Here is a 113854-nt window from a genome sequence, read left to right on the forward strand (position 1 = left end):
AAAATAAAATAAAATAAAGGGACAGACTCATTTCTCTGCCCTTCTCGTAGCCCATATTACTTAACAACCCTACTTAGGCTGGTCCTTTTGGCTTCTGACTTTCTAGGTTGTGACTGCTAGCATTTGCCGTTTGCTCCAAATACCATGACCATGGGAAAAACATATTTCATTTTAGGGCCTCATAGAACCAACTAGAGAAAGAAGTGTACATAAATGGTGTATTATTACCATATATTTTTTTCTCCTATTTATCTTATCAGATACTCAAGGGTGAAACTCCTACCACCCCCACCACCCCCAAAGTGACTTCAATGCTGGTCTATTGTTTTCCTTCTTAGCCTGAAATTTCAATCTTTAAAGTCTCAAAATGGTACAAGAGAAAGACAACAGACTGTGAATCTGAGACCTGTACTCTGGTTCTGACTTACTCTGGTCTTGGGTAAGTTACTACCATGCATGTTAAAACATGTTACTTTGGAGCAGTTGTCTCCTGCTTTACTTCAAAGAGTCTTTAGACCTGCTCAGATAATCATTTCCCACTACATGGTGAAAATATAAGTTGTTTGAGGAGTATTTGTTTTAGCTGTTTTCCATATTTGGGATATAATTCATATTTTTTAAAGTTTTCCACTGTTTTGAAAAAGTTTGAAAAATACTTAGTTTCAAAAGAAGAAAGAATTTCAATGAAGTCATGTGATTTGCTCAAGATCACATAGTTGTTGCAGAATCAAGAGCGAAACGTAAGTCTCCACATTCTCAATCCCCACAGTTTTCTTTTTCCATTGCACTACTTTGCTGTGCTTCACCTTAGCATAATATCCCTATTAGCCAATCTCAAGCTATATTGTGAACCTCTCTGGAAGCATAATCATCATTAGATGGAAAGAGCACACTTGCCATTGCTATTTTAAATCTTCCCGGATTAAATTTGTATTTGCTTTTGCTGGTTGATGGAGATGCTTTTTCTATCATAAACATTTCTATAATAAACTGTATCCAGCAATCTCACTAAATTCATTTATTAATTTTAATGTGTCTGTAGATTCTTTGGGATTTTTCTACCTACACAAGTAATACCAGAGGATCTCCAGTACAGTATTGAGAAGTGGTGATAGCAGGCATCCTTCTCTCTTTTCTGAACAAAGGAAGAAACTCTGCAATATTTTTCCATCAACTATGATGTTAGCTACAAGTTTTTTGTAGACACCTTTGTCAGAATAAGAAATTTATTTTCTGTTTCTAAGTTGATGAAAGTTTTAATCAAGCATAATTGTTGAGGTTTTTTTAACTTTGAATTGTAGTGTAGTTGACATATAAGATGTTAATTTCAGATGTACAACATAGCAGCTCAACAATTACACGCATGAAATCCTCATCATGATAAGTTTAGTTATCATCTGTCACCTTACAAAGTCGTTAAGTTTTAATAAATTCTTTTCTTCATTTATCAAATGGTTATAAGATTCTCGGGTTCTGTTTTGTTTACTTTATTCTGTCTCACACCATTTATAAAAATACAGTATAACTACAGAGGATTAAAAGACTACTCACAAAATCTAAAACTGCAAGAGTGACGAAAATTTAGGAATGTATCTGTGACTTCAGATTTCTTAAACCAAATAATTTCTGTAGCAAAAGAAAAATTATCCAAAACAAAAGCTATGAGGACAGAATCACCAAATTAGATTACCTTAAAATTAAGATTTTTTTCTCTTCCAACACACGATCAATAAAACTAACACATACGTGACAAACTGAGAAGAGATCCTTAACATTTTTTAAATCATCAGTATATAGGAAATCAAGCAACAAAAGAAAAGAAGCACAATAGAAAAATAATCAGGGAATATTAATTGTTAATTCACAGATAGGAAACCAGAAGGTGCAGTGAGAACACAGGGATGCTGAAATTCACTATTGAAATTCACTGCTTAACCAACCACAAGACATCACATTACACATGTCAGATGTAACATCAAATGCTAGGGAGACCCTGCTAGTGAGAAACCCTCCTAAGCTGCTGCTAAGAGTGTAAATGTGTAGAGTTTTTCCAAAGAGCAACCTGGGTGCTTTTAGGAATTTTCTCACTAATTCACAATGAAAATTACCTTGTGCTTATAGTTGAAGGGAGTCAAAGTGAACAAAAGTAGGCGCTGAGAGAATGGATAAGTAAAATGTGGTTGATACAATGAATGTCAAAGTGAACAAAAGTAGGCACTGAGAGAGTGTATAAGAAAAATGTGGTTGATATAATGAATGTCTATGCTCCAACAGATTTACCTTGAATAAGGCTCAGAAGCATAATGGTGAATGAAGAAAGCAAGAAACCAAATAAAACATTTAGCAAAGCATCATTTCTGTAAATTACAAAAATATACGTGGAAAAATGAGACTGTATTTTTGAAGGATACACATATATCTAAATAATCCTATGTAAGAACAGGCATCAAATACATTAACACATGTAACTAATCTAGGAAAAGAAATGAAACAAGATCCTTGGGAGAAAATAGTGGAATAAATAAAAGAAGATCTTGCACAGACCAGTAATGATATGGCTCTATAAACTGTGGAATGTGATCTATTCTGTGCATTTGAATCTTTAAAAAATATGTGATGTCACTTACAAAATTATAAAGTTATATATGTACACATATTCCTGTGCATGTGTATACTTACAAAGAGAGAGGCACACACACGTATACATATAATATGACTGGGAGTATTTACTCCAAGTATTGGAGTAAATACTGGTTATTAAAAATGATTTTGTCTGGTTATTAAAAATGATTTTAATTTTCCTCTTCACATTTTTCCATATTTTCTAAATCTTCCTCAATAAATATTCTATAATCAGAAAAAAATAAGAATCAATGCATATTTTAATTAACTGGACACATTCCTAAGGGAAGACAATTTTAAGCAATGTATTCTAAAGGGGTTTTCAAAAATGGAGTCAGAGATTTTTTTTCTGTTACAATATCCCTTGAGTGGGAAAATCATTGAAAATTCAGGACCCTGTGTAATATCTCACACAGAGTTTCAGTATTACTGCTGAAGTAATCATTTGCAAAGTCCAGAGTTTCCACAGTGTGTTTATTTTGACAACACGTTAGATCTCTGGGTTAGGACCTTATGTTAGCTAGCAATAGGAGGGAGGAAGCTTGTTTGGATTATCATATAAACCCTTTTTGTTTTGAGAAAGTCCCTATTATTTTTTCAGCCATTTGCAAATAAGCTCTCTGGACACCACAGACTCTGTTTACAGGTGAGTGATATAATGATTTCATTTGTAATCTTAATATTTCAGAGTTATGATTCATGTTTCCAACAAATGTACCCTTTCATGCGTGAAAATACATAACTCAGATTATAGCCACTTATTTGCCTTTCTACCTAGTTTAAATCTCAAAAGAACTAAAAGATCATGTCTCTTAAAGAACTTCCAGAGAACTACCTTGTTGAGATCAAGTTTTTTCTATGAGTTACACTAGAGTTAAAAGTAAAGCAAACATGCCCTTTAGTCAAAAGATGAGTCATACTCCTGGACACCCCAGCCTATCCTAGCAATGGTACATATCATTTTTTGAGCCTCTGGGGAATGCACAGAAGAACAAAATATGAAATAAAGAGATTCAAGAAATTTACAAGGAGATGGAAAGGAAGAACCTGCAGCTGGGGGCAAACTAGAACATCCTTTGAACTGTCGGGTAAGATATGCTGAACTGCCTTACAGATAGATCGTTCATGTGAGGCATGTACATCAGAAGGTGACAGGTCAGAATAAGATGGACTTCACTCTACACTAGAATTCTCTAAATGCTCACAAAGCTGTCTTCAATGGTTCAGTGGGATCACTGACTTTTAGAGTACAAGGGAGGTGGCAATTATAAGAAACTAGAGAATTGGTACTCTCCCACCATGGCACCACAGAAGATTTTTTCTATTTTCCTCTATTTGCTGAACATTCTTTTGTTCCATGTCTCTATGAAAATGGTATGGTAATGGGTAAAATGCCCACATATAATTCTAGATGTTTCAAAATGCCCAGAGATGTTGGAAATTCATAAATAAGGAAACATTTGATATTTTATACTGGGTCATGGTAATAACAAAATTAGAGAAATAATTATCTTTATGTGAATGAAAATTAATCCTTTTAACATGAAACAATTTTTCCTCATAACAATAAAATGTTATCAAATGAGAAGATACCAGTTAGTTCTTTTATTAGCATCTCCTCAAATCAGATGCTTTGACATTACCGTCTTAATTTATAGCATTTCCAAATTGCCTCAGAACAGTTATACCCAGAGAAGAGATCAGAATAATTTTATAAGGATTCTGTTCTTGCGATTTTTGATATTAGTTGGAATAAAGTCCATCTTTGCCTTTCAAGTTTTTGGAAGTCGAAACAGATACTTTCTGCTGAGAACTGAGAACTGGTAGTCTCTTTTAATTCAACTTCCCCCAATCATCTACATGTTAATTCAACAAAATGCTTTAAAATTTTGTTTTCTCTGCAATTGAAGGAACTATTCTGGAAGAAAACCATTTCTTCAAAATGTATGAGAGAAGTAAATAAATAAACAACAACAATAAAACCCTCTTCTGTTTAGGCTTCCTTGTTGATCCAGTTCCTATATGAGAAGATCCCAGTTTGGCTATGAGAGGGTAGAGTGGTGGTCAGTCTAGTGGTTGGTTAACAGGGAAACCTCACATTCTTTAGGAGTCTAAGCTCTCAAGGATCCTGAAGCCAGTGAAAAAATACCCAATCTGGAGTTTGGGTCTGATGTTTAAGACTCATTCTATTCTGTCTAATCATAAGCTAAATTCTGTCTGGACACTCTTTGTCCCAATGTCCTATGGTTCCGGGCTGCCCAGGAAAATTAAGAAAGATAGGTTACTAACCAGGGAACCAAAATCAGCAGGCAAGTGTAGCAACCTTTAATTTTTGCAATTCAAATAGCCTAGGGAAGTAGTAGCTTATAGATAAGTAGCAGCTTATCTATGAGTTACATTTAAAAAGCTTGGATGAAAAGCATAGGAAGAATGTTCAGTTTCTGTCTACCTTCCCCAGACAGTGATAATGTATTCTGTTCTTTGTGTCTCACTCAATGCTGAGCAGTACACAATGGATACTCAAATGTATGTCAATTCCATTTTAAATTGAAGGACATTCTGTCACGTGTCAATAGTTTTGGTTGCTTTTATGGTAGCTTTTTTCTCTGAGCTTGTAGGGGAGTTCAAAAATCTCACTGGTTTATTAAGAAGAAGTGCTCTAATATTTGAGCATATTGAAGAAATAATTATTACATCTGATCCCAAACTCTTAGTTTGAATGAAGATTTACAAAATGATGAACCCATTTTTTTTTGGCCGAAGTATCCTCTTATCACAACTAAGAAATGTAAGATATTAAAATACATTAAAAAATACATTAAAAATACATAAAAAATACATTAAAAATACATTAAAATATAATCAGAAACTTACCCTCTGAAACATTTGAGGTGGCCATATTTCAGTAGGGCAATTTGGCAATACTTATTAATATTTTAAATTTCACATGATTTGACTAAGTCACCTACTGCTAGGAACACACCCATTGGTCCCATGCATATACTACAAAAGTATATATACTAAGATACAATATGAAGGTGTTTATGGCAGTGTAGGTGTAAACTAAATGCCTAAAATTAGGATAATAGTTAAATCCAATGTAATACACACATATTGGTATAAAACTATGCAACCATTAAAAAGATGAAGTAGATATGCATCTATCAATATAGAAAGATAGTCAAAGTGTATTATGAAGTGAAAACAGCAAAGTACAGAGTAATATACATCACATGTCCTATTTATGTGCATATATTTAAAGAACATGCATATGTATATGTGTAAGGTAATGTACAGAAGGATTTTCCTTCCATTGGATACCTATAAAAAGATAACACAATGATTATGTGTGGGGACTGATTCTGGCTACAGGTAAAAGAGAAATCTGGCCTTGTATTTTTATTTCTTGCCTGTTTAAAAATTTCAAATATAAGCATGTGTTGTTTTTATTTTTTGAAAGTCAGCAGAAATTTTCTGGTTGATTATATTATAAACCATCTTAATTTTCTTCTTCATACATTTTGATACAATTTAAATTTTTTTTTATTTTTCTTTATATCAGAGAGAGAGAGAGAGAGAGAGAGAGAAAATGAGTGGGGGAGGAGCAGAGAGAGGGAGACACAGAATCTGAAGCAGGCTTCAGGCTCCGAGCTGTCAGCATAGAGCCCGACATGGGGCTTGAACTCGCAAACTGAGAGATCATGACCTGAGCTGAAGTCAGACGCTCAACCGACCGAGCCACCCAGGTGCCCCACATTTTGATACAATTCAGAACTTAATAAATGTTATCAGATAAATAAGAGGTGGACTAACCAAATAAATTACAAGTTCTTTAAAAGAAATCCGAATCTCAAAAGGTGTAATTTTTTATTTCAGTGAACTGTTATAACAAACTAGAGGTAAAGCAGTTATGCTACAAACCATCACTCGTGAAAACAATGGAAGACAATTAGACAAGCTCATTTCTAAAATCTATGAAATATCCTTAATTTGACAGACAATTTAAGAACAGTTATTACAAAATGGCTGTAATTATGGACTCACATTATTATATTCCTATTTCATAAAAACCAATTTCTAAACTGTTTCCCAGACTCCATTCAAAAATATTTACTCATTAAATGCTATGCTTGCTCTCATTCTTCTTAATGCTGAAATGAATAAAACAGACAAAAGAGATCAACCACCATGCTGTTTGCATTCTAAGGAGGAAGGAAAGGGGCACCTGGGTGGCTCAGTTGGTTAAGCAGCCAACTGTTGATTTTGCCTCAGGTCATGATCTCACAGTTCATGAGTTCGAGCCCTACATCGGGCACTGACAGAACTGAGCCTGCTTGGGATTCTCTCTCCCTCTCTTTCAGCCCCTCCTCTATTCATTCACCCTCTTTTTCTCTCAAAATAAATAAATAAACATTTTAAAAAAGAAGAAGGAAAAGGGGAAGAGGAGATATTTATTTAAACTTCAGTAATTTATGTATCAGGAGGGGAGGTATAACAAAGAAAAACAAAGCCGTGAAGGAGGGTAGGAAACACTGGTGGAAAATTGCAATTTCAAATAAAATGTTCAGAGATCTGGTTTTATTTGTAGGATGAAAAGTAACTAAAGTCATATTTTTAATTTTTTTTTTAATATGAATAGCCTTATTTAATAGCAAAACATATTTTTGGTCTTCACATGATCCTCGCTTCTACTTAAGAGCCCCTAATTTTGAAAAATGCATAAACAATAGCTATAATTAAATTTGTTGCACTCTTAAATGTTATTACTAACTTGAAAAGCTAATTTTTATTGAGTGATGATTCCATGCCAAGGATTGTCCTAAGCACTTTACATAAATTTTCTTACTGAATTCTAGCAAAAACCTTATGAACAAGGGAGAGTATTATTGCTATTTTACAGATAACGAAACTGAGACACAGAGAAATTAGATGAATGCCATTTTACCTCTTTAAATGAAAGTTACAGCAGCATTTTCTATATATACTTAATCATGTTGCATGTTTTGTGAGAGATACTAAGATCAACATAGCTAGGGGCGCCTGGGTGATTCAGTCAGTTGGACGTCCAACTTCAGCTCAGGTCATGATCTCCCAGTTCACGGGTTCGAGCCCCGCATCAGGCTCTGTGCCAAGAGCTCAGAGCCTGGAGCCTGCTTGGGATTCTGTGTCTTCCTCTCTCTGCCCCTCCCTCGCTCGTGCTCTCTCTCTCTCAAAAATAAATAAACATTTTTTTTTTCAAAAGAAAAAAAGATCAAAATAACAACACTGGGAGCAGAAGTGATTTTGCAAATTCCTTTCAATAGCTCACAGATCGTCAAGGCTCCACAGCACACAGAGGGGAACCACTGGTCAAAGTTTTCTCTGGCATTCAGTTACATCTGGAAAAACCCTCTTGTGGCCGGGGTGGTAGAGTTCAAAGCAACTAGATGTTCCAGTTACACAATCATTAATGTGATTAGAAGTTCAGTGAAAGGGTGCACCTCATCCAAGAATGAGGAGACTTCGGCTCTTAGTTGCCATGTAGTCTCAACATTATTGTACCTCCTTAAGCCCCAGTTCATTATCCAGAAAATAAGGGGGTTTAACCTGGAGATTTCAAAGATCCATTTCAGCTCTAACTTCTGTGACTCCATAGGTAGAGACAGTTAAACATTGAACTCTCTTTAGCAGGTTTCTAGGATACCAAGAAATTAGAGCTTCCAGAAAAATGCTCCAAACTCCTCCCCCAGTCCAGAAAAGTATGAAAACTTGCCACGTAATTGAGGGTACTGCCCACACAAAATTCCATTTGGGAATGAAGTGTAATACAAATGTATATACTGCAACACTTTTTCTTATAGCCTGTCAGTAACAGCTCAGAGAAACTTACTAGTACTGGGAGTTGTAACTATGGGAATATCCACTCTAAAAATATAAGTAGGATCTTAAAAAAGAAAGTAGGATTCGTAGTCATGAGCATGGGAATTTATAGGTGTAAACTTGCGTTAAGGGGGGCGGGGAGGTGCAAATAATTTCTAAGATCATAGCTGAGTCTGTAACTGAGAGTGACTTGTAAAGTTTTACCCCCAACAACTGTTTGATATGTATTTTATCATTCCCCTTCAGGGCTTAGAGGTTTCAAGGCATGGCCAGACACTCCATCTTGTATTTCATCCTCCTGAGTGCTCTGATTGACAAGTGCCAACCCTGTTTCTGTGATCATTACCCATGGAGTCAGTGGTCCAGCTGCTCAAAAACCTGCAATTCTGGAACCCAGAGCAGACAGAGGTGGGTGCGAGCTATGACGATTGACTTTGTGCCATGGGAAACCTCACAGACTTAGCAATATCAAAAGTGCCACACCAAGCAATGAGGAAGAAAAAAGCATATCTCAAAGTAAGAAATCATGGGATTCGATTTGGATGGAATTTGAGGTCTTTTCCACATACGGTTGAAAGGAAGTCTACATTTGTTCTCTCCATAAAATCAAGGAGCTTCGAAGAAATTTAATTAAGAATGTGTGCAATATTTTCTGTTGACTATTTAACTTGCTAAGAATCTCTACTCAAGCCTTTTTTCAATCAGTGTATAGCTCCACTTGCCTACAGTTAGTGAGTTAATTACAGAGAATTTTCTACTCATTAAACTGAGTCTAACAGGACCTCAATTGAGCAGCGCTATTAGCTATTAGCTTGATTGTCAGCAAGTAGAAGAAGGCAGGAAAACCGTGTTTAATTGAAAACATTTAATAATTCAGTGTTCTCACCGATTCAGACTACTTAGCCCCCACAGTTTCTTTAAAACTGTTCAATGCTTCTGTTCCATGAAGATGCTCACATGACTAGGGAAGAAAGGTATATATTTAATGTGCTTTAATCATTATAGGTTTTTAGAGACCTATTTTACAAAACTATTTTTACATGCGCAGTGTGAGTCTCATTAAAATCACCAACTGACTCCCCCAATAAACCATCCACTGAGTAGGTTAAAGCTTTAATAATCCTTCACTCAAGAGTCCCTCAGTAGCTCTCCACTGGCTACCAAATAAAGCACAACAATACACCCAGCTCTTCTCCACCAGCACCACCCGGGCCCATCCACTAACTCGTTCATGGATGCTTCCTGTTCTTCCACCTGTAATCTTGACATATGCCTTTCCCCCCCGCATACCCCTGCCCTTTGATGCCTGGAGGCGTCACATGAATTTTTCAAGATTTATCTCTCCTATTATTTTTCTCTTTGGGTCTTTGGCCTCACAGCACTCTGACTCTGTCTCAATCATTATACTTATTACACTGTGTTGTCATAATGTAAGGAATTTGCAGCAACTTTCTTCTTTCTTTTCTTTCCTATCCAGTCCCTTCAGAGACTTCCATGACGGCCAGCTTCATGGATGTGTTTCCTATGCAGTCACACAGGACCACACTTAGAAGGGCTCCATGCTTGGCTTAATGCGCTGCCGTTGCTATCTCAAAATTCCTAATAATGTTTTAACAAGAGGCCCCTCATTTTCATTTTGCACTGGGCCCCAAAAATTATGTATCCAGTCCTGAATGCCGTTAAGTGGTAAGAACTGCATGGATGCCAACCTGCCTGACTTTCCAAAACAATTTCTTTCCTTTTATTCATCGTGGTCAATGCTCAGTGGTATTTTTCTTATGGGGATGGAACCACAGTGAATATACTCATTCTAAGCAGATCTTTTCTCACTCTTACAGAAAAATCGTAGTTGATCAGTACTATCTGGATAACTTTTGTGACCAGGTTTGCACTAAGCTGGAGACTAGAGAATGTAACCTGCAACGTTGTCCCATCAACTGCCTCCTGGGAGATTATGGACCATGGTCAGCCTGTGACCCTTGTGTCGAAAAACAGGTAGGTGACCCATGGGCATCTTCAGGAAATCTGAATCACAATAAAAGATTTGGATGACCTGACAGGATCAACAATCACAGAAATACTCAATTTCCTCAGTTTCTGAAAATACGCCATTCCAGCTTCCATTGAGGGAAAATTCCATTTAGCAATCTTTCAAAGGAAATTCTGCCCCCAGTATTGATATTGTTCTTATTGAGCTCTGGATTCCACTGCCTGTTCCCTCTGAGAGCTCAGAAAGCAAAAGCAGGTGCTAGAAAATGGGGATTTCAGTCCAAAATTTAAAATCAGACAAATGAGGGACATTAGATACACCCACGTGGCTCCATCGGTTAAGCATCTGACTCTTGATTTCAGTTCAGGTCATGATCCCAGGGTCATGGGATCAAGCCCCAAGTCAGGCTCTATGCTGAGCATGAAGACTGGAGCCTACTTAAGATTCTCTCTCTCTCTCTCTCTCTCTCTCTCTCTCTCTCTCTCTCCCCCTGTCTTGCACATGAATTCTCTCTCTCTCTCTTAAAAAAAAATGAGAGACATTAATCAAAAGACTGACTCGTGGCCCTGCTTCTAATTTCCCTCTCCCCATGGGAAAGTCCCTCAATTTGTTTATTGTTTCCAGCTGCAGTGTTTACTCACTTCAGCTCATTCCTGTAAGGGCATTGGCCCACAGAAACCCCAATCAGAGTGGGTGCTCAGTAGTCACACATTTGGGAAGAAAAAGGAACTCATTTGTGGAGCACCCACTGTCTGAGGGAAACTGTTCTAGGCCCTTATATCACCTTGTTCACACATGAGACTGTACTTTCCTACCCATTTTACAGATGAGGAAGTTAGAGCTCATTAGGAAATAAGTAATTTTCCCAAGAATATGCCTCTGATGAGTAGAGACACTATATTTTGGAGCTGAATTTTTCTGACTTCAAAGTCAGTACTTTTTGATCTTGTCATGTGTCTATTCTTCCCTGACTCCCTGTTTTATTACTCACCATTTAAAATCCTTTAAAATGTGGGGCGCCTGGGTAGCTCAGTCGGTTGAGCGGCCGACTTCGGCTCAGGTCACGATCTCACGGTCTGTGAGTTCGAGCCCCGCGTCGGGCTCTGTGCTGACAGCTCGGAGCCTGGAGCCTATTTCCGATTCTGTGTCTCCCTCTCTCTGACCCTCCCCCATTCATGCTCTGTCTCTCTCTGTCTCAAAAATAAATAAACGTTAAAAAGAAAAAAAATTAAAAAATAAATAAATAAATAAATAATAAATAAATAAAATCCTTTAAAATGTGGAGAATATGTCAACCTTGTTTTCCATGTTGACTTCCTTATGCAAAAAACAAAAACAAAGACAAAAACCCCAAATCCCTTCACATTGATCACTTCACACTACCTTTGAGATATAAAAATGCTATTGTTACTCCCTGGAAGATTTACTGCATGTGACACACTCAGTAAATATCTGTGCATTTGATTTTGATATAATTTATTCTCATATGGTTTCAGAGTTAGAAGTCTTAGAAATCTTTGGTCCTGCTTTCCCATTTTACAGTTTGGAAAACTGAGGCCCAGAGAGGTGATGACTTTCCTAAGAGCATGCAATAATGGAACTGGAAAATTCATTACTTAATTTAGGAAACATCACTAGAGGAAGAATATAAATAGGCTTTGACCCTGACTCAGAGTTCCTCACCTTTCTCTCCTTTCCTTTCAGTTTAGGGTTAGATCCATCTTGCGCCCCAGTCAGTTTGGAGGACAACCATGTACTGAGCCCCTGGTGACTTTCCAACCATGCATTCCATCTAAGCTCTGCAAAATTGAAGAGGTTGACTGCAAGAATAAATTCCGCTGTGACAGTGGTAATGTACTATAAAAAAGGTTCAGGGGCGCCTGGGTGGCGCAGTCGGTTAAGCGTCCGACTTCAGCCAGGTCACGATCTCGCGGTGTGTGAGTTCGAGCCCGGCGTCAGGCTCTGGGCTGATGGCTCGGAGCCTGGAGCCTGTTTCCGATTCTGTGTCTCCCTCTCTCTCTGCCCCTCCCCTGTTCATGCTCTGTCTCTCTCTGTCCCAAAAATAAATAAAAAACGTTGAAAAAGAAATTTTACAAAAAAAAAAGGTTCAGTCTCCACTAAAAATGACTTGACTAAATAGTCATTCCAACTGACTACCAGTAAAAGCCATGATAGAGAAGTCTAACCATATTTTAAGTATGGCAAGACAGGGGAGTTATGGTACCAATTGCCAAGCTATTCATGTATGAAATTATAGCTTTCAAGTTATAATCACTTTGACCATGTACATGATCCATTTACTCTTCAAGTACTGACTGATGCCCAGGTCCCTACACTGTGATAAAGCAGGATGAAGAGGAGGAGGAAAAGGAAGAGAAAGTAGATACTTGTAAAACTCAGCTATTAATAAGCACAAATCCATAATCAGAATAAGCAGCTGAAAAGAATTACAGATATAAAAGATCTTCAATATAGTTTATTAAGATAAGAATATTAAGATATATCAGGGGGATGACTACAGATGATGTGACAGATTTTCTTGGGTGGTCCATTGAAAGGCTCCAAAGGTAATTCCAAAAGGAAGATTGAAAATGATTTAAATGGTGGCAACACTCCCATCAAGTCCATTACTCATTCAGATATTTCAGTTTCATTAGATTAGATTTCAAATCTTGAATATATTACTTAATCATATGTATCCTCAATAATTAACAGCTCTTCAACACCACCATTTTGAACACTTTAAATCTGATTTCTGTGAACTTTTTCAGTTAAGGTCCAGACAGTAAATATTTTAGGCTTTTTGGCCATACATTTTTTGTTGCAACTACTCAACTCTGACATTGTAGCATAAAGCTGCCATAGACCATATATAAACAAATGGTCATGGCTGTGTTCCAATCAAATTTTATTTACAAAAACAGGCAGCAGGTGAGTTTTAGCCCATCAGCCATAGTTCACTCACCTCTTATCTAAATAGTCAATTTGACATAAAAATTGGAATTCAGATGAATAAAACCCATATAATTTTTGTGTACTCTGGTACACAATGACAAGTAAAGAAAGTATTTATAACTTAAAGAGCAGATTTCAAATTCCATAGAAAATTGGATGTTAGATCTAGATCTAACATTTTCCTCCTCTTGCTCCTTGCTTACTGCCTTCAGCTTTGCTGGCCTCTTCAAAAGTTGGACAAGAATGCTGGCATCAGGATTTTTCTTCTGTGCCATCCCCCCCCGCCACACCTGCCAAAACCTGGGATATGAGGATGGCACATGGGTAGGAAGACGCCCTTCACGGCTACATGCATAAGGTCATGTCACTAGTTGACAAAAGAGGGAATATGGAAAAAATCTTGATGGCAATGACTGAGCAGAATACAGACTTAGGTATTAAATCCAGAATATTAAGGTAAAGATTTAGAACTGAGGTGCAACTATTCGAAGCTTGAAGGGTAGTTTTGGAACAAATTACCGGAAAGAATTCCTTTCTTCCATGGATGTTAAGTCTATGAAATTTACTACAAAAGGGCTTTGTTTAGGTCAAAATATTCACAAGTTTGAGAAGGCTTTAGATACATCCATGAGCCACCTATTCATAATAAGTGATTTCAGGAAAGCTAGTGGGGTAAGGACAGGTGATCAACAGTACACCCACAGCAAATGATAAAAAGGGCTATTAACATGCACGTGCCATGTTTGGTAAGCTGCTCCTACCCTGAGCTCTCTTAGTAACCCCTGAGCTGCTGTCCAGATGCCTTCACCAGGAATCCCTAGATCTTCCCATGATCCAGCCACTAAGTGGCTAATCCCTGGCACAGATGTGGTTGGCATCCATTTTGATTGGGTGGTGCCATGGCCTATTGGTTGTTAAATATTCCACCGAAGATTATATACCACTTTGCTCTTCTAAAACCATATGCTAATGCCACTCTCAAAGAGAATAAAAGATTAGATGGACCATTATTTGACTCAATAGGATGTTTGGCCTTCAATTAACAACTGTTTATTCTAAAGAGAGTTTCCCCATAAGAGACTCCTAAAAACTGAGAACAAACTGAGGGTTTATGGGGGGAGGGAGGGAGGGGTGGGTGAGTGATGGATACTGAGGAGGGCACCTGTTGGGATAAGCACTGGGTGTTGTATGGAAACCAATCTGACAATAAATTTCATAATAAAAAAATGAAAATAAAAACTAATAGCTAAATTAAAAAAATAATGAAAATAAAAAATACTTTTAATAAAAATAAACATTTAAATAAAAATAAATTAATTAAAAAAATAGAGTTTCCCTCTTCCCTTTCTTCTCTCATGATTGCTGTTCAGAGTTCTCCAAGACTAAATATATGATTTCAATGCATACAAGGATCTTTGAGAATTACCCATGAGGCTAATAATCCCCATGCACTATGCCAACTCCTCTGTCAAAATCCTAATTTTAAGCATAAACACTAGAGAATTTATAGCTCATTATGCATATAACATACCACTGCAGTAACACAAATCAGTTCAAGTAAATAGGAAAAATATGTACGGTTTCTAAATGATGCACAGCTCTAGGTGCAAGTTTATATACGCATGCATTGGCTAAAGCACGCTGACTTCTGCAAATCCTGCACTATATCAAACTGCCCTTCGCCGTTCCCATTCCTTTCCTGGTATGAGATATATTTATGGCTCACAGTATCTCTCCCATTGTGCTTCCTATCCCATTGAGTCTCTGTGGCCTGGAACCATTCTCAGCTGTGTACTATCAGATCTATATCGCTCGCACCACCCACCCCTAAATATCGCTCAAAAGATGTCCTCTTGCTTTCATCCCTACCCTTGCTAATAGCTCCTCTTCAGTATCCCCAGAAGAACCAAATGGCTAGGTTTTCTTATATTCAAACAGATATAGTACCCTACTCACAAAGCTAGGCTAATGAGAACTATATCCTGCAGGTATATCCCTACCTCTACCTGATAAAATGGGATTTCCTTCTCCTTTTACTGTAACCAAATCGAAAATTAGCTTTTGCTCAATTTCACTCAATTACAAGTGCGAAGCTCAAAACTTTTAAAAAATGTAATATTTGGGTTTTGTTTCCTTTGGACAAAGCATCTATATTTCAAACTAAATTATACATTCTGTTCTGCCCTGAAAAAAGCAAACAAACAAAACACCAGAGATGTGCTATTTTAAAAACGGAGTATCTTTTGGGTTATATCTTGGGATTCACAGAAATTCAATTTTCTCAAAGTATTCAGTCTTGTGTGACTATGGTGCTCATAACAATAATTGTTTCTAATCATAGTCCAGATACAATGTAAAATGTTGAATAATCAAAGAACGAGACTTAATTACTTTCATTTTTCTCTACCTTCTTAGTGAAGATTATTTACCGAAAGAGTTGAAACTAAGTGCTTTCTGGGTAACTCTCTAGTAATAAAAAAATTAAATTCAACAGAATATCCAATTTCCCCAAAGCATTTCAGTTAGTCAAAATAGTCATGCATAGCTGCAGGAAGATGCTCATCACAACTTAAAGTAATTAACCAGATCATCTTGAGTAAAACATTTAATTTAATCTTGTTATCAGTGAGACCTGTACATAATTGTACAGACGCCAGAATCCCCGATTCTATGCCAAAGGCTAAGGGACAGGAGAGGGGCTGTCATTGTACATAAGGCATTTCAATTTCTGTAATATATACATATACATGGAGTCCAAGGATCCTTATGATATTCGGCAAATTTTAAAAGGAAGATAACTATCTAAGTACATGGGGTTTGTACTATTTTGTAAATTCACTCACTTAATCTGCTACCTAACACTGTAGTACCTAGGCATTTAACTTATTCAAAAACCGAGATATAATAAATTTTATGTTCTTGAACATAAGATTTTAAAAAAATCACGCAGCATGACTCTAATGTGTCTGGCTTCTCTCACTCAACGTAAAAATGTAGAGATACAGTGATATTATCGTGTGTATATATTAAATTATAGGGTTTTTTAAAAATAAAAACAGTGACCTTGATTTTGTTCTGAATCAAAACAGAAGTCTGAACTTACTGTTGATTTTCTCCTACAGAACATGATCTCTACAGCAAGTTCACTGTAATGAGAATGGGATCCAGCACTACCTCCCTTATTTAAGACAATTAGCCCAATGGTGACTAAGTAATTCTAGGGTGACCCTGTAACCCTAAAAAAAAATAAGGGAAAATAGCAGCTTAGCATCTATTTCCATATTTCCTAAATCTGTATCAAAAATAATGAAAACTTTCCCTCACAACTCTCCCTTGAAACTTAAAGCACTCACTCATTTAAGATCAATGGATATTTTCTCAAATAATCGTTTGTTGTTAATGTTGTTTGCTTTTCCTGACTAGGCCGCTGCATTGCCAACAGGTTACAGTGCAATGGAGAAAATGACTGTGGAGACAATTCGGATGAAAGGGATTGTGGAAGAGTAAAATCACGGTGCCCACACAAGCAACCCATCCCCAGCGTACAGTTGATGGGCACTGGGTATGTAATGTCTTTTTATCATTTAAGGGAGTAAAGTCATCTCTGAATGAATGCTCTGGAAGTAGCAATGAAAACAATGAGAAACGAGAAACATGATTGTCCACCTTCTTCATCAACCTCTCATGACTCCTACCAGCCCTGTCTCCAATGCTTGGCTTCTGGCTCAGGCAGTATGTGGACATGGTCCTCACTCCCAGGGAGCAAAAGAATTTAGCATTTTCACAATTAGTCTGTACCAGGCAATGCCACAGGCTCTTCATCAACATTGTTTCCATTCTCATATATCCTTCAGACAGGTCTGGAGTGAGTCAGGCAAACTGGTAGGATGCCAGCCATTCTGGAAAATACTAAGGTAGATTCCTGGGGCTAGGTCTTGAATGGGTGAGTAACCAATCAGAAATGCACAGTTTCCTCATCTGTATGTTGGATGACTACAAGCTGATTTGAAGTTCTGTCCTAAGAAGTACTAATTAGATGGGACACCTGGGTGGCTCAGTCAAGCGTCCAACTTCGGCTCAGGTCATGATCTCACATGTGAGTTCAAGACCCAAATCACATGTGAGTTCAAGACCCAAATCAGGCTCTGTGCTAACAGCTCAGAGTCTGGAGCCTGCTTCAGATTCTGTGTCTCATTCTCTCTCTGCCCCTCCCCTACTTGTGCTCTGTCTCTCTCCGTCTCTCAAAAATAAATAAAACAAAAGAAAAAAAAAGAAGAAGAAGTCCTAATTAGAGTTGATTTAAGTGAGAGTGTGTCAATACCATCTTATCGATGTGCAGAAATGGTTTTCTTCTTTTCCTATCCTTGGAAGAAAACCTTAGCCAAAAACTCCCACTGATAATGGAGAAAGAGGGTATCAGAAAAGTATGCTTGTGACTGTCTTGAAACTCAAAACACTCAGGAAGGAAAACCAGTCCGCAAGCATGAGAGGCAAGCCCCGAGTCAATAATGGGAGACAAAGTCAGAAGGAAAGGAGTGAGGCAAACATAAAAAAAGAAAGGTGATTTATAAACACAAACAAACAAACAAACAATGGTAAGAAAAGAGGGTAAGAGGTGAACCGAACATGGCTAAGGCACCCAAACTTCCTCTCACATGAACTATGTGATGCACTGATAGGTCAGGACAGTTTAAAGGTGGAATCAAACCTGCATAGTCACCTGTCCTACTTGCTCACCTTATAAACTAGGAAACTGAGACTCAGGAAGGTGAGATAAAATGCCCAAGTCTACCAGCTAGTAAATGCTGACACAAGAATTAAAATCCAGATTTCAAAACCCAGGTTATTCCCACCATTACATTCTGATTTAGGACAATATCCACCTTAGAAATGAGAACATACTGGAAGAAATGTCAGTAGACCGGGCAAACCTCCTTCCAGTCTTTGAATAGTACTCAGCAATTCTAACATTCCTATTTTAGGTCATGAGGACATTGGAGGCTTGGCAAGGAATTCTAAATCCATTGGACCGAGCCAATGTCTCAGAATACTTTGGGAAATATAAGACAATGAAAACAGAACTAAACCTTAGTTGGAAGTATAAGGAAAATCAGTAAAGATAATCTCCTGTACTCTCTTTTTCCCATCAATTTTGGGCCAGAAAGCAAATAGTTTGCTATAGGCTTTTATTGCTTTGTATTAGACTCTTAAGTCTTCAGTTATGCAGCCAGACTTGTATAATATGAAACCTGGAGGCACCAAAGACAAACAGCAGTAGTTGCAAATACAACCTTATTTGAGTAGAATGAAAACCAGAAGCCAAATTCAAGGACAGAAGTAAAGTGGGGAGCAACTACTAGCCTGGAAGTAAAGGGATCCAGGTTCTAGAACTAGTTCTGCATTAACTCATTGCATTGTAACGAACTTATTGAATGTTTCTGGGTTGTTGTGTGCATTGGATGACTACAAACTGGTTTGAGCTTCTGTCCTTAGAATTCCTAATTAGAGTTAATTTCAGTGAGAGTGTTTCAATAGCATTTTCTTATCAATGTATAAAAATGGTTTCCTTCTTTTCCTTTCCCTGGAAGAAAGCCTCAGCCAAAAACTCCCACTGATAATCACATTTTTTAATGTTCTGATTGATGAGGGGTGACATTACAAATTCACCTCTTGCTCAGTTGGTCTAGACTCTAGAGTTACAGATGGGGAGGACCACATGCTATGTGTACTTTGGCAAAAGGACCATGCGGCCCTCTGCCAACCAGAGCTGTTGTCCCAAGGTTTCTCAGAAATGAGCAAAACCTGCTGCTCGGGGACAGCCAGTCCTCTCCTCGCCTCTCCAGGGACTGAGAATTTTGAGAGCTGCTTACTGGAATCTCTTTCTAATCTGCTGGCCTTAGAATCTCTGCCCCCTCTCTAACACATTCCCACCCCAAAACAGTAGCCTCCTAGGTAGCCATACCTCTTCTTTTTATGTTTGTTTGTTTGTTTGTTTGTTTATTTGAGAGAGAGACAGACAGATAGAGTGTGAGTGGGGGAGGGGCAGAGAGAGAGGAGGACACAGAATTCAAGCTCTGAGCTGTCAACACAGAGCCTGATGTGGGGCTCAAACCCATGAACCACAAGATCATGACCTGAACCAAAATTGAACGCTTAACTGACTGAGCCACCCAGGCACCCCAGCCATACTTCTTTTGAAGTAGCATCTCCCCAAGAAAGAATTTAACAAGACATATCAACATTCCTACATTGCCAGCAGCAGTCACCAGGTATTAAACCTGAAGCAAGAATCAGGCAATAACAGCATACTATTTGTTTTTTCTTAGCCTCAGTCTAGGTACAAATGCATACACACACACACACACACACACACACACACACACAGGTACACACATGCATATTTACATTATGTGTGTATATATAATTTTTAATTAAATTTTAAAAGTTACAAAATATGACACATAACGCCAAACTAGATAAAAACACTTTAAAAACTTAAAATATGAAAGAGTATGGTGTATTTGAAACACCAAAATATTTAAAGCCAAGTCAAATACCACAGAAGGAGGAGAATGAATGAAAGTGAAAATTGCTACATAGTTGAATTAACTCCTAAAAGATTCCTCAGGATGGCCCTCATAGAACCAACCTTCATCAAACTATCTTTGGGCTCTCTGCTGCCTTTATAGATTCCTCATGACCTGGAGCCATTTTTCTCAAGCCCTTTCTTGTTTGTGACAAATTCTTAAGTACATTGTATGAAACAGTATAAGGTCTGATACCATCTGCCTAAAGATAGTGTCAAACCCCACAGGTTAATGGCTTGGTCCCACAAGACCACCCCCCTCAGATGCTAATCATAAGTTCTAATTGTCACCTATGATTCTGACACCTAGGAGGTTTTCGGGACTCTCTCCTCTTTGATTAATTTGCTAGAATGGCTCATGGAACTCAGTAAAACAATTTACTTACTATTGTTAAAAAACAAAATTCAACTGAGTAAGTGAAGATCTAATTGGCTTCATTCAATGATTCATGAATCAGGCAGCATCCCATCCAGCAGATAGAAAGGAGCTCTGAGGAGCTATACAAAATGGAAGACTTTTATGGGCAGAAGGAGATGGAGCAAGGAAGTTTTTGCAAAGAGTGGATCATTTCAGGCAAGGTCACTTTCCTATGAGGGAAGGCAGGGGTCAATCAGGCAGATTAGTTCACTAGTGCTGACCAGGTAATTCCACATTGCTGGTTTAAGGCCACATTCCTAGGAAGGTAATTGAGAACTGCAATAAGATTAGGCATTCAGTCTTGGTTTGCTGACATGAAGCTTAGCCCAAGTGACTCCATTTTGTTGTTTCTTTTTTTTTTAACACTGTTTACAAGTTTATGATAAAAACGATATGAAAAACAATACAGATGAACCTCCAGTTGGAAGAGATGAGTAAGGCAAGGTATATGGGAAGAGGCATGGAGCTCCCATGCCCCCACCAGGGAGGCCACTCTCACAGCACTTCCATGTGTACCAACTGAGAAGCAATCTGAACCCCATACTTGTGAGATTTTTATGTAGGCATGATCCATCATTGACTCCATTTCCAGCCCCTCTCCCCTCTCAAGAGCTGGGAGATAAGGCTGGATATTCCAAGCTTCTAAAATGGCTTGGTCTTTCTGGTGACCAGCCCCTACTCAGGAGCCTACCAAAAGTCACCTCATTACAACAAAGACACTCTTATCACCCAGGAAATTCTAGGGGATTTAGGAGCCCTGTGTCAGAAACTAGGATCAAAGACCAAATATTAGGGGGTGCCTGGGTGGCTCAGTTGGTTAAGCGTCCAACTTTGGCTCAAGTCATGATCTCACAGTCTATGAGTTCAAGCCCTGCCCCGGCTCTGTGCTGACAGCCCAGAGCCCGGGGCCTGCTTCAGATTCTGCATCTCTCTCTCTCTCTCTGTCCTTCCTCTGCTTGCACTCTGTCTCTCTCTCAAAAATAAACATTTAAAAAAAAAAACCAAAAACCAAATATTAGAACAAAAGATGCTCTCAGTGCTCTTATCACTTAGGAAGCCCCAGGAGCTAGGGGCACAGATCATTACATATATTTTTCTATTATCTCATCATATGTAATCCAGCATTATCAAACTTTTTGACACAAAACTTATTTTCACAGAATACACATTAATATCTATAAGAATTTATAAATATATTAGCATCTTCTTTTGGTAGTTCTATTTAATTTTTTTTTAACTCAAGTTAATTAACATACAGTGTGGCATTGGTTTCAGGAGTAGAACCCAGTGATGCATCTTTTACATATGACACCCAGTGTTCATCCCAACAGGTGCCCTAATTAATGCCCATCACCCATTCCCCCCGCCCCATAAACCCTCAGTTTATTCTCTGTATTTAAGAGTCTCTTCTGGTTTGCCTCCTCTGTTTTTATCTTATTTTTCCTTCCCTTCTTCTATGTTCATCTGTTTTGTTTCTTAAATTCCACGTATGAGTGAAATAATACATTTGTCTTTCTCTGACTGACTTATATTGATTAGCATAATACACTCTAGTTCCATCCACATTGTTGCAAATGGCAGGATTTCATTCTTTTTGATCGCCAACTAACACTCCATTGTATATATATATATACCACATCTGCTTTATCCATTCATCAGTCGATGGACATTTCGGCTCTTTCCATAATTTGGCCATTGTTGATAGTGCTGCTAGAAATATTAGAGTGCATGTGCCCCTTTGAATCAGCATTTTTGTATCCTTTGGATAAACACCTAGTAGTGCAATTGCTGGGTTGTAGGGAAGTTCTATTTTTAGTGTTTTGAGGACACTCCATACTGTTTTCCACAGTGCCTACATGCATTTGTATTCTCACTAACAGTGCAAAAGGGTTCTCCTTTCTCCCCATCCTCACCAACATCTGTTGTTTCCTGAGTTGTTAATTTTAGCCACTCTGACAGGTGTGAAGTGTTATCTCATTGTGGTTTTGATTTGTATTTCTCTGATAATAAGTGATGTTGAGCATCTTTTCATGTGTCTGTTAACCATCTGGATGTCTTCTTTGGCAAAGTGTCTATTCATGTCTTCTACCCATTTCTTCACCAAATTATTTGCTTTTTTAATGTTGAGTTTGAAAAGATCTTTATAGATTTTGGATACTAACACTTTATCTGATATATCATTTGCAAATATCTTCTCCCATTCTGTCGGTTGCCTTTAGTTTTATTGATTGTTTCCTTCACTGTGCAGAACTTTTTTATCTTGATGAGGTCTGAATAGTTAATTTTTGTTTTTAGGAAATCCAGTGGCATCTTAGAGAAGTTTTTCATCTACCACAAAACAATTTCTTAAATTTCTATAATTTACTAAATACTTGATTTGTGCTAATATCCTTGAGTTCCCTCATTTGTAAAATAGGGGAAATAATTATATCTATATCTATATCTACATCACATGATTATCACAACTATTAAATAAATATAATAGTGACATTAAATATAGATCAAATAGTGCATGACATGTCTACTATATACATACAGATATACATACATACATATAATAAATATATATGTATATTTACATATACCATATATATTTACATATACTATATATATGTATATATATGTAAGTATACATATATAGTAAATACATGTGTAAAATATACATATAGTAAATACATACATGGGAATAAATAAATGTAAGCATTTGTTGAATAAATTTTAAATATTATTACAGGTATTAAAAAACAATATTACAATTTTATTAAAATATTGTCATTAATGTTTAATTACTAGCTCTCTGTTAGAATTCCTTTACTGTATCATACTGAAGGAAGTGAACTGAGAATGGCATTAATTACGTAATAATTTATTTTATAATCTGATTCCAAAATTTGCACCAGTTTTATAAGTCATAAAATAAAATAAACCTATTTTTTTTTCATGCTAAAAGCCCAGAATAATTAAGTGAGTGGAATAGGGAGGAATCTAACTGAGCCAGAGGGGCTGAGTTTTGGCTTCCAGCAATTTCTGGATGCCTCACCATAAACGAAAAAAAAAAAAAAAAAAAAAAGGCTGGGGGGGTGCTTTTCTTCAAGTCATTTGTCATGAGTCAAAAATGTCTAAGAAAGGAATTTCTTTCATATAAGCACAGTAAATTTTAAAGATTGCTCTACATGTATTGAATTCTTGAAAATTACTTTGTTTCCAGGTTTCATTTTCTAGCAGGAGAGCCCAGAGGAGAAGTCCTTGATAACTCTTTCACTGGAGGAATATGTAAAGCTGTCAAAAGCAGTAGAGCAAGTAATCCATACCGTGTTCCAGCCAATTTGGAAAATGTCAACTTTGAGGTATGACAGCCTATCATGGCGGCACCCCAGTGCCGATGGTGATGATAAGCAAAATTTCCAATGAAAAATTACTGATGAATGAAGGGACAGAATACAAAGGTAATGAACATTTTAAATCACCTATTCCAGTTGATGTTTAATCCTTCCACAACTCAGTGAGGTCAGTGTTATTATCATCAATTTACAGATGAGAAAACTAATGTAACTAATTTGCCCATAGGCAAACAGCCGGTAAGTAGTGGATTAGGGATTCAAGCCCAGGCTTCCCAAACTGCAGAGTACATGCTTTCTCTGGTAAACATTTAGATGTACCATATCCCACACAGATAAATGGTTTGCTTTATTCAGAATTTCCTCCCACCAAAGCTACTTCTCTCAGGTAACCACAACACTCAGACATGTAAGAGTGCCTGTCTTCTTAAAATATCAAGATGAAGCTAAGTGTAACAGGGGTAGTTCGTATCTTTCTTCCTATTTTACTAGTTGATTTGTTTTTCTGTTTTCCTAAGTGTAATGAGTGATATGCTACATACTCACAGAATCTAGCCCAGTGCCTTATACATAGGCCCTCTACATTTGTTGAACTAAACAGTCTATTTCTTAAAAAAAGAAAAAAGTGTAGGGGTGCCTGGGTGGTTCAGTTGGTTAAGTGTCCGAGTCTTGGTTTTGGCTCAGGTAATGATCTCATGGCTTCATGAGTTCCAGCCCCACATTGGACTCTGTGCTGGCAGTGTGCAGCCTGCTTAGGATTCTCTCTCTCTCTCTCTCTCTCTCTCTCTCTTTCTCTCTGCCCCTCCCCTACTTGTGTTCTCTCTGTCTCTCTCAAAATAAATAAATAAATAAATAAACTTTTAAAAAAGGAGAAAAATTTTTTCAATTCATTTATTTTGAGAGAGAGAGCGAGCATGCACATGCGTGTGAGAGCAGAAGTGGGGGAGAGAGAGAGGGAGATTGGGAGTCTCAGGCAGGCTCCACACTGTCAGTACAGAACCCGATCAGGGGCTGGATCTCACAAACCATGAGATTATGACCTGAGCCGAAATCAACAGCCAGATGCTTAACCAACTGAACCATCCAGGTAACCCATCAATAACCTATTTCTTTTAATTTATAGTAAGAGCAGAGGAAAGATGTGATTTTAATGGTAACATCCATGCATACAAATTTGACATGTTTGAGAGAATTTCAGGGAGTCTAATGATTTCTGAGACTATTTTATGGATAGTGTGATTTCAGCAAAAGTCATTCAATTCTTCCTTTAGAAAACCTTTTACATATAACAAATACCAGTAGTTTTCCAATTCGATCAGCTTATTTTAAAGCCATCTAATATATATTAGTGGGCATAGGAAATGTCCTTGGGGACTAACTGCCAAATTCAAATACCTTTTGGGAGACTGACCCCAAAAAGTCCAATCTCTGCCTGCAGATAGAAGTGACATGGGTAACAAGTGACATGTGACCAGGCAAAGAAACTCCCCATTATCTCCCCACATATCCAGAAGAGCTAATTCCAGGGGGTCCACCACCACCAAGGGAGGTGGAAAAGGTCTTGCTGGTATGATAAATAGGAAGTCAGACTAGATACCATTCCAAAGAAATAGTAATTCGGTCAATAATAACATTACTCTTAAGATGTATTGTATTGAGGGATGCTTGGGTGGCTCAGTCGGTTAAGCAACTGACTCTTGGATTTGGCTCAGGTCATGATCTCACAGTTTTGTGAGTTCAAGCCCTGCGTCAGGCTCTGTACCTCTGTCCCTCTCTTCTCTGCATCTACCCTACTTGCGCTGATCTCTATCTCTCCTCAAAATAAATAAACTTTAAAAAAATGTATTGTATTGAATAGGCTTTAGAGACAGAGCTAAAACCCAAACGTTTACATATAATACTGTTACACTGAACCTAAACAATCAATCCATATGGTTACTTTTAAAATACAGTGATCCCTCCCACCCAAAACTTAGGTATTCTCAGCAAGCATCTATTTCATGCACTTTTACAAGTAACATGTTAAACTCAGCTCATGAGATGAGGGCAGATTTGTTATCTAAACTTTTCATACTTGATAGTTTTGAAGGTGTTTGCTTGTACTGTCTTACTCAATTCCCGTAACAACCTTCCCAGAAAAGTAAAAGATTGTTTATATCTATCTTACTAATAGGAGATCAAAGTTAGATAACTTTCTCAGAGTTATGCAACAAGTAAATGGCACGGCTCTTAGTGCAGTGCTGCTGAAGCTAGATGAGCCCTTGACCATAACAGCAAGAAAGACATTAACAACTGTGCAATGCATGCCAGGTTTGAGTACCTTTCAAAACTACCATTTAAAAGGTATCACCTGTGAGGTTCATGAATGATGTACCAGAGCCAGCTCTTCCAGCTTAAAAGAGCCAATCCTTAAATTGTTGGGAACTTCGGAAGCCAATTGGTAAACGTAGCCATGACTGAATATTAGATATATAATCTTACAATTAAATAAAAGTATTAAAAACATAGGTGATAATTACCCAAAATTTATCAATTCTCCATTATTTTGTTACATTTTACCATCGATGCTCTTGAGGTTACTTACATCTATTGAATCTATGTTACAAAAATGCTATATAATAATTTGCTGCTGTGCATCTCTTTCTGAGTTTGAGTTAAGGGGCATCACACAGGCAGCTGGGATCAGCTATGATAGGAAAACAAAAGGCAAGTGCTGTAGTAAATCACAGGTTTTCCCCTTGCCAGAGAGCTGGTTTTTAAACATTCACCAGCAGACCACTGGATCCACCCATATAACTTGGTAACCCAAGTCTGGATGGCTAGTTACATCGGGTAATACAGCCTGAAAATCCTCATCCAGAATAAAATAGATTCATTTCATTGTCAATGTAGATCTAAAACTTGTCGAACTTCAAGAAGCTACCTGAGTTGATCTCTAACTATATGTTGTTGAGTCTTAGGTACTATTCAACTGCTGACGAAGGTCATGGTGATATTTCTTCAAACAAAAGTTTGGGAATAACCAGAGTCAAGGTCACAAGAGAGTGGTGGACTTTTTACTGGTCCCTGTATTACTTCGTTCATGCTGTTAGCAGATAGCTGTGCAAATGTAAGCTGTATCTTATTGAGAACAACAGAGGAGGAGAAATTCAGCAGGCATCTGACTTCCCTTCTCCCATAGTATTGGAGTTCATGAAGACAGGTGAAACAACAGGTTGGCTGGTACACAAAGAGGCTCGTGAAAGGAAGGGAAGGGAAAGCTTTGGCTAGGAAGTCAGAATAGAAGTCCATAGGAAGAATTCTTCCTCTCAGGATCTCCCAGCTGCCAAGTGCAGAGCTCTGTCACCATAACATCACTGCATCAGTCCGCAGAGTTGCACCACTTACTCAGGAATCCTCCTCTCTTTTTCTAGGCCGTGCCGTGTGCTAAGCATTTGCTGTCAACAGCAAACTGCAGAGTATGGTTACCGCTAGACTTTGATTCTTAACAATACACTGGCTTACCTAGACAGGCCCCTTGCTGCATCCCAAAGCCTAAAAATGTTCATAGCTCTGCAGTCCCTCAAATCCTCCCTAAATCCCATGTGAAATTCACAACTTCAGGTTCTGTCTCTGACCCTCATAGCACAGGAAGTCAGTTGCCACTGGTCTCCATTCCTCCAGTCCCTCTTATCTCCTTCTGCTCCTCCTTACAAACCCATCTCCTTTCTTCAAACACAAACGTAAGTGTCAACACACATAAATTCCTAGGTCATCAGCCCACTGGATCCACAGTGAGGATGGATGGGCTCAGCGATGTATGTAATTATATGTAAATGAGGGGGTACCTGGGTGGCTCAGTCGGTTAAGCATTCGACTTCAGCTCAGGTCACGACCTCACGGTTTGTGAGTTTGAGCCCCGCATCAGGCTTTCTGCTATCAGCACAGAGCTTTCGATCCTCTGTCTCCCTCTCTCTCTGCCCCTCCTTCACTTGTTCTCTCTCTCTCTCTTTCTCCCAAAAATAAATAAACTTTAAAAAATATCTTTAAAAAATAATAATGTGTAAATGAAGATTAAAACCTTGTTGCCAGAGTTTGGTTAACATCTCTTCCTGGGAAAATCTATCCTTTCAAAAGTTGCCTTGGCTTTGCAAGTTCCCTTTCATGGAAGAGCATCCCCATCCTCTCTCCCTCTCTCCCCCTGTCACCCCCACATCTACTTGGTCAACAATTTCTGTGAACTTACTTCCTAAATATCTTTCAAATGCCCTACTTTCTTTCCACCCAACCGCCACCCCATGGACCTGGCCATTATCCTGTCTCACTTGACTTCCTCTAACAGTTTTTTACAACTGCTCTCCTTGCCTCCACTTTAGTTAACTATAGTTAACCTGATCTCTGCAAAAACACAGATGTCACAGTAACACTCCCAATTTTTCATTCATTCCATTAATAGTTTTAAAGAACCTATTATATGCAAAATCTTGCCTTTACAAGTCAATTCAAATACTTTCTCAGGGCATTCAAGGCCCAGCCCCAGGTTTCCAGTTCAGTCTAATTTTTCAGCCCTGCTCACCCATGGGTAGATTTTCTCTGAGCTGCTGCCCAGGATATCTGAGCCCCCTTCCTTACATGCAAATATCTTTTCCTTTAAGCAGATACATCTTTTTGTGTATAAGAGCTAATTCATTTGACAATAAATTTCATATTTAAAAAAAAAGAGCTAATTCATAAAACAAAATATTTGTAGTCTGAGTTTTTTTAGAGAAATGGTAAAGAAATGTCAGCAGCTATATTTAAATAGAATTGTATCGCTTCATTGCTAACTGAAGGGCTTCATTTCGGGGCCCTTTAAAGGCTAACTTGCATGCCCTGTAGTATCTGAAAGTCACATTGAACTTTTGTGTGTATCTTACTATTGAGCAAGATTCTTTTGCAACTGGGTTATTTTGTCTTTCCTCCACTAATTGTACAAGCTCTTTGATTGTGACATGTGGTTTGCCTCACAGTGCATTTTAATTTTGAATATTTTAAAACAAGAAATTTTTCCATTGCAAACCAGACAGGCATCTTTAACATAAAGTACTCTTCAATCAATTTATTTTGCAACTTCTTTTTTTTTTTTAATTCATCCATCGTCCCTTTTTGCCAGCATAATCATAACAGGGATTTAACTTGTACTGGGAAAATACCCTGCTCCACTCCTACTTCAAGTCAAGTCCCACTGGCTTTTTTTTTTTCCTCCTCTTTCCAGACCCAGTCAGTGAAGGATTATAACCCTCCACCATGCAGAACCAATCAAGTATTTGTCCTCTGTCCCATAGACATAGCCAGTAGAGTGCTGATGCCCAACATCTAAATAAGTCTAGGTGGGTGGGGATGCAACCAGAGCAAGGAAGGACAGGATCTGTGCTCCCATCTGCTAGGCCTCAATTTTCTGGAAGATACCTTCAGTTAGATTGCAAAGAGGCTGAAAGTCACAGGCAGACCAGAAATAGCCCTCGTTTTTTTTTATCATGCTGCTAAATATCATTTTAGGAGTTGTTTCCTTGACAAAGACTTTCCTGGTGTGGCCTCTCTGGGTTCAATGATTATTTAGGCCAACCTCTTTTGGAGCACATCACTTCCCACACTGGATTAAGTGTGCTTGTTTGTCTCTCTAACTAAACTATTGACTCATGGAGGGCAGGAACTAATTTCTTTTTTATTTCTAGCAAAATGGGTTCTCAACAAATATTTATTGAATGCATAAAGGAATGAAGCATCATTGCCTGAGATCTTAACAAGTAGTTCTAATATTTCCTAAGTTTCATCCCATTTCATATGGATTTTTCTCCAGGTGCAAACTGAAGAAGATGATTTAGAAACTGACTTCTACAAGGACTTAGTTCCTCTTACAAAAAATGAAAATAAACAAGCTGCATTCCGGGGCGAAGAGAAAAAAAGCTTTCATGTACCAATTTTTTATTCCTCAAAGAAAACTCAAAGCACCACCCATAATTCTGCCTTCAAACAAGCCATTCAAGCCTCCCACAAAAAGGTAATAAAAATGGCTCCCAATCTTTTTATTCTTTTCTGAAAGTTAACACTAAGTCCAGCAATCATGCAATGAGAAGGGGAGAGTTTTTGATATCAAATTGGCAAGATTTCGAACACAAATTTAAATACATTTAGTTTGTTGATAAATCCCATTTCAAAAGTTATAGAAGTGATATGTATAATGTTGCATACATTTGGCTGTGTTTATGGTTGTGTTCTGTTTAAGTTTTCTTTGTCTTACTGTTTTAGGTGTATTTTTTATAAGCTACATGTAACAGAACTTTACTTTTTTAACATAATCTGACAATTAGAACTTTGCTAGGGAAATTCTGCCTTCTTTGATTTAACAAACTCACTGAAATACTTGATCATGTTTCTTCCATCTTTAATTTTTCATACTCATTTTACTTTGTTGCTGTTTCCTATTTCTCTACTATGGCTGTCTTTGTCACATTTCTGGTTACCCCTTTTGGTCATTTTGGAAGTTCTACTAGAACATTTGGAAGTTCTCTCTTTTTTAGAGAGAGTGCAAATGAGGGAGGGACATAGAGAGGGGAACAGAGGATCCAAGGTGGGCTCTCCGCTAACAGCAGAGAGCCCGATGCAGGGCTCAAACCCATGAACTGTGAGATCATGACCTGAACTGAAGTTGGATGCTTAACCAACTGAGCCACCCAGGTGCCCCTAAACTTTTTAAATTCTGCTTGTGATGACCTTTGTCTAGTTAACAAGCATAATTAAGCCTATGTTTTTTCTTTCATCACATGAAGTAATATCTACAGCCCCCAAAAGGTATTTTACTTCCCCACACCCCATTCCCACTATCTCCTTGAGAATGGGTCTACGTTCTGCTCCCCTACCAATATCATTACAGGCCTCCAAAACCTCAATTTTACTGAGGTAGTTCAAAACCTTTGTGTTCCAAGCTATTTGCTAGGATTGTTTTGTGTTCAGTTTTATATTACATATGTTCATTTGTATTTTATCCTGACTCTTGTTTAGTCTATTTTAAAGATTCCTCACATAACACTTATAAATTCCAAGTTCATAGTCTGTATTTTATATCTGTGTAATATTTTATATACGTACGTGTGTGTGTGTGTGTGTGTGTGTGTGTCTATACATTTACTCCCTAAGTCCTTATATATCTAAAAAGCCTACATTTTCCCTGAGCAATAAAGATAAGGAATATCTTGGCCAAATATAGGAATCTTGAATCATAGTCTTCTTTTCTTGGTAGTTAGTGGATGTTATTCCACTATCTTCTACTTTTCGTTGTTGCATAGGAAAAATCACATGCATAACTGGTTGTCTTTCTTTTATTTTCTCTGTCTGGAAATTTATAATTTTTATTGTTGTTGTTTATAATTTAGGTTGTATCTGAGTATTAGACTTCTTCCATTAATCTTTCCAGGAACTAACAAAGTTCTTTCAATATGTAAAGGTATATCTTCATCCAGTAATCTTTCTTCCTCCCTTCCTTTTTCTTTTATTATTTGTATATTAAAACTCCTGGACTTGTTTTCCAGCTCTTAAGCGATTTAGGAGATAGATTTCTATTAGACGTTTTTAAACATTTACAAAGTTCTTTTAAAATAGTATCTGTTCCTGGGGTGCCTGGGGTGGCCAAGTTGGTTAAATGTCTGACTCTTGATTTCAGCTTAGGCTGTGATCTCACAGTTCTTGAGTTCAAGCCCTGTGTCTGACTCTGCACTGACAATGCTGAGCCTGTTTGGGATTCTCTCTGCCCCTCCCCAACATGCTTGCTCTCTCTCTCTCTCTCTCTCTCAAAATAAATAAATGAACTTAAAAAAAAATAAAATAGTCTCTGTTCCTCCCAAAACCACCACTCAGTGGTATTTGCTCCTTCCAAAGAGATGAATGGGAAGACTGAGCCCTGAATCATAGAGTGTGAAGGGGCGGTGAAAAGAGGAACCATAACTGGAACAAAGGGGAACAGCAGCTGGAGGGCATCATTTTATGGCTCCTCCTGCCCTTACCATAGTGCCTCTCACACATTTATTTATTCATCTATCTATCTATCTATCTATCTATATAAAATAGCCCCATTTATAGATAATTTTCCTAGGCTAATTTCATTTATCTTGAAAAGAACCCTAAGGGGGAATCAGATTAGATATTTTCAAGAACATTTTACAGATGAGTACATGAAGTCCATATATTTATTCTGAAGTCAAGAAATATTTATCAAATATCTACCATGTGCCAAGTACTACACTAAAACTCAAGAAGCTGAGTTGCTCCTGTGATGTCACAGTGAGTAAATGCCAGAGTCGGGCATTGAAATCAGCTTGTCTGATTTTTGCCCACTGTTCATATCCACTACATTATACCTCAAGCTATCTGCTTATTCATTCATTCTGTTATTCATAATTTCAACAAACTATGAAAAGAGTAGAGTTCTGGTGATATGAACACATAAAAGAAAAAAAGAGGGAATAAAATGATTCCTTTTATAACATATTGTTAGTTCACTCTTTTTTTTTTAATTTTTTTTAACGTTTATTTATTTTTGAGACAGAGAGAGACAGAGCATGAATGGGGGAGGGTCAGAGAGAGAGGGAGACACAGCATCGGAAGCAGGCTCCAGGCTCTGAGCTGTCAGCACAGAGCCTGATGCAGGGCTCGAACTCATGGGCTGCAAGATAATGACCTGAGCCGAAGTCGGACGCTTAACCGACTGAGCCACCCAGGTGCCCCTCGTTAGTTCACTTTAGAATGGGCTATAGGTAGCATAGTGTCTCTCAAACTTACCAAATTATATTCTTTTTTCTTTTGAATTTTTATTTTAATTCCAGTTAACACAGTGTTATATTAGTTTTAGGTGTACAATATAGAGATTGAACAATTCCATACAATACCCGGTGCTCATCAGACAAGTGCACTCCTTAATCCCCATCCCTTTTAACCCATCCCCCCACTCACTTCCCCTCTGGTACCATCAGTTTGTTCTGTATAACTAAACGTCTGTTTTTTTTATTTGTCTCTCTCTTTTTCCCCCCTAGTTCATTTGTTTCGTTTCTTAAATTCCACATATGAGTGAAATCATCTGGTATTTGTCTTTCTCTGACTTACTTCACTTAGCATAATACTCTGGCTGTATCCGTGTGATTGTAAATGGCAAGATTTCATTCTTTCTTATGGCTGACTAATGCAAATTATATTCTTAAGACAAGTTAGTATTGGGGCGCCTGGGTGGCTCAGTCAGTTGAGCGTCCGACTTCGGCTCAGGTCATGATCTCACTGTTCGTGAGTTCAGGCCCTGTATCAGGCTCTGTGCTGACAGCTAGGAGCCTGGAGCCTGCTTCCGATTCTGTGTCTCCCTCTCTCTCTGCCTCTCCCCCACTTGTGTTCTGTCTCTCTCTGCCTCTCAAAAATAAAGAAAACTAATTTAAAAAATTTACAAAAAAGACAAGTTAGTATCAGAATTATTAGGAAGTAAAAATATATATCCCATGGCCCTTCTCTTAATATACTGATTCAGAATATCTGGGGTTGGGCATGTGATTCTGGTTTTCTTTTTTTAAGCCCCCAGCTCATTCTGATATAGCCAAGATTGGAAACAACTGCTTAAAAATATAGTCCAAAATGAGAAGGAAAATGGACATGTAGAAAGAGACATAGATATATACATCAGTCTCAACATTAAGATTTGCTTGACAGAATTGGTTTATAAATGTTTCAGCCATGCTAGAGAAAACTTGTAAAACGCTTATCTGTGGATAAACAGATGTTAGTTGATCCTCTAAGAGTCTGCCCCAAATTGGGAACATTTTAGGCTATTCACAGTAGCAGCTGGAACTTTTGAAACTGCTAATATTCACCCATTTTTGACCTACAAAATTGTCAACTTCATCGGGTTCTACCCAGTATCTTTGATTAGATCGCAACGGAATAAGGAAATCCTGGGTTAAGTAGAAAACGCTACTGATGGGGCGCCTGGGTGGCTCAGTCGGTTAAACGTCCGACTTCGGCTCAGGTCATGGTCTCACGGTCGGTGAGTTCGAGCCCCGCGTCAGGCTCTGTGCTGACAGCTCAGAGCATGGAGCCTGTTTCGGATTCTGTGTCTCCCTCTCTCTCTCTGACCCTCCCCCACTCATGCTCTGTCTCTCTCTGTCTCAAAAATAAATAAACGTTAAAAAAGAAAGAAAACGCTACTGCAACGTCTCTTAGTCTTCAAATAGTGAAAACAAGGTACCACAAACTTGAAAAATCAATCCACTCCCTCCAGTGGAGCTTAATGCTTTATTTACTCATTTCATCAATCACAGATCTAACTAAACATTTGTTAGGCAGGTAATCTGTTTCAAAGTCAAAATACCTGGTGTCTCAGTAAGATTCAGTGCTTTTCTGAATTACTTTATGAAGTTGAATCCACAAAAAGATGGCAAAAATAAAGCAAGATCTCACAGAATGTTGAGACAGATCATACATTTTTTATTTTTTAAATATTTTTTAAAGTTTATTTATTTATTTTGAAAGAGATAGAAAGAGAGGCAGAGAGAGAGGGAGAAAGAGAATCCTAAACAGGCTCCATGTTGTCAGCACAGAGCCCAACACAGGGCTCGAACCCACAATCTGTGAGATCATGACCTGAGCCAAAACCAAGGGTTGGGACACTTAATGACTGAGCCATCCAGGCATCCCGATCATACATAGTTAATAACCTACTGTCATGTAATGGGTTAGCCTAAAATAGCCCCATTTTAACCATGCTGCATTTGATAAATGCTTGGCTTGTGCTGAGTTGAGTTACCAAAGTTTCACTTGTATGTTTATAATTTAGTTGGTAGAGCAACCTGGAAATTTTGAACCACCCATACCAATGTCCATGTCTGAATAGGTATTTCAGATACTCTGGAAGTGAGTGTGCTTCTTACTAAAAGCATAAGGTCCCTCCAACTTTCTAAAGGCATGGTTCTGTGCCAAAATTCAAGTATTAAACTTAAAAATAGAATTGATGGACAATGAAAATGTAAGCCCCTCAAAGGGATGCACTTTGTCTACCTTGCCCATTTCTGTGTCCACAGCATCTGAGGTAGCTGAGCAATAAATGTGTTAAAAGGCAAAAAGGGAGGGCGAGGGGTGGAAAGGGGTAGGAGAGAAGCAAAGGGAAAGACAGAGGGAGGGGAGTGAATGGTGACTCTTCTTCAATACTTGTGATTATTTCTTTTCTTTTGTGTTAGCAGACATTTTATGCCATAATTATAGCACACAGGAAAACAGCGATTTAATAATTTACAGCTACGATAAAGTTCTTTTGCTGAAATATGCTCCTCTCTCTGCTCCTATTACTCAAATACTACAATTTGCTAAAATTGAGAAATAGATAAATTATATAATTTTTTTAAGAACAGCATACATGGGTACACTCATAAAACCCAGGGGATATGTAGAACAATAATTTAATAGAATGAGATTTGGGTATAATACCAACCACCAAATCATAAATTAACCCAACATAAAAAGAAATGAATAAAAAAACTCTCAAACAAATATTTCTGTTGATGGGTGGAAGAGAGAGAATATAAATAATTTTGTTTAATCTTAACCCTGAGTAATTTTGAATCACAGCGTCTTAGAGTTGAAAGGGGTGTGCTATGTCATCTGGTGGATAACTGTCATTTATATACCAGGTGACATTTCACAGACAACTGGGGCCTAGAAAATGCAAATGCCAGTTAGTGACAAAGTTGTGACTTGAATCTCAATTGCGTAACTTCCAATTAAAAATATATGCAATCCTTTTTCGACGTGTTGCATCAGCAAGTCTTTCTAAATAAAAACTCAGTAGGGACACAGCTACGATTGACAAGCAAGAGTGAAAGATTTACTTTTCTGATAATTGATTGATCTCTTTTTGGTATGCCTTTGGTATGCCTATTGATCTCTTTTGATAAGCCTACCAAACCTATGCCTCAGTCACAGTTTACATGACTGAGATCATCTTACCTGTTCAGCGCTTTGGACATCGCAGGAAAAAGTTGTGGAAAATAAAATGAAAATTATGTTTTTGTGTGTGAGATCATGCCATAGAGAGTTAAAGTTATCATGTTATGGTTGGAAGGCAGCTAGTGATAAATAGATGACATTTAAAGGCTTGACACTTCAAGCTTTTATTACGTTTAATCATCTTGTTTTCTTTCTTGTTTTTCCTCTTTTCTCCTCTTCCTTTTAGGATTCTAGTTTTACTAGGGTCCATAAGGTGATAAAAGTCTCAAACTTCACAATGAAAACTAAAGATCTGCAGCTTTCTGATGTCTTTTTGAAAGCACTTAACCACCTGCCTCTAGAATACAACTTTGCTTTGTATAGTCGGATATTTGATGACTTCGGGACTCACTATTTCACCTCTGGCTCCCTGGGCGGCGTGTATGACCTCCTCTACCAGTTTAGCGTCGAGGAACTGAAGAACTCAGGTAGACCTTCTGCCGGCCTCCCTTTTTTTAAAACCTGATTCGAATGCGTGCAATTCATTTTCCTCTTATTCTATTAATTCTTCTTTATTAACTTTTAGACTCCACTGTACTTCCAAAATGATAGGAAGAACAACCAAAAGGTACACACTCAAATAAATAAAAATATAAAATTAGGACCCCCCCCCCCAAAAAAAGAAAAAATATACTTAACCTCTCTCATTGGGCATTAGATTTGTCTCTGAGTTTCCTGACATGTGGGAACATCATAAGCTACACAGTAGTGGTAACCTAAAAGAGAGATACATGCTATTACCTCAAGAAAAATGAGATTTGTCCTGAAACTAAGCTCCAAAAGATAATTTACTTACAGCAATTTTATAGGAGATAATAATTTTATAGAATAATAATTATAGCAAATTTTCTAACAGTCTTTTTCTTTTAATAATGTTTTAAGTAAAAGCCAAGGGCATTAAGATAAAAGAACAATTAAGAACTTGACAAGGGACTAAATTAATGTGGGCTAGATATGCACCTACCAGTGATAAAATTGAAACCAGATGAGAAGCACTTATTTTGAAGAAAGTTGGCAAATTTTTATTTTGGGATATAATCAGGGATATTTTTCTGCTTATATGTAAAATAACAATAAAAGCCTTGGTTTATAGATAAGCCTTGGTTTCTTAAGTGTTAGCTTAAATTGCCACTATTAATTATTATTATAGCTTAAACACCATTGGATAAATTCATTTTCAGACTCCTTCATGAAATGACACAGGGCCTTTGTGATGATTCTATCATGTGTCTCTTGAGAACATGGTTAGGAAACTGTAACCAGAACTCAAGTGACCAATTACCCCATGTAAATAAGAATTCTTGATCATGTAACTTTTATATAGAAGAAATCAGGAATTCATTTAAAGAGACATCAGGCCAACTCTGGGGCCAACAGAGTGTCAATCCCTTTGTTCTTACATCTCATGATGGCAAATACTAATGTTTAATGTGGCTGCCCTGAGTTATTCCAAACTTTGAGTGACCAGATATCCCTCATGATCTGCTTCCTAAGAGAGAAGAGGGCATAAATGTCTTTGAGAAGGACTTTCAGTAAGAGGATCTAAAAAAATTACTATCTGACAGAGTTACTGAAATCCAAAAGATTTATGCTGTGATGGGCTTTTCACATTGCCTGACCCTTATGTTTCATTTCAGTTATCCTTTCCACAGGAGTGATGTTTGTATGATGAATTTGATATCTTCTCCCATGAGAACACCAGCAACATTAATGCTGAGCAAAAGTGCTTGGGGAAAATCTCTGGCCCTTGATTGGTTTCATCTCACCCCTGGGATGAAATTATTCTGGTCACTTGCTGCTATAGCCCAGAAAATAATTTCTCATTTGATCAGCTGTACTTATCATGCATTCAAAGCAAAGCCTCTAAAGGCTCAGAGATCAGGTCAGTTAAAGAACTATGTGAATCTTTAATCAACCATCCAGCATTTTAATAGTTGAAGACCCCTGACCAAAATGAAGTGATGAGCTACACTTTCCTACTGAAACATTCTCACCTTCTGTGTCTTTCTCTATAAATAGAGGTAGAGGCTAACAAACAGGAACACATAATAAGGGAAAGAAAGGAAGTTTGAGATGTAATAGGAAACTGGAGATATATGACCGTAAATACCTATGTACTCATATACAAACTATATATACATATATATACGTATATATATATATATACGTATGTATATATACATATATATATGTATACACACACACACGCATATATATATACACACACGCACACACATATATATGATATATATAGTACTTAAAGGGTATATATATGTATATTTGATTAAACATATTTCTATATTCTTATATGTAATATATATTCTTATATTCAATGAGTATATATTTCTCTGAGTCACAAAAATAATACCGATGCACAGTTTTAATTATGGCTAAGATGAAGCACGCCCAGACAGAAACAAATCTCAATAAAATGGAATTCCTTGGTGGGTATGCTCACCTGTTTTTGCCTGCTCTCTAAATGAATATATATTCTGGCCTCCTCCTCTCTTTTTCCATTTCTTTTCCCTTTGCGTAGCCATAACATGAAACTAGAGTATAGGCTTGGTTTTTATTTGCTTTATTCAGTAAGAATTGTATCCCTTGTCATTAATTTCAAAAGTATGACCTGAATATTTCATAGTACCTTCTCTCCCTCAAGAGGAGTAAAGCAAAATTAAATTGCTTTTTATTTGCATCCTTCATATATTCCTCTATTGTTCAATGTCCCATAGTCAATTTAAAACCTGAAGAAAAGTTGACATTGCTTCAGTGTGCTAGGTGAAAAAAAATTCAGAAATATAGTAAGAACATTAAAGAATTAAAATATCATAATATGCAAGATGGTAATTTAAACTCCTTTTGTTGAGAAGTCATTTCCTACTCTGAACTGGGAGGAAAACAATTACTGGCCCCACCATTTACCCGTATGACATTTTCAAGTAACACTGTTGACCTTTGCCCAGAATAGCTGAGGACATTTCTGAAATGCTTGTCCCTACGCAACATCAGAGGGACGCTTGGGTTTGAGAGGTCAAGTGCTACAGCATCCAGCAATTGGATAGAGGTCAGGCAGCAAGCTACAGGTTATACAGGGAAAGACAGGCTTATCCAGAAATTCACTGATAAAGCCTTCATATTTTAATCGCTGCATGACCAACGAATGCCATGGCTCATAAGAAGGATTCACCATTCGAATCTTCAAAGATTCTCCATTAGCCCTCAGAAAATCAAACTAACTAAGTTGATAGTTAATTAATTATGTTGTAGTTAATGAATTGGACACAGAAAATTTAATTTTCATTTCTAAATAATAAAAACTTAATGAAAAAATTCAAAAAGGATAGGAGCTCTACAACATAAATGCATTAAATTCCTAACATGGTCTAACCATTATACTGATCTACTTGTTAGAACAATACTACCAGGAGAAAATGACTCATATTTATTCAGCTTGACCAAAAAAGAAAAAAAGACTTTTTGTTTGTTTGTTTATTAGAGTTAAAGATGCAAGGTAAACATCAAGACTTCAAACTAAGAATTTTTCACTGCCAACTTATAACACATCCCTTCAAATGTGTCAAACTATTGAAAAAACTATGAAGTGGGCAGACCCCATCCCCTTCCACCCCATCCCCGTCTACCTGGCCTCATTTCTCAGTCATCTGTGCCTTTAGGATTCAATTTCAGCATCGCACCTAAACTGTGCCTCAAGCTCTAAAAATATTCCTCTGCCGATTATGATCTACAACCCTGAACATCAGTATTTGATGAACTACTTTGCTTTAAGGTGCTTAAGAGCTGATCCTAACAGTAGTATCTCTTGTGTGTTCATGTTTTGTGAGGCAATTTTTAACTAAACATCAAAAACCTGAATTCTTGTGTCAGCTATACTTTAGTTGAAATAAACTATGTTAAAAACAAAAACCAAAATCTGGAATCTAATTTTGGTATTTCAGGTAGCAGGTCAGGAGGCTTAGGAAGCTCTTCAGAAAGAGGAGACGTTGATTCTTTTCAAATTACCCCAGATGGGCAGCACCAACTCAGTCTACAAATAGCCAGACCTATTTCCCTGCACTGTGTCCCACTTGATCGCTGACACAGCATAGATTTTGAAGCCGTTGAGAACATAGACAGGGATTGTGGTGGGAAAATGTGACTCAGATGCCAAAATCTTCAACAAATGATGCTTGCAAGTTTGGTAAAAGACAAGAACAAAGAGGACTGAAGGTATGAGCACTGAACAGCCTGAGCTTCCAGGCATCAGGGTTTTGACAAGACTTTTAAACCTGGAGACTCATCCTATGGAGGCGCTGGGAAGCTAGGAAGATATCAACCCCCACTTCCCAAGGCTGGGGATGAGGCAGCATTCATCTCCCTTGGAGACATCAGGAGAAACGTTGAGTACAGGCTGGAATGGTGATGAGGAGAGAGAGAGAATAGTCAGTGAGGACACTGAGAAGAATTCATAGGTCAGGAAGTCAGAATTTCTGAGTTTTGGAGGTACAGGTGGAGTGAGCAGCTGACCCAGGGAGACAGGCATGAGAACGAGTGTTCAGCGAAGGAGAGATGACAAAAAAGATTTCCATTTTAGGTAACAATGGGGCAAAAAAGTGAGGTGGACTCAGGCCTCACAGAAACAGTTGTGGCCCAGAAAGAAGGCCTGACCGGGGCACTGCACAGAACGTGTGTTCATCTCTTGATCTTCAGGACTATACAGTGGCCGTGGCCAGTGGGACAGGTGATCTTTGAGGCTCACTGTGTGTAGGCAACAGGGAGAAGCCAACATGATCCCCATGGGATGGGCCACAGTCACCTTATATGTACTTCTTAGGGCCAGGGTTGAAGGGAGAGACAGCAGGGACTCATAAACACTTCCTCTGTTCAGGATCATCCCAGGGCCTAAAAAGGACTGAATCTGTAGGTGAAGGTGTGAATTATCGAGTTTATAGGAACTGGGGAAGGATTCGCAGTGGTGCATCCTCGTGATGTTTTGTTTGCACTCCATTTCCTAGGTTTAACAGAGGAAGAAATCCGAAACTGTGTCCGGATTGAAACAAAGAAACGCAGGTTAGGTTTTAAGAAAAAAAAAGTGGAACATCGGTGCACCACGAACAAGATGTCAGAGAAATATGAAGGTAAGAGCTCTCTCTCTTAGCGGTTTACCTCATGTGTCCTGCAGCTGCCCTGATGGGAGTACCATGCTATACTTTGAGGGCGCTATGTTTTTAAGTCTATTTATTGAAAGGGAGAGAGAAAGAGAGAGAGAGAGAATGAAAAAGGGAGAGGCAGAGAGACAGAGAGAGAGAATCCCAAGAAGGCTCCACACTGTCAGCACAGAGCCCAATGTAGGGCTCGATCCCAAAAACTGTGAGATCATGGCCTGAGCTGAGATCAAGAGTCCCACGCTTAACCCACTGAACCACCCAGGTGCCCCTTGCTTGTGCAAATGTTTTTAACTTTCATTTATTTCATATATCTACCTCAAAGCCCTCTGTGTGGTAGGGGGAGGGTGAAAACAAAATATCATTAGCACTACTTAAAAGGGAAATAAAGTTTTCTTGATCTTTTTTAAAAATTTTTTTAATGTTTATTTTTGACAGAGGGAGAGACAGAGCATGAGTGGGGGAGGGGCAGAGATAGAGGGAGACACAGAATCTGAAGCAGGCTCCAGGCTCCGAGCTGTAAGCACAGAGCCTGATGCAGGGCTTGAACTCACGGACCGCGAGATCGTGACCTGAGCTGAAGTCATGACCTGAGCTGAAGTCAACGCTCAACCGACTAAGCCACCCAGGCACCCCAAGTGTTGTTCTTGATCTTATATTTAGGTTGTTTACTTTAACATTTATTGGTTCTTCCCATGGGCTGAACTCAGTATTAGGCATTGTGAGGTAGAAATAATTCAGCCATTCCTATAAAGGAGCTTACAAAGTAACTATACATATAAACAACCATTAAAAATACAGAATGATAAGCGTCTAAGAGAGGTATGTAAATAAGGCTCCAGAAACCAAGCCAGAAACCTGAGTGTTGCTTTAATTTCTCCCTCTTTCTGGCCTTCACATCCAATAAGTAATCACTCTACATCCTTAATATTTTTCCCATTCACACCCATCCGTTCATTATTTCCAACCTGGATTTCCACAGAAGCCTCCTGACTGGTCCCCCTGCCTCTACTGTGGCCTTTCGCCAATGTATTCTACACATTTCTTGTGACAAGAAATTCTTCCAAGGCAAATCTTATCATGAAACTCTCATGCCTTAATCATGGTTTCATATAGCCTTAAAGATAAATTCCAGTCTCTCTCTCTCTCTGCCTAGCTGAACTATATAGTCTCCTAAATAAGTCATGCTCTCTCTTGTGCCTTGCCGTTATTTAGAGCTCCTTCCTCTGCGTAAAGTTCTCTTGTTCCCTGACTTGGCCTAACTGATTGCTATTCATTCTGCTAAGAACAAAGGGAAGCAAAATCACAGAAACTCCCAAAATATGAAGCTTATATTCTCTTGGGGAGACAAAGAACAAATAAAAATAAAATATTTACTGTAATAATAAATAGGCAACTTTGAATATCAGATTATATAGATGGTCTACATGTACATGCCCATGTTAAGCATAAGCAGAATGAGAAGGATTTGTTTGACAACTAGGCATTCATATTATAGCAAAAAAAAAGGGGGGGGGGAAGAGAGCATGCAAAACAGACAAATAACCTAGAAATATAAACCAAAGAATGGATATAAAGTCTATACCAGTTTTTCATGCAATAAAATAATTTAATGAGATGGTGAATTCAGTAAATCAAGTGCTCAGAGACAAAAAGATTATAAGAATTAATTGAAAAGGCAGATCTCAAAGCTAAGGTACAAAGACAAACAAACATTGAGAAACATTACCATGATAGTTATAAATAAATTAGATACTGCAAGGACAAAATATAATTGTCTGAAAATAAAATCAGGAAAGTTAATCACATGTAGGAAAGATTTAAAATAATTCATAATAAATACAGAGGAAAAATAGACATTAATAGTTATTAAGAAAAATCTAATGGAAATGGAAGGACAAATATAATTTAATCAGTGGGAATTCATGTTCCTGAAATAGAGATCCCAAGAAATTAAACAGGAAAGCTGTTAAAAAAAAAAAAAAAAACAAAACTATAAACAAACATATCCCTGAAATAAAGGAAGAAATTTGTTTTGATTATATGAATCAGAAATACTGTTTAAATACACAACTTCAAGACAAATTCTAGTTAATTTGCTAATTACCAAGATTTTTAAAATGAATTTTTCAAGTACCTTGGCCAAAAGAGCAAATCTCCCACAGATCAACAAAAGAACACAATCTGTCTGGCCTCAGACTTCGTCATAACTAAATTCAATGCTGTAAGACAATAATGTCCACAAATTTCTGAGAGAGGAAAAAATAATAATTTCATATATATGGGTAACAGGAAGACATCTCAAAACATGAGAGAATTCTGAGAATATGCATTCTTGAGTACTTGCTAAAACAAACAAACAAACAAAAACAAAAACAAAAAGGGAAAAAAATGCTTAATTTAAAAATCCATCCAACAAAGAGATGAGAAAATGTCAAAGATGGACCCACGGTTTTCAGCTTGTAGGAATAAGGTGAGGACACTGCCAAATCAGAGACTATTCCAATGGGCTCCAAACTGGCTTATCAATTATCCATCACTGTCCACATGACACATTGCTAATACTCCTGAATTGTGCCAACTCCCCAACTCAAAAGTAAAAGCTTTACATCCAGATCCTCTGTTTTGCTGCTCTTCCCCTACCTGAACCTTCAACTTGAACTCAAGTGGATGTCCATATGAACTGTCTCCAGAACATGGCACATCCATCCCTCATTCTAGGTCTTTGCCCATGCTGGGAGCACATTGCCCCCTACCGTGTCTTAGCTTTGCCTCAAAGTCCTTTCACCGTACCCCCCTCCCTAATTGCCTAAGATCACAGAATTCTTTCACTTCCCTGAAAACAGGAATCATTCATTGTTGGACCACTCAGTGACACTTAACAAAACTGTTTTATTGGTCTTTTTGTTTACCTTTCTTTCCCTTTCCTCCCCTCCCTTCTTAACTTCTTTCCTTCCTTCTTTCCTTCATTCCATTTCTCCTTTTCTTCCTTCATTTTTTAATTTCTCTATAGTTCTGCTAGTATTTTTATGTACCTATTTTGTCTCCTCATAGAGAGTCTAAGTCCTTCAAATACAAAAGGCATATCGTGCATTTCTCTCAGTCTTTAGTGCCTGGTATATAGCAGATTCTCCACAAATATGTGTTGATCGTGATGACAATTTGCCGAAAATCAAAGCACATTTGAGAGTTAAGTACACATAGTGCCTGGGTGGCTCAGATGTTAAGCATCTGACTTCAGCTCAGGTCATGATCGATCTCATGGTTTGCGAGCTCAAGCCCTGCTTCGGGTAGACACAAGCCCTGCTTTGGGTGAGTCCCACTTCTCTCTCTCTCTCTCTCTCTCTCTCTCTTTCTCTTTGACCCTCACTCACTTGTGTTCTCTCTCTCTCTCTCAAAAAAAAAAAAGAGTAAAGCACACACAAAAACATAATTTGTCTATTCCAAAACCTGAGCTCATCTGATTAAATCACTGGACTCCAAACTTTTTAAATCTGTAATCATCTCATTAATTTTTTCACTATATATCCCTAATATACTTACTAAAAGAATACTAAAAAATTTTATATATTTATCTAAAAATATATTAGGCACACAAAATATATACAAATGTAGAAAAGAGAAAATGTTAAAAGATAGCCTATATGAAATAAACAGAATGTATTTCATTGTCTCGCTCACATTGAGCGATGAATGAATGTAATGATGAATCAATGTTTCATTAAAAACTCCTTGATGGGGCGCCTGGGTGGCTCAGTCGGTTAAGCGTCCGACTTCAGCTCAGGTCACAATCTCGCGGTCCGTGGGTTTGAGCCCCACATCGGGCTCTGGGCTGATGGCTCGGAGCCTGGAGCCTGCTTCCGATTCTGTGTCTCCCTCTCTCTCTGCCCCTCCCCCATTCATTCTCTGTCTCTCTCTGTCTCAAAAATAAATAAAGGTTAAAAAAAAAAATTAAAAAAAAAACTCCTTGAAATTTTTGATATGTTTTGGGCAGCTTTGGTGTCACTCTCATATTGTAGCTTATGAGAAGCTTGTATAAGAAATATCTGTTCTTCCATGGAGTGCCTGGGTGGCTCAGTCTGTTAAGCGTCTGACTTCAGCTCATGTCATGATTTCACAGTTTGTGAGTTTGAGCCTCGCATTGGGCTCTGTGCTGACAGCTCAGAGCCTGGAGCCTTCTTCAGATTCTGTGTCTGCCCCTCTCTCTGCCCCTCCTCCACTCATGCTCTGTCTCCATCTCTCAAAAATGAATAAATGTTAAAAAAAAAAAAGTTTTTTTAAAGAAATATCTGTTCTTCCTTCTACTAGTTGTTTTGTTTATGTTTGGAAGATTGGTATCATCTTCAATCTGCATTTTCCTCCTGGAATCTTTTTAAAAATTGTTTAATGTTCATTTATTTTTGGAGAGGAAGACAGAGTGTGAGCAGGGGAGGGACAGGGAGAGGGGGGAGGCACAGAATCCAAAGCAGGCTCCAGGCTTTTAGTTGTCAGCACAGAGCACAACACGGGGCTCAAACTCACAAACCACGAGATCATGACCCGAGCCTAAGTCAGAGACTTAACCGACTGAGTCACCCAGGTGCCCCTCTTCCTGGAATCTGTTTAAATCACTTGTTCGCTTATAACAGTTAGTTCTATTCAGACTAGTAGTAAACGGACTTAATGCTCACTCCTTCTTCAGGATGCTATGTTTATCATATTTAACACTTAACTAATGTCAATCCATTCATGAACTACATGGTATCAATCCAAATGTGAACTAGCTTGTCAGAGCTACTGTCAATCCGTATATAATATATTGGCAGATGCTAATTTCTCTCTATATTTATATGAAAAATAAATACAAAAATCTCTAAAATGTTCTTCTCATGTCCCTGTGTTATCTTATGCAACCTTTGAAAAGGATCAGATTATTTTCTTCACAGAAAGAGTATTTCACCCATTGTTCTGATCATTCTAGACTCTTTTTTTATTTATTTATTTTGAGAAAGACAGAGACAGTGCAAGTGGGGGAGGGGCAGAGATAGAGGAGAGAGAGAATCCCAAGCAGGCTCCTGATGTGGGGCTTGAAACTAAGAAGGCGAAAGATCATGACCTGAGCCAAAACCAAGAGTCAGACGCTTAGCTGACTGCCCCACCCAGGCACCCCTAGAATTTCTCAACAGTGGAAGCATAGCTAATCCTTACTGGTACTTCACAATAAACACCAAATTAATGCCATTAACTGTCACCCATATCACCGGCCTCCTTTGCATTTGCTTTTATTTCTCCCTACACCTTCCTATTCCTCAGATCCTACCCTTATTAAAGCCCCCATTAGTTCACAGGACTTGTTTTTGAAAATTTGTGTAAAAGATCTGTGTTGTGTACATTAAATATCATTGCTTCTAAAGAAACACTGTGCCAGCTCTTAATTTGAGGTTTAACTTTTTCTTTCTCATTGGTTAGTTGTGCTTTTGCACCTGTCTCTAAGCTTAAAAGCATTCTATCAACTTTTAATGTAATTGGAAGTCTCCTGATTGGATATCAGAAACCATGTGACTTATGTTATTCTGAAGGCCCAAGACATATGCTAATATAAGTCAAACGTGGGAGGTTTGGCATCAAAGGGCAGGGAGCAGAGTAGTCTGCACCTGGGCAGGTTAGTACGTCAGCTTCCCACCCCTACCCCACTCCCAGTAACTCTACGTGTGTTCCAGGTAAATTACTTCTAGCTTCAATGTCTGTGTTTATAACAATACCTACTTCTCAACATTGTTGTGAGAATTACTTAAGACAATATGTGCACAGTGCCTGCAATATACAAGTTGCTTCATAAATGGTAACGGCTAACATTGTTATCCTTTCTATTATTAAACTCCCTGTAGGGCTGAGGAGTGTTCTCTTGCTTTTCACTAGCTTTTTTTTTTTTTAAGTTTATTTATTTACTTGTGGGGGGGGGACGAGAGAAAGAGAGACAGAGAGAGAGACAGAGAACGAGCAGGGGAGGGGCAGAGTTCAAAAGGGAGGAGAGAATCCCAAGCAGACTCTGCCTGGAGCCCAACGCAGGGCTCAAACTCACGAACGTGAGACCATGACCTGAGCCCAAACCAAGAGTCAGGTGCTTAACTGACTGAACCACCCGGGTGCCCTTTCACCAGCTTATTTAGTGGAGCCGCATGACTATCATCTACTTCTGCTCCTGTGCAAATAGACTTTTCTTTAAAGTTTGAATCTGCAGTAAAATTAAATGAGTAATTTCCTCGAAACACCTTGCAGGCTCGGTTTTGCAGGGAGCAGAGAAATGCATCTCCCTGATTCGAGGTGGGAGAAGTGAGTACGCAGCCAAGTTGGTGTGGGAGAGAGGGAACTCCAGTCCTGACGAGAAGGTATTTGCTGAGTGGTTAGAATCTGTGAAGGAAAATCCTGCTGTGATTGACTTTGAGGTAAGAGTAAAAAATATTATGGGTAAGAAAGCTAAAGTAGTCCTCTAGCAAATCGTGCACCACACAATTCCTTTTCCATTTTCCTCACAGATGATAAAGGAAATGTCTTTCTTTCGTATACGTGCACAATGTACTTTTTAAAAAACGTTAGATTATATGTCGATTGCTTTTGCTTTTGAAACGAGCATCCTCCAGTACGGTATTTAGAATTCCTAGCACATATAAAATACCAGGAAGGGGAATTTGGTGAATGCAATTGTTCAAACTTGCCTTAAGTAGCGCCTTCAGCTCCCCGAGTATACAATCAATCTGCTTTGTGTACTTTTCTTGCAGCTTTTTATTCAATGAGCACTCCTAAGTCTTCATTTATAGCTCTGTGGGATAAATGGGATCTTAGATCCACTTGGCTTTCTGTTTCTATCACCGTGGATTACAATGACCTGTCTTATATTTGCTGTGATTACATGAAAAGGTGACTTTTATTATGTAGGGAATACTTTGCCCACATATCAGTCACATGCCATTTAGAACCAGTTTTGACTAAAACACAAGCACAGTTGTTAAAGCCCTCAAAAAAGCTGTTCTGCTCATTTCATTTAAATGGGGATAAGGGAGTTCAATCGTTATGAAAGTAAAATAATTTACCCACAACGTGAAGATACTTTGAGCTCTATAGGCTATGGTGGGAAAGTGAGATCTGGCCGCCAGGCTGGGCAGCTGTGAGTTATCCGCTGCACAAGATAGTCATTCCTTTGAGGTTTTAAAATGTTAATAAAATGAGCTCTGATTTTGTGTTAGCTCCATTATTTGTTACTGTAATTCTTCCATTCATCCCATGGCCGAGTTCATTTCTCCTGCTCCATATTTTGTCATGGGGTTCTGCCAAACGCCAATCCTGTCCCTGGCAAACAAGAACACAGAAGGCCTCTCCTCACCCTCTCTGGATTTTTCTGCTTGAATCAAACCTAATGAGGTTTCAACAGAGCATTCATGAGCTGCCCAATTCGCGGTCACCTCTCTCAGAGCCTTGATGCATGCAATTGGTGATTCCTAAATAATGTGACGTAATGTGACAACACTGCCTGTGAGGCTTCCTTCATAATAGGATTCCAGGGAAAGTGAGCTCCAGAGACATTGCATCAGGGACAAGAGAAGCCAGAGAGCTTCTGGCTTCTAACCCTGCAGAGAGCTGCTCTACCCACTAGAGAAGGGAAAGAAAAGGATCCCCTACCCTCACAGAGAGGGTTTTTCTCCGCTGGTTCAACAGGCAGATGTGCTATATTCTACAATAATCCCTTGAAGTGTAGGATTTTCCAGACCTTTCCTCTCAGTCCGTGAGAGCTGAGCAGGGATGGCAACATGTGCCACAGGGATGTGATGAACTGGACCTCCTCTCTACCTTCTGCCCTTAGCTTGCTCCCATCACCGACTTGGTGAGAAACATCCCCTGTGCGGTGACAAGACGGAACAACCTCAGGAAAGCTTTTCGAGAATACGCAGCCAAGTTTGACCCTTGCCGGTGTGCTCCATGCCCTAATAATGGCCGCCCCACACTCTCAGGGACCGAATGTCTGTGTGTGTGCCAGAGCGGCACGTACGGAGAGAACTGTGAGAGACGCTCCCCGGATTATAAATCCAGTAAGTATCACATAACATACTGGGGGGTAGGCCCCTTTTCTCCTCCGAAAGGTATTCTAGGTTGGTCAAATAAAACCAAATGTCAATTAACAGCTTCCACCTTATCCAAACTCGCAAGGAAGGTAAGTTTGTAAAAAGTTAGAGTTTGACTTTAGTCAAACAGCCCTGGTATGACCAAGTCTTGGCTGTAACCTACCAGCTGTGTAACTTTGGGAAAGCCCCCTAGCCCCTCAATGCCCCAATCCATTCATCCATAAAATGGGGGCAATGCCAGCATGTACCTGAAGATTTTATACATGTACATACACATATATTGATATTTATATATTTATATTTATATTGTAGCACAATGCCTATAATATAAAATAAAATAATAAACTATACTATAAAATAAAATATGTGATACTGCTGTTATAACAGTAGAATGTTATAAGGTAGAGTGACAATGGCTTTGTAACAAGAGGTAAATTAAGCCAACAACCAAAGTTTTCATTCAGGACTAAGTTTGGCTATCTCTAATGCTCCTTAGCAAGGGGAGGTGTCATGGGGGTGAGAATATATTCTATGACCTTTAAAAAAGTAATCTGACACATATTCTGTTCAGAAGAAGTTCATATGTATACATATCTGTATGCATATACACATGTGTGTGATACGGTGCTAATAGTTGAAAATGATTCATAATTGTTGCCATTTCATTCAGGCTGTGGGAAGAGGAAAGGGAAATCAGGCAAGGTGTCAGGCCCTCTCATAGGTAGTTTCCTTTCATCCTCATGATAACCCTGTGATATTCCTCAAAGAATCACACAGCTAAAAAGTGAGGGGACCGAGTTGGCCTGGCCTCACAGCCCCGGTTCTCTCAGCCTCGCCTGGATGGATGGATGGGTTTCCTGTGTTCCAGATGCGGTGGATGGGAATTGGAGCTGCTGGTCTCCCTGGAGCACATGCGATGCTACTTATAAGAGATCAAGAACCCGGCAGTGCAACAACCCTGCCCCCCAGCAAGGAGGGAAACCCTGTGAAGGGGAAAGACGGCAAGAGGAACACTGCACATTTTCCATCATGGAGAACACGTAAGGCTGGGTGCCGGGGAAGGTATATTTTCCTACTGCTAAGTAAAGAAATAAGCAGTGTTTTACCTATTCCAACACAGTGTATTAGCAAGGTATTCGTGGATCTGGTGTACCCATTTCTCTCCAATGCTTTCTTTACAAATATGCGTGCACCTTCACATATACATATGCACACATATTTATTTTTCCCTTTTAGTGGACAGCCATGTATCAGCGATGACGAAGAAGTGAAAGAAGTAGACCTCCCTGAGACAGAATCAGATTCTGGGTGTCCTCAGCCAGTGCCTCCGGAAAATGGATTTATCCGGGTAAGCATCCTGACCTCCACTTCAAGTTTGGAGTTCAAAAAATAGAACTTATGGGGCTCCTGGGTGGTTCAGTTTGTTAAGCATCTGACTCTTGATTTCATCACGGGTCACGATCTCATGGTTTGTGAATTTGAGCCTCGCATTGGGCTCTCCACTCTCAGTGCAGAGCCCTTTTTGGATCCTCTGTCTCCCTCTCTCTCTGCCCGTCCCCCCCCCCCAACCCCGGCTTGCACTCTCTCTCACTCTCTCAAAAATGAATCATTTTTTGGCTTCCAATGATCCCCACTTTCTGGTATTTGTGCCCTTGTGTAATCCTCTCCCCTTGAGTGTGAGCTGGACCTAATGATTTATTTCTAATGAAAAGTTTATGGGGAAAGTGATGGAATGTCACTTCTAAGAGTCTGCTACAAAAGCCTGTGACTTCCTTCTTGTTTGTAGCCTTTCTTTGCATTTTTCTTTCATTCTTCCTCTGATGAAGCAGGCTGCTCAGTTGTGAGCTACCCTATTGAGAAGCCCACGTGGCCTGAGGCTGGCCTCTGGCTAATAACCAGCAAGGAAATAAGACTTTCTCAACAACCCTTGAGAAACTGAATCCTGCCAACAACCATATGAGTGAGCTTGAAAGTGAACCCTTACCCAGATGGTCCTTCAGATGAGACCATAGCCACATTGACAGCTTGATTACATACTTATGAGAGACTCTGAAGCAGAAGGCCTAGCTAAATCATGCTCAGATTCCTGACCCACAAAAGTTACAATGTATATTGTTTTAAGTCACTAAGATTGGAGGTAATTTTTACATAACAGTAAATAATTAATACAGTAAAAAAAAAAATGAACAAAACAGGCTGCAATTGACTTTGGAGGCCCTTTATAGACAAAATTTGCTATTCCCTGGCCTAGAACATAATCCTCAAAATTTCATTTCGTCAGATCCAGATACCCACATACTTTTTGACTTCTTTTTTCTAGCTGCTTGCAAAAACTGTTAAAATGATCAACATTCTAATTTTAAAAATCACACAAAGGCTTTAAACAGTGATTCATTGTTCTAATGACTCTTTTTATAAAATTAGATTGTATGTTTCCATTCCCAGGAATAAATTCACCTTTTGTTCTGTTTTGCTCTTTATTACAGACCTCGTCTCTACTGTCAGTAGTTTTTACTCAAAAGTAATACAATGCAAAGGAAAGGAGAAAACTTTGAGGGATGTCTAGAAGCAGAAATTGAGAGGACTCTGTCTCTGAGCAGATACAGGAGTTAAGGAATGGAAAGAATCCAGGATGACCCTGAGGTGTTGAAAGGTATCATCCCTGGCATCGATAATGGGCTGGTTTCTATTTTAATTCTAGAATGAAAAGAAACTGTACGCAGTTGGGGAAGAAGTTGAAATTTCATGCTTTTCTGGCTTCGTGGCTGTTGGATATCAGTACTTCAGATGCTTACCAGACAGGACCTGGAGGCAGGGAGATGTGGAATGCCGCCGTGAGTACTGGCCAAACTTTTTGTGCGACTGCTCTGAAGAATAAACGTGCCCCATATAGCTAGTATATCATACTATTTTTTTTTTAGTAGCTCTGGTGAAAAGGTTTAGTGTGCAGAAAATAGGATTCATCTGCTCACATTCTGTTCCAAAATATCTTCATATTTCCCTTCTCATGCCCCTGTGTATTGGCCTCATAGACCCAGGACTACAAAGCATGCACTTGCAAAGAAATCCAGGAAGTCCTCTAACTACATCTAACCACAGGCATCTGCCTTGCCTGATGTACAAATTAATGCAAATGAAGGAGTCCCAGGAAGACGATACTCCTCCTATTCTTTGTGCATCAGAAATGCGATTTTATGTGAAATGCAGTTTTCTCTTTGGAGCCCATCCACATCCTTTCCTGAGGAAGAGGGGAGGAGTGTGTAAGCTCCACACATACCCATTTGTAAGCTACAGTAAAGTCAAAACAAAATTCACATAAGGCTCAAAAAGGGACCCCCAAAGAGTTATTAGGGAGAGTTGAAACCAGCCTCCATCAGAACGTCTGCCTCTGTGCCATTCAACAATGTGGTGACTTCCTCTTGGGAGGACCTGCTAGGGAGAAGAGGGGGGGAAATACTTTTCGGAAAAAGTCCCAATAATGCAATGAAAGTTGGAAGTGTCTGGAGCCACTTCCTTAGCAAGGGCACCTCGGATAATTGAACGAACGGGGGCGTCTCGGCGGAGGACTCTCTCGGGAAGCCTGGATCCTCCACCCACCCCAACCCCCACTTTTCTGATCGAAACATGGCATTAAAGCAGCACCAATGCAGTAAATCCCACTAAAATCACCTCTTGCTTACATTTGTTGAGTGTTCTGCTCCACCAAGCACATCTGACATGTTTCTCTGCCTGCAGGGACACAGTGCCTCAAGCCAGTTGTGCAGGAAGTTCTGACCATCTCGCCATTTCAGAGATTATATGCAATCGGTGAATCCATTGAGCTAACCTGTCCCAAAGGCTTTGTCGTTGCTGGGCCTTCACAGTACACATGCAGTGGGGATTCCTGGACACCACCCATTTCAAACTCGCTCACCTGTGAAAAAAGTGAGTGTCACCAGGGTCTGCTGAGATGGTGCCCCCCCAAAACTGGTAGTAGCATAGCACCCACAGGGGTGCTATTTCTTGAGGATGTGTTGGGAGAAGAAAGCAGAAGTTTCCACTCACAGGCTAGGTTTTCTATTTCAACCTGTGTCATGATGAGATCAGGCAGCAGATAACAAGTTATTGGTCAAGCAGATATCTTCAAATTTTAGAAAGCAAGGTCGATTTTCTTTTCCAATACAATGTTTCAATATTTTGAGGGAGTGCAAGCTCGGCCATCCAACAAAATCAGAATTAATGGTAAACTGAAAATTTGGCTAAAGTGGAGGGCCATAAAAAAGTAGTGCACACTACTTTTTAATTATTTTATTTTATTTTATTTTATTTTGAGAGCATTTTATTTTAACTTAAAACACAGAAATGCATGATTATCCACCCATTTTCTGACATAGGACCAAGCTCTTATTTTCTTTTTATTTCTTTTTTATTTTTTTAATGTTTATTTATTCTTGAGAGAGCAAGAACAGAGCACAAGCACGGGAGGGGCAGGAGAGAGAGGGAGACACAGAATCTGAAGCAGGCTCCAGGCTCTGAGCTGTCAGCACAGAGCCCGACGCGGGGCTTGAACTCACCAACTGCAAGATCATGACCTAAGCCGAAGATGGACGCTTAACCAACTGAGCCACCCAGGCGCCCCCCAAGCTCTTATTTTCTAGTCTTCTGATTTCAGCTCCAAGACTTCTTCCTCAAATAAAGCAAATACATGACTCACCACCTATGTTATTCCCTATCAGTTCCTCTAAAATCATGTTTAATTGCAGGTGGGGTGCTTCTTTAAAAAACACCTCCAGTTAGGTTCCTTCCCCCAATTCTGATGTCACTGAGCTGAGGGGGGCCTAGTATTTGGCGTTTGTTTAAGATTTCTTCTAGCTAACCCAAATGCATGCAGAGTTGAGAACTGTTGTTTTGAAGAGAGGTAAAACGTTAAAGTCACTTTTGAAACAAATTGACTAGAGAATGATTTTAAATTTATGTATATACATAAATTTTATATATGAAATATATGTATTTCATAATCTTTTACAGTAGTCACATCCCCAGTGAACTCAAAGCAAAATTTTTGCAAATCATTTTTAATTGTTCAAAATTCCCAACTTTTTATTTAAAAAAGTTTATCACTTGATACAGTTCATTAACTTACACAATCACAATAACAATTGGCCTAAATGGATTTGGAAACAAACAACACTGATAAGCCTGTAGCTGCAGAAGTGTCACGCTTTGGAAGACAGTGTTGCCAAAAGAGATTGCAAGAGGCCCTAGGTCTCTTGGTCTCTGGGCCAGAAGGAATCGGAGGATAGAACAGACACCGCAGATAGGTGGTGCAAGCAGGAAAGTTTATTAAAGCAAAAGGATACTCGTAGAGGAAGACCAGGTAGGCTCCAGGGAGCAAATGCCCCAAATTTCTTCTGTTTACAAGCTTTTATTATATTTTGAGTAATTAGGGGAGGAATATTCACTGAGGTAAGCAGCATGCTTTTTTCAGGAATCCAGGTTCCACCCCTTTCCTTTCCTTTTTTGGATTGATCACAACTGTCATGGTGATTTTAGGGGCAGAGACCTTTCAGAACTGCAATGCAAATGATATAATGAGGGAAATGTCCGGGTGGCTGGGTGGCTCAGTCCGGTTAAGTGTGGACTTTCGGCTCAGGTCATGATTTCGCCTTCCAGGAGTTCTGAGCTGTCAGCACCGAGCCTGGAGCCTGCTTTGGATTCTTTGTCCACCCCCTTCCCCCCCACCCTCCCCCCCCACCTTTGCCCCTCGTGTTCTTTCATGCTCTGTCTCTCAAAAATAAATAAATGTTAAAAATTTTTTTTTTAATATAATGAGGGAAATGTCTTCTGAGGATATAACAAAGCCTCACCTAGCTGTTGGTGGAGGATTTTCCTATTGCAACGAGTGGCCTCCCACCCCCCCCCTTTAATGCAACTAAGGGGTGCCTTTCTGCTTTGTCCCTCCTCATTACTATCTAACTGCCTCCTCTAACAAGAGGAACCCATAAACTTGGAAGTCAGGCAATTACCATGGAGGGACTGGGGAACCTAGCCTGGCAAGTCAGTTATTTGGAAGACAGTTGAGGGCATCTACTAATTCATATCTTCCAAATTTTTCAATTGTTCAAATAATGTCTCATTTTTATTCAGAGGGTCCTTGAAGATATATGTGAAATCAGCTATGATTAGGCCCATTTTGCTTACATAAAAGCAGAAGGTAGTGAGGGACTAAATTAAACCCGAGGTCAGGCAGTTTGAGTCAACAGGAATTGAGCTACAGTTGAACTCATTCCCCAAGCTCTTTGCCATGTGGCCTTCTTTATCCTCTTCTAGGCTATTATAATGCATGAAGAAAAGGGGGAAAGCTAACTTATTAAATAAACTTAAAATTACTGATAAAGAGGTATCATGGGCGGCACCTAAGTGGCTCAGTCGGTGGAACCTCTGACTCTTGATTTCGGCTCAGGTCATGGTCTCACAGTTGTGAGATCAAGCCCCACTTTGGCCTCTGGGCTCACAGCACAGATCCTACTTGGGATTCTCTCTCTCTCTCTGCTCCTCCCCTGTTTGGTCTCTCTCCCTCTCTCTCAAAATAAATAAGTAAACTTAAAAAAAAAGAGAGAGATCATGGAAGTTTGTGAGAACTTGAGGTTGATATTGTGGCTTGATTTCACTCAACTCCTGATCATATATATCAGAGGGAACTACAGGCTTCAGAAGGTTAAGATCTCCGGGTATCTTCAGAAGCATCTTCTCTATATAGCACTGTCCACACACACACACATACACGCCCATGACTCTGTGTTTGGAAAAGAAATTGAGATTATAATCTAATCTGAGAAAGAATGAAATGTTCTACATCTAGATAAAGTAAATAAATAGCCTGTCTTGTGTATTTTCTCTCCAACAACATTGGCAAAAAGATCAATGAGGGAAGTCAGAAAGAGAGAGAAAATCATCAATAAAACTGGGCGCTCTTTCCTCTCAATGTGTGGAGAGCTGTGAGATAAAGAGGCTTTCAGGCCATCCCTGGTTAGGAAAAGGGTTTTAATTCTTTCAGTGTAAAAAAGGATTTTTGCTTCCTTAGGAATTGACATGGTAGGTGCCTCTACAGTTACTTTTTCTTACTCTGAGAAATTGACACCTCCAGAAGTTCCCCTTGACCCCAGCACTCCAAAGATCACACACAGCGTTCTCATTTCCATGTCATTCACAAACTGTTCCAGGCGGTGTGGGCAGCTGAGAGCCAGTTCTGACTTCAACCTGACATGCTGAGGGAGCAAAGACTCCTTGCCTGAGATCAGTGGCAACTTCAAATCAGTAATGGCAAATACTAGGAAGCTGAATCTCTTTGGAAACAATGTATAGCTAGGGGTCCTTCCCTGACCTAAGTGTGGATTTATTTACAAAGGGCAAAGAGGTATAGCTCTACAACAAAGCAAAGAAAAACAATCCCATGTCAATGGAATGCTTAGTATCTGAGGCCTTACCAGCCACTATACATCTCCATGTTCATGAAGGTTAAGGGCCAAATTTCATCAGAGGTTCCTGTGAGAGAATGATCATAGGAAACAGAAATAGCAGCAAAAAAGGAAAACCTACCATTTTTTATAATCTTTGTTTTTGCCTCTAACATAAACCTCCTTCCCTTACCAAACCTTCTGCCTTGTAGGCTAAAAGGAGTAACCATGAAGGGACACCTGGGTGGCTTAGTTGGTTAAGCATCCTACTCTTGATGCTGGCTCAGGTTGCGATCTCCACAATGGACCTGGACCCTGCTTGGGATTCTCTCTCTCTCTTTCTCTCTCTCTCTCTCTCTCTCTCTCTCTCTCTCTCTCTCTCTCTGCATCTCCCTGCTCTCGCTCTCTCTCTCTCTCTCTCTCTCTCTCAAAATAAATAAACATTAAAAAAAAGGAAAGCACCCTTGAGCTTGGTCTCCTGTTCTGCCATCTAATGTGGCAGGATATCTAGATATAGCTGCCTACTGCCATCCTTTGACAATTACTTGCTTCCAGAAGCCATTGTGGTTCTGTGGATGCCCGATCAGATTCAGTCCTGGGAAGTCTGTTTCACACAACAGCTCACCTGTGGTTTCAATGATTCCACGTAGAATAATAACAAATTTAAATCATTAGCACAGACTTCTCCACTGAGTTAAACCCAAAAAGTCACATTAGTATGTATCTATTTTGATCTAGTTTGTTTGAGTGACTTAAAGACACCATAAATTTAACACATGCAGAGAGAAACTCTTGAGTCATTACCCCCCTCCCTAAAACTAAACGTCTTATAATATTTTCTATTACAGTTAAGGCACCAATGTCTATTATCTAATGCAAACTAAAAACCTAGAAACCATACTTTGCAGCTCTCATAACTTACCCACAATAGGCAATTTTATCTGTCTATTCTGATAAATATGTCACAAGTTTACCTACTTGTCTCCATTTCCAACTCAACATTTTGATCCAAATTACCATCCTCTTTCACCTGCTCTACTATAATAACCTCATAGACTGTCTACCCATAGCCTTCTTGGCCACCATATCTCTTCAAATCCATTCTCTGCATACATAGGCCACAATTCATTTCTTTTTCAGAATCCGGGCCTGAGTTTGTCATATGACCCCTGACTTATACCACCAAAGACTTTTCATTGTTTATAAAATAAAGGCAAACGTCTTTCAAAAACTCTATAAGACCCTGCACAGCCTGGTACACACTCACCTCTCTGGCCTCATCTTGTTCCATGCTCTTGTTTTTCTGCATTTCAACCGCATTGGCCTTCTTTCAGTTCCAGGAAAATCACATGCTGTCTCTCTTTGTAGAACTTCCATGCCTGATGTTTCCTTTGCTGTGAACACATTCCCTTTCTTCTTTCCATTTTGCCATTCTGAACCTTCCTCACTACGTCAGTTTTCCTGATTATATGCTTTCTCTTTAATAATGCTAATAATATGAGCAATTCTATTTGTATTGGTGTGTTTGATTAATGTCAGTCTGCCCTCACAAAACTATAAGCTCTGTGAGCATAGAATCTGGGTGAAATTTTAGTCAGTCCACTATTTCCAGAACATAAAACAGTGCTGAAAATATTGTAGTTGCCCAGTCAATATTTGAAGAACAAATGAACAGAAATTTCACAAATTCCATTTTCTTCAGTTCTCTGTACTTAACAGCAATTTTAGGTTGGAAAATGACAGCTCATGAGAGCTAGAAAAGACCTTTAGATGGAATATTTCATGACAACATATTTAGAAAAGGCAAAATGAGTGCTCTAACTACAGATAAATGAGAACTTTTCGCCACTGCCTTTCTACTAAATCCAAATGTATCGCTTGGAAGTCACGCTGTGCACTGTCCTTTACCTCTTTTCTTTTGTTTCAGATGTTTTGACAAAATTAAAGGGTCATTGCCAACCAGGACAAAAACAGTTGGGATCTGAATGCATTTGCATGTCTCCAGAAGAAGACTGTAGGTGAGAGATACTCTATGGACTGTATTTGGAAATTGGGAAAACCAGTCTCGTGTAACCAGTTTGATAGAGGAGCTGAGCTTCTTGAAGCACAAACACGAAACATATTAATTTTTCACATAACTGATACCCCCTGTGCTCTGTTGATTTCTTCCCCACTGGGTAGCAAGCTTTCTTAATTATCTCTCAGCCCCGTTCCCTAAGTTTGCATGGCATTTGTTTATCAAGACAGTTTTAGTTTTGTTTATGAAGACTTATTCCTGTCCATAATTGGTTTCAGACTCAATTATCTCAAAGCCTTCCTCTTCCCCCTAACCACAGGGCAAGGTTGTGACTCCAAAAACTTAGAATAGAGAAAGTGGTATAAACATGGACTTCATGCATATATACTCCCCTTTGTCAGTTTATTTTTCATGCTGGGGTAGAGAGCACGAAGAAAAAAAATGAAAAATCCTGTGACCGCCATGACTAGATAGCTATCTCCTCTTTGTTGTTATAACTGCCTTTTCTTTCCCTTTCTTTTCTTTTCTTTTCTTTTCTTTTCTCTTCTTTTCTTTTCTTTTCTTTTCTTTTCTTTTCTTTTCTTTTCTTTTCTTTTGTTTTTTTTAAAGTAATCTCTACTTCAATGTGGAGCTCTAACTCACAATCCTAAGATCAAGAGTTGCATTCTCCACTGACTTAGCCAGCCAGGTGCCCCTAACTGCCTTTCCTTTAAATGAATACACTGAGGAGAGTTGAGGGTGCTTCTTTTTTTTTTTTTTTTTTAATGTTTATTTATTTTGAGAGAGTGTCTGTGAAAGGGAGAAGGGCAGAGAGAGAGAGAGAGAAATTGAGGATCCAAAGCAGGCTCTGTGCTGACAGCAGAGAGCTGGATATGGGGCTTGAACCCACAAATTGTCAGATCATAACCTGAACCAAAGTCAGATGCTTAGCTGACAGAGCCACACAAGTGCCCCAAGCATCCTTCTTTTTTTTTTAATTTTTTTTAACGTTTATTTATTTTTGAGACAGAGAGAGACAGAGCATGAATGGGGGAGGGTCAGAGAGAGAGGGAGACACAGAATCTGAAGCAGGCTCCAGGCTCTGAGCCATCAGCCCAGAGCCCGACGCGGGGCTCGAACTCACGGACCGTGAGATCGTGACCTGAGCTGAAGTCGGACGCTTAACCGACTGAGCCACCCAGGTGCCCCAACATCCTTCTTAATTTAATGGCTTTCAGTCAGATTTAATCCAAAACAGTGTTAGATAAAGATAAAATTTTGTTTCTCCATCTCACAAAATAAATGCAGAGGTTGCCAACCTAGGGCTCGTATGGTAACTCTCGTTGCAGATAGGACCGAGGCTCCTTCCTGCTCTTGTTCCACCATCCTTAAATTGTGTCATGGTCCAAGATTGCTGTGCAGGAGTAGGAAGGGAGAAGACCAAAAATGGACATTTTCTCTGTTTTTAAGGAGAATTCTCAGAAGACCCATCACTCACTTTCATCTCATTAACCTTTTCTTATTCGTATGACCACACACACCTTTGACTAGATGCATAGACATTTTGAATAAAATTAGAGTTATATTACTGAGGAGAAGAAAGACTGAATGTCGGGAAGGGAAGCCAGCAGACTGTGCCCAGTTGTTATCCTTCACCTTTAACACCAATTAGCTCCCATGTTCCTCTGTGCTGCGGGTGAACAAACACTTATAGGGACTGATTTATTTATTTATTTATTTATTTATTTATTAACACTATAGGGTCTTTTCCTGTATAATTCTACAAACATCATTCAACCCAGGGGTGGTCCTATCTACCCCCCTCCCCCACCTCAATCCTCACCAGGGTGATCCATCATGTAGCTTCTTGCTGCTGGAGTCCCCTCATCCAACAGACGGCCTTCCGGGGAGTACCTGCAGCATTCATATTGCCCATTTAATGCAGAAGAAACTTCCTTCTTTGTCTTTCCAATACCAAGTCATGAGAATGCAGACTGTCCTCTGGAACTCTCTGAATTTCAGCTCTCCCCTACCTCTCTAGACTCTTTCTGTAGTCCTCTGTTCTCTTCTATACAACATCGAAGGTGTTTGTGGGACTGGCTAGCCCCACAGTTTAAGCTCTCTGAACACAGGGAGTGGCCTTTTTCTTCTCAGCTCTAGCACCTGGAGATAATTTTGCACACTGATGCCCTGATTGCTAACTCGAAGATTGACATCAGAGAAGAAACTCAAATTTAGAGTAAACCAGCCCTTGTCCTCTCAACAAAAGAAGGACTGTAGCTGCTGATTACCTCCTAGCAGCAGGACCTAGCATCTACTTAGGGAGATTAAGCAAGTTACCCAAGGAAGGATATCAAAACTGATGTACTTAATCAAAGTATACAAACACACTTGCAAAGCTATGTAATGATAGAAGACTCTGGTGCTGCAAATTAATGAATGTTAGAGAATTCTGAGGAGGTCCAGACTACATGGGCTAGGTTGATCAGGGCTACCTTCAAAGTGTGGTCAGGAATTAAACTGGACACAGACAGGCATAGAAGAGAGACAATACAATGCTGACTGAGCAGGGCATCGGATGCCAGCAAAGGAAAGGTAATCTTATAATTTTAGAAAATGATCAATGTAACTGCCAGGTAATACGGATTAAGAAGGAAAGGAAAATAATTCTAGAAAGGAAAGTTAGTTGGAGTCAAATTATGGAGGATCTTGATTACCAGAATTTAAGAATTCAGACTTTGATTTGAAGACAATTGAGAGTAACACCAAGATTAAGATGAAATTCTAGTGGCTTAGTTGGCTAAGCATCCAACTTTGGCTCAGGTCATGATCTCATGGTTCATGAGTTTGAGCTCTGTGTCGGGCTCTGTGCTGACAGCTGAGAGCCTGGAGCCTGCTTCAAATTCTGTGTCTCCCTCACTCTCTGCCATTCTCTTGTTCATGCTCTGTCTCTCTCAAAAATAAATAAACATTAAAAGAAAAAAAGATGAAATTCTAGAAAGATGAATCCCAGAGCCCACAAGATGAAAGAAGAGAAGCTGGGGGCATGGGCCAGATGGGGAGGCGGGTCGTCAGAAAACTGGCTGGAAAGATTACATATTATATTGGCTACATGCCATCTCCTTTTTTCTAGTCTTCATATATAAATGCTATCTTTCCTCTCTTGGGCAGCCATTATTCTGAAGATCTCTGTGTGTTTGATACAGACACCAACCATTACTTTACTTCACCTGCTTGTACGTTTTTGGCTCAGAAATGTTTAAATAATCAGCAACTCCATTTTCTACATATTGGTTCCTGCCAAGAAGGTCCACAGTTAGAATGGGGTCTTGAAAGAGCAAAACTCTCATCCAACAGCACAAAGAAAGAATCCTGTGGCTATGACACCTGCTACGACTGGGAAAAGTGTTCGGGTAAGCCCTGGTGGTGACCACACACTGGAAATGCTCTCTCTTAGCCTTCATCTCAACTAGTTAATCTTATTTACATTTATATACTCTCTCTTCTCTCTCTCTCTCTCTCTCTCTCTCTCTCACACACACACACACACACACACAAAACCTTTCCTTAATCAAAAATAATTCCTTTACACTGTTTTATAAAAACACTTTATAAAATTTTTTTATTTAAATACAAAAATATAACCCAGTCACTATTAGAAATAACCACCTTAGTAGTTTTAGTGTGAATCTTCCCAATCATTGTTCTATGCATATACAATCATATATGCATATATGCATATACAATCATATATGCATATATGCATATACAATCATATATGCATACAATCATATATACATATATGCATGCAAAAAGTTTATGTATTTTGAGAGAGATGGAGAGCAAGCAGGGGAAGGACAGAGAGAGAGGGAGACAGAATCCCAAGCAGGATCCGCACTGTCAGCAGAGTCTGCTTGGGATTCTGTCTCCCTCTCTCTCAAAATTGTCTAAATTTTCCTCTGGCATTTGAGACTGGCTAGGGCAACATAGCTAGAGCCTAGAGCCTAGACTGAGTTCCTCATGGATAATAATTGCCAGAAACATCTTCAAATTTTTTTAAGTCCTCCTGCAGTGCCAGCCTCCAAGGCTGGCAGTGTTAATCAGGCAGGGCTCTCTGAGCCCAGTCAGGGTTTCTCATGGGTTTGGGCACTGTTTCTCCCAGGTGGAACATTCTCCAACCTTCTACTGCTTCCCTCTCACCATGCATGGGGTCAACCAGATGTTCCAAGGTGCTCTGGGACTCATGCCTGCAGTCATCCATGGCTCCGAGCTAGACTCTCATCCCCAGAAAGCAGGGTATTTGCCAGGACTGCTTGAGATTGGCCTGCTAGTATGGTGCTAACACTCTAAGTCAGAGTTACTGTAATTGTTTATATAGAGAAGCATCCCATAAAAAAAAATTCCCCAGGGCCTTATACACAAGGGTGGCCCTGATTATATTACTTTTTTTTTTTTTTAGGTATCATACTTCACATCTTATTTTCTATATTGCTGTTTTTCAATTAATATATCATGAAACTATTTTCATGTCATCATATATTATTCTGCTACATAATTTTCAATCTCTGCAAAAGTCCATGTGGACATTCTATAACTTACTTAACTAATCTTCTGTTAAGTGTTTAGATTTTTCCCAATATTTTCCTATTATAAGCAGTGCTATAATAGACAAATTGATCACAGATAAATCTATAATCTTAGATTCTTTCCTCAGGATATACCTTAGAAAATGAAATGTATTGGTAAACATTATTTTCACATATAAAGTCTTTGTTGGCACAGTGTATCAACTTGCTTTCCAGAAATGTTTCTACCATATTATATTCCTGTCTACAATGTATAAGAAAGACTACCACCCATACCTTCACCGAAACTTTGAGTTACTACTTCTTTATCTTTCTGCCAACTTGATACTTAAGAAGGGGCATTACATTTCTATTTTCTGTAAGCGAATTGGCTATGGGCATTTTTGTTTGTGAATTGGAAGCGGAAACTTCACAGCAGTGAGTACATTTTCTCTAAGATGAAGTTTGACCCTGAAACAGTTCAGCTAAGCTTTATATAATACATAGATATGGGCCAAAGATTAGGATTTAGCAGAACTCAAGTATGCAGCTAGATTTCCTTTGTGACACATCCTCAAAGAACTATCTTAGATTGAGACATAAAGTATATAATGGAAACTTGTTGAATTGTTACATTAAATTTTTGCTAAAACCACTTTACCTTTGCAAAAATAAACACAAAAACTTCAATGTTCCCCTTGGCTCTTCAATTCAGTCCTGGAAAAGGAGAGAGGTCTTATTACCCAAATCCACTTCCTTCCTGATCCACTTAACTCTGATTATCAAGATCCAACTCCCCTGGGAGGTGGCAGTATTGAATTCATGACAGAGGGTAGACACAGGTGGCATTGTCCATAGGCCACCTGAGGGTGGCCACTCGGGAGGTCAATGTCTGAGACTTCTGACCTTCGTGCCATATCTGAACAAGGCAAGTCCACATAAGAGACAGCATGCCAGGGTCTGATATATATATTGCCTAATTCTGATCAGTATTAAATCACCTTGTGGCTAAATGCTACCATTCATTTTTAACTGCCAGACCAACACCATTACCCAGCTGACATCTCAGAAATAATGAGGTATTAGTGGATGTGATTAGTGTTAGCATCCGTCCTTCCATTTTTATCATGGAGAAAAGATCTTCATAGAACTCCATATTGCAATGATTTTTTTTTGCTCTTTTTCCACAAATTATTCTTTTTAAATGTGTCTGAGTAACAAATAATCTCTGGCTTGCAATTTCATCAAAATCTGTCTTTACTATTGGCTCTCTGCTGTACAGATATCTAAATCCACAGCCGCCAGGAGTCTACATTTGTCTAAAACAAGAACACTAAAAAGTTTGAATACTTAACCAATATTGCTCAAGTGACCAGAATGTCTTGGGGCAGTCAGACTAATCCATGAACCCTCTATAATAAGATATTTCAGTCATTTAAAATATTCTTTGATCCTACACACAATCAGAATACTGAAAGCATTCCCCACCCCCTAAAGATAAGGTCTGCCTGTGCCAGTCTTCTCTAATTGGTGAGCAAAAGTCAACGTCATAGAGAATTCTGTTCAGTAGCACTATAGAACAGAATCAACGTACAAACCTCAGCATTTATGACTAAAGAGAAAACTAAAAATGTATTTTATACCCAACCCACATATGGCAAGTTGGGATATTATTAATTTTGAGTTGCATTGAATGTCACCTCGGTTAAACTGTTACTGACGACATTGTGTACTTTGCTACTCTTTTCCTTCTCTATCTAAAATGAGAGAAAAAGTTTAAAAATGGAACTTCAAAATAACATCAAGTTCCCATTTGAAAAGTTAGAACACAAATGGCTTCATAAGGAGTCTATTTCTATGCACATTGAATGTTTCGCCTAAATTTCAAAAATATCCACCATCAACTAATAGAAGGGGGAAATTTATTCAGCACACATCCATTTAGTATCCAAGATGCACAAGTCACTGTATATAATATGCGGAGGACTCTAAAGACAAACGAGCTTTATACCTTCCAATTGTTCACAGTACTTGGAGGAGTAACTTTTCATGATAATTGGATGAATAACTTTGATGAGAGCCAGCATGATATAAGAACACGTAAGAGAGAGAGAGAAATCTTCTGGCCTGGAAGGGTTTCATAAATATGGTAGCATGAGAATTGAGTGATGCAGGATGCATTAGTGTAGGTGGTGGGAAGGGCTTTATGGTGCTGGCAGTCTAAAAATGATCTTGCTAAGAGCATTTAAGCCACACCATACTAAAAGAATAATGACCATGGCTTTTCCACAAGCCTGGGGAACTGACATCCTTTCCAAAGGTGGAGCAGTCTCCTGTCCTTCACTAAACCCTATTGTTTACAACAATCGGCAAGGCCCTCCACAATGAGACTCTTTTCTAACTGGTTGACACAGGGCTTACAAGGGAATGCGTGCTTTTTCATGAAATGTTTTCTACCAAAGATAGGCTATCTATGTGCCTCTGCGTATCTCCCCACTCCCTTTCCCTATTTTCTCCCATTGGTTGAGACACATGGGAAAGAACTGATACCCACCTAAAAGAAGCTACTTCTGAATGACATCATTGCTGATTCTCAGCCTAACTCAGATATTTTGGCAGCATGAGTTACCCCAGATCTATCAAAATACTTCTTTTTGATTGCTTATACCTACACCCCAAATTCAGAATTGAAATCAATTGATGAAGCAGAATGAATTGAGCACCTCGTTAAGAGCTAAGTGAGACATCTAGATGAACGAGCGCTCAAACAAAGCACTTATAACTGTCTTGGGAGAAAGACATATATGAAAAGCTAACTAACAAGAAAGTGTAAAAATACCAGATAGAGTACTAACAAATTTACACTATTGAAGTCTAGTTAAAACTTTAGTTAAAGTTCAGTTGTTGTGGGGGTAAGTGGGTATGAAATACTTCATGGAGGAGGTGAGCCTGTAGAAACTGGGCATGTGGGATAAAGTAAAAAAGACCACATCACTGTAGCAAAAGAAGGGGATAGCATGGGCAAGAGGGCAAAAACTGGAACACTGTTAAAGTCTCATTTGGGAAGCAGAAAGAGAGTTACTCTAAGTGGAATTGAAAAAGCAGAAAAGACAATGTTGCAAAAGGACTTTGAGGGCAAACTGTAGAGGATCTTGAACTTTAATTAAAACATGCATGTATAGAAATGAGCCTATATCCCCCCCTACTCAAAATTTATTTAATATTCTTGACTTTGGTAAGTTTATCCCAAGTGATCATTTTAAAACAATTTCATGAATGAAAGATCTACATGAATTATGAAGTGACTGGGTGATTTTGAAACCAGGCCTCCTAAAAGAATCACCAACCTGGAAATATTCTAGAAAGAAGTCAATAGCTGTGGTATAGAGTTATGTTAAAGAATTAAGGCCTATTCGTGATTGAAAACCTGCCTCTACCACTTACTAATTGTGGAACCATGGGCTGATCAATTAAACTCTCTGGGATTACTAACAAGCTCATTTGTAGAATTAGTTTGATAACATATAGTTCATATGTTTGAGAATTAAATGAAATAAAACATGCAAAGCACTTGGCTTCTTATGTGGTTTCATAGTACATTCTCAATAGAAGGTGGTACCAACGAGAAAATAACAGAGAAGACCGTCTGTAGATGTTGTAGAAATAGATTTGACAGGATATAGTGACAGATTAGATGTGGTCAGTGAGTGAGAGCAAGGTGTCAGAGGTAGCCCAGCTCCTGAATCTTACTGGCTGACTCGTGGATTCTGTTCTCTCACATCCAGATCACTCCATTTGACCACAGTTGGGTCTTTTGGGCCATTGCCTTTGTTCTAGCTTTCCGATACATTGCCACCAAAGTGCCTGCTCCTCTGGGGACAAATTAGGTAAAATCAAACCCTGAAGTCCTGTGGTGAGTCACACTGTCTCCCTCTCATTTCAGCCGCCACTTCCGAATGTGTCTGCCTGTTGCCTCCCCAGTGCTTCAAGGGTGGAAACCACCTCTACTGCATCAGAATGGGATCATCGATGAGTGAGAAAACAGTGAACATCTGTGACATAGGAGCTATAAGATGTGCCAACAGGAAAGTGGAAATACTGTATCCTGGGAGGTGTTCAACCTAAAACAATCACTGAATAACAGATTTACTGTCCCAAAATAATCCCTACAAGAGGGCATTCTCCTACAAACAGCAGACTGGTGTGCCCAGAAGTTACTGACATAAATTCTTTTGTGTTACTTTCATATAATTCTTCTGCATGACTCTCCTGCCTTAGTCTTTCCTATCCAACCTCAGCCTATGATGTTTTCTGTAGCAACACCTCAGTAGTAACTTTCACATCGATCCAGTGAATTCTTTTCACACTGCACTAAAACGATGGGACTTCTGAGGACCTTATGAAGCCTGTAGTATTAAGCATCCTCACAAGTACAATTAAGAACAAAAACCATAATTGTCTTCAATTATTCAATAAACATAAACCTACAACAACTTGGAAAACACATTCTTAAAACCCAACTTTCCTTCATGCATTCATTCAACAAATAATTCTGAATGTCTCCAATGTGCAACGGACTGTTTAGGACGCTGGGGAATCGGCAGTGAATAAAAGAGACAAAATCCCTTGCCTTCATGAAGCTTACATTCATGTGGAGACAGGCAAACAAAAAACAAAATAAACATATAAAATATATGGTATGTTTGATGGTGATGGTGGTAATTGCTATGGAAAAAATAATGTAAGGAAAGGTGAGTCCCATCATCTCATGCAAGGAGACACTCCATAGTAATAAGCATCACAGTAGGGATGATTGGGAACAAGTGGAAATTGCCTTGTTTAAAGTAGTTGAAAAACTCCTGGAGTTCCATACTCTTAGGAAAAAAGATTCTTCTTGCCTCAGCTAAAGTGCATTCCAAAGCTTTTAAATTGAAGTATGTGATGAATGGAAAATCATCAGAGAATTTTGAAGGAATAATTTTTAAGTTAAATTATATCCAAGTAGACATCCATTTCTCAGAGAAGTTAGACTGTCATTTTATTGGGGAAGAGGAGTGTCTTTAGAACAGCAATTCTCAAATATTGGTCTCAGAATCACCTGGAGTACTTGTTAATACACAGGCTTGCAACCCACCCCCAGTTTCTGGTTCAGTAGGTCTGGGGTGGGGCCAGAGAATTTCTAACAACTTTCCAGGTAGTACCACTAATGATCATTGGGAAGGTCACGTTTTGAAAACAGTTTAGAAATGGAGTCATCCAACAGTTCATTCTGTTTGATTTACTAACTGATCTCCAAACCTTAGCCAGCCAATCTCCAAGCCCCTGAGTGGAAGGATATTTCCTTCCTCTAAAACTCAATGGGGTTCCCACCTAGTGGAAGGGGGCCGTGAGCCACAGCCACCTGCAGCACCCTCATTAGACCTTATACATTAAATGTCACTCCTCTTCCATCTCATTCGTCATAAGATGTTGGCAACATCTAAAACATCTTGCAATATCAAACAGAGGTATGAGGAAGGAACGACCCAGCAATTGTACTACTAGGTATTTATCCAAGGGATACAGGTATGCTGTTTCAAAGGGGCACCCAGATGTTTATAGCAGCACTATCGACAATAGCCAAAGTATGGAAAGAGCCTGAACGTCCATCGATGGATGAATGGATAAAGAAGAGGTGGTATATATGGAGTATTACTCGGCAATCAAAAAGGATGAAATCTGGCCATTTGCAACTACGAGGATGGAACTAGAGGGTATTGCTAAGTGAAATTAGTCAGAGAATGACAAATATCATACAACTTCACTCATACGAGTACTTTAAGACACAGAACAGATGAACATAAGGGAAGGGAAGCAAAAATAATATAAAAACAGGGAGGGGGGCAAAAAAGAGACTCTTAAATATGGAGAACAAACAGAGGGTTGCTGGAGGGATTGTGGGAGGGGGGATGGGCTAAATGGGTAAGGGGCATTAAGGAATCTACTCCTGAAATCATTGTTGCACTATATGGTAACTAGCTTAGGTGTAAATTTAAAAAGTTAACTTAAATTTAATTTAATTAAAAAAAGTATGAGGAAGGAAAAAAAAAACTAGGACAGAAAAAATTTTCCTAGTGTAACAGCAATTGAGTGGGAATTTTTCTCTTCCCACAATCAGTAACCTATCTTCCCCAGTCACGCCACCCCCTCCCATCTCACAAAATTGGTGCAGGCCATCTCATCAGCATCATGCCTTCAGAGCTCCCAAGAGTCCAAACTGAGGGCAAAGAGGTATTAAATACTCCCATGTTCCAAGGAGAGCCACTACTGAATCAAGAGCATTTCCTCAGGAATGAGTTGGAGCTGCTCTCCCCAGCTCTCACACCTGTCCCACACCGTTCTGAGGGGAGAGGAGGACCTGGGACCAGGGGACCAGGGGAGGAGGGAGGGAGGCCATGGGAATCGGCAGCCTAGTGAATACAGTTTTCATAGAGAGAGTCCTACTCCTCCCCTGAGACCTTTTAGAACTTTTCCCCTCCTGAATGAGGAGGTGGAGGATGCAGAAAGTATCCACTGAAGCCAGGCATCTGAAGCCCTGCGAGAATCATTTGTAGGGTGTGGGGCACCAGCAGCAAGGACAGAGAGCTGCCCAGTGGGATACTGTGAGTCTTAGAACTGAAGCCTGTGAGCAGGTTGCAGGAGGACTCCCGGGCAGGTGTGGATCCTGATGAGGGCAGGTGTGGAGGCGATTCTCCCTTCCTGTGCATGAAACCACCTCCTGCCTAGAGAGTGCTAAAGGCAGGATGCTGATGAGAGTGGCCCTCACCATTTTGGGTGAGGGGGTGTTCTTTAGTGTTGTTTAGTGTTCCTTGGCTTGTGCGTTTCCACCTCTATCAGGACATGGCTGTCTTCATTGTCTTCCTTCGGCGCATGTCTGTCTGCCCAAATGTGTATTGTCTTATGAGCACAGCAGTCATGTTAGATTAGGCCCACTCTAATGATCTCATCTTAATTGGATTACAGCCGCAAAGACCCCATTTCTAAATATGGTCACATTTGCAGTGACCAGAGGTTCGGACTTCAACGTATCTTTTTTTGTGGAAACAATTTAACCCATAGCACTGTGACTGGGGAAAACAAAGTTTCCTGTTTACACCCTATAATACAATCAAGTGTTTATACCAGATATTATATTCATTTTGCTTGATTAAAATCAGTCATGTTTGCTTTGAAGTATGTTACTCTTTTACTTGTAACAATCTTCCCTTTTAATGGTGATTAGTTGTTCTTTTTACCACTTTAGTTACCTTTGTTTCAAAGGATTTTTTGAGTGCAATAAAGTTTGCATTAGGCTAATTTGCATACCATTTACCAGTAGAATTTTTCACACACATATTAATATTAATATAGCAATTTAGTAGAAAAAGTGTTAAGAGCTAGAGATTAAATTGTCATCATGAAGCAGAGAACAAAACTGAAACATATTAAATACCTGGAATTTGGATCTAGAATGTTCAACACTGTCCTAGAAGATTAAATAAACTCATGATCAAAGGTAAAGGCTTATCCTCTTAGGCTATTAGAGATGAATACTAAGCATTCATGCTTGTAGTTTCAGTAACTGGAAACAGTTCAGGTCCTTTTCTATATATATGGATTTTAATTTTTGTTGGTTCTTCAAGAAATTGACAAAATAAATTGGACCCCAGTTTAAAGAACTTTGTAAATTAACATGCTATCTCTCTCAGATGTCCTGAAAGCAAAATTCTAAGACTGTTATTTTTAAAACTCCATTCCTCTGGTGAGGTGACATTCAAGCTTAACTAAAGATTTCCTCTTTTTGACAGTCCTCAGTAAAGTTCACTAAATTTAAGAATATGTTACTGTTTTTTTTCTCTTTCTATAAAAGCCTCCCACAATGAAAATTCCTTAGTTTTAAAGATTGAGCTCTTCTGTTCTTTCCAGAAGAACGCACCCACCAGCTAGACCTCATCTACATACCCTTGCTAAATTCTAATTCTGGATAAGAAGAATCTGACAGATAATGATGCCTCTGGTTGGTGTTGGGCACCAAATATCCTGAAGTTTGGTTTAACTGGATTCTAAATGGCTAGCTATCTCTAAGGTCACCTTCATTCTTTTGGAATATGTTGTGTGCGGAATCAATGAGGCGTCGAGCTTCTAACCCCACAAATGGCCTGCAAAATTATAGTTGTACCCATGTCATTTTATGAAAGTGAGACGGGTCACTGCTACCCTATTAGTCTTCCTGACAACTTGTGGCCATACAGCTTCAGTGGCACTTGTCAAATGTCAGTTGGTACAGGTATGTGTCACTGATCAAAGGACTCCCATGGACAGATGCACTGAAAGTCATGCTTACAAAGCTTTATATAGAAAGATCTTCATAACAACATTATTGGTAATAGCAAAAAATGACAGAGCCTAAATGTCAAATAATAAATTATGCCTTTCCCCCCATATGATGGAACAGTAAGAGACCACAGACAAGTATGTTCTCTAAAAGACTTTAAAGGACATAATAAAAAGTGAGAAACCAGGCTACAGTGCTACACATGATTCCAGCTATGTAAATTGTGTATGTATAAATATCTTTAAAAACAATCATTAGGAGAACAAACCTCTGGAATTTGCAGTTATTTTTATTGTCTTGTTTATATTTTTCTGAATTTTCTGGATTTTTTTATAATCAGCATGCATTTTCTTTTATAATTGGGTATGAACGTCATTCTAAAAATTTTCTCTTCTACTTAGGTGAAAAGATAGTTAATTCCATTTGGATGGACATATTGGTGGCAAATCGGCTTTGGAGTTTAAGCCGGTCCCACTGGTCTGGACTTGCCCACGTGAGACGGGTGAGTTTCAGCCAGACATGTGAGCCTCACGTGCATGCATTCATTCATTCACAAGCATTTTCTCAGTACCTGCTAAGTCACAGGAGTTAGGTCCATAATCATGAAGAGATTTTGGAGGTACTCACAGTAGACTGGGAAGATTTTAAAGGTATATTTAAACCAGTATTATACAAAAGAGAAAGCAATGAGTTAGTTCTAAAAAACTACAGGTGTAGAAAACATCTTTAGGGAATAAAAAAAAAACTGGACAGTTAATAAAATAAAGTCAAGCCTCACTTCTCACAGTTGGAGTCATTGAGTGCCTACTTGAACTTGGGCAAACCTCTGAAACTCAGTTTCCATGGGAAAATGGGGACAATACCAGTCAACTCACTCTAGTTTATACACATATATACACGCACACACACACATAAAGCAACTACCAAAGAGCCTAGAATGAAATATGTATTCAACTACTTGGGTGATATAATAGTTGTTATTATTATTAGTTAATAATTATTATTAATAATAATAAAATATTATTATTAAACACCAATGGAAAAGAGTGGCTGGACTTCACCTTTTATTTCCTATCACATGAGGCATATTGCCAGTCTTGCCATGAAGCCTGATTTATTAGAGAGCCATGGACTTACTTAGAGCGCTCAGAAAGGAGAAACAGCTGTCTGACTAGGCTGATGACAAGTGCATGTTCACAGTGCTCATGAGGGCATGACTCCCATAATCAGCACCAGAAATAAAGGTTTTAAGTTCTCTTCAGAATGAATCATGCTTCATGCCAAATCAATGGAGATGGCCTGCTGTTTGCAGCTGAAAACCTAACAATCTATGATATCAAAGCAATGTGAACAGAAGACCCAGGAATAGAAAGTGAAGAGGAAATTAGACTGGGTAGCTGGAAGTACACTCCAAGGATTACTTAGCTTGATCCACCCCCCTAGCATGCAGTGACATGGTAGATTTGGGAAAAGGTTACATTTTACCTAAAATGTGACCCTTACCATGATGGTAAAGCCACATCACAGTTCAAGGCCCTAAGACCAGAATTTGTTGGCTTTCATGAAGCTGTATTTGTAATACCACCAGAATATAGAGTAGCACCCTAACTGAAGCATTTCTGTTTTGTTTATAACAACTGAAAACTGTTGCTTTGGTGCATGTCTCCCCTTCTATTGAAAGGAGCTCTACACACTGGTACATCTCTGCAGTTGTCAAAATTACCGCTCACCAGTGTTGCTGGCTCTCCATTTCTCGAGGACCTTGTAGGATCGTGGCATTGGGGTACCATGTAATTGATTCTGACCAGTGAAATGTGACCAGAAGTACTTGTATAGCTTTTGGACAAAACATGTAATTGCTGGCATCCCCCCAGAACTCCCCTTTCCCTGTGACACATTTGAAATGGTGGCTGCTCCATCAGCCTGAGTCCCTGAGTCATTAACATGAGCAAAGTCTTCTATACTTCATCAAACTTCTATGGGTATGTGGCATGAGCAAAATATAAACCTATGTGAGGTTGAGGGAGGGGGTATTTGTTACATCATTACCTAACCTACTTGTCTGACATTAACTGTGACAAATGACATGATGACATTAGAAGCTGGTCTCTTTTTGTTTTCACTCCTATGTGGATCCTGAGAAACTTAACAGAAGACCATGGGGGAGGGGAAGGAAAGAAAAAAATGGTTAGAGAGGGAGGGAGCCAAAACATAAGAGACTCCTAAAAACTGAAAACAAACTGAGGATTTATGGGGGGTGGGAGGGAGGGGAGGGTGGGTGATGGGTATTGAGGAGGGCACCTGTTGGGATGAGCACTGGGTATTGTATGGAAACCAGTTTGACCATAAATTTCATAATAAAAAAAAAAAAAGAAGCTGACCTCTTTCACTGCCCCCCTGCCCCCAAACTGCATTCCAGAACACTCAGTTTTCTATGGGGCCATAGATGGTAAATAGGAATTGCTATGGTTTCGACATGGCCTGTGATTACTATTGTGCTTGGGGAAAAATACAGAAACAAACTAAAATTTGGAAAGGGGAGTGACTATATTCAGTTCTTAAATACATTCTTCATTGCATCCTTCATTTTATAGAGAAATGTGTTAGTAGAAAAAGTTGCAAAGAAAATCTATTCTTACATAGAGAGTTTACCTGCTAGGACTAAGAAGAAATGTAAGGAAATATAAAAATGGTGAACACTCTTATAGAAAATTTCTTAATATATTTGGGAAAATTTTTAGAATCTTAAAAATGTTAATTAGTTTTTTGAAACATTTACTATTTTAAAGTGCTTTTCAAAGTTAATTAAATCCACTTTATATTTCTTGATTACCAAATCATTCCTATTTTATTTCACATCAATTGCTTATCAAAACTGCATTCTAAATAATTTCAAGCATTTACTAAAGATGCAGATAAACAAAAAAAGGATCCTTCATTCCAATTTCCAAAGCTTGGATGTAACATAAAATCTAACTAGTAGAGTGTAGCAGGTATTTATTGTCCCTCCCCTCCCCCCCCCAAAAAATCTATTCAGTCCCCTGCCAATGGCCAGTATTTCAGAAAAGACTGGTTTCAGTCTCAACACCAGAACCAAAAAGTATACAACAATTTGTTTAAGTCAGTCAATGGGGTTCCATTTCCCAACCTGTGTGGTTTAGACATGTGCAGGTATTGCAAGGCTGATGAATGAGAGGTGAGGAGCATCTTATGCAGGGTTTCACAGAAGGAATTTCTCATTCTTCAGGAGTTCACAGGAAGAGATGGTCTCTTCTGAATGTTGCCAGGTCTGAACATGATGTCCGGAACTACTGTAGCCATCTTGCCACCATGAGTGGATTTCCATTTGTGGTCTAGGCCAACATGTGGAAGAGTTTCTAGTAGAGACCTAGAAAGAACCATTTGTGGACCCTTTGCGACATCACTGAGACACTGAATTACCTAACTCAGGAGTGTCCATGCTTTTGGTCTTCTTGTTATAAAATAATACATTTTCTTTACTGTTTAAGCTATTTTGTGATTTGGGTTCTCTGCTCCTTATAGCCAAACGTATCCTGATCCAGAAATTAATCATGTTCTTGAGTTTTGTACTTTTGTGATATCGATAGATTGGTAGCATAGGTTTTTATTTCAAAATGATTAATACCTGTTTGTTTGTTTGTTTGTTTGTTTGTCTTTAAAGGGAGAGTTTCCTCTCTTGGTTGAATATACTTATTGTGCATCTAACAAAGGAAAGATGAACATTCAGAAATGGAACCTAGTAAGGCAACAATTTAAGTTCATAATGAATCTATTCATTATTTCTTGGAAAGCCAAAGTCATGTCTGAAGTTTCCCAAGTAACCAACAATTAATTGTAGACTCAGTGTCATGTTTAATTGTCTGAAGGGAAAGGGAGACCTAAAGCTTTCTAAGCCACTAGTCGGTGTCAGACTCATCACATAACTATTTTTACTTAGTCCTCACAGAAACTCTTAAGAGACATAGGTGCTGTTGGCCTCATTTAGAGATGAAGAAATTAAGGGGCATCTGGGTGGCTCAGTCGGTTAAATGTCCGACATCAGCTCAGGTCATGGTCTCACGGTTCGTGAGTTCGAGCCCCGTGTCGGGCTCTGTGCTGACAGCTCAGTGCCTGGAGCCTGCTTCAGATTCTGTGTCTCCTTCTCTTTCTGCTCCTCCCTTGCTCACACTCTGTCTCTCTCTCAAAAGTAAATAAAGATTAAAAAAAATTAGAGATGAAGAAATTAAGGATCAGAAACCAGAGTTACTTGCCAAATTTCATACACCTCGTAAAAGGCAGGCAGAAGTCAAACCTGGCCAGACTAACTCATGAACTCAGGAGCAGACTGAACTATATCAAGGCCAGATTTATTTATTTTTTAATTACATAGTGGTTACTGTTGTGATTATAAAGAAGGCTGCCCGGGTGCCTGGGTGGTTCAGTCGGTTAAACAGCCCACTTTGGTTCAGGCCATGATCTCACTGTTCATGAGTTCAAGTCCCACGTAGGGCTCTGTGCTGACAGCTCAGAGCCTGGAGCCAGCTTTGGATTCTGTGTCTCTTGTTCTCTTTGCCGCTCCCCCACTCATGTTCTGCCTCTCAATACTGAATAAAAGTTAAAAAATTTTAAAATAAATAAAGAAAGAAAGATGGCTGCAAATCATCTGACATTCTTCCATTGAGATGTCAGTTCTAATTTCATACCCTTGAATTCTGGCAGGCTTCTGACCGCTGCCACTAACGAAGTAGAACAAAAGCATGATGTGACTTCTGAGACTGTCCAAAAACAGGTCTTTATTCACTTGCTCTTAGTGCCCTGACCTGCTATGGTAGAAGTCAATGATGCTCTGGCCACTCCACTGTGAGGAAACCTAAGACACATGAAGAGTCCATGTGTAGGGACCCTGGGAAACAGAACAACTTAGCCCAGATGTTGAGACATCCCAGTCCAGACACCAGACATGTGAATGACGAATGTTGAACCTTCCCACTTGAGGCTTCAGACAGCATGAAACAGACGGAAACCATCTCCCACTACAAATTCCTGATCCACAGAAGCCATAAGTAATACACCATGTTACACTATGAAGTTGGGACTAGTTTGTTATACAGCAATAGACAACTGAAATAGTTTTGCAAGAGAATGTCTTTTATTCTCAGGAAATATACACTGAAGCATGTAGGAATAAAGTAACGACACTTCCTTCAGATAGTGGAGACATCGTTGAAATAATAAAGGATCCCCTGGTAGTGAGTCCCAAATCTGGGAGTCATCAAAATCATTTGGAAAGATTTTTTAAAATATTGACTCTCAGATATTGTAATAACATCGTATGGTGACCTACGTATACTTGTGGTGAGCACGACATAATGTATAGAGGTGTTAAATTACTACGTTGTGAACCTAAAACTAACATAACATTGTATGTCAACTGTTCTCAAATGTTTAAAAATTTTAATAAAATAAAATATTGATTCCCAAGTCCCACCCAGACCTACTAAACTAGAATCTTCAGAACTTAGATAATAGCACACACTCAATAAAAACCCAATCAGGAAAATTGTTTCAGACCTGAGCTGAGGCAAGCAATTGAAATCAGGAATCATATACTGCCCACTCTGAGTCCTTGAACACAGGCCCTAGTCCTGAACCCATCCCTCACCCCTTTCCTTCTATCCACTTGAAGGCCTCTGTTCCCAGGCTTGTGCCCGTATGATCAGACCATATGGCTACCCATACCTTTTTCGAAAGGTTTGCTCCTTGAGACACCATGCCCAAGTCCTCCAGCTTGGTTGACTGTGCTTTAGCCATAAACTCAGGAATTGCAGAAATCCACACCGACTTGTTCAGTGAAGTGTTTCATTCCTACCCATTATCTCTAGACTGTTCCCTGTCTAAAATAGTGAGAAATGGAGGATAAACAAGGACAGAAAATGGCAGAAAGAAAAACGAGGGTACTGTGACAGACTGGGGTGAAAGAGCAAAGAATATGCCATGTTAAAGGGTAGGCAATTGATCCTACAATCCCAGAGATGGTGCCACGGTCACCTGTCACCAAAGTCACCTCAGGTAGTATCACTCAGAGTGTCTGTGAATTATTCACTGTGGTTTCCAAGGAGATAAGGAGCTCGCACCAGAGTGTAAATCAACAAATTGCCTCCTTCATCCATAAAGTCTCGCCACAACAACAAAAAAAGTAGGCTGAACTAAGCAGGGTAATTAGTGATAAAGTTCATACACATTCTGTCATAGGCTCCTTGTCCATCCGGAAAACAGTTCCCAGAAGGCATTTTAAGTATTCCTGACATAGGGTGCTTGTCTAAATAACAACCACAGAAGCAGCAGTAATAATATACTTAACATTCACTAAGCATTTACTGTATGCTTAAGCATTGTGTCTAAAGGCTATGATAAGCTTTACTAATTATGTCTACTAAAATTGATCACAATATACATGAAGAAAGGAGCTATGTTCAAAATGTTCTTGGTATACCTCAAAGTAACTGGCACAGAGCTATTTACACAAGTGATCAAAATATATTTAATTGTTTAAAGTAAAAGCATAAGAGAAATAAAGAAAATACTGGATTAGAAATATAAATATGGGAGTCATCTACCAAGGACACAAAATCTATGTAAGTAAATAATTTCCCTAAGAGAATAAAGCCGATTTTCTTTTTTGAATTATTCATTCACTAATTCATTTCAGTATTTATTTATTCATTCAATTGAGAGCTTACTAAAAGCACTATTAGGGACAAACATGATTCTGATTCTCATGGAGCATAAATTATTATGGAAGAGACAAAAATAAATTATTAATTACTAATAAATAAGTTATTACAGACTGCAATGAAAACTAACTAAAGAGCTGGAAGAAGCTGGAGGACATGTGAAGTCTCAGGGAGAAAGTAGCAGGGGAGGCGCCTGGGTGGCTCCGTCGGTTGAATATTTGACTCTTGATTTTGGCCCAGGTCATGATCCCAGGGTCGTGGGGTCAAGCCCGTGTCAGCCTCTACACTGAGCTTGGAGCCTACTTGGGATTCTCACTCTCTCTGCCCCTCCCCCACTCGTGCGTGTGCGCATGTGTGTGTTTGTGTGTGTGTGTGTTCTCTTAAAGAAAGAAAGAAAGAAAGAAAGAAAGAGAGAGAAAAAGAAAGGAAGAAGAAAGAAAGAAAGAAAGAAAGAAAGAAAGAAAGAAAGAAAAAGCATTTAAAAAAGACAGTAGCAGACAGTGCGAATAGCCCATGTAAAGACCCTGAGGTGAGAGTCTGGAACTTCTCTGAAAAATAAAGCTAGTTTGCCTTTAGGCAGGTGGGAGGCCAATGTGCTACTGAAAACAAAAGGAAAACCAAACAGATTTAAAAATCATATATTGAGGCATAAGAGGGCTGTAGCAGCAACAAGGACTAAGGGGGATTACATTTCAGAGAAGGAAACTTACAGAGGTGAGCTGAGGTTCTGCCTCTGCCCCTGGCGGCACCTGATCCTGGCCATCAGCTGGATAGAAGCCAAGAATCAGGGCTAGGCCCAGGCAGGGGCCACTGCTGGGGGAAGGAGAAACCAGTGGGCTCTTTAGGTTGTGCAGGACGCTGCTGATAAAACTAGAGAAGTGATTGGACTCAAGCACTTAGCCACTTCCTCTCTCAAAGCATTGACTGGGCTGGTTGTAGAAAACAGAGACAGAAGTTGTGAGATTCAAGATATATTTTGGAGGTAGAATCATCAGGACTTGCTGATATTTTGAATGGAATTGAGCAGAGAAAGATACAAAAGATGACCCTCAGGTTCTGATGAGCAAAACTGGGTAGAATGATAGGAGAATAGGCTAGGGAGTCAGGGCAAGTGTCACTGAAGTTAGAAGGTTTTCCTGAGATTACCAACTCATTAGGAGCAAAATGAGGACTAGAATGCAAGTCTCCTGATTCTTATCCCACTATTCCCTACCATACCAAGTTAACTTTTCCTTTAGGAATTTCTGTCAATAGTATTACTTCTGTCTGTATTACACACACTTTGCACAGACATATTTTGTGTTTAGAAGCTCAGTTTTCAGGAGTAGTCAAGTATTAATTTTGAGGCTTTAAACACGGGTGACAAAATGCAGATGCCTTCAAAGCCAGCAAATAAAAGAGGGGTGAAGAGCAAGTTTTATGATCATACAGAATGGGAGGGAGGGCTCTTTTGATGTACCCACAGGGCTCATCACCCCTAAAGGAATTCAAATTTGTTTTTAAAAATATTTTAATCACCTGCCAATTAGAACACATTTATATGCAGTGTTCCAACTCCTGCTAATTAGATGCAAATATGTTTGCTAATACCCATTAAAAAGAAACACCCCGCCCAAAATGGAGTCACTTCTCTTATGCTAATAACTTCCTTGTCCTATACCACTTCTGTCTACAAAGCCTCCCATTTTGTACACTTTTATCTGTTAGATGGGATGCTGCCTGATTCATGAATCTTTGAACAAAGCCAATTAGATCTTTAAATTTACTTGTTGAATTTTTGTTCTTTAACGCACCTTATTTTGCCTTTGAGTATAATCAAAAGATAAGTAAATCCTGTTCAAGGACTCTACTCTCGTTCAGCCACTTAGTGGAAATGGCAACATGTTTCTCATTGTACAAATATTTGTATGTAAAATAGAAGTCAAAATTTTATTCCATAAACAAGGAAAAAAAAGGCTAACAGAAGGCTATTCCTAAACCAATGGTGACAATATATTGTGATCCAGGGATTATGGTTAATCTAACATTTTACAACTAAAATCCAAATAAATTAATTGGATTATCTTGGCTGATACGTTTATTGTTCCCTTGAGATACGTGCCTCAACCTCATCACCTAAGGAACAGATAACAGAAAGAGGAAGAAAAGGATGATCACAAAATAGAAGCTGCCAGTGATGTACAAACATATGGGTATTCAACAAAAAACCAATGGGGAAAAAATGTGACATAAAAAGAACTATTCTGTACCTGTTTCCTAAAATTGCTTAATGCTTAAAGAAAATATTTATTTTGCTTATGTTTCAGTTGGGAAGCCATTCAACTTAAATGTTTCTTGCCAGTTTTGGAATTTATAAATGCATTAATATAGAAGCAAATTTGGCAGGATATCAGTATAGTGTGCTTTTGATAAAATGCCTGAATGTGTTTTATATGCTTAATTTTTGAAAATGTACTTAATGAAAGGATAAAAACCCAATCCATTATGTAACCCACAAAACAAAAAATTAAGTAACAATGAAATCTCTTGAAAGCATATGACCCACAAGACAATCAAGGGTAACATCTCAGAATTTTTACTATCACTTTTTTATTTGTGGTTTTCATAATATTTTATTTGTTTGTTTGTTTGTTTGTTTATGGCTCTCAAGATATCTGTTGTGACTTAGTTAATTTATTTACTTCCCTACTTCTTAATAAAAGTGGACAATTTGGTTGATCTATTTTTTCTCCCATTTTGTTATAAACAATAGCTTTAATGAGACTGTGAATATGGCTGTTTCCTTCCATCCACTTACAAAAATATATGAATGAAAATCAAAAATATTCTTGTGCATGTAGAAAATCAATTATTGACTTTGCAACAGTTCATATGAAAATATCTGAGGGTTTTAGATGATGACAAGCTTAATGTGAGCAGACACTGTAATAATTACTCCATTTCTACTGTTACTATTGCTACCCTTGATAATAATAGTTCATTGTAATCAAGGTAGTATTTATAAGATTACCCATTAAGTTAAAAACTTTGTTATAGCTCATAGTAATGATAAATTATTTGCATATATTTTTAAAGTTATGTTTGTGCTTAAAATGGTCTTATCTGGCTATTCGTGAACCAGAAAGAGAACCAAGTCTGGGTTAGGACCACAGACCTATATCGAGCTTCAGGATGGAACCAGAACAAACATCTAGATCAATTTTTAGGTGGCTGATTAGAAACATCTGCCACATACATTTTAGACAAATAGGGTCTAAATGAATTCAGAGATGAGCAGGGATTTCTTGCCATGAACAAAATCTTTCTTTAAAAAGCTCATCCCATGTAGAGAGACCAGCTGCATTTGAGATCCCAAACTTAGGTTGAGCTAACCTGGTTTAGGAAGTAAACCTTTGATATTCTCCCAGCATAATAGGCCCATGTTACCAAAATAATGTCTCATTCCACAGTGAGGATTCCAATATACTGGGTAAAGCCAACTGTTAAATACTAACACAGAGATATGTACGTGGCAAAAGACAAAGAGAAAACACATACAAATGCAAGCACCCATACACATAAAACCTACACAAGAGAAATTTTCAAATAAAAATTTCAAAGCACATGAGAAAAATAAATATCATAAAGCTCAAGAAATAGGAGGCATTACTCTAAAATAATGCCAAATATGAAAACATTCTTCTAAGGACTTTAAAATATCCATAAAGATGAGGAGGAAGGGGAAGCAGAGAAGGAGGAAAAGGAGGTGGAAGAGGAAGAGGAGGGTAGTAATATTAGTAACAATGTCAACAACAAAATAATAGCTGCTAAGATTGAGTACTTCTGTCACTATTTTAAAGTGGACAGATTCATTTACAACATATCAATGAGGAAAATAAAGGGGAAAATTCCCATTTTTACCTGGACCCCATTAATCCACTAAAAATTCTGCTCAACTTCTCAACCTCTTGATTTTAGAATCATCAAATATCTCAGGAGGAAAAAAACAAAAACAAAAACAAAACCAATGGTGTCAAATGCTGAACATTCTTCTGTGAACTTCCACTCTCTTCCCTGAGGCTTGCTCTCATGTCTATAAGGCAAAATCAATAAATAATTAGGTAGCAAAGACAGGAAGATGTGAATCAAGAGTAAATAGGGCCACAGGAAAACGTATAAAATGAAAAATACAACACTGAAACAAAAAAAGATAGAATGAGCATCTAACTGAGGACAGAATCGGCAAATTGGAGGACAGTAGTTAAGAATTTACCTAGAACAACATGTAGAACATAACAAAAGATAAGAACTTAGAAAATATTATGTGAGGAGAATAGATGAGAAGCTCCAACATATACCTAATAATTGTTCCAAAATTAAAGAATAGAGAACACGGCTAATAATTTTCCTGAAATAAAGGAAGACAGGAATTATCAGAAAGGAAACTCATGGTACACAGCAGAACAAATCAAGAAAATAAGCCCACACCTATGAGTTTTACTGTGATAAGAGTGATATTTCCAGAGTGGCACACTGCTCTGAATGTCTCATGTGGGAACTCTGCTCTTGGCAATGACAATGGGGTTTTATCAGACTAAACCTCCAACTGAGAACAGCTAGTACATCTGGATAATTTGTTAAGAAAATGTGCATAAAAGCATCAGAGAACTACCAAATGGAATGAGGATCTATGGTGCCCAGATCCAGGCAGAGGAGACAGGCACCAAGAAGTGAGCTCCTCCTTTTGGGGTAATGGCCAACTCTGAAAATGGCAGCTGAAAGGTTGAGAAACTGTGCAAAACTTTACACCAATTAGTGAAGTTACCACAAGTTGAGTTTCAGGACCACACAAAGAGGAGCCCTGAAAAGTACCCCAGGCTTGTGATTGAGCCTTTAAAGAGCTACATCCTAAGAATAATGCTGAATTAGACTGCATTATTTAGTCACTGCACGGTCAAGTGACTAAAGAGCAAAGGCAGAAAAAAATCTTGAATGTTGTTAAGAAAAAGAAAAAAAAGCCTTCAAAGGAGCAACAAGTAATCTTAGAGTTGACTCCTAAACAGAAATAATGGGAGCCAGTGATCTGACAATCATATTTTCAAAGGACAGAAAGAAAACATTTGCTTATATAGATTTCTACAGCAAAAATACCTTTTGAAAATGAAGGTGATATAAAAATATTTTCCAAGAAACACAAACTGACAGGATTCAGCATTAGCAGACCTGAATTAAAAGAAAAAACAAAAGTTGTTCTTTAGCTACAAAGAACATGATTGAGGTGGGAAGGCTAATGTGTGGGCAAATGAATATGGACTCTGTAATCACTTGTGTGAGGATTTAAATAAAATATGGAGAAAACTTGGAAGAAAAAGACATGAAAACAACATTACATAATTTGAGAGGAGGATAAATGAAGTTAAAATGTTCTAAAGCCCTTGCAGGGTCTAAAGAGAGGTAAAAGCATTAATATATATTATACTATAATAACTTAAGGATACAGATGGTAATCTCTAAATCGATACTGACTAAATAATAGTAAAAATATATATATAACTAACAAAGTAATGGGGGTGCAATGATTAAAACGATAATGTGAGAAGTTAAAAGGAACAAAAAATCAAGAATAAAGACAACTAAACTAAAGACAACAACAAGATCAATTTTAAAGCCTATCATTAATTACATTAGATAAAAAATAACCATGTTGTGTCAGTTTGGGTCCTCCAGGAAGCAGGCACCAAGAAGAAATGAGAGGTACTGAAGATTTAGTGGCAAAAATAAAAGGGGAGAGGAAATTAGAGGGTGCAGAGAGAATCTGCTCACAGTACTGATCTGACACCTGTGAAAAAATAACAGGAAGGAAGGAGAATGCAGAGGAAGATCCGCTGAGGAAGTCTCAGCCAAGCTGATATGGGCCCAGAGCAGACTGCCCATTCCATGAGTCACGTATCGGACAGAACAGGCATGGCTCTTGTACCCCTGTCACACTTACCCGTGGCTGGGAGCAGCTCAGGTAAAGGATGATCTTAGGCTAAATGCAGTGACCGAACCCAAAGTAGTTGGGGGCTGTCTGCTAACTACATTCCTTCCAGCAGTTTCTAAAGACAGATTTGAGCAACGTACCCCTGAGATGCCGCAGTCCACCTTTCGTGGACTATATAGATCCACATTTCCATACATGGTCAAAGAGCAGCTTCTATGGGCCTCTTTTCCTGAGGTAAACATGGAAGGGGGACCAAGTGCAGCCTCTGTCATTACTGTGAATCTGGGACCACGCCCGGTGCTAACTGCCTCCCTCCTTCACCATCCATTTCAATTCCCCTCCCCCTCAGCCATCATCTGAAGGCTTTAGTGCTTACCTCCTAATATCAGCCATTCCTGAGAGGCCTGAGGCCCTGGCGATCAGACACTCCTCAACAGGTAAATGTATTAATGTATATTGTACTTCAATGACTTACGGATGGAGTCACTGTGTTTGTCCACGCACAAATATAATGGGGTAAGGGAGTAAAAAATGGACCCACTTGGATCACTTGCATCCTACACATATTTCTCCTGCCCCCATCATATGAGACCAGTCCCACCTAATCTATCTTGGATGCATCATTTTGAGATCTACAGTCTCAGTTCCGGATGTGCCATTTCCATCTTATGACTGACTTCCACTGGGCCCCTCTGGCTTTAGACACTGCAGATCTCACAGAACCCAGACCATAGTAGGAAATGAGGGATGTTCAGTCCCTTGGTACCCATGGTCAAGTCTTCTATCAGGACTCAGTGACTCTACAGGAGCTGTTTCTCAAAAAGTGTATAATTCTCACCAAAGGCCTGAATTATAATTCTTCCACTGGGGCTTGCAAATTCCATAATGAACACTTTTTTCACCCCAGCCATTTCAAGGACATAGTGTTGGCTGGATCATATGGCCTGAGGGGCAAGAATGTCCGTGTCAAAATTGGTAGGTTTCCATGTTACTGTATATGGGCTGAAGCACAATTCCTAGGTATCGAATACGCTGCCTCCAGGAGGCAGGAAGACCGTCAGGCATTGCACAGCAATTTGTCTTTTACGTTGGATACTCTAACATATCCCTGACTGCATCATCTACAAATCTTACTGAGGTGTCAGAACCCTGAATCCATATATTTCTCTCTCTCCCTCTGGAGTACCAAGGTCTCTCGCATGCCAGGTACCTCTCACTACTCTTGGCCAAGTGGCATCACATCATCAGTGTAATGGATTAGTGTGGTGTTCTATCAAAATCCAGATGGTCCAGGTGGTCAAGATCTCTGAAGTTTGTTATGGCCGAAGATGGGAGAGTCAACATAGCTCTGAGGAAAACTTGGAATGAATTGTTGTCTATGTGGATGCAAATTTTTTTATTTTATTGAGAATGGAAGAGAACACATACCAAATGAAGGGCCACACAGTATATACCAGCAACATTATTACTCTTCTTTCCCAGAGGTACCATGTCTGGTTGGCAGCTGCAATTAGGACAGCTACTTGAATGAGAGTGAAAAAGTCTACATTCACAAGCATCCATCAGGTTTCTACAAGGGCCAGGCTGGCTAATTAGAGGGATATAATAGGAACCACTACCCATGGATTTTTTTAGATCTTTAAGTTTGACACTAATATCCACACCCCATTCCCCAGGATTGTTTTATATTTAATATCTTATCTGGGATTTAACATAGTTTCAGAGTCTCACATTTGTCCTTCCCCACCATTGTAGCTCTTAACCCACAGGCCAAAATCTCAATGTGAAGATTACTCCAGCTGCCAAGTGAGTCAACTCCAATTATACACTCAGTGACAAGGAAAAGACCTATTGTAGGGAGGGCTTTGGCTAGGACTCCAGTTATTACCCAGCACTTGTGTGTCTCCACTGTAACAGAGGATTCCAGTGAGGCTCCATGTTAACTCAGACCCTGTGTCCTATAATACTCAAAATATTTTGATATTCTTATTTCCCCAGAATACAGTAATTCAAGTAAATTGCTGTCAGTACCATTGGGGAAGGACTAGAGGTTTTTTGTTTTTTCTTTTTTAAAGTTTATTTATTTATTTTTGAGAGAGAGAAAGAGCACAAGCAGGGAAGGGGCAGAGAGAGAGGAAACCAGAGAATCCAGAGCAATCTCCAGGCTCTGAGCTCTCAGCACAGAGCCCAACACGGTGCTCAAACCCACGAACCATGAATTGCAAGATCGTGACCTGACCCAAAGTCAGACGCTTAACCAACTGAGCCACCCAAGTGCCCCTAGAGGTATTTTTACAGTATATATTTGCTTTGACATTATAAGGTCCTTCCTTTCACCACCATCCTGTGAATTTGGATCTGAAAATTGGCACAGCAATGAAAAATCGGCTGAGCTAGGGATAATGATGACATTTTATTGGTCAACTGTCCCCAACCTCTTGTTCCTATATTCTTGTCCTCCTTTGAAGTTGGATGTAAAAAGCACTCTCATTGGCTGCCCTTCTCTGCCATAATTGGTGGTGTTAATGAATGGAGTGTCCCAGGTAATACAGTGGGTCTGCTGACCTCATATAATATATCCACTCGGAGACACTCATGTCCCTCAGCCTTTTTGTTTTCTTTACAAACTGCCTCAGCAACTCAAGCATCTCCATTTCATTAGCGTGGGCTACTACTTTCTCCAGGCTTCTAACAACCACCCCAGCAGTTAAATTGCCCCATTCCCTGGGATCCTTGCCAGGGTGTTAAATTCTACGTTTGAGAAAGCGCCCCTAAATCACTCAGTTCTTACTTCTGCCATCTTAACATTCCAACCACTAGATCAAATACCCTAAGGAATAACCCTTTAAAACTTAAAAAAATAAATAAATAAATAACAGATACAAACTAAAATATTTACAACTAAAATGGTATGCTGTGATTTTCCTTAAATACTCAAACAGAAAAATGAGATAAAATGTTTGTGTGGAGAGTGCTAGATACAATTAGAATGCCAGAATGTTGATAAGAACTGAAGCTGGGGTTGCCTGGCTGGCTCAGTCAGTGGAATATGTGACTCTCGATCTCGGGGTTGCAAGTTCGAGCCCCACACTGAGTGTAGAGACTGCTTAAAAATAAAATCTTTAAAAAAATAAATAAAAGGAAGAACTGAAGCTGGTTGATAGACTCACAAGGGTGTGTGTGTGGTCCCTATTAAATTTCTCTTCTTTGTGTGTACATTTGAAAATTTCAATTAAAAGGTAAACAACAAAAAGAAATCAGAGAACTTCAGATCTTTTATTTTCTTCTGGACTTTCAAGGTGACAACGGTTTTGGATTTTTTTATGGAAGGTAGAGAGGAATGTTTAAATGTAATGGGGTTGGACAATGTGAGAGAAAGAGAAAGCAAAAGAAGAGAAGAGGAGGAGGCAGAGAAAGAGGGGGCAAGAAGGAAAGAGGGAGTCTTATGTCTGATATGGCTGGTGGAGATCCAGACCTTAACTGTCACCTAAACACCATCCATCCAACATTTCCTTTTAGACACAGCTGCAGTGTCTGGAAATCACGGGGCTTGGCCAGGCGCTGTGTGAGAGATCTCTTCTAAATCCCTTCGGTGGCTACATGGCCTTCGATAGATGAGAGACTGGTGTTCTGAAATGCCCAACAGCCTCAAGCCTATTGCCTTCGAGGTACTGTGCCCCTGTTGAAGGTGTGGAATAACTCCCTCGCATAAGGGATTCCAGTACACTTCAGGGTTGAGAACCACTGATAAAGGTGTATGTAGGCCCTGCCCTTCACAGGGAGGCTGCATTGAATCATGATTAGGAGCAGGTTTCTTTCTCTTTTTTTAAGTCAGACAGGCTTGTGTTTGGATGCAGTCCTGCTGTTCTGGTCATGTAACTGCTCTGGGTCTCACTCTTCTTAGTTGTGAAATGGAAACAGCTATACCTACCTCATAAAGGTGTGAGGAGTGAATATAATACAATTCACTATTGTTTGGGAAGCATCTAGTGTGCTGCTTCCCAGACAAGTGTCCTTGGAGGTAGATACTACTTTATAAAAGGTTTTTGAAGCCAAGAAAGCCTTCACATCCGAGAGAAATAAATCTCTAATTGTGAAACAGCATCACAGATGAGTAGGGGAGATCTTTTGGGATTTTCCTAGGAAGTCTCAGCTTATACAGGAGGAGACTCTCATTCACATGGTTGTGAGTCTGACAACCCCCTCTTACCACATCTGCCTGTATAAGATTACAGAAAGGAGCATTCATATATGTATGAGAAAATGCAAATCAAGATCACAATGAAAAACAAACAGACCTCATATTGTTAGGAAAAATTAAATCTGGCAATACTGGTTATAAGGGAATAGCTGTCATTGGATCATCTATATGTTGCTGATGGGGTATAATTATGACACCAAGGGAAACACTGTGGAATCATATTGTATAGTTGGGCAGCCAGATACCCTTCTATCTAGCAATCCCACTTCTAAGTGTGTAACCAGGAGAAACTCTTGCACATTTTACCTGAGGACACGGGAAAGCTCATGTCATCTCTAGACTGCAATAGCAAAAAAAATTAGAAACATCCAGAATGCAAAAAAAAAAAAAAAAAAAAAACCCATCTTATTGCATTGTACAAAATTTGGATAATATGAGCAAAACTAAAGAAGAAAATATAATTACATCATCTACAGTATTTTTCCTATATATATATATATATAAATACAACTTAATAGAATAATACTATACATATACTTTTATATTCTATCCATTTGAGTTCACATATGGGCTGATACTAAGCTGGGATGTTTACTCTAATGATTTCAGTTACTAAATTATGGAAATATTTCCATAGTAGTTAGAAATGGTTGCTGCCCCAAGCCTTCTATATACGCCTCCTGAATTTGCCTTGGCTTCCACATCTGGGGCCATTAGACTCCCTCACATTTCAGAAACTGGAGGAATATGTCTGACACTGCCAGAGGCTTCCAGAACTCTATACCAGCTTAGTGGTCTGCATCCAATTGTACATATTAACACTTGTGTCATACCAGTTAAATTATTCTATTGTGCCACGACATTCATTTTTAAAATTATTATAATGTTTATGTTGTAAATATGCCATAATTTATTCAAATATCTCCTTCTTATTGAAAAATTGTGGTTTTAAATTTTTTTTATTTTGTAAGTACCACTGTGATGAGAACTTTGTTTTATTGCTTATTTATGAAATAACTAGGTCACACAAGGATGAATACCACTAAAGCCCTTGGTATATGCTGCCTAATCTTGGTAACTTTTTAAACATGGCATTGGGTTGACTTGAAATAAATACACAAGAACCTCAAAGACCAAAAGGTCCTGAAGATGTAAAAGCACTCTAGAATAAGGGTTTTCATGATAGCTTAAAGACAGAGGTACGGCACTGAAATTAAAAGAAATTTCTCATGTATTGCTTCATTTGATACTCAAAACAACTCTGCAGAAGAGGTAGGACAGATTAGTAACTTGTCCAAAACCAGTCATTAATTTATATACATATATATATATGCCTGTGAACCCACATGCACTCCCCTTATCCATAGCTTTCAATTTTATATAATATTGTATATGCACATTAATTAATAAAAATCCTTTTTAAGTGGATGTTGCTGAAATTTTACTCTCATCTTTGTGCTTAACTTTGATATTACAAAAAGAGCCGCTAAGAGCTCATTCTGACTTTCACCAGATAATGGCTATATACTCCTTAAAATCTATTCCATATTCATAAACGTACTCTAATGGCTGGTGAGTTTAAACAAATTGTCATGGATAATTTTCATCTCTAATATAATAATAAAAGTGATTGTATCTCTCCTACTCAGCTTATAGGAATTAAAAATTTCAGTGCCTTAAGAAAGGAAAATATGATAAATATGCTTAATGATCTTAGTAGAGTGGATATACATCCTCAGTTATTTTTTTTCACTTTGAGTAGAACTTTCATTTGAGATCATCCTTCCATTCTGCCTCAAAAACACAAACTGGCATCCTTTCCTAGACAAAGCCTATATTAACACTAAAAGTATTCCTTCTAGAAAATGGTATTTATTTGTTGTTTGAGGGGAATTTGATGCAGCCCTTGACAATTCTGCCATGACAACAAATTTGTTTCCATCCAGTTCTGTAGTGTCAATTTGCTTTCAAACATATCACCTCATGCACTCTCAGCATGTAGCATCTCTCTGTTATTTTAGACTTCAATCTGCTTCAGGCACAGAGAACGCCGTGGTGTGTCTGTAATTCATGTTTATTTTTAGAGTTATGCGACTTTCATTAGAAATCACAAATCTATCTTAACCCAGTTTGTCTTGTTCTGACAAAAAAAAAAAAATGATCATGCCAGGACAGTTTCAATGAGCAGACTTTGAAAAATAATTGAAGGAACTTTCCTGGGGAGGTATGATGATGGTGGACTATATCTCTCTCTGTATCTCTGTATCTGTATCTGTATCTCTCATGCAAGATTAAAAGAACCCTTCAAGGTATTTGATTTATGCCACCAAACAATATCAAGTAAGCGTTTCTTTAAAGATAGAGATTATAAAATGCTTCTGATAAATAAACCACAGCTCCATAAAGCAAAATGAAAAGATATTTGAAAGAAAGCCTGTTTGAAAAGAAAGGGATTAACATTCATTAAGTGCCCACCAGATTCCAAGTACTTTCTGCAACATTAAGTAGGTATCGTTACTATCCCCCATTTTAGAGTTGACAAAATTGACCAAATAAAGAGCAGAGCCAAGATGTGAATCCAAGTCTGTTTAAATTTCAAAACCATTGATTTTTGTAGTGCATGTTTTGAATGAACGTATGCTCAAGCTTTTAGTGGTAGGTTGCATTAGTGTTCCCAGTTCTTCACTGCTTCCTGCATACCCTTTGCCATGTAACTTTCTAAGGCCCTCTCACTGAAGGCAGAGTATCCCCCACATCCCAAGTCTAGTCTCAACCATGTGACTGGCTTTAGCCAATGGGATATTAATAGACATAATACAAGCAGGGGGTTGAAAGCATTTGCTTGATTGGGCTTGGCCTCTTTCACTCCACCAGCACCATGAGAAAGACTCACTGACCCAGGTAGGGGATGAGAAACCCCCAAAACAAATCTACCCAGCCTGGATCAGCTGAACCCAGCAAGCTGCAGGCACATGAGGAGTATAGCCAAAAATAGCAGAACTGCCCATTCACGCCCTGCCTAATTCAGCTACCCTTAGCCAATACACAGATCTGTGCAAGTAAGTTCTGTTGCTTTAAACCACTGAGCTGTGGGATTATTTGTTACACAACAGTTTTGTGGCAATAGCTGACCAATCTACCCCCCATAACCTGCCCCAGAATGGAGCAGAGACGGTTGTGTTTTTCTTTTTAATCCTACAGGTTGCAAAATGTACAAAGGATTGAATATTGCTTCCGTACACAATGAAGGAAAAGCTTTTGGTCAATTAATCCTAGAAATATTCTGTAAGAGTTCTTGAAATATTAAAACGTCAGCCACAGTACACATTTAAGCAACATTTAAGTCCCAAGATCACCAGCTGGTTGACTTCACAGAATGTAATCACATTCCAGGAACAAAGGGGACATGCTTTTAAGAGACACAGGCAAGCCATCATTCTGCAAGAAGAGGACATATAAAAATTTCAATCTATAAAAATTACACTTTAAAATAACTGATAGAGGGGCACCTGGGTGGCTCCGTCGGTTGGCTGAGCTTCTGACTTTGGCTCAGATCATGATCTCACAGTTCATGGGTTCAAGCCCCACAGCAGGCTCTGTCCTGACAGCTCAGAGCCTGGAGCCTGCTTCAGATTCTGTCTCCCTCTCTTCTGCCCATCCTCCACTCATGCTCTGTCCCTCTCTCTCTCAAAAATAAATAAACATTAAAAAATTTTTTTAAATAAAATAACTGATAGATATGAAAAAAATGATAAAGTTTGATTAGTTTTTATCTTTTATTCCTACAATTTCATAGTCTCTCTCTTCCCCCAAAGCACTTACTTAATTGTCATTTACAGAAGAGAAAAAAAATGACAACATGAAAATAAACAGATCAGTTATAAGTGCATCTTCCCATTTTGCTTGTTATTGACCTTGTTCTAACACTTAGGACATGATTCTCTTTCACATATTCTTTACTATCTGCGGTCCACTCATTAGAATAAGACTTTTTTACTATATAACAAACTTATACCCTTGCTTTGAGACTCAGCTCCAATTCTGGTTCTTCAATAAAAAGTTCCATAAACTATTCTCTCTTTCTATCCTAATGACTTGCCACTAGACAAATGATCTCTGTCCCACGGTTCTCTCCTGGCAATTTACTTGCACTTTAAAAAAATAGCCCCTTGGGGTGCCTGGGTGGCTCAGTCAGTTGAACATCCGATTCTTGGTTTCAGTTCAGGTCATGGGCTCAGGTCAAAATCTCATGGCTTCCTGGGTTCAAGCCCCACATCAAGCTCTGCATTGGTGGCACAGAGCCTGCTTGGGATTCTCTCTCTCTCCTCTCTCTCTGCCCCTCCCCACTCACGCTGTCTCTGTCTCTCTCAAAATAGATAAATAAACTTATTTATAAGTTAAATAAATAAGTAATAAGTAACCCCTTAACACCGTCCAGTTGGATTTTGAGGTATTTTTGTGCATCTTGATCCATCTGCTAAGCAATAGGTCATCAACTGAACTGCATCCTAAGGTCAGAGGGGTAAGGATCAGTAAAGAGGGCTGACAAATGGCAACTCTGGGGAGTGGAGATTCTAGCCAGCTGAAGAGAATCTGAAGAAAGAAAGCTGTACTCAGGTCCACCGACATTTTTCCAATAGGGGAACATACGCTCAGAGGTGATAGATAGTCCAGTTTTTAAGATTCTTATATAAAATTTCCCAACCTTGTATAAAATCCTCCTTTTTAAATCCTGCTATGACAGAGATTTCATTATTGTTCGCAATTACATACCTGCTGCACAGAAGCAGAATATAATCCTCCGCCCCACCGAGGAAGGGCTTGGCTACGTGACTTGCGTCAATCAGCAACGGTTGCGCTCCATGTCTGACCAGAGCTTTCAATGCGTCACCGTAGCCTCTGACCCCAAAATGACAGATACATGGAGCAGACCCCAACCCTGACCTGCAACCTGAGGTGGAGCCACCCCAGCCGACCTGCAGATCCATAAGCAGGAAACAGAGATGTTTGTTGTTGCTTGCCCCTGAGATTTCTGGGCTTGAATTTCATACAGCATTATTGTATCTGAAATTTGGATACAGCATTTGCCCACACATCTAAGGAAAAAATTAAAGCACAAAGCACTCTGATAACTAAGTTGGGCTCAGAGGCCTGTAGGTTTCAACCTTCATTACTGGGCGTTTTTTGAGGAGCATTTGTAGAGAGTGTATTTCCATTTAAATTTCCTGTACCCTATCAGGACAACATCTAGTATTGTCCATCATAGAATAAAAACAAACAAACAAACAAAAAACTAATTTCTTACTTGATAATAATCTCTTTTACATCAAAGCTCTTCTTTTTATTTATTTTTTAATGTTTACTTTTGAGAGACAAAGACAGAGCACAAGCAGGGGAGGGGCAGACAGAGAGGGAGACACAGAATCCAAAGTAGGCTCCAGGCTCCGAGCTGTCAGCACAGAGCCCAACGTGGGGCTGGAGCTCATGAACCGTGAGAACATGACCTGAGCCCAAGTCGGGTGCATAACCAACTGAGTCACCCAGGTGCCCCAAATCTCTTCTTTTTAAAAATAGAAACCTCTTGTCCAGATTATGGGGAGGTCAAGCTATAAAGCATGCTGAGTCATCACTAAAATACACTAACTCACATTTCCGCATCCTGTTCCATATATAAACCTTACAAAAGTAGACAGGACCCTTAAGAGGAAATTTGAAAACACTACTCCCGGCACTGACAACTCTTGAGTATTCTGCAACAGACGAGAGCAGTCTCACATAGCAACAAGTGGATAGTTCAAAATTAGGTGCATCCTTAAATATGGATAATTAAAGATGTTATGCACAGCGTTTATTTCTCTCAATATAGGTTTTGTTTGGCCGTCCTGGTTGGTGCAACGGTTCACCGATATCTGTGACAAGCTCTTCTTACAATGCTCTTTTGTCATCCCTAGGTGATACTGTTGACCTCAAGACAAACATAAGTCACCACCATACCCACGTTCCAGCTCCCTGGGAGGAGAAAGAAAACAAAAGTCAGCCTCCTTTCCTTCTAAGGCATGACCAAGAAATGGTACATAGCACTGCTGATGCAAAATGAAAACCTTTCAGAATTTCCAAAAAAAAGAAAAAAAAAGGAAGAGTTTTATTCAAGCCCATGTGAGAGCAGCTGTCCAGGATATACAATCTGGAGGAAAGAAAGAATACTACAGGGGAACCTGGGTGGCTCAGCTGGTTAAGCATCCAACTTCAGCTCAGGTCATGATCTTACAGTTCATGAGTTCAAGCCCCGCATCGGGCTCTGGCTCTGTGCTGACAGCTCAGAGTCTGGAGCCTGCTTCGTATTCTGTGTGTGTGTGTGTGTGTGTGTGTGTGTGTGTGTGTGTCTGCTCCTCCCCCACTCATGCTCTGTCTCTGTCTCTCAAAAATAAATAAATGTTAAAAAAATTAAAAAAATACTTCAGAGAAGTAAAGTTTAATACATGGTTGTGTATGTTTTTTTGTTACATCAAGAGTTACAAATCATCGTGATAAAGGACATTTCATAAAATTACAAACTTTATCTTATGCTTTTAGTGTGGTCAAAGTTGTAGGCTTCAGAGTTGTGAGAACAGAATTTAGGGAGACTTTTACTCTTATCTTTAGTTTGAAATGTTCCTTTTAGGTTATTTGCTAATGAAGCAGAAAGTTTCGAATACTATAGAAGAGAATAGGTAATTAAGAGACAACTAAGAATGTCTGTAATACGAAGATAAAGAGGAAACATTTTGACAAGTTTGTAAACCCTGATCCACTTTAGTCATTGCATGTGAGTTTACAAGTAAATCAGTGTCTATGCACTCTTCTTTAATAAAAACTACTTTGGGGTCACCTGGGTGGCTCAGCCGGTTGAGCGTCTGATTCTTGACGTGGGCTCAGGTTATGATCTCATGGTTCATGGGTTTGAGCCCTGCGTCGGGCTCTGCACTGATAGTGGGCAACCTACTTGGGATTCTCTGTCTCTCCCTCTCTCTCTCTTTCTGTCTCTCTCTCTCTCTCTCTCAAATAAATAAATACACATCTCAGAAAAATACCACTTTTCCCCCTTAATTCCATCAAGTAAATATTGAAGAAAGATATTTAAAGAAATAAATTTAAAACAAGACCATAATTTTAGACTGCCTGAAATTACCAAAGGATTTGATCTAGCCTTTTCCTTGCTTAGCATATGATTAATATTGGGTTAACTTCATTTTGAAATGAAAGGGTGTGAACTTCACAAAAGATACTCAAGCAGATGATCTGTGTTTATTCACTAGGTGGTTAGTGGTTACCTATTTATTGAGGTGCCATGGCGAGGCACTTCGCTAAGCACGGAAGACACATGTGGATAGCAAAGCACACATGCTCCTCGTCTTCATGGAGAGAAGACGGACATCAATCACACCATCACACAAATAGAAGCATGGTTACAAATGGATGAGAGTGAGATTAAAATTGATACAGAGTACCGGGCAGTACATTGGCCATGGGATATGGAGATAAACAAGTCCTTGGAGAACACAAAAAGCTTCTCCTTTCACACTCAAGCACCAATTCTATTTCTCTTTGTGTATCTTTTGCTTTGAGGAGAGACCAAAGGGATTCCCCAAGAATATGCTACCCAGAAAGGTAGCGTATTAGCTTCCGGGCACCACAGTTACACCTCTTAGGAGTACTGTGTTGATACAGCAATTGATTTTTACTGTAGTCTAGTTTTCTACCAAAAAATCTGTGTAGCCTGTGTGGATAATAGAAAACAGCTCAGGGATGTGCTTGTCTCAAACCATACTCTCTACTTCTCCCACAGAAGTCTTATTGAGTTGCCAACATGATAATTGATCTCATTAGAAGCATCCCAACAGTCAGTGCTCAGCAGAAATTGAGGAGGATGCTGGGAAATTGCCATTGCTGCACCAAAGCTGGGTCTAAATTAAAAGGAGCAGGTTTTCCCCGACAGGAGACTAAGGTACAAGATAAAGTTAACACCTCTGGATTATCTATTATTCAGGAGTTTTTAGAGAACTGTGGTTTCTATTTTCATTATACACACAATTTCTTAAATTTTTGTTATTAATATGTTATGACTATGGCTTTTCCAAAACCCCTGCCTCCCGGGCTAATTGCCCCCTTCGTGCACTGCTGCGTCCTCCACGACATCCAGATGCTCCAGAAAAGCATTCGCTCAACTCTCATCTCTGCCTTTAAGCCCCCAGAAGCACCCTGAGCCTGTTCTACTCCTCAGTGTTCAGCAAAATAACACAATTTTTGAACACCCAATAATTCCACTCTCTAACACACAAGCATCTGCTGGTTTTAATAAGGAAAATAGCAAAGGGGATTATTCCTGAAGTCAGGCGATGTAAGTTGCTAAGTCTGTGGGAGATATGGTCTCTTCAACAGTAAAGTGTAGTTAAGAATAGCTGGCCTCCTTTACCTTGCGGAGCTTTGATGAGATGAAGGATATGAAAACATTCTGAAGATGACAACAAACATGCTGTAAGCCAAAGGCGACAGAATCGGAATGTCCCCTGAACACACGGGATGTAGGATGTTTTGAAGACCCTGAAAATCTTGCTGTCTTCCTAACTTTACTCCTCCTTCACATCTCAATATAACTGTGTTTATCATGATACCAGAAATTTGCACTTCCACTGTTGTCCTTTTACAGTGAGTCTTGGGTCTCCGGAAGTCCCTCTGACAATGCATAGATCTACCTGGTGTTGGTAACAAATGAACCTCAAGGGCAAAGAGAGAAGGGTATCAGATTATTCCATTTTGGTCTTGCCAAATGGATGGGATATCCTAGAGGATGAAATGCAACATGAGTACATTTGGACTGACTAGAGAAAATTCAAGTTTGAACTGAAACAGAACTATTTATGGACTTGGGTGGAACACAGGAGGATAGAAATTAAAACTGGTTCCAAAAAGGAAATGTGGAGACAAGTACTATAGATGAATTTCATCTGCTGAACTGCATGACTTAAATCTAGACAATAAAAACCAAGTGTGGCTCTAAAAACTATCTTTCTTTCTGCATCCCTTTCATTGCATCTTCTATGAGCCTCAGTTTCCTTATTTGTGAAATGAGAGTAGTAATGCTCACCTTACAGCTTTGTTGAAGGATTGGATACTAAAATAATGAAAAGCAATATGATGCAATGTCTGGAATATAATAGGTGCTCAGTAAATATTTTCCTCCCCTGTATTACCTGTGAAAATTTACAATATAACGTTTTTATTAGGGGTGCAGAAGGAATAATTAGCATAAAGGAGAGAAAACAACATTTAAATTCTCCTTTTGGTGGGATTTTCCCTCCCTTCTTTGGGAATGAAAGGGCCTAGAAACTAGTTCATGTACATAGTTCATGTAACAAAGGAAAAAAAAAAGAAAGAAGAGAAGACACAAGAGACACTAAAAGTTGCATAGAAATATTCAAAGTTAGAAGGTGATGAGGCATGCATCCATGAAAGAATACAGAACTTTCAGGGCTATGCAGGAAGGAAGGAAGTGGATACAGGAAATCCATCCAACTGCTAGTGGAAGATTCCAGGGTATCAGACAAAAGGGATAAAGTGGTGTGTCCCATTTCAGTGTACTAGGAGAAATTGCAGCTCTTGTCCTGAAACCACCCTCAATATTTAGAAATTTTGAAAGGGCAAGAGAAATGCAAAACAAAACAAATACTGCAGAGAGAAAAAGTCCTAATTTTTCAAATAGGGGAGGAAAGTGGAACCTGAGAACTATAATTTAATACCCCCCCAAAATGTTTCAGACAGATTAGTAAATATATAATTAATAAGCTGTTGGAAAAGAAAGATATGATTGCCAGGAATCTGAACACCCTTCTGAAGCTCTCTGAGTAGCCTTGATTGATATGATTCTCAGACTCATTAAGAGTACCATAAAGGGTATGTTTTCATTTTAACTGAGGACTTAGCAAAAACCTTCTCAATAGTGTAGTCAAGAGAGAGCACTGTGTGATAGATACACATGGAAAAATCCCTAGAATTAAAAAAGAAAAAGAAAAAAAGAAAAATCTCTAGACTTATGGAGGATCAGTGTTCAAATAGCTGGTTTCTCAGTGTCAATAAGGACAGAATAATCTAGGGTCAGCTACAGATTTCAATCCCTGCTTGATCTTTCCTTCCCTGATATGTACCATCTCTAGAAACTGAGTCCCCAAATTCTCTCAATATTTAGGCTTGAACCAATTCCCTTTCCCAAGCCAATCTTGACAAAGCAAAATATACATCAAAAACCTCCCTAATCCAGAATAGGAGACCTTGGAATTAAGTAAGAATTCTAGTGCTACTCCCCAGAGCTCAGTTCCTTGGTCACAATCTCTGGGGGAAAAAAATTATTTTACTCATTGTCTTAGTTCGCGCTGTTATAAAAAAGTACAAAAGACTGGGTGGCTTATAGACAGAAGAAATTTATTTCTCACAATTCTGGAAGCTGAGAAGTCCAACATCAAGGTGCCAGCATAGTCAGTTTCTGGTAAGGACCTTCCTCCAGGTTGCAGACTGCCAACTTCTTGTTGTGTCCTCCTGCAACAGAAATAGGGAGATAGAGCTCTCTCCGAGTCTCTTTGATAAGGGCGCTAATCCCATCCATAAGGGCTCCACCCTTGTGACCTAATTATCTCCCAAAGACAACACTTCCTAATACCATCACATTGAGGATTAGGATTTCAACAAATATATTTCGGGAAGACACAAATATTCAGTTCATAACACTGGCATTCCCATACCTCAAGGTCTTCTTCAAAGCCATTTAGACCCAGATCTGATGAACCAGGAGCAAATCTTGGGCGCCTGGGAAGTAATCCTCAAATTTTAGTTCTAGGCCCATCCCCTCCATACAGATTACACTATAGATTTGTGTGATCCTAAGTGTGCATTAACTGTTATTTGACTTCGTTCCTTCTAGTAGCTGGGTTTTGCACATTTAATTGAAGTTGTAAAGTTCCTGAGTTCCTGATGTGCTCCTTTTGGGGAAGGACACACTCATTTGTCCTACCTAATGACAAGGATCTCTCTCCCCATATTATCATAGTGATGACTTGATCTATAATTGTCTGCCATGTGAAATCCCTAGATCTAGAACCCTGCTCACCTTCCTGAGCAAGTGAAAGCTTATTTTATTCGTTTCTTTAAAAAGATTTATCCTTCATCTCAGTAAATATGCCAATAAACATGCCTCTGGTCCTCTGATATTCTCTCTCTATTGGCTGGCCCTGTGTTACCAATTCTAAATACTTCTATGGCTGAGACCATCTAATTTACAGCCTCTGAACTAGTCAAAAACATATATCTTTAAAATTTATTTATTTAACAAATATTTATTGAGCACCTAGTATATTCCTAGCACTATTCTAGAAACTAGAAGCAGAGAAATACAAACAAGTAAAAATCCCCTGCCCTCACTGAAAATAAGTATGTTTTATTTGAACTTTTTCTAAAATCTAGGAGGTAAAATCAATAAGTTAGAATACAAAGCAACCCAAATAAACTAGAACGATAAGCCAAAGCAAGTAAGACTAACTTTAGCAGAGTGATACAATTTTCAATTGGCTTTAAAGACTCCTTTGCTCAACTATAAGCTGGGGAAGATCTGGTGTGTTGGCAATTCAAGTGAAAAGATATGTGCATTAATCTGTGAGTTAATTAGAGCATAGAAACCCAATATGGTAGAGCTATCTTTAAAAAAATCTGAATCTTAGGCTGAAGTAAGCACAGTTCAATGCACGCATTAGTATGGAATACTGTGATCAGTTACCGACAATATAAATGGCTTTTATTTTATTTTTTAATGTTTATTTCTTTGTTTTGAGAGAGAGAGAGAGAGAGAGAGAGAGAGAGAGAGAGAGAGAGAGTCCCAACAGGCTCCCCACTGTCTTCGCAGAGCCCGATACAGGGCTTGATCCCACGAACCGTGAGATCATGATCTGAGCTGAAATCAAGAGTCAGATGCTCAACTGACTGAGCCACCCAGGCGCCCCAATATAGAGGGCTTTTAAACACTAGAAAGTATTCATAGGAATGTGAGAAAGATGGCAAGAGACCTGGAAGTCGAATTATTGGAAGAACTATTAAGAGATCATTTAAAGACTTTTTTCTAGAAAAGAGAAAAGCTGTGAGGTATAGAATGGGTCTGGAAATCTTTCCAAATATTTGAAGTACTATCATATGGACGTGAGAATAGAATTTTCCTACTACAAAAGACAGAACTGCACTCAAACGTAGACTTTCCAAAACCAAAGAAATTGGCACATAAGGCTGGCCTTTTTAACAATTTGAGCTGTGTTGAAATAGAATAGTCTGTGTAAAGTGGTAGAGTCCCTGTCACTGAAAGTTTTCCAGCAAAGGCCAAGTTGGCACCTGCTAAGAACTGGAAGTGGGGTGAGGGGGAGGGCAGGGGCGTCTATAGTAGAGAACATATTGCCCTGTAGCACTATCTAACATCTCCTCCAATTTTAAGGTTCTGTCATCCATCCATTTTACCCCACCATGTACCAAAGGAAAGAGAGATATTCTAAGGCATTAAAAAATAGACAAGCCTGATACCCCTCCTGCAGTGGAAAAAGCTGTACCTAAAACAGTGCAGTCAGTACAAATTGAGACAAAATGGTCCTTGTGAAAATTGTTAATTCAATCGCTAAAATAAAACTGTCTAAGTGTGCATATGGTACTCATTTAATAAATCTTAAAAGTGACACTTCCTGACAGGCAAGGGAAATATTTAAGTGCCAACTTCAGAACCACAAATCTGTCTAAGTACTATAACTTGTAAATGAGACATTTTGCCAATATATAATGTAAATTAGATATACACACATGCACTTTTTAAAATATTCTTTCATGGGGCGCCTGGGTGGCTCAGTCAGTTAAGTGTCTGACTCTTGATCTTGGCTCAAGTCGTGATCTCCTGGCTTGTGAGATCAACCCCACACAGTAGGCTCTGCATTGGCAGTACGGACCCTGCACGGGATTCTCTCTCCCTCTCTCTCTGCCCCTCCCCAACTTGCACTCTCTCTCCCCTCTCATAAATAAATAAATAAATAAATAAATAAATAAATAATTTTTTCTTACAGTAAGTTTGCCTTTATAAGGCAACTGCTCATAGCTGACATTGTATGGTATTGTTGTTTTTAAGCATATTTCCTTTTCCTTAATACCATTGTTTTCCCCCACATCCATATTTTGTAAATAGGGGTAAATTTAATTAGTCTAATACAGCCCACATGTTGTTAAGTTATGGTAGGTAATAGCAGCTTTTGCTTCATGCTAACCTTAAAACCATATGCAATATAGTGATTGCTTGACCATTCAGATGACCAAAATATATTTGTCCTATATATCTGGTCTTCATCCAGGGTTCTTGGTCCATAGTTCCCAAAGTTCTCGGAATTTCCTAGGTGTTAAGAGTCATAAAGGTGACTTTTGCTATGTTAATGAGGTAACTTTTGAGAAGGCAGTTTGCCTGTAGAGCCAACCATGTGATTAGAGGGTTGGAACTCTCAGTCCCACCTCCAAAACCTCCAGGGAGGGAAGAGGGGCTAGAGATTGAGTTCAATCACCAGTGAGCAACCATGACTGTGTAATGAAACATTTAGAGGGTTTGGAGAGCTTCTGGGTTGATGAACATATGGAGAGGCTGGGAGGATGGTGCGCCTGAAGAAGGCAAGGAAGCTCTGTGCTATTTTCCCATGCCTTGCCCTATGCATCTCTTCGTCTGGCTGCCCCCGAGCCAAGTCCTTTTATAGAAACCAGTGATCTAGTAAGTAAATTGCTTCTCTGACTTCTGTGAGCCACTCTAGGAAACTGATGAAACCTGAGGAGTTTGTGGAAACTTCTGGTCTATAGCCGATCTGTAGCCAATTGGTTGGAAGCACAGGTGATAACCTGGGCTTGCCACTGACATCTGAAGTTGGGGGTTGGGGGGAAGGTACTGAGGTTTTGTGGGACTGAGCTCCTTACTTGTGAAATCTGATGCTATGTTTGGGTAGACAGTGTTAGAACTGAGTTGAATTCTTTGACTCTGCTAGTGTCTGAGAACTGCCTGCTGGTGTGGGGAAGCTCCCCACCCTCCCACACAAACCCCCACATCAGAACAAGAGACCATATTTAGTATTTATTTCATTCCACCAAAAGCAAATATGTTCTAAATAGTACAAGTAAACTATGCAGATTTTATTGACTGTTCAGTTAGGATATGGAAAAGATTTACATCATTCTTCATACAGATCAAATTTTTGAAATCCCAATTAAAATGTAGAGATTAAAAGAAACTTAAGAGGCATATCAACTAATTGCAATGGATATATCATAATTGGTTCATACTAAAACAGATGAACTCAAAAAAACTCAAAACTCCTCAAAAAAAAAGAGGAAATTGAACTCTGAATATTTGACAATATCAGGAAATTATTGTTAATATTTAAGTATAATAGTGGTATTGTGCTAACTTTTTCTTCAAAGACTCTTGAACCCTTAGTTTTCACAAAAACATTCTAAAATATTTGTGAATGAAATCATACACTGGGATTTGCTTCTAAACAATCTACAAATGGGGAAACAGAAGAGGATATAGAAGAAAGAGGTAATTCTGACTTGATAATTATTTAATCAGGTGACGAAAACACATGAGTATTAATTATACAATCATCTCTATTTTTACAAATATCTGATATTTTCCATATTTTTTAAATAAAAACAAATCTTATTTAGACTTTTATTTTCTCTCTGCAAAGTCCTTTTTCAACCACCACCAGCCAATTTTTCCTGTTTTCCTACATTTTCTAACTCCTGTATTTTCTCAAGCAATTCAACTCTCAAACAGAAAAACAAAAGCCTTGAAACTAACCACGCCCAGCCCTTTAAAGAACACATTAAAGATTGTTAATTATGCTCAGAGTCTATCCCTTGAGATCTTGGGTTCATGCCAAAACATCTGTTTAATTATCTAGTCTAATTGTAGTTCTTCTTGTATATCATTACATTGGAAATTTTTAAAGAAAGAAAATGTATTACCATAAGTTTCATCATCTTAACAGCATTAAAATTCATGAGCGTGTGTGTGCACATGTGCATGCATGTACTCACAGGTTTATCTCTGCCTTTGTGTGTGCTCAAGAGGCACAAAAGCATAAATAATTGAAGGTTGAAATTAATGATTTTGAGAACTTCTAAAATAAATTAAATAATGAACAAATAATAATGGAGTAAACCTAACAGATTAGGACAATGATATGAGGTATCATCTCCATTTGAACTTATCTTTTGTACCCTAATTTTACCATTTTGACTCTATTTTTATACGCTATTCATGATTTACATAAAACCAACTGACAAACACAGATGGAAAATGTTATCTAACAAAGGAAATAAATGGCTATATCTGGCTCCCTCACAGACCTCTAGTCATATTTAGGTTTACCATGTACCCTTAAATGTTTGGAACATAATAGGATTTTTGTTCTGGCAGACACTCTGGACTATCTATCTAAAAGATCCTCATAACTCCTTTCTTCCCTGTGTTCCTCTATTGAGAGGCATAGAAGCTAAAATACATGATTTCCCAGGCTGTGTTGCAGTGAAAAATGGCCATGTGACCAAACTGTTACCAAGAAAATGTGAATGGAATTCACTGTGAATGTCTTCTCTTCCCAAATTTAAAATATAAAGTCTTAAATGGAGAAAGGTTTGTACTTTTCTACCTTCTTCATTTCTGGAATGCCAACATGAGGTGCAAAAGTATAGCAAGGCCATCTTGCAACTAAGAGGTCAAAAACACATGCTAAAGATAGTAAAGCAGTAAAAGAAAGAGCCTCGATCCAGAACAACACTGCTAAACTGCTGTTTTATCTCTGGCTTCCTTTCTTCAGATGGATTTTTATATAAGAACAACAAAACATTGTATATTTAAGCCACTGTCAAGAGTGTTTTCCAGGTTTCTGTTTTGTTTGTTTGTTTGTTTGTTTGTTTGTTTGTTTTGCAAGGAAACATATTCCTAATTTACACACTAGTGTTCCTAGGAGCAAAACAGGTGGCAGCTGTTCACAATACAGAAACGACACAAATATATGTAAGAATGTGGGCAGACTTCTGCTTCTGGCAAAGATGATGAAGTGACAGGGACTGGATTTACCTTTCCACCTAAAACAAGCAAAAGAACAGACATAAGAAACAGTTTTCAGACCTGAGCACCTGTTAGTGCAGGACATTGATCTCTGAGAGAGGAGGAAAATCTGGGGTTAGTCCCAGTGATTGTCCAACGTTACTTCTGGAAAAAGTTTCTAAGCTCCAAAACAAGGTAGAGGAAACCAGGGAGAGCCTGGAGGTCTGTCTGATGGAAGATATGGAGCTAAGAGTCCAGGCAGGGCAAAGTGGATAGAGTGAGTATGGCACCGGGAAGGAAGGAGCTGCAATGGAGAAAGCTCCGGAGAGCTGCAGAGCGTTCACCTCTGGTCTACAGCCGAGGAGTGAATAAGGGTTACACGTGGGGAGAACTAAGACTGGGGAACAAACCATGCCAAAGGAACGGAAGTAATGACCCCAAAGCTCACACAGGCCTAGGAATAGCTTATATTTTCAGCCAGCCAGAGTGCGAAGCTTCATAACTCACAAGACAACAGAAGAATATCACCTGAGTGGTAGGGCCAAATTTGCCCTTCATTAAGGTTGTCTGGTCCTTATACCTTACAAGACATAAAAGAAACTGTGGAAAGGGTCAAACTGTTCCCCTGTAACTTAGCTGTGTCACAGAACAAAGCTTAAAAATATTCGACACCCAACAAAAAATAATTTACAATGTCTCACATCCAGTGAAAAATATTCAAAGAAGCAGGAAAATATAACCAATAAGAGGAATAAAAAGAATCAATGAATAGAAACAGACTTAGAAGTTACATGCTTTAGGTGGTAAACCACAAAGAAAAGTTTATTTGCTTTTGTAAAATAATATGCCACCAAGGCACAGTGAAGATATAAGGAATACTATTTTATGAGATATAATACAGAACAGAAAAATGCTTAAGAGGTAATTAACATGTAGGTAATTAACAATTGACTAATTAATAATTAGATTGATTATATCATCAGCATGATTATTTCATAGAGTTCAGGAAGAACACTTTCTCTTAAATTCAGAAACCATGCTCTTAAGACCATGATAAACTTAATGCTGCTGGAATGATTTGGTCTGGTTAGTCTATTTTTTAGTTAGGTCATAAAAACAACAAAAGCGAGAACAACCCAAAACAAAATAACAGATAGTAATAACTTAATGAAAACTCAGTGCAACATCTTCCCCTTCCATTTCCTTTTTCAACTAACCATTGTACAGAAGATAGAAACTTAGAGATTGCAACTTCATTGCTAAACATCTCCAATATTTATACCTACTTTTCTGGTTTAGTAATTACAAAATGCTGACATGGGCTCTGGATTCATCTTCTTGGACTTCTCTGTGCACTATGGAAGCAGATGGAGAATTATATAACACTAGGACCAGCCAGGAAGGTCAAGTTTTGTTTTTCAATCCTTGATCCAGTTTATGATCTTATGATTAGCCTCCTTTCCAACAAAAATCCCAGTTCATATCTGAGTGCTACTGGTAACCAGAAATTGTATTATTTGAAACTTACCTAATTTTTTTACCACCACTTCTTGACTAAAATGTTTTTGAATAGTTTCATTTAATAAGTTTTTTAAAACTTATTGAACGTCCACCAACTAATGAAAGGTTAAAGAAGATGTGGGGTGTGTGGGTGCGTGTGTGTGTGGGGGGGGGTGTGTGGGGGGGGGGGGGGGTGTGTGGGTGTGTGTAATGGAATATTACTCAGCACTCAAAAATAATGAAATCTTGCCATTTGCAATAATGTTAATGGAACTAGAGTGTATTATGCTAAGTGAAATAAGTCAGAGAAAGACAAATATTATATGATTTCACTCATATGTGGAATTTAAGAAACAGAACAGATGAACATAGGGGAAGGGAAAGAAAAATAAGATAAAAACATAGAGGGAGGCAAACCAAAAGAGACAAATACAGAGAACAAACTTAGGGCTGCTGGAGGGGAGGTTGGTGAGGGGATGGGCTAAATGGGTGATGGGCATTAAGGAGAGCACTTGTTGGGATGAGCACTGGGTATTATATGTAATTGATGAATCGCTAAATTCTACTCCTGAAACCAATACTATATTATATGTTAACTAACTTGAATTTAAATAAAATCTTGGAGAAAAAAAAAAAAGAAAAGAAAAGAAACCCAACTCCAATGCAGCTATGAGGGTCAGGGTCAGGAGGAACAGTTTTGATAGCACTACTTTATTTTTTTTAATTTTGAATATTAATTTTTAATAATGTATGATAGTTAACCAGTTTATAAAAGTTGATTTGTGATGATTGATTTGATTTTCAATATGAAAATAGGTTGGATAAAAATTGCATATAGAAAAGGCTAGGACCACTGGCCTATGTACTTTTTTTTTAATATGAAATTTATTGTCAAATTTGTTTCCATACAACACCCAGTGCTCGTCCCAACAGGTGCCCTCCTCAATGCCCATCACCCACTTTCCCCTCTCCCCCAACCCCCATCAACCCTCAGTTTGTTCTCAGTATTTAAGAGTCTCTTATGGTTTGGCTCCCTCCCTCTCTAACTTTTTTTTTTTCCTTCCCCTCCCGCATGGTCTTCTGTTAAGTTTCTCAGGATCCACATATGAGTAAAAATATATGGCATCTGTCTTTCTCTGCCTGACTTATTTCACTTAGCATAATACTCACCAGTTCCATCCATGTTGCTACAAATGGCCAGATTTCATTCTTTCTCATTGCCAAGTGGTATTCCATTGTATATATAATGGAATATATATATATTCTTTATCCATTTGTCAGTTGATGGACAGTTAGGCTCTTTCCATAATTTGGCTATTGTTGAAAGTGCTGCTATAAACATTGGGGTACCAGTGCCCCTATGCATCAGCACTCCTGTATCCCTTGGGTAAATTCCTAGCAGTGCTATTGCTGGGTCATAGGGTAGGTCTATTTTTAATTTTCTGAGGAACCTCCACACTGCTTTCCAGAGCGGCTGCACCAATTTGCATTCCCACCAACAGTGCAAGAGGGTTCCCGTTTCTCCACATCCTCTCCAGCATCTATAGTCTCCTGATTTGTTCATTTTAGCCACTCTGACTGGCGTGAGGTGATATCTCAGTGTGGTTTTGATTTGTATTTCCCCGATGAGGAGTGATGTTGAGCATCTTTTCATGTTGATAGCACTACTTTAAAGAAAAAACAAAACTTTTATTGTTAAATAAAAGAATTAGTAAACAAACAAAAAAACCTCATTGAACATGGGGGATTCTGAAAATCTCTAAGTGTAACACGAAAATATTCACATTTTTAAGGCACATCTAGAATCCATTGAAATCACCAAAATCATGAGTTAGAAATGCATTGTTAATCTTATAAAAGTAATCAAAACAGAGATGTGTTTCTTTCTTTAAAAAAAAAAACAGTAAAAGATTTTTGTTTCTAAATGTGAGACATTCAGCTGGAGGTGATAAAATTGTCTTTTAATCCTTAAAAATATAATACCGATGGCTGTTTCTTCTAAGAGTTGTTACTTAGGCAGTTATGTGGCCCAAGTAACTTATTATGAAAAGCTGAGCGAATGAAAGTATCCTACTTTCAATTATCTAGCAGCCATTAAAACTGAATTCTTCATTCAAAAAGATGTTCTCATAACATGACCTGAGCATACAAGAGGTAACTGACCGTTAAAACCTAGACCTTCTAAAAGCTCTGGGAAAGGCTGAATGAACTCTAGGTCACAGAAAGCAAATTCCCTCAGATGCCAGGCTGCTAAGCAAGGTCTTCCAGAGGTAAAGGACCCCCATTGATTCTCTCACTACTCAATTTATGAAGTCAGTCTATGTTCCTCTCCTGGCACCTGTTGGTAACAAAGCTAGAAATGCCTAATATGAGAGGTATTTGCGAAACAATTTGCTAGAAAATTACTCGCCTGCAAGACCTTCAGTTATGTATCACTTAAGAATGAAACCATTTTATAAATCCATTTGACAATTTCCTTCCCTATCTTCAATTCTTAACTCCTTCTGAATTCCTGAAAGGATGACTATAAAACCATATTTTCAGTTTAAAAATGCATCATGCATAGTAAAGCACAGAAAAGCAGCTGCTGTTTAAACATGCTTCAGATTAGCAATTCATGGCTAATATCTCTTAAGGATTATTAATCAAGAAGCATTAAATGAGGCTCAGTCATTATATTAGGCTGTGAGGTATAGTCACATGTCTTACCATGCTGTCCCCAGTGATGGCTGGCTTGCATTCAGTCCCTGGAAACTTCTCTGACCTCCTCCCTACATCACTAGCTGCTGCTATAAATTCAAGGTAGAAAGAAGTCTCCATGCTGGGTTTATGTGGTGCAGAATGTAAGAAATTCCCAATCCACAGAAGGCCCCAATTTAGAAAAAAAGTCACTTGTAAATTTGTTGTTTAGTAATTAAAAACATTGTACATTGTTTTGGTATTACCAAGAAAGTGAAAACAAAGTTGCTTCATGCACAAAATGATCCTTAGGTCAACTAATCTGATCCTTTCATTTTTTTGCAGTTGGGAACTCAAACTCAGTCTAGAGAGGCTGATTGTTTTCCATAGTAATACAACCAGGTAGTTTGAATCAAAACTTAGACACACATGAAGTTTGTGAACTCCAAGTCTAGTCCAAGTCTAATGTTGTTTCTTCTTTTCCCTTTTATTTCATACATGAACCCTTCTCTGGGAAAAAAAAAAAAAAAAAAGGAGAGAGAGAGAAAGAAAGAAAAAGGGAAGAAAGAAAGAATGAACTTTGAATATATATTTTGTGATAAAGACATACGCAAACATTGTATATTTGCTCTGAAAACAATAACAGCCTAAATCTCGGTTTAAAAAAATAGAAAAAGCAAGAAAATTCTATCATGTTCACTATTCATGCTGAAGAAGTTAGAGGATCTGCTGTCTTCTACTTAGAGAAGGACAAAGAGAAAAAGATTTCTCTGCATTTAGAGGACTCATCTCTACTTTCAAAGACCACCTCAAATGTTACCCCTGTCCTCTGTGCAAAGAATTCATAACTCGTTCTTTGTTTACTCCTCAGTCATGACAATCACTACTCTGCCTCATTGTCTCAGTTAGTTGTATCAGCAGAATGGCTTCTCCCCATGGACCATGAATTCCTTGAGGTTAACATGGCCTCTTTCATCATGGTCTGTCCGAGCAGCTCTATCATAGGGTTTCTTGCCTAAGAAGTAGTCAGTAAATGTGTTTCAAATGGAACTCAACTGAATTATGCTGAAAATTATCCACTTATTGTTACTGTTTACAACAAGTAGAAAAAGCAGAGTAAGAGAGACCAGAAAAGGGGGGTGGAGAGAAAATGACATGAGAGAATGGAAAGGAAGGAGGAAGAAGAGGAAGGAAAAGAAAGAAGCAAATGAGAGACTGCTAAAAAAGCAGGGCAACATTTAGCCCTGTATAAAATTACCATCTAATATTTCTTACCTTTCTATACACCAGAGTGTAAGCAATTAGGCTTATGTTTTAAAACTGCAAAAAAAAAAAAAAAAGCAGAGCCTAATTCCATTTTAAATATATTTTATAAAATCTAATTCTTCATTTAAAGAATAAAAGGATTCATGTCAACATTCAAATGAATTGTATTCCAAAATAAAACCATTAAAACCACAAAAATGTAAATTTCTATAAATTTTGATATTGGATAGATTGATTGATAGATACCCTCCCATAGTTTTATATTTCACCTTTACTGCCTTATTAATATTCCTGCTGATAATACCTCATTTGGGCATAGTAGTTCTGGGATTGGGTAGTCTCACTTGTCAAGTTAAACTGCAAGGGAATGGTTATCATATACCCAGGGAGACTCCTCAGTTCTTTCTTCTTAAACTTCTTCTTAAATTCAGTTCTTTAGTAAGCTGAATTTAAACTTCCTTGCAAACATATATTCAGAAACAATACTTCATTTGTCAGCACATGCCATCCTATTAGCTTTGAGAGTTAGTGTTTAGCATGCTTCCAGGGCTTCAGAGAAATCAAACCCATACTGTGTTAACCTGGTGTAAAAAGAAAAACAGGAAATAATGGGGAAATGAAACGAGATGGCCCAGAAAAATGGAACAAAAATGACAGTAAATTTGTTGTTTTGAAGTTTGACTTTTTAAAAATCTATCTGCAATGTTACTATATGAAAAGAGAGATCAATGGGTAAATTTGCTATATCTGAAAGAATAGTTAGCAAAAAGATGTGTTTTGATTGCCCTGATGAATAAATTACAAAGTCAATATAAATCAATCATCTCCTAACCTCCCTAATCTCTATGAAATCAAGGAAATCTTGATATACAGACATTCAGAAAAATTATTTGCCACCATTCACAAAATGAGTAAGAAATTGATTATAACAATTACCTAAATAGCTCACTTTCTTATTATTGATTCTATTGTACGTTGTTCTTTAAGATTCTAAGAGCACATAATTTGCAACGTCTTTATTTCCCTACAAGATGTTAAGAGTTTCAGGCTACTTCAGTACCTCTCTGACCTACCAATTCTCAGCCTGTTCTTCAAGGTTGAGCAAATCACGGCACTGGGGATGAGCAGTAGTCTTCTTGCCCATTCACAACAAACACCCTTCAAATAACTGCTAAATTTTCAATTATCCCCTAGTGGGTGATTGGGCAATGATCTTAGGCAGTGCTTCTCAGACTATAGTGAGCTCAAGAATCACTAGGGGTGTTCATTAAAAATACAGATTTCTGCCCCTCATTATAATTGTCCTGGGAATGGACATTTTAAGTAAGGACACCAGAGGATTCCTGTTACTGGGCACTTATGGACACAATCTGGGAAGTAGTGACGTTGACTTGGGAAGCTCTAGATGTTCCTAACTAGCAGCTTGCTGAGGCTCTTTATAATAAATACAATGCAAAATAATCTGTAAAAAGAATAATGCATTCAAAGATTTAGTTGGAAGCATTTGACTTAGGAGTCTGAAATAAACTTCACCAATAAAGGAAAAATAACTGAAAAGCAGCAGCAGATGAGAATTGTCATGTGCTCCTTTCCAAGGCCCCTTTCACATCCAGACCTATAGACAGCTAGTACCCCCTTACCTAACACCGGCCACATTAACATACAGTCAGCCTGGACATACACTGAAAATCGTGGTCATATAGATTTAGGGTCAGGGGCATTGGGACCAGATTTAGGTCCATACTGGTAAAGTTGAAAGCATTATAGTCAAGGGATGTGGATAAAAAATGATTTGAAAACAAGAAGAGAAAATGGAATCAAAGAAAAAAAGCCTGAGTCTGGAGTGAGGCCAAGACCTAGACCATGTGAATGGTGGAGGGAGAAATGGGGAACAGGAAGGGAGGCAAAGAAGGCTTTGCTTTGCTGCTGTCAGTTGGACATTCCATTCAACTGCCCCTGGTGGGCATTCCGGCCCACTGAGCATGCCCAGTTTGTGTGACTGACTTTCACCAAGTAGAACAATCAACAAGATCACCATAAAGGCTTTACCAACACCAGGCCAGTAAAGTCACCACTGAAAACCATTCCCAAATTTGTGATCAATGGACCCAAGTTTAGGGAGAGGAACTCCTTTGGTCTACAAAAATGGTTTGAGTCCCAGTCTCTAATTTCTTCCTTCTCAGATACTCTGGTCTCCACCCAAGGGACAGTATTCGGTGAGATGCAGTCATTTTGTTGGTCAGCAGGAGCTCAGAAGCAAGAAAATGTCATAGTGGTAGAATACAGCGTCATCCTCCTCAATAGCAGCCCATCGCTGGAAGCTTCCAGATCACTGTGCCAATCAAGTAGAGGAGGGAATGTCCTTTAGAGAACCTTATGTGAGCCTTATGTGAGGAACTTGCCAACTTTCTTGTTCAATTTTTTAGCCATACTATTTCTGATATTTAGGTGCTGTCTCTTAGAGAGCCTAAAACAGCCAAGACATGACTCAGGACATGGAAGAATCTGCAGGTGAGCATCACGGGATCCTGAGGAGCTAAGTGTTTTGTGTCTGTACAATCATATCTATATGTGGGGAGGGGGATAGTGTGGGTCATTAAGGAAGATCTGTACACCTTAAAGATGTTATGAAAAGGTACACCAAAATAAGGTTATTTCTCTTTTACTCTCCTTTTATTCAAAAATAATAAAGCCACATTGATTGTAAAGGGCCATTGATAGACTAGGAGCCTGAGAGATAATCGTGCCCTACCTTTAAAAATATGTAGTCTACCTGAGAAGAAAGTGGCTACAGCACAAAGAAAGTCTTTTGTTTAACCTTAAATACTGGAAGAGTCCTTTGAAATATTTTCCCCTAATTTTCAAGGATGGTTGCCTATCTGCTTTGCCAAAACAGACTGTGCTAAACGGCTCTGTGGCTTGATTTGGAGGCTCACCTCTAAGAGTTTCTGTCTTGCCAACTTACCATGTGGCCTGAAATTGCTTAATTCCTTGGACTCAGTTTTTTTTCACTTTTCCAATGAGATTTATTCAAATATAAATATGCCTTGAAAGTGCAAGTCAAAATAATTTAGGTCATTATCAGAAAAGAGAAGTTTCAGGTACCTGAGTGGCTCAGGTGGTTAAGCGTCCAACTTCAGCACAGGTCATGACCTCATGGTTCGTGAATTTGAGCGCCATGTTGGGCTTTGTGCTGACAGCTCAGAGCCTGGAGCCTGCTTTGGATTCTGTGTCTCCCAGTCTCTCTCTCTGTCCCCCCCCCCCCCAACTCACACACTTGGCCTCTCTCTCTCTCAAAAATAAATAAACATTAAAAATCTTTTAAAAATAAAAATAAATAAATAAAAGTGAAGTTTCCATGAGCTTGGGACCAGAAAAGGAACCTGGCAGAAGGTTAGACAAAGGGAAAGAGATGTAGGCGAGAGGTGGCCAAAGTATGGAAAACAACATGGGGGAGGTGCTGAGGGGGAAGTGAAAGTAAACCGTTATACCACACAATTGCCCTCTCACATTCAAGGGTGTAAGGGTTTAATCTCATGGCATCTGAGAGCTGAGCCTTAATAGAGAGAATGTATAGGGTGATACCTACATGACAGGTGAGATAATTAGCAATATAGCATCTCTTATCTTCCCCTTCCCCTTTAATTTACATTTTGAAAAAAATACTAAGTATCTGCTATTAGCAAGAATGTCAAGTATATGAAATATGAATAAGACACAGCTCCTGCCATCAGAGTTGGCAGTCAAGAAGAAGAAGCGGGGGCACCTGGGTGGCTCAGCTGGTTAAGTGGCAACTTCAGCTCAGGTCATGATTTTGTGGTTTGTGAGTTCCAGCCCCACTTTGGGCTCTGTGTGGATAACTCAGAGACTGAAGCCTGCTTCAGATTCTGTCTCCCTCTCTCTCTACCCTTCTCTCTCTCTCTCTCTCTCTCTCTCTCTCTCTCTTTCTTTCTCTCCCTGAAACA

General features: G+C 38.8%; 2 protein-coding genes across 4 annotated transcripts in view; both read left to right on the forward strand.

The window, feature by feature from the left end:
* The first annotated feature begins 3180 nt into the window (after positions 1–3180).
* On the forward strand, positions 3181–67456 carry C6 (complement C6). Of its 3 annotated transcripts, none has more exons than XM_049648127.1 (18): positions 3181–3268; positions 8728–8889; positions 10320–10476; positions 12176–12320; positions 16850–16988; positions 23639–23777; positions 29587–29787; positions 35986–36226; positions 40811–40933; positions 47219–47385; positions 48798–49023; positions 49925–50096; positions 50293–50404; positions 51758–51890; positions 52792–52980; positions 58420–58510; positions 61660–61901; positions 66997–67456. In XM_049648127.1, the coding sequence occupies exons 2-18, from the start codon at positions 8747–8749 to the stop codon at positions 67176–67178; spliced, it is 2802 nt and encodes a 933-aa protein (XP_049504084.1). In that variant the 5' UTR covers positions 3181–3268; positions 8728–8746; the 3' UTR covers positions 67179–67456. The 3 variants fall into 3 exon arrangements, with proteins under 3 accessions (XP_049504084.1, XP_049504085.1, XP_049504083.1); XM_049648126.1 differs by lacking the exon at positions 3181–3268 and adding an exon at positions 3531–3710; XM_049648128.1 differs by lacking the exons at positions 3181–3268; positions 58420–58510; positions 61660–61901; positions 66997–67456 and adding exons at positions 3529–3710; positions 53494–53690.
* A 46022-nt stretch (positions 67457–113478) lies between these two features.
* Positions 113479–113854, forward strand: part of MROH2B (maestro heat like repeat family member 2B) — a 79087-nt gene continuing 78711 nt past the window's right edge. The window contains exon 1 of the mRNA XM_049648916.1: positions 113479–113485. Within this exon, the coding sequence (XP_049504873.1) occupies positions 113479–113485 (7 nt within the window). The remainder of the gene's footprint in view (positions 113486–113854) is intronic.

Source organism: Panthera uncia (genome assembly GCF_023721935.1).
Source record: "Panthera uncia isolate 11264 chromosome A1 unlocalized genomic scaffold, Puncia_PCG_1.0 HiC_scaffold_17, whole genome shotgun sequence".
In the NCBI taxonomy this organism is placed as follows: domain Eukaryota; kingdom Metazoa; phylum Chordata; class Mammalia; order Carnivora; family Felidae; genus Panthera; species Panthera uncia.

Excerpts from the sequence above, each read along its gene's own strand:
- C6 (XM_049648127.1), top strand. The coding sequence starts at position 8,747 with ATGGCCAGACACTCCATCTTGTATTTCATCCTCCTGAGTGCTCTGATT. Across the intron at positions 8,890-10,319 it reads GGAACCCAGAGCAGACAGAG|AAAAATCGTAGTTGATCAGT; the intron begins GTGGGTGCGAGC and ends TCACTCTTACAG. Across the intron at positions 49,024-49,924 it reads CTCCCCGGATTATAAATCCA|ATGCGGTGGATGGGAATTGG; the intron begins GTAAGTATCACA and ends CCTGTGTTCCAG.